Source organism: Strix aluco, chromosome 12 (assembly GCF_031877795.1).
Source record: "Strix aluco isolate bStrAlu1 chromosome 12, bStrAlu1.hap1, whole genome shotgun sequence".
Taxonomy (NCBI): domain Eukaryota; kingdom Metazoa; phylum Chordata; class Aves; order Strigiformes; family Strigidae; genus Strix; species Strix aluco.
This window is the reverse complement of record NC_133942.1, coordinates 21,745,140-21,889,318: the sequence shown is the minus strand read 5'-3', so window position 1 is coordinate 21,889,318 and position 144,179 is coordinate 21,745,140. Positions and strand designations below refer to the sequence as shown.

Below are 144,179 nucleotides of genomic sequence, written 5' to 3'. Positions count from 1 at the left end.
TAGACTGATGCCAGAACACACGCATGTTCCAACAGTGAAGGCTGTGAAACATCAGGTTGTGACAGCTGGCTTTAAAATAAAAACTGTCCAATGAAATATATGAAAACATAAACAAGAGGACTCTTGTTAGCCCAAGGGATTCAGTCATTTTCTCAGTACTAGTTTAACTTTGCTATGTTTATCAAATTTATACCTTCAATGCATACATAGTTCCACCTACTCATAAAGTGAACAACTGAGTACAAATTGAAGAATACCTTCTGTGCAGAGAAGCACAGCTTCCTCATTACTTTAATCACTATAACTTGCACAAAAGCAAGTAAAGAGGTCATCAAAAGGCTGTGGCAGTGCTCCACATTCATGTCGTAAATCCAGAATCTTCAAGGTCACAATGTCTGCTGTATTTCTGCTTTTCTCACAGATATCCCCTTGCAGAAACCACAGAGTACAAGACATACAGTCACCTACAGTTTTAGAGCTATGGGACAGTAAGGAATTTCATGAAGAGCTGCAATTTCTAGAAACAGTTCACCTGCAGACAACCTACAGTGCAACTGTTCATCTGATGCAGAAGGATCCACAAGTCCAGTTGCTTTCACTCTAGAAATAGCTTCTATTGACTAATCAGAAACAGGCAGGTAGTTGAAAGCTCCTGGGAGCAAGCAGATCATGACTGCAGTTAGGAAGCCCATGACACTCCTACAGGTCTCTTCAGGGAAAAGAGCTCAGAGTCAGGTCTCTAGTTTTCCAAAGATCTCTCGTTTCAGTCTGTGACATGGATCAGGTCTTTCCAGGGAATACCTACACACAGTTTCTTCATTTTGCAGTACATTCCTTGCCATTAAATAATTCAGTATCACTTTGAAAGTAAGGCTCTATTTTCTATTAGATGCCAAAATTACCTTTACATTTTCCTCTTTATCTTTCCAGTGCACCTTGTATACCATCTAGTGCTACAAAAATCCCCAAACAAGCTCTTCCCTCAGGCTGTAAGAGACCAAAGGAAAAAAACCACCATATATCCTTACCTCTTAGAATGAATAATTATTGCAAAAGGACACTCTTAGGCTTATGAAGAACAGTAGTTTCAAAGGATAAAAATTATATAAATTACAGTCTTTTCATGATTATTTTTGTCTAAAGGTGGAGCTCCTCCAGAAAGGAGGGTGATCATTAAAGGTAGAATTGAGAGACAAGTCTGCATAATTATTTTTTCTGTCTTATAAGCCTTATAAGACTTATAAGTCTTTAGTACTCATTTTCGCAGTCATGAAACATCTATTTGATCATTTTTTCATGTGACATATGAGAGTGTTTTTTCTTGCCTTACAGCATCATCGTAAATGTACCACCCAGCACTATCTGATTCTTCACCTTAAACAAGAAACATATGCATCTCAGACTTCTTCTACCCACAGAAAAACTCATTACACAGCACCCTGCTAAACATGATACAGAGAAATAGATAAAAGTCATTACTTCTCATCTGTCCCCTTCCAGTTAACCCTATTTCCCTGCTGTCATCTCTTCCACTTACATTCTGAAGACAAAAATATTTATTTTTGAGGGTTATTATATAATTTGGGGGTAAATAAAAGGGAAACTTGAGAGACAACTTCAGCAGGAATCTAAAAGGAAAACCTATAGCTTATGAGTTTTAATAAGGGTAAGTCACATGAACTGTCAGTTTGAAGTATATAAATGGTTTATACTTTTGCAAGGAAACAAAACCACTGTGTCCTAGCTAACGATTTATTGAATGAGTTGATCCGAAATGATGATCTTTCTATTAAATGTTAAAATTTCTTCTGATAAATATTTTATTACCTTGCAAGCTCTGCTCTGTATACACAATCAGCCAAGTATTATACCTGTGTCCTGTACATATGATGACACTCTACTGGAAAAGTTATAGGCTATGGGTAGAAAAGAATGCCTCCCCAGAGAAAAATGCAGTTGCAACTGTGAATGTATTAAGGGTATGAATAGGGCAAATGGTCAGGTTTTGCTTATCCGCTTAATAGGCTTGGGGGCAAATGCTGTCTCTTTGGCCTAAGACTACAACTGCCGCTATTTTCACTGTCAAAGTGAACTCCTCTGGAGCTGTTCTACCAGGGACTCAGGCAGGCTGGGGCTAAGCTGCTGTTCCCTTCTGGGTCCTAAAGACACAAGGAAAGGCAGACAGCAGGGGATGGATAAGTATTCCCCCCACTGAGTCACCCAGGGCCACAGAAAGCCCTGTGTGAGGCTCCCAGGTGGTGAGAGCTGTCTACAGAGTTCCCCTTTACATCTGCAAAAGATATAGTCCATGTCCAAAAAGCCTTCTCTGCAATAAAGTGTGGGACACAGCAACTCCCACTTCTTGACTTACACAAATATACAACTTCGATGACAATAGCAATACCTTGGCTTCAAAAACTGAGTGGTTTGACCTTTACTAGAAGTAGTAAGATAGACTTCATATATGTTTTATGCTGTTACTGTTCAGTGTGTTCAGTAAACAGTACACTTATAAAACCTAGTTCGAGAATGATTTTTCTAACTGTGAAGTAGTACCAATTACAGTGAAAAGGTGCACACTGAAGTAAATATTAGACGTCTGTTGCTACAGATTGTATTCTTACTTTTATACAATATTTGTTAATGTATATTTTATAATAACCAATAGAATTCTATTTATATAAATATTTTAAATGAAATCAGACATCAATACAGTCCTTAACATTTTATGCTTTGAACTGCACAACCATGGCATGGTTTTGTCATTGTTACAGTAGAGAGAGTCTGGTATTTCAGATCAAACACAGTATGTAGTCCAGATGTGTTATCTGTCACTCTGTGAGTAAACATTTCTGATGGACAGTGTGTTAACAACAGATTATTACTCATGATGTTGTGTGATGGTTACAAAAAGTTAGCCTGAGTGTCAGAGATAACACCAGTGAGAACTGCTGGTGGAAGTGATGCAGACTGGTATGTTTACAGTGATTTCTGTCATGTGCCTCCCCCATTTACTCTTCAAGGGAGAATCAAATATGATTTGAACAACTCCCCATAGGGACTATGGTAGAAGCACGGAGCTATTTGATCTGAAGGGCAGGACTCACACTGAAGCAACAGCTACCAAGGATGTTAAGCAATGCAATAATAAATTCATAACTGTGCAGTTAAACTATTAAATACATGCAGACTTGCCTCAAGTCCTAAGCACATTAATTTATACTGTCATTTATGTGCCCTTTTAAGGGGATACTTGTGAGGTGTGTTAGATTAACAGTCGTTAAATGACAAAATGTTTATCAGTCCATACAACAAAGGCAGCACAAGCAATGGTACCTGCAGCTTAAGTTGCTCTCTGCACAGGCTGGCCTCAGCCTGGGCCTGAAGAGACCCTTCCAAGACAGGGCCACCATTTATCTTCTATGAACACTCACCCTTCAGTCTCCCTTCTGTCATAGGGAGATGGGGTATCCAACTGCTAACAAGGTATTGTGCCTCTGTATCCTTAGCACTTCTCTGGAAAAGAGGATGGAGGGACAAGGCATGGCATGCAGATCAGCAAATTCCAGTAACTGTGCAGTGGGCACCTTCCATTGCGCAGGTACAGGCCAAACAAAAAAACTCTGCTAGACCTGTGCTGGCTCCACGCAGGGGCAAGCCTGCGTGTGTCTGCACCTTGCTCCTCGAACTGGAAGCAGTGGCAGCAGAAGCTTTGTTGGCAGTGGTAAAGAAGGCATATAGCAAGTGACAGAAGTCCCGAGGCAAACATCAGTAGTCCTGGCAAGGTTTCTTCTAGCCTGGTTAGACTATCAGCTAATTGAGAACTGCTAGTGTAGATCCCTAAACTGCTCTCATGGCCATGACTTCTGGATGTTGTGCAGAATGCAAGCCATTTCAAAGCACTTTTTTTTTTTCTTCCCCCACTTGTTAGAATATGACTGTTGTGATACACTGCTCCACTTGTCACTCCTGACAACTAACAAGGACCATCTAATATGTTCCTACCAAAGGCCTGGAGTCCCAAGGCTAGATGTGTTACACCATAGAGAACTACAGGTGATTATATAAAGCCTTACATATTCATATGCTAACAAGTATCACAAGACATTCATGAAAGAGGTCACTGGTCTATATTTTTTCCCTATATCTGTCACTATACAACATGAATTCTGACCAGCAGGTTACAGTGTCCTCAGGACCACCCAGCAGCTCAGGCCACTTAGATCTGATGCAAGATCATGATCCCAATTCTTAAAGAGTAGTTTTATTTTTCTTGAATTCAACAACTCACAGAAAAGATAAGGTTTTGCATAAAGTGTGGTTAAGGATGCTGCCCTGTTTTCTTTACTAAAGAGATGTTTCCTAGTATAAAAATGGGACTTGGAAATTTCAGCTGCTTTCAGTATTATCGTACAGAAAAAACCTCTAATCAAACATACCCAGCTATTCCACCTGAGAAAACACAAACCCCTTACATGTTATGAACTCACTTTTAAAATTTATTATGCCACTCTATCACCTCAGGCTATTCTGCACAAGATCACTGCCTCCAGCTGAATCACACTGATTTATGCCAACTGGAGAGGACGGCTAGTCCATCCTCAATGCCACAAATTATAATTTTCAGTTTTTTATGAAAATATAACAAATTCAGAAATTTGTGCAGGAAGCACAAAGTCCACTGTCTAGCATACTTAGGATTAATTTTATTCTTAAAAATTGCAGCAATGTATGCTTCTGGTTATGGAGGTGTGCCAGTAGTGCTACAATTAAGGTTGTGCTGTCACTTCAATTATAAGCCCAATTTTTTGAGGGTTTACTAAAACTCCAGATTAAAAAGAAAAGCTTGCTGCAGGCTGAAATGTTTTGTACAAGATCTCAGCCAGGGGATAACTTGTTTCCAACATTCTGAAAAAAATGAATCAGGTGCTTCAAGTGTTAGAATTTAAATGTGCTTGAAAAGACAAAACATCAAAAAAAAGAACATTTAGTTACGAATTCTCAGCACAAAGCAAGTTGCTTTCTGGTACCTATCAGAAATAGTATGCAGAAGCATGACTACAGATTATGCAAGCAGAGAGGAGCAATAAGGAAAACAAAATCCCAAATGTTTGGGTTTTTTGTTGGTTTTGGGTTTTTTTTGAACAAGCACCAAGCAATTTTGTAACTGGGATTGGCTAGATCAAAAAGAGACAGTGACCTATGCAATTTTAAGGAGGGAGGAACAAACCACCTTTTTTACAAGTGAAAAGTAGGGCAAAGACCACACAGACAATGTAGGCTTCCCTCAGTTGAGTGAGGGATGAGCCAGAGGTGTGACAGTTTTTACACGTGAATACTGTAGTCCATGATATTGGCAGCTAGTGTCGACATGCCTCAGACTAAGTTTAAACCAAAAATAATGTAATGGAAGATGCACGAAGCTGAGTGTGGGCTGCAAAATTCAAGTGAGCAGGCAGTTTTATACTGAGATGATTATCTTGTCCTGAGCTCCTTGCTGCAAATACTGTATCTGAATAAGGCAGTTCTTTAAAACTATCGCAGTTAAATTTGCATTCACACTCCTGACTGCAGTGTGGGCATACTGACCAAGACTGAAGACCATTAGTTAAACAGAGAAATGGTACCACACATTGCATAGTAGTGGTTTCTTCACACTGTCTTTGCTCTCTTCTACAAACATGTCTTACAGAGGAGGGATATCTTTTGCCCTGAAAATTTATTCCTTCATCTCTCATGCTGGCAGGCTGGTGACACTGACACCTCTTTGCTATTGAAACAACTATAAAACATATCCATGCAATACAAACAGACCCTTGTTTCTGCATCTTTTGCAGCTTAGAAAGTTCCAGGTCCCACACATTAGTTTTTGCCAAATTGGCAGTTGCTAGGAAGCAAAAGAAAAATGCTGGCAATGGTTCTGTGGGACTGGGGAACATGTAGACAGTTTTCCTGCAGCACAGGAAACAGGAATTTTCAAATGACTTTCCAGGCCAGAGACATCCAGGGATGTCTACTAATAAGGAAACCAAAGTAACTGCAACGGTATTATGAGAATGGGCTAAACAATAATGATGCAGCTTTTGTAATGGATTTAAATTGGACACCTTTATTTACTTACCTACCCTAGTTGCAGTTTCTATAAGAGGCAGAGAAGTTAGTTAAACAGTGATAGCCTGCACAGTCTAACACTGCACAGAAGAAGCAAGTTTTTAAATGGGAAGTAGTCAGTCTGAGCTGAAATACGAGATAAATTGCAACTGATAATTTCAATTAAAGACTCCCTTAATACAGGAGAAAAAGTTCAAGAACTGTTCTGAAAATAACCCAGTACTGCATTGCTGCCACACTTTAGCAGCAGTTTATCTTCTTACACAGAGGAAAATGGCACCAACAAGAAAGACTGTCAGAAACCTGCAAGGTTAAAGGTATACCAATAAATGGAAAGGTCACAAGCCTATTTTTACAGAGCACTGAGCCTAGCTATTTATTGCTTTGCACTTTTGGGAGAGGGGGGTTGTAAAAAAAAAAAAAAAAAAAAAAAAGAGTCTGATACCAAGACACAAGATCAAGCAACTGTATCTAGACTGCTGTTTTCTGAAATATTCTTCTCATACAATAATGAAAAATCACACAGGCAACTGCACTTGGTAGCAAATTAAGTGTAACTGGATTCTGCCCATTGAAGCTAATAGCAACATATCACAGTGGTGAATTCTTGCCATTTAAAATATATGATTTAAGCATGTAAAAATGATCCTAAGTTCCCATTATACATGCTGTACATAATGTACTTTGTATCTTTGATCACACAATACAGCAATTGATTATACCCGGCCTTCTACCAGCAGGAGCCTTCTTCATTCCAGCTGCCCGATTGTTGCAAGAAGGTCCATCAGGGCTTCACACTCTGAAACAGCAGAGATTTTGCTCAGAGTGTTTAAGGATCTGCAGGATTCTTCCCCCTCTCCACTTCCTCCATGGTGCTCATTTATAGTAAAATAGGGAAAATGCTGTTGGCAAGAAGATATAGGAATGATTTCCTTCTCTTGCTACTTTGATGATTCCCCTTAGGGGACACAGAACAAAGAAAATCAACACTGGCGGTAGCAGGGAAGATCCAAAAGTCTCTTCTAGGGCAAAGGACACAGCTTGTGAAACAGCTCTCCTCTTCTGGATCTATTCAGTACAATTCAATTGTAAACTCCATGTACCTGACTACACCTTCTTTTATGTTGCTACAGTGCCTGACACCTCATACGACAGGGCACCGTACAACCTCTGTTTCTGACAGACACAACAGAAGAAAATCAAAAGTAATTCCCACCCCCAATAAATGGAGAGTTACTACAAAAGGCAATTAGGGGAATTTCCTTCCTTCAAGAAATACCAATATTGTCTCAAATTCAGGGATGTTTGTAGAAATTCACCAAGAATTGCTGTCTCTAGTAAAACTTAACCATTTTAACACTACAAATACTGATTGAATATCTTCCTTAAACCAGGCTTAAGCTGACAAAATACAGACAAGTAATACAGGTAATTTTGCAAAAAGCAGCAAATATCTGAAGTACACATGGTTTTCTTGTTAGTTCATGACCAGAAGACAATCACTAACACATAACACACAGCAAGCTAATTGGGGAAGCAGAGTGATTCATGGGACCTCTGATCTCACCGAGTTCTCTATTTGCAACACTTCAGGAAAACTAAAGCCTGGAAGTTCAGGAAGATTGCTTGCTGGACTTCCAGCTCTGTGACCTGTATGCATAAATACTGTATCACATCTGACTTCCAAAACCCATGATTATTTATTAGATACACTGTACAGCAACAAGTCCCTTCCAAAAATATAAGAAAAAATTGGTTTGGGAAATCTGTCAGCTTTTTAACTTAGAGCACCAACATCACCAGCATATACTTCTCAGCCAACTAGCTGCACCAGGAAAGGCCAGGCTGGGGTGGAATATGGTGCACAGTTCCCAATTCCTTTTGGTCCTCAGTGAGGCCCACCGGCATAATTTAAAGTAGGTCTCCATAAGGTCGTAAATGGATTAAATATTTCTTACCAATTTTCAAAAGCAAAGATACCTGATCCAAGTCTATTCACAAGTTTTGAGAAGAACCAAAGCTAACTAAAAGGTTGATTGACACAACTGTGTTGAGTCAGAAACCCCACTTAATTTACAGTGGTATAAACGCAGAACGAATAATTCAACTTGTAAACTCATCATCCCTCATGTCCGTTTGTATGTGTGCACATATACACAAGCATGCTTACACACATGAAAAATGAGTCCAAGACACAGGGCTACTTGAAAAACAAAAGAATATTCATGTTTTGGCAAAATACTATTTTGCTTTTACTGGCATGTAAGACCAGGCGGCACTAGGCATATTTTAGCAATAATGATCAAAGCACAGGCTTTCCCTGAAGATTAATGACTGGCTAAGAGGATAGTTTGAGGTCTGTTTACCCCAGCTGGTCCTTAATTCCCAGGAAAAGCATCTGCAAAGCTTATTATTGCTATAAACTTAAAATGGAGGGAGGGGTTATGCTGTTTCAGATGATATGTACGATGACTTTTTAGAGACTTAAAGTCTTGTATATTAGCCAGACTGTTTAAACCATCTCTTAAAGACCTATTCATCTTGAAAGTAAATAACTTCATACTTCCGTAGCAGCACACTTCATGTAAGCTCTGCAAACTCCTTTACAACCAATTCATTAACCCCCCCCGCCTGCCTCTATGGCAAGTGAGGAAGGAGATATACAAGGATCATTTCGCTCTTCATTGAAATACAGCTACATCTGGGTGGAGAATGAAAGCTATTTAACAGCAGACAGAACTCCTACGTAATATTTAGGACAGAAAGCAAAGAATATCATATTTACTTTAAACTGAAGAGGATTTAGCTACATAGAAAGCGACTGCTTGACCTAACAGAAGCTAATGTGTAACACTCTTGGAAAATATGCATGTGGTTTTTCAGACAGATTGTGAATCTCTTATCCACACTGCTGAACAGCTACTCAAAGGAATAATTTCACTGATTTAATGGAGAAACAGTTCCAGGTTGAGTAAGTGGTTTCCAACCTGAATCTTATTTATCACAGCGGTCAAGAATGTCATGGCTCACCAGAAGTTCCCAAAAGCCAGCACTTAAGATATAAATGTTATTCCTTAAAATATATGGAATTCTCAGTTATGATGAACTTGCATCTTAAAATTAAAAAAACAAAGATAATATGCTAAGTTTAAATTCACATCAAGTTTTGGGTTATTAATAGTAACTGGCCCAAGGAAGGGCTATGGATTTTAAGTTATTGTAATGTGGCAAGCAACTGACAGGTTAGATTCAAATCTTGAAGGTGTTTCATTTAATTGTATATACGTTAGCAATCATGTTTAGACTTGAAGTAGGCTATATACTATACTTTTCTGTATATTTTCCCACAGACGTAATCTAAACAACAACAAAACAAGTTGTTTTTAGCATCATTATGAAAAAAATAATAACTGGATGTTCCAAATTAAGCATGTGATTCAGTCTCTTTATAAAGGATGAATAAACCAAAGAGGATTAATTTATTAAGACTCCAACGATCGAAAGCCTATTCAGGACTAGCAAAGATACTCATGGCCTTGAATGGGATTTGCATAAGACAAACTCATGCTCTTAAAAACCTTTCCCTTTTCTTGAACAAATGGAAGCTGCTTTGCTATGTAGAGCAAGATTCAGATAAGCGTGCAAGAGTTTTTCCACCGAAAACCTCTCTTCTGCTTGCATCCTACTGAATTTTCCATATTTGTCACTCTATTTTAAAAAGACAGGTAGTATAACTAATACACCCCCAATTTAGGTCTCTAGATTCTTCATTATCAGTTCGTAAGGTAGAGTAGACTACTTGAACAAAAACAACCCAGTAGAAGATGGTGTAAAAGTGTATTTCTAATTATTTATTCTCATTATCTGAAACAGTTCTTAAAAAATGCATTAAACTTCCTCCAGTGCTGCACTCACTTTGGAAAGATGTGATTTTGGAAACATCCAAAGATTTCTGGAAAACCAGCTTTCAACATGATGAATTTACGTGTGTGCCTAGATCCTTTCCTATAATTAAAAAGGCCTTTCAAACCACGAGCCCATGGGCTTTCTGTAGCTAGTAGAATGATCCTTCTCTCTATGACAACTTTTAGCTTGTTCCAACATATCTCCTAAATGAAGGCATCCATAAATGGAAAAGAAGCTGATCTCATTTTTGCAGGTAGGTATGATGCAAAACAGCAGCGTAGCCTGGTTGTTAGACACCCATACCTATACTTACTGGGAAAACACTCTTTGGACATTAAAAGGGCCACTGCCTGATCATGACAAGACATGAGTAATATAATTTGTAAGCATAGTAACGCATGGCATTTCTAGTCACTCACGCAACTGTGAAGACACCAAAGGAAGCAGAAGAACTCTGCTGGTAAATGTTTTCTCAGACCTTTTACTTTCACGCATACAGCAGGGTGGCAGGATAACAAAAGTAAAGCTTTTCTTTATGAAAAATGCTGATTTTTATGTTTTTAGAAACATACCATGTTTATGAAAGATGCTGGGTAGGCTGCCATTATTTATTAGCACATCATTGTGTGATCTTACACTTCATCACTTTGTTCATTTCCTGTTTTATGCATACATAATGAATCCATGAAGCTGCTTTTTTTTTTTTTTTTTTTTTTTTTTTAAATTTGGCCTGGTATAGCTGAGCCATTTTCTCTGGCTTCAGGCTCCCTCCAGATGTCCTGACTAGTCCAAACCTACATAATTTTGAGAGAATACCTATGATATTGTGATACTCTTTTTTTTTTTGGTTTTGGGGTTTGGTGTCCCCCCCTCTTTTTTTACTACTGGTATGTTGTTTTAATAAAGTCTTATTGTCTCCATATTCCACTATTCCAGACTACTTCAGACAGTTACAGCGTATGAGTTCAGATGGTACTATATGAGAATACAAGACGACAAAGATAAGGTACAGAGATCCCAACAAATATAACTGAAATCAAATGCCCTGGTAATCCAAACAAGATTCAGACGGCAAAGATAATCAGAAAGATAATCCACTGAGTAATACATATTAGCTACCTAAATCTTCACTGCTCTTCAGCTTCTATTGCATCAGGTATATTACCTAGACCTGTATAAAGTTAATATAAAGCGGTGCCAAGACAGCCTTCAGTATACAAAGAAAGGTACCAGAAAAGCAGCTACTTCACAGCTTTGAAGCAGGTTAATGTGGAATCCCAATACAACTGGAGATGCAGAACATCTTAGGGAACCTGATAAGGTCAGCAATGTTTTAAAACACAAATCTACCTTAAATCTCAGAAAGGACTGCAGATTTCTAAACAGATTTGACAAAGCATCTCTGAAAACTGTAGTTTCACAGATGTTCCTGAGTGCATAAACTGATTTGTAGCATTTTTATCATACATCCGGGTGAGTTAAGATGAAAAGAACTACCCAGCTGTCAGTGTGCGTAACTGTGTCTGGCCAAAAAACTGCAACTTAAAATACCTCAATAACAGCACAAGACTACTTTTTTCCTTTAAAATAATTGCAAACTCAGCAAATCAGATCACAAAAAAAAACAGGAAAAAAATAACTTAAATATGGGTTTAAATATATTATTTTATATATTAAACATATTTTAAAAACCTAATTGTGTTTTTTCCTCAATAAGGATTTAGCACTGCTTTTGCTCCACAGTCAATATGAGTTTTAATATAATGATATTAAGGCAGCAAGGCAGGGAATAGTCCTTCAAGTCCTGTTACAGGATTTATCCTAATACAAATGAAAAAAATAGCATCCCTGTCTTCAGTGCAAATACCCCTTATTCCTAGGAATGTCATTCATACCTGAATCCACCAAAATGTGTTTCCCAATTTGGAACTTATTTATTATGAATCAGGCTCCAATTTCAGCATCAAGTGGGTAAGTTAGAACTTATTCAGGCATAGGTATCACACTGAGCTCTGAGATCTTAGGATATTTTTAAAGCAAGCAGTATTGTAGAAAACTACATTGCAGAGAGCAGTTTAATTCACTTTGAAAATACATGACTTTTATTGAAAATAATGGAATTCTCATCCAAATAATATACGTATGTCCAAAAGAATAGAACTTTACCCATAAGACTTTATATACATCATGCTATATCAGAAAATTTTTTAGATACTAGCTATGATGTTTTTACTTAAGTGCTCACAGCTTCTATGACTACACATGTACCCTACCATCATGAAAGCACAATCACATTTATCATTATGTTTTAATAAAGTGAAGCAGGAAAAACAATTTTATGCTATAAACAGGACCACTGCTTTTGTATTCTGAGGTTGGGGTTATGTCTTCACTTATTTCCTGAGAGAAAATTAAGAATACGGGGAAAACCAACAATGTTCAGTGAGTTGCTTCCAATAAGAATAATAAATATTGCTTCAAGAGACAAAAATAACTTAATCCATCCTGTCAAAGAAATAACCAACTTGTTCCATTTAGTTAATATTTATTATATGGGAATGTTTTGACAAAAATCCATGCTACTAATTTTGTTCCAACTGCTGTAATTATTGAATATTTAACTGTGTCAGGATAGAAGAAAGTCAAGAATAAAGTCAATTTTATTAGGAAAAAAATGTTTGTAAACCTATACTAAAACTTAACTTCCTATAAATGTCAGATTCCAAAAGATGCCAGACCATGAACATAATATGCTTACATTTGAGCTCTGTTAACATATCAGTTAATTATCCAAACTGTCTTTAGTAAAGACAGTTAATTCCTTACTTTCTTCATCTACTGTACCCGTTATGTATTTGCAAATGAAGGACTGGAAAGTACATTTATTTAAATGTTATTTACAAGCACCTTCGATGTGCCTCCGACGTAATATATCACCAGCGCAGTCTTTGATTTAATTGTTGCCGTTATTCATTTTTGTGCACTAACACATGTAGGAGTTCCAAATGCCAAAATACTCTTGCCTTTTTTTTTTTTTTTTGTGTGTGCTACATACCAGATTTTGTAACCTGTGTCAAGCTACCTCCAATGCTTACAACTTGTGAACAGAGGCCAACAATGAGCCTCCCCAGACACTAAATCATAATCTTCATGTTTTTCGTATTTCACATTCTAGCCACAGTTTCAACATCCATACCCCGTGACATTAGGGAAGGATAAATCAAGGAGGATGACAGCTCCCTTGTAGAGACTGGTACGGCCCTGGGATCTGCCACACCCAACACCCACAGCTTCTGCCAGATGTCTTGGAGAGTCTTGCAGTATTAACCCCTTCAGGAGTAACTAAGGGGTTTGTGCTGAACCTGTATTAATTGCTTTTGCTTTTTTTTTTGTAGAAGGAGGAAAAAAACCCAACACCCTTAATCCAGCTTAATAAAACTTTGATTAACTAAAAGACAGATAGTGGGCTATCAGTGATAATTAGCAAATCAGTCCTTGTATTTCCTTAAAGACAGGAATTAGAACAGTTTGCATTACACAACATTCCTTCTTTCATACCATGCTGTGGTCCCACATGTTTATCTAAAATGACACAGTAAAAATTTCAAAACATTTTAATGTTTACTTTTTCAGACCTAGGACACTGCTTTACCTTCTTGGAATCAGAATGCCACTTAACTGCCCTTCAGCCAAACACACTATTCAGGCCTTAAATCAACAGGATTTCTAATCCAAAATCAGTACGGTAAACTCTACAACTGTTTCACTGGGTCTGATCTGGCCCCAGGGACATAAATTTGCATGCAAGTTTGTGAACAGTCACCAGGCTTAAAGTTGCACATGTGCTGAAGTACTTTGTTCAGTCTGGATCTAAGACAGCTACTTTAAAATGAAAACAGAAGCTATGTAAAGAATAACATCGTTGAAAACAATTTTCCTCTGTAAATATTGTATCAAAGGAAAAAATGTAACTAAATAAACATACTGATTCCTAAAAGCACATACTGACCCAACAGTAGGTAAACAGCAGCTAAAAAGCCATCAGTCAATATTAATGCCTGCCACTTCACATAAAAGGACAGAATCAATTTTAGTTTAAAATAATAATAATAAATTTGAACTGTATCAAAGCTTCTTTGTACACTACTGCAGGTAAAAGGATCTGTGGATATAAACAGCAAGAAAGCAAGAGTAGGACTGGTCCCTATTCTTCACTTAGTTTATTTTGTGGATTTGAAAGTAGTTATCTAGGCAACTTCATTTGTCTCTCCTGTACAAAATGTGTTCACTTCTCCAGTTTGTGTGTGGCTTTTAATTAAAAAAAACCTCAGAATATACTGCAAGGCTAGCACTATTGACAAATGTATTTATGAATATTGTACTTCCTAAAACTACTTCTGATTTTCCTTCTAATGGGCTAGGATTCAAGCTGAACATTAGTATTTCTTTAAACAGTTATAAAGAATATATTTCAGGTTTCCATCATTTGTGGAAGAATTTACACTGAAAGTAATAGTTTTATTTTAGCTCTTGTTGAAAACAAACATACAATAATCAGTGCTGAACTTGGTCAGAAAAAAATAACATGCCTGCAACTATTTTTTATTTGGGGAACAAGCCACTAATAATGTTAAAAACACTTAAAGTAACCATCCACAGTTCACAAGAAACAGACTCAGATGAAGTTTTTATAATTTAAATTAGTCACTCATAAATGGCAACACTGATGGGCTAAGGGCTAACACTTCAAGACAGAGAATTAATATTTCATTGTATGGTTCACACCAATATCTTGGCAAGAATTTTTTTTCCCAAGTTTGTTCTTTATACATGTGCTATATGAGCTAAAGGGTTAAGTAACCATTGTATTATAAAGAGCAAACTGTTTGCCTTAGGGCCATCTCCTCCTTACTCCTGATGAATTGCCTGACACTTCATGTATCATACATTACTTTTCACTAGGAAGTAACATTTGGTTCCAGTCATGGTGTAAGACCTGACTTTGGAAGTATTAAGCAATACGGGATAGACCAAAAAAGTTAAAGTACATCATCATCTGCTAAATACTCTATACCTAAATAGTGATATACTAATTTATAAATATCTATGTTTGTACGTAAAAAATGGGCATAAAAGTATATAAAGAGAAATTCTATGCATACTAAAATGAATAAAAGACCAACTGTGAGAATCAATATTCTGAGTGACAAGACACTTTTCTGAACTAGAATGAAAGAAATACTAATGCTATTGAGGGCTTTGCACTAAAAATGTTTTCTAGATGTAAGTTAAACACAAGCATTACACTTAAAGTTATTTTTAAAAAGAATTATTACAAACGAGATTTAAGTAGGAACAGCCCAACAAATAGCTGGCAGAAACCGACCTAGGTTTCAGCACAAAGGCACAATATTGATTCTTTTCAGTGTATGCTGCAGAGAAGAGGAGGTAAAACTCCTGCTTGGAACAACAGCAGGAAAGCAAAAGCAAAAACAGTGGCATCGACTTTTGGCTTTTTTTTTTTGTCACAAAACATTTAGATACTTATTTCAAACACAACCCTAGATGTGTTGTCACCTGTGTGTGTCAGAACTTGCTCAGGAAGCACAATGGAAAAAAAAAAAAAAAAAAAAAAAGTACTTGCCAGTGCTCAACTTTTCCAGGCTATCCAAAAGCCAAATTAATGACTTCTGCAAAAATCTCTATAAAACTGTATTATCCAAAGATATTATATTAACTTTGTGAACTAAAATACTTCAGTAAGTACTTCAGAGTCATGTACAAAGCTTTGCAAATATTACATGAGACAGCAAACCAATCTTTTATAATTAAAAACGGTTTGAAGTTTTTGTTAGGCAAAGATTGAACTTGAAGAGTTAGACTTACAGTTTTCTCTTAATTTTAAATATATTTTCTCTTGCTGTTTTGCTTCCTAGAAAAACCTATGCTTGACGGATAAGATTTATATAATCCTGCATCACATTACTTGCTTATCAAGCCGTGTGTTTCAGAATATAAACGTCCCCCTGTAAAATGATTCAAGCTACAGAGACTAAATTCAGGTGAACAGGCCTGGAACTGTGTGCTGCTCCTTTGTGGAGGGCAGCTCCTTCCATTAACTATATATCTGATGCTTCTGTGATGGAGTACTAAAGAAGGAATGTGATTTAAAATAAAAAAAATCAGAAGACAAGTCTGGCCACTGAGGAAGGAGGACCAGGTGGTGAAAGCACAGCTCTTGGGTGGAGGTTCTGCTCCTGGGCTTGGCCCAACCCCCTCTGTGACCTTAGGCAAACTTATCCTAAAGCACTAAGGGTTTCATGTGCAGCTCCCACTACCAGTGCTTCACACCTCTGAATCATTAGCACCTTCCTTCAGCTCTTCTATGAATGGGAAAATGAATGCTTCCTTACCACAGAGGTACAGCAAGGGTTAATTCAGAAACATTTATAAAGCGCTTGAGACTGCAGAAGCTCTGGACTGCAGGGTATGCAACAACTGAACATGAATTTTAATCAAATACTCCTATTAGATGAAGGAAGTGACCAGTGTAACAACAGGTACCAGAACAGAGGACAAAGGATGTCTTTTTTGAACACACTGTGTTCAAAACATTCAGACAGTGTAGAAGAAAGAAGAAAAAAAATTGCTCCTGCTGTGGGGAACAGAGGACAAGAAACACACTTAGGTGACAGACTTAGGGGAGATGGGGGCGGGGGGGGGGGGGGGGGGGGGGGGGATAGGAATAGATGGGCCAAAGCAGAAGGGTACAGAACTCAGGAAGGAATGTAGATTTCTCAAACAACAGCTGTCAGCAAACAGCTACAAAATACATTTACAAAACAGAAGTCTGATCTCTCCCCAGTTAGCTTATTTAACAGCCTGTTTATTGTTACCAAGAAGCCCAGTGAGCTGAAGATCCGATGTGTGAAGCTCCTTCTATAGGCTCTGCCCCTTAAATCCTATCGTATAGCCAGTGAACACGGTTCTATAGGTTTTACTTCAGTTTTTTGCTTAAGTGAAAAATGACATTAAAATACATGTTGAAGAACAAAAAATAATACAGATTGCAAAGCTGAAATTTCCTGTTATGAAATGCCAAAGGGCTTGCATGTATGTGTGCACAATTCAGTTTTATGCCTTAAAAGTATGATTATCCAATTATTCCATTAAAAAGGACAAAAGACATATCAAAGATCCCTAATAAGTGAGCTTTATCCTCTATGTGTGCTGAGTGATCCACGTCCCCTTGAAGGCACATAATGATAAATTAAATGAGTACCATAATGCAGAAGACAGCCAGGTTAAGATTGTCCAGGCAAACACCATTCCTAATTTGAGAACCTGGTTTTGCAGCTTTTTTCTTTTCCCTTCTCTCAAACATACAGCTTTCTGCATTAGCAAGACAGTCACGTATTTGGGATAGTCAGTGGCATTCATAAAATGCTCAAAATTTACAACCAGCCTTCTTTCCCACCTAAGAATTCACTTCATTGAGGACTTCCAAAGCTATCTTTGGCATCTGACTTTGAACAATGGTGGTTTGTGATTTATCTGTCATAGGTTCTTGTCCAGCTGTATGTTTGCACATATCGCTGACAGACTGCTATGTTAGCTCAAAATCATTAAATACTGCACGTTTGTATTTTTGGTTTGCTATCCCCAACCAGAATTAATACCAGCACTCTTTTTCTAATTACAGTGGTTTAAAAATAAAGGAGAGGATGGAAAAGCTAGAATGGGGACAGCCAGGAAAAACGCCAATAGCTGAGAAAATATCTTTTATTTACTCCTTTATTCACATGAGACCATAAAAAAGTCAGAGGACTGATGCAGGTTTTTTGGTTGCCTTTTTTTTTTTTTTTTAATAGAAGCATCCCTGAAAGATTAAAAAACCCCTCACTAATTCAAAACTGCCCTTCAAAGCAGTCGCACAGCAACTGAAGAAGTGACCAACTGAAGCACACATCAAATGAAATGGTGTAATTAAGACAATCTATTTCACAGATAAGCAGCTCAATCTTTTGAAGGTAACACATGTGCTGATTTGGCTACAAGAGGAATTGAGAAAAGGGTTCCAGGAGAAAATGTGTTAGGATGTAAAGGAAAAAAAAGGATAAAAGCATTTTTGCACTTCCCTTAGAGTTGCCTTTTTGGTTTGTAGAGACCTTTGTACATGAAAAGGTCATATTCACCTATGAGTAATAAACATAATCAGAAAGTTTGCTCACAAGAGAGCTCAACTGGGTTCCAGCCTCTCAGTAGTTGAGAAAGAAAAGGCACTCCCAAAACACAAGATGGGATGTTTGAATGCAGGAGGAAAGAAACCTTAAACATTAACTCATAACACAAAAACATACTGTTTGTGTAACTCATTAAAACTTGAGTGTGAAAGCTAAAGCTGAGAGTTGACCTTAAATAGCAGAACAAGCAAAATGAAACCAGAATCTTCTGGAAGGTGCCCTATGGTAAAGCCTATGATACTGCAGTCAATTTTTCAGCGATTTCACATACATACATGTATATTTCAATAGTTTCCTATGACCACAGAACCATTTCCCTTACTGCTATCGAAGTCTTTAAAAGCTAGCAATTAACCATTATCTAAGTGCATCAAGCCTAAGTGTCCTAATAGAAAGGGCAAAAAATCATGTCCTTTGGCAGGTTAAAAAAAAAAAAGAAAGTCAAAAAACTGAGGCCAAAAGCAACCTCGTACTTTTCCGGAGCACGGGTAAGGGGAAATAACCGTGCAGGCGCCCGTGAGGCGCCTCTCTCCGCGCCCTCGGGGATGCGGCGACAGAGCGCCTGCTTTCCCGCCGCCGCGCTCACGGGGCCGCCGCCGCCCCGGCCCGGCCCGGCCCGGCCCCGCGAAGCCACCGCGGCGTCGCGGGCGCTGCCACGTGCGGCCTTGCGGGGAGCAGGAAAGCGGCGGCGGGGCCCGGCCTGCCCGGCTCTGCGCGCCCTCCCGCCGGAGTCGGCCCTGACCCAGCCGGCGGCACGTCCCGGTCAGGGCCCAGGGTCCGTCCGCAGGGCGCCATATCAGCCGCCGGCCCTCCCCAGAGGCTCCGGCGGAGTTTCCACCGGCCCCGACGCCGCGCCACGGAACCCCGAGGTCCCCTCAGGCCGCCGCTGCAGGAGCGGCCGCCCGCCCGCCCCCGTGAACCCACCGGGAAGGCACTCACGGGCTCCATGTCCGACGGGGTCACGAAGCACCCGGCTCAGGGGCTGGTCCTGAGGCGACCCGAGCCAGGCGGCAGCGGTCTCTCCTCACGCAGCGGGGGCGGTTCTGTCCCCCTCAGATTTAACGCCCGCTCCCCCTGGCCGGGGGAGGGTGACAGGCTGACTGACGGTCACCTGCGCGGCTGTCACCCCCCGCTGCGCGGCCCCGCTCCGCCCCGCCACACCTGGCAGCGCTTGGCAGCCCCGCCAGCCCCCCGCCGCCGCGGCTCCCTCGCCACGAGCCGGCTCGCTGGGCTGCGGGCCGCTCCGCCGGGAGCGCGGGTTTGGCGGCTCCCTCGGCCCTCCGCGCCCCGCGGCCAGTTTCCTCACAGCGAGGCTGAGCGTCGCCAGGCTGAGGGCGGTGCGGGAGGGCGCCCAGGCCGGACCGGGAGGTTCCCCCGCCAGGCTGTGGGAGCCACGTTGGACATGGAGGCAGAGCTTCTGGCTTGGAGAAGGCCACAGCTGAGGTAGGGTGAGGACCATGGCCCTTGGCTCCTCCGAGAAGCCTCTGGTGGGGACCTGCCGCCGGCGGGGCAGGCTCCTGTCCAGACCCCTGCAGCCGCTGAGGGAAGGTACTCAGGCCCTTTTGACAAGAGGTGGCCTTGCCTGTCATCAGTGCATCCGCACAGAAAGACTTTCATGAAAAGTCTGAATCTGACTTCTAAAACGCTGTAAAGTTGGAGCGATCCACGTCAGCATGTGAAGTTGCGTCAGTGTAAAACTTGGGCAAGTGGCAAGACAATTAACGTTTTCCTCCTCTTCTTCTAGAGGCTTCCACAGCTAAGAGGGGCCACCAGTGTGGTCAGGAACGGAAAAGTGAATAGTCGTCTGAATTCCATTTATCTTCCCAAGAAGATACACTCATTTAGAAATACTGACTCCAAGGTATGGATCCTATGGATCACTATATGTATAAAAAAGAGACTATTGCATACTCGTTGTGTACCATATACAAATTATATGCATGCATGCCGTATGCACAGAACATAGGGGACAAATATCTCTAGCATCTTCTTGCCGAAACAACTAATATCTTTTTAGCTATGCTAAAAGGTTGTTATACAGTTCTGGAAGATAAACTTGCATGGATGTAGTTACACCTTTACTGTTTTATTACTTGTCAAATAATATGTATTTAACAAGGACCACTGTACATCATTTCATATAGCAACAGGCAGATATAGTTAGGTGCTCATAAGATGTACAGAATTTGAACCCTTTAATCCTTTATGCCCTCTGCAATCTTAGCCTTAGTGAAAACAGTAAAGTCAGCCAACTATTCACAGTTAATCACATGAGAAAGTGTTTACAGAATCAACTTACTAATCAGACAAAAATGTTATGTTCAAATAAATAAATTAAGCATATTACAGCAGGCAAACAGGATGTAATATGAGGTTTTTGATACGTATAATATCTGCACTGAAATTCTTTAATGCCACGTGTTACAACTATTCGGAAAGCAAGCAGCTTTGGGGGAAAGTCGGATTGATTTAATGCTACAAGTGAAGTTACTACTACTCTTTTATTTAGTCTTTCAATAAAAATGTGGGAAATACACAACAGAAAAAAGTGTCTTAAATGAATCTTTTGTGAATATTTAACATACAGTCATCAAAATAGTGAAGTTCACTAAGCCATAATGTTTAATCTTCAAGTAAATGGGTCTTTTCAAATTCAGAAGGTTTAAAATGCAGGTGAATAATAGAGATCTTATAGACAACTCACTCTACACACAACTCTTCTGTTTTATGTCATGATCATCATGATTCTGAAACAGAATCAAAGAATCTTCAATTCTATAAACAGGAGTTTAAAGACTCATTATTTTCTTCGAAATGAGTCAATGCTCTAAAAGGATAGTGCTGAAAGGCTGCCAAGCTAATAGTCCAGTGAGCACTAGGAAGAGATTAATTTTATACCTGGAATGAGTGTATACAGTTTCCATTCCATTTACTGAAAGGGCTGGAATGTGAACTAGTGTTTCCTTCATGGTGCAGTGTTGTGTTAAACCCTGGCGTAAAAAGTCAGCCTGCACAACAGAGAGTCAGAATTCAGAACTGTGACCAGCTACGGATGCTAGTCCACAAAAAGTAAACAAAAATGGGATGTTTGAGGTGCTTAATTGCATTTTTTTTCCCAGTATTTTGTTGAATACTGGTACTGGTACTCTGAAATCAATGCAAGTATTTGGGAATGCAAATATGTTACGAGAACTTCTGTTTACTTTGAAACATGCGTATATTAAAATAGAGAGGTGTGTGCTAGCAAGCACGGTCTCTTCACTAGAGAGCTCTGCCTGAGGTGTAGCCAGAGCTGTAATCTCCAGCTGTGTTCTTTCTACTTGTCAAAGGATGCCTGATCAATAAAAAGAGGCAGAGTGAAGGCGAGGCAATGGATCTACTTTCACATACTGGGTTAGCAAGCAGTAATTAGCGGATTTGGAGTTCCAGACCAGTTTTGGAAACTGTGCCTTTAAAGGTTTTCAGAAAAGTTGTATTAAATTGTCTTTTGTTTCCCGTTGCTTACTGTTGACTGTTCAGAACCCCAGGAATGGATTTCTGAAAAAAGGCCTTTCTGATTATTAATCATGTTAATGTATTTGGTGCAATATATTGGGTCATACTACCAGGACCCATAGTTTGGATCATCCTACTGCAATTATTCAAATTTTGTCATTCAGTGTGAAGAAATGTACAAGGAATGGGAGATGATATCTCCTCCGTACCTTTTCTAGGGCAGCTGGAAAAGAAGGCAAGTGTTTCTTGCTTGGAGGAGTTCAATCTGGGTTACTGAGCAGGAAGAACAATGCTGAAGGAGGGATTTTTTTCCTAAGCATAACTGTGAGTAAATTGTATTCCTGAAAAATTACTAGTTCCTAACTGATGCTCTTGGTCAGAACTAAATGGCATAGGACATCATGAGTATTTGGAATGTTAAAGAATGATCAGAAGGAGCAAAAGCATTACAAGAGTTGTTCCTTTATGCGGCATGTCACGCGAGGTTGCTATGCCAGACGGAAACATACTGAGGTAGGTGACCACACCTCATATTTTTGTGAGAAGAAGAGGCACTGAGTCATCAGTTTTGTCCAAGAAAATCTCCACAGGCAGCAGTTGCAGCTGGTTGATATAACAGGGTCCTAACCTAGAGACTTGCACAAGTAAATGAATTGGCTGCTAAATCAGGAAATTAATAAGCCAGGGAAAGCCCATTTAAAAGTATTTGGGGGAACGGCTGGGCCTAGTGGAGTGCTTACTATAACACTAAATTTCAAATAAATACCCAAACTTCATGGTTAATTTTTATATTTGGCTGAGGACGAAATGTGAGGAACTGTACCTGTAGAAGGTTTTGTCAAGAATCACTTGGAACTTTTTTCAGTTGTGTGGAGATTCATATTACACAATACTAAATACAAATCCAGATAAAGTGGGGTTTTTTTCAGGCTCTTTGAACCTGAAGTATGACTAAATACAACTTTGAAGTAAAGACACATAGATGTATACAACTTAAGGCCAGAGGTTTCATTAGCCTATATTGTCCAACTTCTCAAATACCAGAGAACATTACCTTTTATTCTCACTCTTGTCCTTAATTCATTAATACACTGCCATTGCAGACCCCAGTAGCCAAAGAGACATTCTGGACCCCAGATCAGATTATTTTCTGACCCCCTTCACCCTCTGGTTATTTTCTGTTCTCCAGCTGTGATGACTTCACTCCTTCATAGTCACTCAGATGCTGTTACATACTACATATGAGAGAAGCAACATTTGCCCTTAATTTGTTTAGAACTGCATTAGAGAAAAAGGTTGTACTTACCAGAAGAATAAAGGGTGCAGGGGTAGTTCTGTTGTGAATCAGGTAGCCTTGTCATATAATAATTATTGTATTGTAACTTCATAGTAAACATTAGCTATAGCATTTGATAAACAAAGCTTGTAAATTATTTGCATTCTAAAATCTTTGGAAAATGCATCTAAGAATAATCATGGTTCTAACCACTGGGAGAAAAATATCAAGCAATCCATGCCAGCTACACATTTTTGTTGAGCCACTGAAGAGTGTCCCTGCATGAATCTTTGGTAGAGGTAGGATTTTTATCATGTATCAGTATATAAATTCAATAGAATGAATAGCATCTCAGTTGTTAGGGTTTTTTGAGTAAAATAATTTGACTAATGCCACGGTGACCTCATACAGCTATGTTTTGTGCTTTTGGCATTTTGGCTCACCGCAGCTAGTAGATAAGGAGGATACACGTCCAGCTGTAAAGAAATAAACAGTTTAATCATACTGCTGAAAATGATATGGTGCTGTTTCTCTTCTGGTTCATCTCGTTTCCTCTTGTACCTTTATTGCGGGGTGAATGTGCAAGGTTATGCTATCATTCAGCTAAACAGCTGCTTAGTAATGCCATGCCAGCTACAGAGTCTCTTGTTGTAAGCCAGCTGAGAAATTCTTCTCTCTGTGGGGCCATAAATGTAAAATGGTGAAATCGGGAATTGCATGAAAAAACAAATTCTTTGTTTGTCATTCTGTGTTTGACAGTTGGATTGCTGCATCATACAATGGACCATATAAAATGCAGAAAAAAAGTGCATAACAATGTATTAATGAATGCTGCTTTTCATTAAGATGCATGAATATATGTTTTTCGAGGATATTAATTTGTTTTGGGTAATCTCAAGGTGTATTAATCCAGAGGAAGTAGCAGGAGGCATTTTGCATGTCTGCTGCTGTGTACACATGACTATACTGATCCGTTTTGTGGGACCAGGTCCATGCCTCTTTTCCTTTCTACTGGCTGTCTCTGTAACAAACATAGCAAGAAAAGAGTACTCTGGAATTTTGCTTTCTTCAGGTTATACAAAACAACTGAGACTCCTTGTGGGCTCCTCTCTGCCCAGGCAGTGAGATGGCTCTTTCAGAGCTGGCCAGTGGTCAGTGTTTAAAAAGAAGAAAGCAAGTTTGAGTCATAGTGACATAATAAGTCATGTTACACTTTCTGAGGCAAATGACGACTTTTGTGACTCTATTACAGCTGCACGAGCAGCATATGTCAAGCCCTCACAAATCACATGCTCTTCTGTTTCATTATTTCTTTCACTTTGAGCTTTCTTTAATAAAGATTTTACCATGTGGAATTACAGACTGGTTCGGCTAATTTCATCTGCAGGAAGGATATTTGAAAGAATGTTAACAGATTAGGAGAAGGAGTATCTAGTAAAAGCATCCTTCAGCGTGATTAGTTGTATACACATGGTTTAGGAAAAAAGAAGTCATGCTTCACTAGCCTTCTGGAACTCTTTGAAGATAACGCTGCCAAGATAGGGTATACCATGGACATTATATTTTTAGATTTTCAGGAGTCATTTGACAATGTTTTACCCAAGAGATTAATGCTTAAAGAGAGGGGAGTGAAGGGGCAGGAGAAAAGTTTGCTCATTAAATTGAAAAGTAGGTCTAAGCAAGAACAATGAGGAGCTAAAAATGTAATTTTTACAGACTAGGGGAAACAGAATTTGTAAGGCTGCAGCACTTCTGTGTATCAAGTTAATTTGTTTACATAAATGGCTTGAATGGATGTACTCTTTTGAAACTAAAATAAGCTCATTATCATTCATTTGTAGTGCTAAAAAGCTCTAACAGGATTTGTAATCCCAGTGTGCTGAGCACTGTGTATGTTGAGACTGTCCCTGCAGCCAAGTAGACACTGTAGAATAAAAGTAGAAGAAGGGAAGTGTTATTTTCCTGATTACGTAGAGGAGGTGCTGAGGCCTGGGCAGACTTGATCCCAGCCACAGAGTAAAATCAGTAGATCCGATGAGTGAACACATTTTCTTAGTCATGAGACCAGATTTCTGATCCGGACATGATACTTCACAGGAAACAACAGTGAATTTCAAAGAACAGTGAAGTACTGAAAAACAAATATTTCCAGCCCAACAAATGTGAAATGCATTTCCAAATAAATATACATTCTAACCAGAAAAGAGATTTAAACTTTATTGTAAAAGTATATCTTTCCGTGTAATTTGTGCATCTCTAAGAAATGTAATTTTTATATATATATGACTTAGAAGAACACATTTAGGAGAGTTATCTCTCCATGATGTAAAAAATCTTGCAAAAAATGGTGCAACATTCCTATTTAAAACTTTCTTCGTTCAAATATGACTTTCTAAGTTAAAGCCATATCTTAATTATTTCTGTATGTATCAATAAAAGAACTAAACTGCAAAGAGCACTTATTTTGGCCCACAGCATATAGATAATGGTATAGCAGTGACAAATTGGGTGAGTGTGAGAACCACTATGTCTACAAGTGGGGTTTGAAATATTAAACTTTGCAAGATGTGAACATGACCACACACATCAAAAGGATGTTCCACGATGCTGGCCGTCTCTTTCTGTGCATCCACTTCCCAGCATACTAAGCTTAAAATTGTAAGTGGTAGATGAAATTTTCAAGGGAATTGCCTATACTGTAAAAAACCCCCCCAAAATTAAAAAATATCTCTTTTTAGACTAGAAATCCATCTTGCATCACTACATGCCTTTTAGCCAGTTTAAATACCCTCTTTTAAAAAATGAGTCCTACCCTTCTGCTATGTTTTTGAGTGCCTAAGAATCCTGCCTGACTACACATCTGATACAGGATCCAAATTACTCTTGCAAAGGAGACTTCGTAAGACTTCAGCATAGATAATCCTGATTTACCATGCTATGAAATGGATCAGATTCAGATCTGTCATCTTAAAAAATACTGCTCCTCTCTTCCCATGCTGCCTGCCTTCCTCACATTTTACTGGGAGTTCTTGGAACTACTCAATACTCCTCTCAGCCTGTTTGTAGTCCCCTTGCTTTGTGCATATAGACACATAACCGGCACCTAACTATGGGAATAAATTTCTGTGAGGCAAGTTAGGGTGATAGTTTGTAGTATTCGGTACTGCAGGGTTAATGGTTAGGCTATATGCTCGTACGTCTTGGTAAACATAAGGTAATTTTAGGTAGTTTGCTGCTCAATGAAAGTGGACTAAGCAACCTTGTGTCCACCACAGGAAAACAGTGAATGCATGAATAGCTACCATGGATTAGGTAACACACTGTAAATTCTCACCTTTTCTTACTTCACAGTTAATGCCTGGAAATAACTTGTTCTGGTTGCTATGCCTAACTTGTTGAATGACTGAGTGATTGTAGGTACTAATCTATTCATTACCTAAAAGAGTTCTTTAGCTGGAGTTGTTCAGGGTAAGGATTTTGATCTTAAAGACAAAGGCTCTAATCCTAGTTCTTTATCAATGTGATTAATATAATTATGTATGTTTGAGACCATCAGATTCTTTATGGAAGATGACTGCAGTAGGGTCTTTTACTCCGATATACACCTTAGCCATGCTTAGGTTGGAAGTGCCACACCTCTTATATGGCATAAATAGGTATCTAAGTTAGAAAAGCTGCTCAGTGTGCTGTTATTGCTTGTGTTATGTCCTAAAGGAACATGACTCAATCAATAATTAAGCCACAAAGTACTGCCTGTTGACATGGCAACATGCTCACAGATGTGACGTGAACTTAATGTCCTTCTTTCATGTCTCCTATGAAAGTAAAAGTCTCCTAAGCTCAGTAACAAAGAATTGGAGGAGGCTTTGCCAGGGGAAAAGGAGAAAATGCAAAAAATAGATGATTTCTTTTATAAAAATGGATGCCTTTGAACCCCTTCTCTCTCAAATCTACTGTGTAAACGGTCTCTCATTTTTTTAAGTACAAGGACCTTTCTCTAATCAAAAAATCCCCAATTGCTGATTGCCAAATCCTTTTAGAAGCATGAAATGAACTTCCTTATGGATCGTTTTCATGATTGCTTCTTTCCCATGTATTTCACCCCACCCACATTTTTTAATGGAGCTGAAGTGAACACAACACTTTTAGGTTACTTCTGTTTAGGCAAGACTCTGTCTGGCTCCAAGAATAACATTAGCTGCTGCACCACAGATTAAGGGTTGGCATGAAGGTCCAAATGTGAAGTTGTCATCGTTGGTCGATGCCTGTTGTTCTGAAGACGAAAGAAGAAGCACGAGTTTGTGTGACATCAACTTCCGTACGTTGGAATAATTTTTGCTGGCTGTTTCTGCAGCTTCTCTGCACGTGCTCCCACTCTCACATTCTCTCTGCTTGCCAGTTACCCTATTCTCCTCTTGGCTTGCATGTCTTTCTTCCAAGCTTTCTGCAGCAGATGTTAATGGGCCTCGCCAACATGTTTTGTTTGCCACATGTGTTGCTACCTGTGTCACAATGGGTGAGGTTCTTTTTTCTTTTTTTCCAGGGCATCTTTTTACTTCTGCCTCAGTCGGTCTCTTGATCTTTCACACATTAAAAGTTTACTACACGTTTTTTCCTTTGGGAGCTTGGTGTCCTCCATGCAGAGGACATGTCCAGTCCAGCAAAACTACGCTTTTATAAGATTGCTTCAACACTGTTTGTGCAACCACTTTGCAGAACTTTGTTATTCATGATTTTATCTTGCCACTTGATATGCATAATAGCTTGAAGGTGCCGTTGATTAAATTTTTCCAGTGCTTTGATGTACCAGTACTAGCATTTCCATGTTTCTCAGCTCTAGAGTGAGGTAAAAATTAGTACACTACAGAAAAGCTAGGGTTTGGTCTCATGTCTAATAGTGTGCTAGTTCCAGATTTATTGGACCTAATTCTCCCTCTCAGTCCATCTGAATATACAAAAACTAACTGATGTGGAAAAGCCAACTGGTTTGAAACTCATGTTAGGGAGAAACATTAGATGCAGGGTTTAAAATTCTCATGTGTAGTCCTTGCCCTTTAAGAAATCAGGTAACAGTTTTGATAGCTTAAATCTTATAAAAGTACAAATCTCAGCTGCAGGCTACTGCACACCTGGGCAGTCTGAGTGTTTGGTGGACCATATACCCTTCAGCACGTATTAATCCTAACCTTCCAGACATAAGATATGTGGAAAACTAATACACAAGTTCAGTGATAAAGAGAGACAGACAAGATTGCTGAGACAGCAGGATGACCTCATACTTCATCAAATATGTCCCTTCTTTTCTCCTTTGCTGTTTTCTTTTTAATGTATTTTCCTCAGTGTCCTATGTGATTTCGGATCTCTGAGCAGATGAACTTTTATTTTTAAACAAGAAACTTCTTTCTGCTTGTATTTTCAGATCAACTTTGATAACAAAACTGTACTCCATTTGAGTAGGCTCAGGAGCAACTCAAGAAGTTAAGGTCCTTAACAGCATTTTTGGGTTTAGGTCTGGGCAAAATGTGCAGCTGAATGACATGTCTGCTGTGCCCTTAATAAAGAAATTGCTCACTGGCTCTGTTGCTTGCAAACTGACAGCCTTTAGGCAATGCCCAGTTGTCCTTTGTAATATTTGAAAGGCAGGTTCAGTTGAGCTGGATCAAAGGGCCCAATTCTCCATTTTAAAATACTGACATGGCTTCTAATTTTGCTATTTTTATTTACTGAAAAATAGTATTCTAAGGCCCTTTACTTGGAATTCTTCTGTGAATTTTTAACACACAAATCAGTTCATAAACCTTACGATACATATAATTTACAAACAAAAGCTAGACATTTAATGGGGTTTCTGCAGGCACATTATAATTATACCTGAACAGTAGTCAACAGGGAAGGGAGTGATGGTAGCACCATTAGGGAAAGAGAAGCATGACTGCTACCTATGCAAGACTTAACTTGATGGGAACTCAGCTATTCCCATGGCAATTCAAAACACTGAAATTATACTGATTTAGTACTTAGTATGCAATCAGACACCTTTACTTTTGTTTTCTGTTTTTGGTCGTGTTTTTGTAGATCTTACTTGAAAAGTGTCACATTGACATAAGGGGGTCTCGTTTATGGAAGAGTTTTATCCCAGGCAATGGAATTGGAAAGATCAGCCCCTCACAAAAGAAATCAGTACGTGCAATACCTTTAGTTCACTCTCCAGCACATGCACATTGTTTTAAAAAAATACAGTAAATTATTGTATTATTGAATAATCCAAATCTCTTCTAAGCTGTAAAGTATACTTTATTCTGTCCTTTATTACTTGGAGAGTTTCATTAGTTTTGCAAATTACACCGTTTCTCTGTTTCATTCATGTGACTTTAATAGCCCCATCTGCTGGCTGAGCACCAGGTAAGAGAATTAGCACATACCTTTGAAGGTCTCTTGTTCTAACAGGGCTTCCGTGAACTTGATACTGAAATGTTCTCGTTTTTTTCTAAGTGAGAGAAAAACCAGAAAATTGGAAAACTGCATTTTATAGATGCATATTATCTCACAGTGTTGTGGAGTTTATTTTGTATTTACAAAGTTCTTGGTTTCTGCCAGTGTCAGTCTGCTTTGTTAATGATAAATATGCACTTTTGTTGTTGTAGGATCTTAATTTCCTAAAACACTACAGTTTGCCAAAATGAAAAGGCATGAAACTGTAAAAATGGGAAGAAAACATCAGATTAAATGTAAATGGCAACACTCACTGAAAAAGGAACTAAGCAGAGATTTGCTTTCAGATGCAGTGCATCAGTAGTAGCACTGACTGTGTTGTGTTCTGCAGAATTTGTCTTATTGCTGCTCTTCCCTAGGCATCCATTTGCGTTGAAGATAGGATACAGGAGAGGAGAGACCCTTGCCATGGCTCAGTAGGCTCTTTTCATGTTCTGATGTCCTTTTAATGGAAACAGATGTCACAAATCTCCCTGAAATAATGAGGGGAGTTTGATTCATCCCCTCATTCTTTAAATGGAGCTTCTGATGTGACGTGTACAGCCATGGTACCACTTGTTCTACATGGATGTAAAGGAGTAGCTTACAGGATAGCAAATGAGTATGAGTACGTGTTTCTTCTGCATCATTGAAACTGAACATAAATTTGGTATTGCATCTGCAGATTGTCCTGAATAAGTATTCTTTCTATAAACCTGTGATTTAGCTATGTATTAAAGCAAAAGAACATGCGCAGACTTTAATGTGTTAAAGAATTGAAAAATAACTTACATATAAAAATATATTTTCTACAAAAACTGTCAAATGGCCTAGGAAAGGAAAAGGAAAATCCTGAAAAAACAATGTTGGAAGAGGTTTTTATTGGAGGGGTGTCCCAGGATGCAGACATTTGGTTGTGGTTACTGTGAAGAAACAAAAACTTGAGGGGGAAGCGAAAAGGATTAATGAATGTACCTTTGCTACATTCAATAAGAGCGCCTAAACTGCATTATAATTTCTGATGCTGTCCATTGCAATAAAGATCACCTTAATTCTTTTGCAATGTGCAGCAAAGAGAACTTTGCTGAATAAGAGCAATCTACCTTTTTCCAAAGTTTATTCCAGTGACTTAAGACAGAGAGAATGATTTAACAGAGCTTAAACAAGCACTAACAGAAAAATAAGTTACTACAGCCATCCTATTAATCTGTGGATTCTGGTCTGATAAGATACTTGCATGTTTTTTAGGGCAGTGAAGTCTACAAAAGCAGGACAAGTCAAAATCACTTATGATATGATGGGCTCACCAATATAGCAATCCACATTTTCTTATGACTGTTGAGTCAATCTTTGCAAGGAAATCCCAGTGAAACTGTTACTCTATTAGTAAATTAATGTTTACAAAGCCTTGTGAACTCAAATTGGTAAGTAAATGTTTTCTTTGCTTGTAGCCTCATCTAAAGATACAGAGGGAATGAGTATCAAAAAGAAAGAAAACAATTCTCTCACAAAGATGAAGCACAGGATTGTGTTCATGCTCTTTCAAAAGCTCTTTCAAAACTTGGTCACTGAAATTTTCAAAATACCTAAATGTTTCAGGTGAGTTTTGCTGAAAGTGAAAAAGGCTTGTGGTCCCCGTTCACATAATTCCTTGTGAAAATATCAGCTCTTATCCTACTTCTATAATAAATAGCACATGACTTAGAGGACCAAAGGATAGCTTCCTGCTGAAGATCATGCACAAATACTAGCATACTGTGGAAAATTTTCTGCTGATGTCAGTGCAGAAGATACAACACAGGATGCCCTTAGCTGCATTAAAACAACACAGGTTATTTTAAAAGGAAACCTGGGAAATACATCAATCGTATGTTCAAGATCAGCATTTTCCAGTTAGTAGGACTGTTCATGTAATATCTTTCTTCTTGTGCAAGAAGATGCTCTTCTTCCTTCCAAATGCATTTAACATAGTGACCCAAGTAAATCCACCCTGATGCAGCTTTACCAGCTGCTGTACTGTTTCCCTCCTGCAGAGGTGTTCTTTAAGGAACACATGTTTTGTGGTCACAGGTAGTCCGCTTTATGCCTGACTGCATTTCTTTACATGCTTTAAAACCCAAGGCCTTAAGGCACAAGTGCCATATGTGTACTGGATGAAAGCCTGATCCTTCAGTGGACAGCTCGGGTGATTAAGCATTACTCACTTGTGAAATCCTGAAGTGATAGAACCAAAAGGACTGGTGATAATAAAAACACTAATCTCTTTTAAAACCAATTTAGTCAATTTAAAATTGTAGAATCGTTAAGGTTGGAAAAGACTTTTAAGATCTCGAGGTCGCTTGTTAACCTAGCACTGCCAAGTTCACCACTAAACCATGTCCCTAAGCACCACGTCTTTTAAATACCTCCGGGGATGGTGGCTCAACCACTTCCCTGGGCAGCCTGTTCCAATGCTTGACAACCCTTTCAGTGAAGACATTTTTTCTGATATCCAAACCAGCCCTCGCACAACTTGAGGCTGTTTCCTCTCTCATATCACTTGTTACTTGGGGGAAGAGACTGACACCCACCTTGCTACAGTCTCCTTTCAGGTAGTTGTAGAGAGTGATAAGGTGTCTCCCCTGAGTCTCCTTCTCGTCAGGCTAAACAACCCCAATTCCTCAGCTGTTCCTCATAAGACTTGTGCTCTAGACCCTTCACCAGCTTCATTGCTCTTCTTTGGACATGCTCCAGCACCTCAATGTTTTTCTTGTAGCAGGGGGCCCAAAATGGAACACAGTATACATGGTACGGCCTCACCAGTGCCAAGTACTGGGATATGATCACTGCCCTAGTCCTGCTGGCCACACTATTTTTGATAAAAGCCAGGATGCTATTGGCCTTCTCGGCCACCTGGGCACACTGCTGGCTCATGTTCAGCCAGCCGTTGACCAATACCCCCAGGTCCTTTTCCACTGGGCAGCTTTCCATCCACTCTTCTCCAAGCCTATAGCATTGCAGGGGGTGGTGACCCAAGTGCAGGGTCCATCACTGAGCCTTGTTAAACCTCATACAGTTGGCCTCGGCCCATCAATCCAGCCTGTCCAGATCCCTCTGTAGAGCCTTCCTACCCTCAAGCAGATCAACACTCCCACCCAACTTGATGTCAACTGCAAATTTACTGAGGATGCACTTGATCCCCTCATCCGGATCATTGATAAAGATGTTAAACAGAACTGGCCCCAATGCTGAGCCCTGGGGAACACCACTTGTGACCAGCCACCAACTGGATTTAACTCCATTCACCACAACTCTTTGGACCCGGCCATCCAGCCAGTTTTTTACTTAGCGAGGAGTACACCTATCCAAACCATAGTCACACAATTTTGAAGTTAACTGAAAGATTTGTAATAGATTTTCCTGTATACTTTGAGAAATAGATAAATATATAAAGCTCTTACATAATTGTTACTTTTTAAATATCACATAAAGATACATAGAGTGGTAACCATCAAAGAAACTGTTACAAACAGCAGGCCTTAAACTTTGTTTTGGTAGGATTGGCAGCTAACACTGACCATTTCTTCTCAGCAAAGATCTGGATTTGTCTTTTCCTAAGACTAGCTAATCCTTGCTCTCTTCTTCAGGAACTGTATTCACATCTTTTTGCATTCACTTGAAGAACAGGTGGCTCAGATCAGCCAACCCTTAATCCTAGCAGACCCTGAATTTACTGGAACACTATTGCTCTTCCAGTTGGCTTAGAAGTTTTCTTTCTTTTTCCTGCCATTACTATGATTAATAATGATCTTGACACACAGACACAGATGCTTTCATATACACACTAATAAACACAAATAGAAAACATAATACGTTAAGATGTTAAAACCAGAAATCAATCAGGAAGGCAGAAACCAGCAGGATTTTTAATGTGGTAAGGCAAAATATCATATTTTTACTAAGCAAAGGCAGAGTTAGTATTTTGGATAGTCTTACAAGTCAGAAACAAATGCTCTTCATTATCCATTGATTAAAGGCAAGATAATTTCCTAATCTACATTAATTTACTGAACAGCTGGACAAATCTCCAAAACTTTAAAAAAATTATTGCCAAATGTTTTGATATATACAGTGCTTTGCCTGCCCTAAGTCTGAATGCTGTACAATTTGATTATCTGAGATAACCAATTTGTACTCTGAGTAGCACAGAGCCTATGACAACACATCTCTTGTGACTATCCATACTTAGTAACCGTTTCTAAAATCCTAAACTGCCCGCTATGAGTTTTGAGTACTGAGACCACTTACAGACACTTTTCCAAAATATGACTCATTACATTAAGCCTTCTTTTCATGAAGCTCTGCTTAACTGTGCATGTGCTGATTGTTTTCTTTGTCATCTGACTTTCAGACTGGTTACTGATCTCCTTTGATATACTGTACATGACATCCTAACAAAACCAAGTCTTTAATCAAAATGATGAGGATTCAAATGTGTGCCACTGTCAGACAGCAGGGTAAGGCTAACATGCAGCAGATGTGTGCTTGCAGGTCAGATGGAATGAATGGATTTAAGACATACAGTTGGTACAATCTTTAGTTTAACCCTAGATCTGATTTTAAAACCCAGGCAGAACATTTTCACAATGAGCTGTGTTGGTTTGAACTGTCAGCTGGCAAAAGACCAGCACAAATATTTTATACATGGGATAGACCTGACAAGCCTTGAAAGTCACAATCTAGAAAGCAACAGGAATTCATTGCAGAGAAAGAGACAAATGGCTCTGTGACTGTTTTTTGCTTTGTGACAAGAATAACCTGCATTAGTAGTTCTGTGTAAATATTTTCTCTTTCATGCTGCTAATCTAAAAGATGTGGAAAAGCAAAAGACAGCCACAGGTGATTGCTTCTAACAGATTTCATTAATGCAAGCACAAAACACTGAGATTGCATAAATGAAATCTGCAGCTGCGAATCAAAAATAACACTCCCTGGTTAGTCAATTAAGGATCAGGAAGCACCAAGAGCAAATATGTCAGAATATGATCTGCTTTAATACAGTTTAGAAAAGGGGTTGCGAATTCAAACATTTAATTTTGTAAACCGAACTTTTCTCAAGAAAACAATTTATAAACTGTGGGATAGACTGGCATATTTTCCTCCTACACATATGCAGAAGTTTTCCTCTTAAAACATAGTGTCAGTCTCACTGAGCTCAATGGGAGTTGTGGTGCTCCATACTCTCTAAGAGATGCTTTGTTGAAAGCCAGTCTGAAGTGACTGATGGCATTGTTGTGTAAGCTACAGCATGATTAATTTTCTCAAATTTCTTACAGACATTGAAGCTTTAGTAGTAAAGACTGTTGAGGGCACTGCTATTTGTTAGGGAAAGTGTTACCAGATAGTATTTTTACTTAATTATAGGGAAGTACGGTAGATATAATTTAATGGACTAATAAAAAGAAAGAGGCAGGTTATGCTTTTGGTTCTGCTCTGGGGAAATAGAGATGTTTTTGCACTGTAGTGATATTTATTTAATGCTGTTGATTATGAACTGAAGAGTCCTATCCCCTCATTGCTGTTGGCAGATGCCAAGAATTTGTGGATTCAAGCTGTGCACTGGTTAATTGTAAATTCACTGAATGATCCACAAGAAATGCTGATGGCAACAATAATGCTCAACTGAATAAGCAGTTAAGCACATCTTAACAAGTTATCATGTTGATAAGCCTAGTAGAAATACTGAGATGGATAAATTAATCAGGGGCTAATTCCTGAGTCCTGCTCTAGAGCTCTGAGCAGAATGTATCATTCCAGGGATACAAAGAAACTAGAAAGCTAGTACGTATCTCTAGATGTCCATTCCTCTTGAATAAGAACTTTTCATATACAGCATTTCCAACAGTGTCACTAGTGTGTGTGTCTGTTGATCCCCAGCTGATGCATCAGTCCTTTGATGATTATAGGTAGAGGGATTTACTTCACAGCAACTCCCAACAGCACTCTAACATATACCAGACAATGAAATGGCTTTTGTCAGCCACAAGTTTGGGGAAATGTTACCATTTGCAGCTTAATCCTTCACTGAGAATAGTTTTTTACTCTTGGACAGAGGTGAATGAGTCCACTGACATTAATGGATTCATGAATGTGAGTCAGAGATGCAGATCAAAACTCTTGCCTTTATTCTCTTCCTGTATACTGAAGTATTTTATGCAATCATTGCTTTCCTTTTACTTGGAGAGAATAGCATAATGATAGCTTTTTTTTAAGGCATCATAAGAAAAGTATCCCTATTGTTTAGTAATATAACATAATGGGTCTACCAAAGCATGAACTTTGTATCAAAAATGTCTTTCAAGAGCACTCAGAGACTACAGGGCCCAGTTTTGTACTTGTGTTCCCCACTCAAACTCAGTAGAACTATTTTCAGAAGAAACCCCATGCATGATCAGCACAATTTCCTTTGTGATGGTGATGCTCCATATATTGCAGTTCATCTGCACCCTGGGATCTTTGGGCAAATAAAAGAATCCAGTTCTACATTTTTCCTTATTCTATTGGGAAGAATTTTATTGAAGTTTTGTATGAGAAAGAGTAACAACTGAAAATGGAACTTGACCTCTGTGATCTTAGCACATTTTCTCCAGCTTTGTTCAGCACACCGAAAGCTAACAACTGGAGGTCATGATAAGAATATGCACTGTTATCAGAGAGTAAAGCATAATATGCAAATTCACGGTGCTGCAGTAGCTGAGGATGGGAAATTTATTTCTGTCTTTGTGACCACTGTAGTTAGGCTATACAACGTATACCTTAATAAGTCAATATAGTCACATATTGCTGAAGAGGTATTATGTTCCATAGTATTTATATGTATTACCATGGAGTATTATGGCATGTCACTAGGTAGTCCCTATTTTATTCTATTAATATACTCCGATATGTGATACACTGTAACTTCAGGCATCCAAAAACCCCGCTACCAAAAATCCCGCTGCCAAAAACCCCCGCCCCTCACACAAACTGAGGACAAGCTAGAAGGTAACTTACGCCACCTGTGTATATGATGTCCAACAGCAGTGAATGCCAGTGGAAACTCCCTATTTACTATTGAAAAATATTCTAAATCCAAATCCTGTTCTTGGTGACAGCTATGCAATGGTACAGGTTGCAGCAGGGTTGACATAGCTTGGTCAGTGCAGGATTGGCCTTTAAATTGCACTGTGGAAAATTTCTGGTTTAGGCTATAAATGTTCTGCAGAGAATATTGTCTTAGTTCTCACTCTTGCCATCTTTGGTTTCTATAATAGAGTATATACCCACTGACTTCTGACTGAGCATCTAACCTAGATATCTGATTTTCAGATATACATTCTTCTCTTAAAAATCAAAAAGGAAGAGTTGCACATTATTGATAACCACCAGCTACACACCTTCCCTGTGATGAAGAATGTTGTCATAAGTCAACACCTACACTTCTGCCTTTTATGTCTCTGTACAGCTCCACGATAGTAATATCGTCTACCTCCTCTCACGTACCTTATGATTCTTCCATCCAGGACCTCAAATCTTCCATCTGTGCTTTCTTGTCCTCTCTCGCTGTCCATATCCTCAGGTCTCATTGCTATACCTAATTACTAGCTGGGCAAGAGGCAGCATGTCCTGTGGCTGGTTATGAGCTGTATGTGTGTTGACTGTCCAGCTGGTAAGCCAGACAAAACAGAACTTTTGAGTTCACGTTGCAGTTTTTCCCTTAATGAGGCCAGTCATCTATCTAGTCATCAGTTTTCATGTAGCTGGGTAGAACTTAATATCTTTGAGATCGCTGCTCTTCTATCAAATTTCTTTGAGATTGGCCAATAGATTCAAAAGTTAGTGGGAAAGACAGAAAACACAGTTGCATAACCTTGGGATGATCAGGTTAGGAACACAGTAATGCCCTCTGAATACTAGACTAGGCTAGTGTGCTACTTAGGTGTGTACTCACTGGACTAAACTAGACAAACAGATTTAGAGATCAGATAGTTTCCTAAACACTGTAAATAACACTATCCCAGGAATGGGTCCAAGGAGACCTGCTTATGTCAGCATACTCACATTGCTTCTCCTTCCACATTTTGTATCATGGAAATAACGTTGAAACTAGGACAGTCTCTAAGGCTAATTATCTAGAGGAAAGTTTTGGCATTGTGGAAATATGCAGTGGAATACCCATATGCTGCGTTTGGGAAAGGATTTTTGAAGAAGCTGTAATAAATTCAATTGTTTCATTAAGTTCTTTGTTGAATGAGAGCTATCTATGGAGTGCTGGTTGTTCGACTGGTACATATTTATCCTTGAAGTAGGCAGAATATATAACTGAATTTTATTTGAGGTTTGAATGCTCCTACCTCCTTGCTCTGTAAAAGATCATCATCTTGGAATGACCTCTGTTATGCCAAAGGGAACAGGCCAATCCATTTGAACAAAGTGCGTCATATGAATTCTTGCTATAAATCCACTGCAACCAGTGAAGTTAACAGTGATTACAAATCTGACCCACAAAATTTTTTTTTTTTGCTCCATGTGTTCTGTAAACAATATTTTGAAAATACTCATTAAACTTATTAATATCAATACAGTAACGTAACATCCCGTGCTTTACTCTATGTAAATTGATTCATATAAAGATTCCGTCTGTGAATTTTTTTATGTAACAAGTATTTGATGTCTTGATGCACCAATATAGGGGTCATCAGTTGATGCCTCAGTGCTGTTCAGAGCTTTTTTTTTTTCCATTTCTGATTGTCAGGCTTAAAAATAATATGGCTTCTCACTAAATTCTGGTGTGTACATACATATGTACGTATAAATTTGTATGTATGTTTTGACTGGCATATAAGTATACATCAGTTAACAGTAGGATCAAATCTTTATTTAATTTTGAAGATAGCATATCATATGTCCTGGCTGCGAAGAGGCCATAATCCAAAGTTCTTTGATATAATATTTCTAATGTCTTTGTAATGGCTGTATATATACAGCTTTTCATTAAAAAATCATAATCTTTACTTCAAAAGAAGAGCTCTTACCAAAGAGCTTCTTATGCTGAAAAATTTGTGAAGATGCAAATTAGTCAAAGCAAAATGAATGCCTGCTTGCCTTAATGAAGAGCTAATTCAATTCCTTTGAATTCAGTGTTATTGAGCTGCTTCTCTCCAGTCTTATATGATTTGTATTATGTGATCTGAAACAGCATGAATATACAGACACGTTTACAGAACTGTTCCTGTAGCATCAGGTTGGTTAGTTTAGTTGGAACCAGTGTCTTTAATGCACTGTTTTAACTCAATTAATTTATTATACTCTTACCTAAAAACTCAGGTAGGACTTGCTGCTAAATTCAGTTAACTATTTTAAAATTTAGGATTTATAAGGGGGTAATTTATTTATAGAAGTGGTAGACTTCTGTTTACTTTACATAGTAATTAATTAACCTGATTATAAATAGGAAACATTTTTTAAGTCTTCTGCTATCGTAAAGCAGTTTTCAAAGTCAGCATTACATAGTATAAAAATGTCAAACAGAAGTCTGTCTGTCTGTTATAGTTCCCTGATCACCAGATGTGACTGTTTCCCTGTTTTTCTTCTTCTAAAAAAAAAAAAAGAAAAGAATTTGTGTCCTTTTGTGCTAAAATATTTCATTGTTCAAGTCCCATTTTTTCTTTTTTAAGAGATAATCATAGGCAGATCACAAACTTGAAGGTGCATATATTGGATTCACATAAAGTCCTTGAGGCAAAATGCATCTATTTCTTCAGCTTAGTTTATGTAGAGGCAAAATAAGTTAAATGTGTGAAATTTCGATTCAGAGTTCACAGATTGTCCTTCACAGAAGAAATCAAATGAAAGCTCTCTGAATAATCCAAATAATCAAACTTATTTGGTGATGGATGTCCTGAATTTAGCTGAAAAAGTTAGCAGTTTGTGTTGGGATCTGGTTTATATTAATGCAGATAGAAGGCCACCATCCTAGAAATGTCTTCCTGTATCAACAGCAGGATTTATTTGGGTAACCTGTGTTATGCTGTGGGCCTTGATAGTAATTGATTTCTGAGATCAACTCCACCAATATATATACTGCAATTCTGTGTTACAGAACTAGACCTTTAGTGTACCAGTCCTCTTGAACAACTAAGAAAAAAACCTTCACTGAAATTGAAAAACATTTTACAAACACCCATGACAGTTCTTTTGCAGCAGTTTCCAGGGGGGGTGTTAAGCAATGCTTGTGTATCACCACTGTATTTTTAAGATGCAGGAAGATGTGCCTCTGTGTAGTGCAACTGAGAAGTGGAGCTGATACTGCTACTGGATTCCAGTGCAAGACCAAATTCACTGGACCATTAATTTTGCTTTGCATCACCTCCTCAACACAAAGCAGACTTAATGCTATGTTAACTGGCAGCCCAGTGGTTCACAGTGTGTTGGAGAATCCAGGTGGTGCAGCTCTGGTGAAATGGCCTGTATAGTCCCTTCCTCACAATTTCAGTGCAGATGCTGAGCTATAGAGGGTGAGCAAAAGCAGGGGCAGATGAAGTTTTGGGTATAATGTTTTTCTTAAACTCAAAGCTTCCAAAATTCTGTGGTTAGGTAAGAATCTCAGCTTTCATTTAAAAATTATGTCTCAGAAGCCATAAAGTAAATCAAAAGAAAAACAGATATTAGTCTTGTGATGTTTGATCCAATTTTGTGTTTTGGGGAACTGTCTTCTGGTTTTTGAACACCTGGATTTGGCAAGGCTGCTATCATGCCTGGAACAGCATACCCAAGGTGTTTTCTTCCTATCATTATTCCCCTCCCACTCCCTTTCAGGCAAATGAACTAATTTGGACTCAATATTTGAACACATTTTTCGCATTGAAGGTGACTAATACCTTACTATAAGCAGAAAGAATACCTCTAAAAGCCCAAATAAATAGCTGAGCAATGTGCTCTTCACAAACTAAATGATCCAAATCTATAGTAAAAGAAAATATTAAAAATTAATTCCTCTTCTTACCTGCCTGAGCCCAAGTTTAGGATTCAGTGATTTCTGAGATCAACTCCACCAATATATATACTGCAATTCTGTGTTACAGAACTAGACCTTTAGTCTCAAAAAGAGATACAAGGATGGCATAACGGCTATTCTAGGGACTATCAGTTCTCATACTTTAATGAGTGCCTTGACAACATTAGGATGTTTACATTAGAAATGTTTTATATGGTAGTACAGACAATGTGGGAAAGAATTTACAGTTCATGATTTTGTACTGTTTATCAGCTTAAGGAGAGTAAAAAGCCAAGTGTATACATTTCTTTAAATTAGTTAGGCTTTAAAGACCCTGAATTTCCAGATTCATTGGAACTAAATCCTAAAATGTGTTCCAGCAATCAGCAGTTTTACTGAAGTAAAGCATGCATTTGCAGTTTTTTGCTGCATCAGTATCACATTAGAGGTATCCTGCAGATAGATCCTTTATGTCTAAATATCCTGAAACTTCACAACAATTACTTCTTTGAATCTTATTATTTACTGAACATACCAGAGTGACTCTCTCCGAAAAGTTAAAAGCTACGAAGTAAAAAAGTATTTAGGGATTTCTTTAAATGTCTGTTGTTCACTCAACAGGCTGGAACTGTTTCTCTATCATACTAATACCTATGGACCTCTGCCGATAGTTATCCAGCTGTTTGTATAAGAAGATATCTGTATGCTAAGAATGTACTATCAGATTATGAGTGGAAGAATTTCATGCACTCTGAATGGCTTTTAATGTGGTAATATACCATGCATGTCTTTTACTGAAATACCTGGTTTAGTTTTCTGAATTATTTTTTTGTGTGGCTTGTTCTTTTACTTAAAGACCCGAATGCAATGGTTGGTAGGACTAGAGAGCTCAGAATGTTGGTAATGAGATACTGAGCCCTTTTATTCTAGGTCACTGGCATGAATTTGACCCTAGTTACTAATAATGGAGAGTCATTATCAGCTGGTGACTGTTTGGTGGCCTACGACATGCAAGCTGGTGGTTTCACTTTGTGTAGTGACCCATGGCTGTGTACACATACACACAGTCTTCAGTTAAAACATGTGCAAATAGCTTGGAAAATACCATATATCTCATGGTTGAACTTCAAAACTCAGGCTGAAAGGTCATCTGTGGTGGCAATTAAGAGTGGCAGGCTTTCTACCCTGTTAGCCACAGAGAACAAGGTACTCACCAGCATTCACACAGGTCATTTGCTTCTGCTTGGACAGTGGTACGTACACATTTAAGGCAGAATAGCACAAAATAATGGATAAGTACTAAATAGTTCTATATACAAGAAAAAGTTACGAAGCAAAGTCCTTGCAGGTATGGAGTCTGTGAACAAAAAGGAGGGAAGCAGAAAATAAAGAGGAAGAAAACCTGAGAAAAAAAGGAATGGCAAAGGGAAGATACGAGATGGTAAAATAAAGAATATAGAGAAATGTAAACCAGCAAATACACTGCTGGCCCATGCTTCCCAAAACACATGACCTCTCCTCCCTCCTCCTTTCCAGAATTAATCACTTCTGGTGAAAAAATGACTTGTTATATAAGAAGAAAACTTCAGCAATGTATTTAAGCACATTTTTCACTTTCAGCATGTGAAACATCCTGCTTGTTTCAGCAGAGTGACTGCCATCCCTTACATTAGGTATTTGCTTATCTACCTTACCAAAGTGAAGTTGCATAATTATGCTGTGTAGACTAAGCTAAAGGGCTCAGTTATGATGATGGATGGTGGCTTTGCTACAGTATCAGCAAGCAGCATGATGACCCGGAAATCAGCAAGGAGTAACAAAGAAATAAGAAGATCCCGGCGGATGTGATATGAACCTTAGAGAGGGTTGGGAGGGCTTGTGGAGCAAACACATGCAGGGCCAGGATTTTCTACAAACTGGTTCACCCATCTCTACAGTTACTGTTAAATATCTGTGACATACGTGAGTTGATTCAATGGTGAAAGGCTTAAAGATCAGGTTGGGTTGACATTTTTCTTGTAAGGCTCAATATCATGAAAACATTCGAAGTGTAAAGAGCTGTAGAACTGGCTAGTTTCACATGTCATACTGATGCTGTGTGGCTTTGTAAAAGGACTGATACACTTTGACGCTCTAGGCCTGAAGCAAATACAAAGCATAGGACTTCTGAGCATGGTAAGAGACCGTGAAGCAGCAGCATAGAGCACCAGGTAAGATCAAATTCCTGGCTGTCTTCCATTTCCCTGTCACACTGCGTATGCTTAATAAACTGTTTTTGTAATAGTGATAGGATATGACTGCCACCTGCATGCTATGTAATATCTATACTCTACAGTAAGAACATTTAGCAGCTACAAGATATAACTAGTTTAAGCCTAGAATGCCTGGATGTTCTTAGGTGAGCTCACTACTTTCTAAGCTGTAAAAATGCTTAATCCCTATGTCACTTTATATTATTTTATAGTTAATATTGTCAGTGGGTTGACAAAGGCACATAACCAGGGGCAGAATCTGGCCTATCATATTTAGTAGGATATGATTTTTCAACTAGAGACACTACAACCTCATAAGGGCACATATCATGCTTTGTTTTCACATCTGAAATGTGAGAGAGTAGCTCTTGATTGCAGAGCTGTATTTGCCAACTCTGTGACAAACATATATGAGCTCAGTGCTGATACATGATAACCCACAGATGCTAAGACCATATTTTGGTTTAAGAACTTTAAAATAATAACTGACTGACAGCTTAGCAGTATATTCTTGTCTGATGCTTTGGACTGGCACTTGGAAAACTCTTTGAAGCAGGAAATCATCTTTTATTTGATAATTGTATGAGGCCCTGTTCCTGACTAAAGTTCTACTGAAAAATTATTATTATGTTGTTTAATGATTTTTTAAACTTAGAATAGCGCAAACACTGTAAGTAGCTTATATCAAGTTCTGAGACTTATTAATACTTCTTGTATAAAAGTACCTTTCTCCTCTTTAATTCTCTTCTGCTTTGCCATTATGGGTGCAGTCACTTTTCTTTAAGCTCCAGTTATATTACCTCATTAACTTTGTCTTGTTCTGCAGAAGCAGTAGATTCTGCTCTGCTCAAAGGCAAATCTTTATGCTGTAGCTGGCAGGGGACTGTTTGTACACAGGTCTTCACTTCCTGCTCATTGTGTCTTCTGGTACTTCTCACAATAAACTTGGCAAAGCTAAGGCTTATTCTATATGAGCTATATTTTTGTCTGTTACAGTCCTCCATTGCTAAATAAGAAAGCCAAGCTTCTTTCACAAATAGAGGAAGCATCTTGCTGCTTTCCAATAGGTAACCACAGATACTTCATACGTAACCATTGATTTTCTATCCAGGGATATGTAGGAAATCTTACAAAGAGCATGAGTAAGGATGCATCTAATAACATGTCAGACTTTTCCTGTTTCCACACTTGAATGCTCAGTCCAGAATACTGATCCCCGCACCAGAGAACAACCACAGTTTACAAAGTCAATATATACTGTATGAAGTAGCTGTGTAGTTATGATAGTTACCACAGGGAATGAAACCTAAAATTTTTAGATGCAAGCAGAGGGCATAGGCAGGATCTGACTTTTCTCTGAAGTAGGCTCAGCTAGAGGAAAAATATTGATTTTCACCACAGCCATCCTTCCTTCAAAAGTTATTTCATGTTTGAAAGGAATGCATGAGGCTATAGAGGAAAAGAAAAAGGGTTATATTTTACCTTAATTTATAATTTTATTTTATTTACAGGATTCAGTTGTTATATATTTGTTCTTCCTTAAACAAAAGCAAATAAACCAGAATTTCTTTAACTGCAGTGTTTGATGCATACTGCATTGGAAGTAATTAATTAGTATCAGTGGTCAGTTGTGGCAGTCATGCTTCCTTCCAAATATGTGTTGCAGACATCAAACAAAAGAACTAAAAGTAAATTAAACTTGAAAGGTTTAGTTTGTTTGTGTAAAGCACCCAAATGTTAATAAATTTCTCTGAACCAACTGCTAAGTCTTAAGTCTACAAAGCCTGAAACCGACTTTTCTAAGACGACGTGCAAGCTGCCAGCTTCAGTTCATGAGGTCTTCGCAGACTGAAATCAATTGCTTGGTTTCAAAACTCTTTAGTCAATACTGGTAACTAGGAGAAAGGCTGCTGGGCTTGGTGGAGCACTGGTCAGACGCAGAATGAGGTTGGTATTGGGGTTGGGTGGGTTTTGATAGAACACATTTATGCAGAAATGGAGGTGCTCACCTTCAGATGGGGCAAATGAAAAGTGGAGGAGGACACTGGGGAAGTAGATATGCAAATTACATTCTCTAAGCCCCCTGGAAAATCTAGTTTTGCCTGTGTTCCTACACTCATTTTTTCAATGTGAGTGATTGACATCTTGGTATTCATGACTGTTATGAAAAAATGAAATAAAATCAGTTCAAAAAGAGTATGCTATATATTTCTCATGTTATGGCATTTACTTAAGTACCTGTTTTAGAAATATACTAGAGTCATTTTGTAATAAAAGCATAATCAGACACTGTACCCAAATTAAAATATACCTGAATTTTAGTATATTTTATCCATATGAATTCTAGTATTAATCCTGTCCCTTCTGAAAAAAAAAAGTAACCTTTTTGTTTTTAATTTAAACAGTTCCGCTTGATGTTCTTTTTGCTCATTCTTCTGAAGAATTTCTGCCTGAAGCACAGCTACAGTACACTCATAAAACATATCAAGGTATCAGCATTCTCCAGTACTCCAACCACTCCAGTCACTGCTGTGTGAACAGCTGAGAGTGCATTTTTTTAATATTCGCAACTAAAAATACTTCAGCATTTAAAAGTGCCCAGTTCTGCAAGCCTTCCTTGGCCAGGGCACTTCTCTAAAGTTCAGTGAAATTCTAAACCTAGTACAATTGCAGATTCAAAATCAAAATCTTGGGGATGTACTTCGGGGGGTAAAAAACCAAAGCAATAAATGAATTGTGAGAAAAAAATCCTTTTTGAGATAGAAAGCAAAAAAACATGGTAACAAAAAAAATGTCTTAAAAATACTGACTATCAAAACATAGCTTTGTATTTCTAAGAGAGTAATTCCTTATGTAGGAAATACCTGTGTAATTAACGTTTACTAAAGCAAAAGCCCAAACCTGCATTCTTTGCCCATTCCAAACTTCTGCTGCCTTCATGCAAACATAAGTACTCTAAAAATGCCTTAATTATAATAAATAAATAATATAATTATAAAAAATAAAGTTTATAATAACGTAAGGAAGCATGAACCTTACTAATACAGCACCTATATAAAATTACTAACAATCGTGTAAGCATGGATAGTATAAAATATGCAACAAAAGGCCATGGATGTTAACAGAAATTAAAATGTGATTTCAGTGATGGGCTTTGGCAGATTCTGCTAAGGAAGGTGGACTGCAAACCCAGTGAGTCCAGCAGAGGGTATAAGATAAACTAAATGCAAGGTTATTCACTCCTCAGTTGACTCTGAAGTAAAACAATTCTGCAGGAGCTGAATATACCACTGTTTTCAGCCACTGATATTTAGAACACTTAATTATTTATATTTAGAATATGAAATATTTGTATATTATTAAGTGGGTGAATAGTTTTCTGCTTGTTCAGTTGTTATTAGGATTCACTGATCCTTAGAAACAAACATGCCAAACCTAAGAGTACAGGAATATATATGCTGAGGTTGCCTCACAGAGCACTGTCACAGTAGGAGGTACACGAATACTGCTTCAGTACTTCAAGAGCAATTTTAGGCATGCCATTTTGTTAATCCTAAAATAAAATAAAACTGAATGAACAGTAAGGAGAAAATCCAAACACTTAATTATCTCATAATTTGAAATGCTTTTTGTTATTATTTTTCAATTTATAAAATCACCACGTTTAAATTAGGTGTGTTTATATGTATTTGATCTGTACTTACTATATCTACTTACCAACACAAGATATTTTTAAAAGATGAGAAAAGAGTCTTCCTCCTTGTTCTCAGCTAATTTTGTTTTGTGCTTACTACTGCAGTCTTGTTTGAACTGAAAGATGCATAGGTTGTAAGGTATGAGATACAGAATGAAATTTTATATTTTCTACATCACCCAACAGCCAATTAAAGTACTAAATGATGAAAAAATGACAGGGGAACAAGCCTTCAAATTGAACTCTTAATTTTTCAGAGAAGTTCATCACTGGAACAATGCTGCTACATACAGTGATAGAGCCTGAGCCTATATTAGTTCTTGTCTAGTCAGTTGTTCATTCCTCCAACAAATCCACCTCATGTCTCTTGCTTCCGTAGCTCCTGTATTTAAGACAAATCAAAACATGTAGATGGTCAGGGCTTTACATTTCCTTCTTAAAACTGACTCAGAAAACGCCTATGACTGTGTCTCATCCATCAAATAATGAACAATGAAAATCCATGGCATGAAATTGGACTTTGTGGAGCTTCTTAGCGGAGGCAAAGAACTGAAATAGGAGCAAAAACCAGCAGTTTCATTATTAAAACAATTGGATGAACTAATCTAGTCTTAAAATACTTAATCTAGGCTTAAGATACTGTTTCTATTCCAACATAAAATGTAAAAACCCCACCGTTCTAGGAGCAAATCTGTTCCAGATTCACATGGCAAGCAACACCGTGTTCAGTTGTAGGGTAATTTCAATGCCACAAGGAACACAGACTATTAAGTAAGTAGTAGAACCTGGATAATTCACATCAGTGGTTCAAAGCACCAATGTCTATTACTAAAATTTGTAAATTAGTAAGTTATCAAGCAGCATGGCCCAATTTTACAATTTTCCCATGAGCGTTAATGATATTTCATGTTTTCTTAAAGTCTGCTCCTGCAGGCTAGTGAGTAGATGCAAACTTCAGCTTCCATCAAAAAAGAGTTCTAGCCTTTATGGTTAGAGATAAAACATGAAAACATGAGCCAACTGAACCCTAGAGTATCAAAAAACAGAAGGCAAATAAGCAGAGCCCCAAATTTATTTATTTATTTTTTAGAGATCTGGCAAGCATCAAGCTAATCTTTTGATATTTGATGGACCACTTTATGCTTTTTAAACACCTGTAGTTAGCAATATTGAACTGGCACAGTATGAAACAGAAGAACACTCCAAATATCATTGTACCAGATCCTGATTTTGCAAGTCGATAAACACCATCCAGTGGGAGCTTACGGCACTGTGCAAGTTTGAACCTTTATTTAATAGATGCAGTTTAATATTAATTATTTATTAAAATATGGTGTAAAATATTCCTTTTTTCCTGTATAAAATTAAAGTAGTCCTTGTAATATGAAACCTGAGCACAGCTCTCTAATTTAACACAGCACACAATTATAGAGTTAAGCACGTGTGAAAATGCTGATTCAGCTTTTTCCTTCTGTGTGTGCTGAGAAATAGGGAGGAATCTCCAGATTACTTAAAGTTTCATTTTATTATTAAAGAACAAAACATGACAAAAATGCAAAGGACAGCGAGGTCCAAAAGTGTTGGAGGCACAAATACTCAAAGCCTGTGACTCATTTCTTGCATGTGAGAGATTGTTAAGCTCAGAATACATCCATGAACAAATTTATGAAATGAGTTTCTGCATGTAGATTCCAATTTGTGCAAATAATGAAGTAAAATTTGTAACAGATTTGGCTTTCCGAGTCTTGTTGACCTAGTAGAATATGGCTCATTTTTCTTCAGGATCATTGCAGGAATCTCAGCTAAAACCTTACATCTGCCAGAATACAGGATTAGACAAATTGGCAGGTGGTAATAGATTCAGAAGTTAAAAGGAAACAAACTGAGCAGCAGGATAAAATCAGGGCAAGGTAATTAACATTCTGTTTATATTTTCAAAGAAGAAACAACAGGAAAAGAACAGATGCCGGTTCAGATTTGTGGACACTCCCAGGAATTTTTTGCTTTAGGTAAAACAGTAAGAACTGCCCAGAAGCTGTGAGACTCAACTGGCCGCTCTGGTGAAAGAGGTCAGATTGCACCGAGAAGCAAGAGGCATAGAAGGGTGTCATTTAATACACATGGTTGCTTCCTGCACAAAACTGTTCTCAGCTCCAGATGCACTTGTGGAAAAAAAAATCACCAGGGAGCAACTAGAATTTAGAAATTATAATATAAATTAAAAGTGATATCAGAGCTATTGGGAGTTTGTTTAAGGCAGATTTTAGTCTGGCATCATACCTTAACACACCCGAAGATATATAGTCAGCCCAAGAGCTACAGGGAAAAGCAGAACAATCATGCAGCAATCAGTCATTTTTTAAAATACCACATGGGGCATATGGCAGAGAACTGAGATTATTCTGCTTACAGTACATACTGCCAATATGGTGTTCTTTTAGGGGCCGATTCAGAAGTCAGTTTGATGGAGAGGGGATTGGGTTGATATCAAAATATGTAAGGTTTTGGGAACCTTACCAAAGGAAAGAGAAACCAGATATAAAATACTGGCCCCAGTGAGGGCTATTGCAAAATTCCCAACTGTCCAGAAGTCAAATAAGCTTCAGTTTCACCCTGTTGGCCACAGGCTTGATCTAGTGACTGCTGAAATCCTTGTAAGATTTTTTCAATAATTTCAGTGAGCTTTAAAACATACCCCAATTTGGGATCTGTAGCCTTTCACCTGCAGTGAGCACAAGAACTACCTGTGCATCTGATTTTCACTTCTACACAATTAATATTAACATAATTTTACCATTTTATTTGAATTGTATCAATAGTTTTATTTAGGCCTCTAAATATATAGCAATTGTAGCTGAGTAACCATGTAGAGCTGACTTCATGCAGAGAGAAAGAGACATTCTCATTGCTTTTCTCCTGTGTAGCGATTTATATTAAAGTAGGATTGTCTTTCATTCTAGGGAAAAAAAAAGTTTAGTTGTCAGTGAAAGGAAATGTTGAGGCAAAATGCCTTCCAAAATTGTCCCTGCAGATTCAAAAGGTGAGAATTTAACCTCTAATTTCACCTATATTTAGAGTGAAGTTCTGGACAAAAGAGTACTGTGACACAGACTTTCCGTGAGGTGTGGTGTGAGCAGCTGGCAAGGGGTAAGGCATTTGTCTGGCTGAGGCATACCTGTGGAACCTGAGAGAGATGTTCAGTATCCGTTTTGGATATCACTGTCTAGGTCAAACCCCTTAACCAGTCTGTTTCTCAATCTTTTCGCTGGTAAAATATGGATCATATTCACCAATTGCATGATGAGTTAAATATCACGTCATCCTCAACATTTATAAAAGCTTTGTAATCATTCACTGTGAGATCATGTAGAATTGCAAGGTAAAGCATAATCCAAATACAAGGTAATAAAAGTCAAAGCCTTTCATGTAGTGCTAGGAATACCCAATATGACTCATTTGGAATAAAATTTTCATTCCAGCCTATTTCAAACATACATGCAATGCTACTGTTATGCCATCTCAAGTTTCTTATGACAGTATTAATCTACTTGCAATGGATTGTAACATGGTGCTACAAGATCTTCTTGTCTGAAGAGGGAACCTGTTGATTTTCATGTATATTAATCTGGTGTAGCATTCATGGCAAGGGTTTATTTTACATGAACAGATTTGGTTATTAAGGCAGCAGTGTTTGTTTGCTGTTGTCTTTCTATGTTGTTGTCTTAGGTGGTAAAATACGTAAAATATTTCAGGACTTTGAGCTATATATTTTAAAGTTTTACTGAGAATCTTTTATAGTAAGCTGGTTTTTCTCTGAGAAGTGGTGGTTACACTATTTTCTAAAAGTCTTCAACTTTTCCTTTTATTTTTTTTTTAAATAAGGACATAAAGGGAGATTAAAAGCAAATTTAATTTGTAGAATTGATTTTTAATTTATTGTTTCTGTATGGTGTTCTTGCAGAGAGCCTATATATATATATATATATTTTGCGTATTATGTCCTTCCAGAATTACTGGAAGAAGTGGGACATAGAGGGTGGATTTACATTCCCCCCCTTTATTTTGTTAAGAATTTTATCAACTTGTCTTTACCTGCAGTGTGCATAACTCTATGTTATATAATGTCAGAAACAGTTTGTTGAAATCAAGTTTCGCTATTTGTCTTGTATACTAAATTAGAAAGACAGTAATCTTTCTTTCACTAACTCGGTTCTTTCTAACCCAGTGACCCAGATCCCAGTGAGTTTCCTTAAGCTCACAAATACTATTTCACAGAACAGTCTGTACATTTGTGATAGTTCTACCTTTTATTTTTGTTTTCTTTATGGAAGGTATTTTGATCTGGGTGGTTGTATATTACTTCTGTTTGTTTGCTGCTGTTTTAAAGCAAAGCTAAGATAATAATTCCTGGTTTATCAACATGACTTAGTTGGCTTGTCATCTTTCTTTTACTAAACTTTTCAAAGGAATTCTAAAATAAAAATCTTATTGAAAAATGAAATTTCACTGCATCATCCTATAGCAGAAGAAATAGATCTAAAGACCATTTACCCAACTTAAATAAGCAGCATAACAACAGGCAGAAGATATTTCACTCTGTAAATTGGAAGGAAATCAGTGGAAGCTAATTGATTTATAAAATAAATTATTATAATTATTGTAAATAAATTATGAACAGGTAGACTGGAGCTTATAATAAACCCCATATCCCTCTAGATAGTTCCAACAGGCTAATTTTAGGAAACTGTGTATCAGTCAACAAGAGCAAGGCTGCTGTAACACCACATAGATAGAGATCATCTGATATTCTTAGCACTTATCAAATGTTATTTTACTCATGGAAACTAAACTTCGTCACAGGCAGGACTGCACTTCATGTAGTGACAAAATGCCCAGTGTGCCATTCCAAAAAAGATGCATTTTTAGACATCCGGGGGAAACTGCAATTAACCTCCATCTCGCTGGAGGTCAGGAAATCTAAAGCTCATGGAAGTACTAGAAAGCAGTTTTGTATTGAATCAACTTTTCAAGGAAAGTTGAAAGAGTAGGTGGTATCAGGGAGATTTGAATAGCCCCCTTTAAATCAGATTCTGCAGTATTCGTTTGCTAAACAAATTTTCACCAGTTTATCTGGAATTCTATGTATTGATTTAAGTCATGCTTCAGTAAATGTTCAACATTACTTCAATGGTTGAGTGAGTTAACATTTATGGTTGCTCAGTTTAGTAGCAGGCAGTGCCTTCTAATCCCTGTGGAGCTGCTATTAGCCATTGGTTGACCTGAAATTCACATGAATTGGCTTTAATTCAGAGCTTGGTCTGCTCTGCATGGTTTGCTGCTTTGGGGTGGTTTTTGTTTAAATTTTGACCAGTGGCTTAAACCAGTTTTTCTTGAGTTTTTCTTCTTATTCTTGAGAAAATATTTTTTAAAAAGGAGAACAGATTTCTTTATAAGGACTGAGAGCTTGTAGAAATAGTATTAAAAGAAGCTCTTCTGAAGTAAATAGGATGGACATTTTGCCTTCAGATTTACATGCTCTTAGTGGAACTAACCTTCCTTCTTTTTGTAGGATTTCTGTTTTGAAAATACTAACAATTGTCAAGATAAGGAACTGAGAAAAAAGCAATGGGCAAACAAGAATTTTCATATATTTGAATAAAAATAACAGGAGCTATGCATATATCACATGGATGGAGACCATGATATCCAACACCAGTGCTGGCTTTCTTGTTTATGTTCTTTTGTCATTGGACTCTAGGAGAAACAGCCAACACAACCCTTTAGAAAAACACCTTTCTACATCCCTGAGGTATATTGACTGTATCTCACCTTTGAGTTTTCTCCTCTGTGAGGACATTCATCATTTCTCCTTAAGTGGTCATCCTAGCAAAAAGTTTGCTAAACAGGAATCTGATGTAATCCAAAAGTAATAATGATTCTGAAATAAAAATGAGATTAAAATGAAGGAATTATTTTCTTAACATATACCGCATTCACTTCTTGTGAGGCCTTCTTAGCTTAATTACAGGAGTATCTTACATCTTTTGAAATCCCTATCTCTTGCAGGGATATCTGGATAACAATCCTTTTTCTGGCCTGCAGGTGTCTTATTATGCCTTGTGGCCTGGTGGGGCCACATGTACAGGTTCATCTCCTCCAGTGGTTTTCAGTAGCTATACCCAAATTTTCAAACACTTTGTAATAAGGGAATGTTATGATTTGCTATTCTGTCTGCAGGGTTGATCACCAGTGATCTACAAACCCTTTAATCATGATTAATAAGTGTTTTTAAAAAATTTAACTATCGAGCTGAGACATAGCTTGTTGCAGACCATGACTTGTCATCTTTGTCTCAGGCCTCTCTAAGTCATGTTTACTTACTAAACCATTTTTCCATCTCAAAAGAAATTTGATTTATGCACCAGCTCTAGAGCCTGTGTTTACAATCAAATAACTAACAGGTAGTGACTGACAAATACGCTGCTGCGCTGTTAACCTTACACAAAGCCCTCTCCAGCCAAATGAGAACAACAGCAGAGATGGGAGCTCGCTGCAGTGGGATGATCTTTGAAATTGAGTTGAGACCATCTGAATGAATGATGTGGAACCTGTAGCCTTGCTCATGGAGTGTCTCAGTTCCTGCATACACCAGGGTGGTGTATGCAGGAGCTAAGGCAGTGCATTCTTTGATATTCCCTGCCTCCCACCTGCAGACTTCCCTCCCAATCTTTACTAGATGTCCATATCCCCAGGGCCCAGCCTGCAGTGCTCTTTTCTGCTTGTTGCTAGCTATGACATGTTTTGATATTGCTTGCCCATTTATAACAGTACTTTCCAGCACTCCTTGGATGATCATGTTATTTCTTGTGCTTATTGTCTTTACAGTTTGGCCAGAGTGGTAGGGAGGGTCAGGGACAAGAGGATGGGCAGACAGGGAAGCAGGAGAGTGCTTTCTGTATGGCCTCTAACATCAACATGTTTTGTTCCTTGCCTGTGAGGAATCTCTGAGTATCCAGACAGTGTAATTAACTCCAAAGTTACTGGAGGGAACATTCCACATGTTTTTAATAATGACCCTTAGAAACTTAATGTGACCTTTGTTTTAGTATCATTCGGGGCCTGGCAGTCTAACTTTTGATTAGACTGCAGAAGGGTTGCGTTTTATATTAGAAAAAATTATGTCTGCATGTGGCTTGCAGAGAAGTACCTGAAAGCTGTGTGCAATCATCAGTAAAGAAAAGGTTTCCTTTTTGAATGCTGTGTTTAACAAGCAAATACATTTCCTCTGCTTTTCTAACAAGGGGAATATTGCTGTTGAGTTAAAAGTCTGAGGTATTTTCTGGAATACGGAGTATTTCTCTATGCTTTTATGGCAGATTTCTTTGTATTTATCTTATTAGAAACTACTAGGTGATGAGACAAACTGTAATTTGCAAGATCTTTTAGCTTTAGAAGATCCTAGTCTGTATTCCTCATGTGTGAAAATCTCACTAGCTGGCACTACAAGGGCAGAATCTTAATGCACTTCTTCAGGTTTCTTCTGTAGGGCATTGGTTTGATGTGGCCCCTGCCTTTTTACTAGCTAATCATGGTCCACAGGGACTGAAGATGGGTAAGTAGCTATTCCACTTATCTTGTACATGTCCATATACAAAGATACATGGTTACTTACCACGGAGATGGACAGGAAATAACAGTGAGGGGGAAGATCTTTACCTCATTAGTAACATTACATTTCCTATAGTGCATATTTTTCATATATTAAAAGTTAATAAGGCGGTGTTAGCTTACAAGACTTAAAAAGAGATGTGATCATAGTAAATGCGTCTAGGGGTTCAGAAAATATTACTAAGATATTTTAAAAGCTTATCCAGAACTCTTTCCTTCATATCCTTTATATGTCAAAAAACAGTATATTTTTGTTCCTTGTTTAAAATCTTAAGGGCTGCAGCTACCGTAAGAAAATTAATGTTTCATATTATATTGGTTATTACAGTTGTACTTTGAGGCCCCTTTCTCGACTGGGGCTTTGGGATAGTAGGTGTGGTGCAACACAGCTAGCAGGATAGCTCCTCTCAAAAGCCACTGAAATGTGTCTGGACAAGACTCACAGAAGTCCTGATGCATCCTTTTTATAGATAAGGAATTGATAGATGAAATTATGCACTAAGTTAGTAACTAAGATACAACAGAAGTGAATAAAATCTTCTTTGGGGAAGGCTCTGTTTATCATTCCTATAGATACTGTGTATGTTTTGCAGTGGGCACACTGTCAACCAAAGCTAAGTTTAACATGCACATAAAAGGTACTTGTTGGCATCTTTTCCTTGCCATTATATCAAAATTACGGTAGCTCTGCTGCCATGGCTTCAAATTGCTTCTTCCATATATGAACAAAGTGCTGCTTGTAAGAACAGATAAGAACCAAGAATATATTTGGCGCTATATAAATAATACTTAATATTTTCATCCTTTTATAAATAACTCTTTTGCATTCTTCTCTCAAGTTTATACACATACTGGGATGGGGTTCTGTTTAACATATATATTTTCTCCATTGTTTAGAGAAAATATATAGAGAGGAGAACTTTTCAATTAACTGCACACACTCCAAGAGTTATAAAGGTCAGTCACTTTTCAGGAAGCTTTGGAACTCCTGTAAAATGCTTCCATGTATTTATGCATCTGAAAATATGATGCAAAAAATAGAATAACAATGATGTTGAGAAAGAGGATCCCTCAGAGAGTAAAAATATAAGGAAAAACCCGATAATGAAAGTAACAGTCATTGTCTCAAGTCTAGCCCTATGTGGTAGACTTACAGACTTAAGTAAAACATTGACTGCACTGCAGTCTTCCTCTGTGCCCAAGATAATTTTTTTAAGAAGTTTTTGAGGAAAATCCAACAAGGTGCAGTGGTCTTTGTGTTATATTCAGACTCTGACCAGCTGATGCTGTTTTTGTTAGCTCTTAGCATGAAACACACTTCTTGAAACTAGCTGGACTATGTGCCTTGCACGACATCTAACTGTCCAGTAAGCAGCTGTAATTGCCGTGAGGGTGGAGATGACAATATTCTCCTAACTGTCTCTCTTGTGTAAAACATGGTGTAGAGACTAAGTTATATTTCTAGATATGTGGGTGATTTTAGGTAGTTGGTTATAGAGGCATAAAAGACAATTTATGCAAAGCTTCATCATACAGGTTAAGTCCTCTGATCAGATTTCTGGTGAGATTGAAGGTATTTATTGTAGCCTGTAGAGATGCTACCTTCACTGTTTTGCAATAGATCTAGAAACTTTTGATTATACTGCAATGTTTTTAATACTGAACAGACAATAGCACTAAACTGATTTACTGAAAAAGGCTTTCTTATGCAATACCCACCAAGTATATAAGGACTGTAATTCAACCTTTTCTTCCTAGTGTTGACATTGTATCTTGCCTTATTTTTACACAGTTCAGTGGAAGTTATGCTTGCAGCATAATGCAGACTCTTTCTGTGTGTCAGTTTTGAAACATTTTCACTAGGCTAGCAGTTTGAGTCCTGAGAATAAAAGACACGGGCTCACTACCAGAGTAGTTTTATACAAACACTTCATTAAGTTACTTTCCTTTTTTTTTTTTTTTTTTTTACTTTATTTATGATGACTGTATTTGGTCTGCATAAAAGTGCAGAAGTAGTTGGAATGTTTATTTTATCACCAAGTTTGTATGATAACATTTGCTATAAACCACTTTTTTTTAAGGTTCCAAGAGAGTACAATTGATTAGATGCATATTTTCTGCCTTATACACCCAGCTGCACAGCTTTTCTCAGGTAAGCAAACTATTATATATTCCCCTTTCTCTTCTCTTCCCCACCTCCCTTAATTAATAAGGAAAACCAGACATCCATCTGCATGAGACTTGTTTTAAAGTCAGTGCATAGGTCCATGGAAAATACATATCTAGTTACTAGGATTTATCCACTGGGGCCAGACAGCATAGATAGCTCTAGTAATGAATCTGAAATAGGATTTTCTTACTACACTGAAAAAAAAATTCCTCAGACTCAAAGATAAATCAAAGGAAAGTGGCACCCTGGTGGACCAGACAGCCCATTGGCAGCCCAGTCACATGAGCACCTCAGAGGTCACTACCTCAGTATCAGCAGAACTATTTGTAGAGCTCACTGTGGAGTTTCACATCACAGCTAAATCGGAATACTTAATAATCTGGCACCCAAATTTCACATGTTGCCAGCCTCCATCTTTATGTGAGCCTTCCTTTCACTGCTTTGGAAGCTACCCCTTTGAGTCGTAAAACATGGATACACATTCCTATGTTTTGACAACTCCAAAAAAATTAATTTAGAACCAGCATGAAGAGAGTGTTCTAACTGTGTTGATGTACAGGTAGGTGAATTTTATTGCAAAAAAGAGTATGCTATCCTCACAGCAGATACTCTGAAATGAGAAGGAAAGATTAACTGTAGTGAAATCTTTATTAGTTACGTGCTTTCTTCCAGTCTATGATACAACTAGGGCCATTACAGAATTTTCCTCAGAAGCCAACATTTTTAGATCATTAACTGTTTTTGAGTAAAGTATCTCCTTTGCATGAATTTGATTCTTTTTTTAAGGATACTTTGATTTCTTGTGGGGGAATGGAAATGTAGGTCAGACACTTGAACCGATGCCCACACACATTCCCTTTTCTATCCATCCATAAATTTGGATTTTGAAAAGTCACAATGGGGTTTTCTGAAATTTCTGAATTTCTGTCTCATGTCCTTGTTCTAATGTAAAGAGTCTCCCCAGCCAGTCCATATCTCCCAGAAGTCTCTGAAGCCAAAAAAGCTGGAGTGATGGCCTGTCCTCACTGCTAAAGGAGACTGTGGTGCATTGCAGGAGATGTAGTTCAACAGGAATGTTCAATCTATACAGGAGATCAGGAGCCAAGAAATACTTGAATACAGCTCCCACGGCTAAGCAGGGCTCTGAGCACCTCACTTAATCTACAGTGTGACCACTCCCCATCTGTAAATTGACATATACTTCCTTGTTTCACAAAGGCTTCAAGAGGATAAAAATCTGTGAAAGTTATGAGATTCTCAGATATTGTGATAAGTCCCAGGATAAACAAATGTTGAATGCAAAACAGCAGCTTGCATGGTACATATTCAAGGGCATGTGGAATGAATTAGAAAGATGAAGAGAGGGAGCAGAAGAATGAGAATGGGAAGAAGCAGAAGGGAGGAAGGATAGACAGTAACAGTGCAAGTCAGGCAGCATGACTGGAAGCTATGGGAGAGATATGCAGAGTTCTAGCACACTTTGAGTTCATGTTGCAAACAATCTTTTAAGTGTATCTAAAGCAAACTGAGCCAATGGCCTACCAAACTGAGTTTTTTGCAAAATTCTAATGTTGAGTTTTTCGTGAAGTGGCCGAGAGTAACTCCCAAAGAAGGGATCTTACTGTGTGCATTTAGAGCATGAGTGGATATATTAAACCTAGGTGTTATTTAATATCCCACAGTAGTCTTTTTTTTGGAGGGAGGGCAATATAAGCAGGTTAAAAAACCTATTTTCTGTGCCCTAGTTTCTCTGCCAGTAGTGTGAGGAAAAAGAGCAAGTCTAGATATATAAACATGCACATGGGTAAATAAACAGGGAATAAGGCCATACATCCTTCCTTAGCTGCCCTTTCCCATCCTTTTTTGGGTGAGAGCGCATATTATGAAACTGTGTACTGCACACTGGGAACAAATTAATGGATTATTTTTCTGACAGTGGAATATAAAAGATTAAACATTCTCTCATTAAAAAACAAATCCCTTTTAAGAACTGCAGGTTAAGCAATGTGGATAGATTAGATAGACTGCTGCTGTTTTTCAAAGAACTGAAGAGCGTGGTCAGTAAGGAAAAGCTATTTGGCCTCACAAAAAAGAGGTGACAATTCAGAGGAGAAAATGTAGGATGCATGTATAGAAGGCTCTTAAGACAGTGATGTCAGGTAGATGGTTTTATCTTCCTACTGGAATGGGTGGAAAGCCTGCTGTTGGGATGAAGACTATATGTCCTTGTTGTTCCAGAACATATTGGATGTGATACATTCCTGTGCAAAAGGAGATAACTCCCAGTTAAGCTTTCCAAAAAGGATTTAAGTGATGCACAGTAATTTATACTGGCTTTCTGCACTAGAAGTTGTCAAAACTGCCAGTGGTCATACCAATGACAAGCCTCCGCTCGACTGCAGTGAAACAACAGTGACTGCAAATTAGGTGTACTGATGTTGCAAAACATCTTTTAGCAGCAAGGAACAAAATGGCATAATGTTAAATGGAACAACCTGACACAAATAATTTCTCATGATTTGCTGAGGAATGTCTCAACTTGGAGTCACTCTAAGGTATGTAATGCTCATACCATTTAAAGTGAACTAGGCTGCTTAGAAGTAGATGAATAGTTTTCGTAGTATTTGCTCTTTGCAGTGATATACTTTCTACTGACAACGATAGATATTAAGAAATTAACTGGCTTAGGTACTTCTCTGTGTCCACTTGGTATATATATGCATTGTAGGCATCTTCCTCCCTGAGAACCCAAATTCTCATTGATATTTATTATCTTCAGAAGCAAATTTAAAAATGCTATTTAGATGCTGTTTGAAATCCTATTAGGCACCTCATCTGCATTTGTGTATCTAGATGTCATTTATAATCTGATGCTAGAAGCCTATGTGACACTTAAAATGAACTTTAAAAATGTTGTCATTTTTATAGTCTGATCTTCATGAAAAGTATCATATATTAAAATTCTATAGGCAGAATCCTTAAGAAAAAAACAAACCATAATGGAAAATATGACAAAGGGGAAGGCTAGATTTTGTGTTATACTTTGAAAATTCTCTCTGCCAGTCACTGAACAAGGCAGATTTTGGGAGGCAAGATTCTAAGTCCACTGAAATTAAGAGAAGTACTCTCTTTGATTTCAGTGGGCTTCACATCACACCCTTCACTAAAGTATACTCTGACAGCCTTACACACTCTGCATTTTACTGCATTTTATTTGAAAGAAAGTAAAAACTAATGCACGTGTCAAGAGAAAAACAGCTAAAAATTAAACAGGTGATACATACCTGCTGAAAAACGGATGAAGGAGGTAGCTAAGTACCCAGAGGGGTTTGGGAGGAAAAATGCAGATATTATTTGAATAAACACATTTAAATTAATGAAATGTATCAAATGTACCTACAAGATGTCCAGAATGCCAGTGTAGGGTTTTGATTATAGATAAATTCCAAAACACAGTATTCTGTAATTTGTCATCTGAATACTTCAATACAGAAATTTGAGTTCTTAAACAGCAGGATGAATTTTCTCTTTACATGAAGGAAATACAAAAAGGGGTATACCTTCCTATAGTTTCAAAGTAGGTTTTAGTTTAAAAAGAAGATTGGTATATAGAATTAAGTTAACCTCATGACTTATTTTCCCCACATCTGTTTTGTATAGTGGTTTTAATTTTAGGATTCCCCCCCTTCCCCACCCCCCTTCCTCCTGAAGCAGGCAGTGGAAGATCACTGCCATCTACAGATAGGAGATAGTATCAGTAATACTACAGTAAATTGTTGGAACAGTTTCTCTCATGTTGGAACATTTTTCTCTCTTTGCCTTGAGCACTTGCCTCCTCAAACCCTCCTCCCCCTTTAAAAAAACCACAAAGTCACCCACCCAACACACACTGTTGTCTCTATGGCACACTGATCATGATCACCCTCATTAAAGGAAAAGCATAGTACTTTAAGAATCTTAGAAGCTCTGTAATGTTTTAAGTCAAAGTTGAAGGGGGGGAAGAAAAAAAATCAAGATTCACAAATGTGCTTTCCATTACCTAGTATATATGTCAAAATTTAGTATACATGTCAAAATTATAAATGGCTTCTTAAAGGCTTCTCAGATAGCAGCTGAGAAAAATAACAAACTCAGTGGACATTTGCAGAGATGGATTGGGTAAGTGGGTACCTGCTTTCCATGTATCAGTGCCTGGGTCATATTTGCAAGATGACCTATCAGGAAAAACAAGCAAGTACAGTACTGTAGGAAGAGCAGAGCTATAGCTGAAACTCAATTTAATCCCTGTCTTTTATTTTCTTCCTCCAAAGAAGGGAGTAAAAAAGAAATCTGATAAAGTTCATGCTAATTTTATTTATTGCAGAAGAACAACACATTTGCTGCATATCGAAACCCGTTACATTTAACATAACTTTAAAAGGGAAAAATAATAGAATTCATCATTTCCCTCCTGTATCTTCCATATTCAGATAGAAATTTTTTAATTGTGAGGAAAACTTTTATCAAACAAGTCAGACGTCAGTTATTAATATACAATATCTGTCACTATTGATGTACGCTGTTTCACTGAGTCCTTGAAATTAGTGCATATGTAACAACTTCAAAAAATATTAGAATCACAGATAAGGCAAATTAAAAGCGGTCCAGTGTCTACATTAAGGTTAAGTGATTTTTCAGCTTGCATACAATTTCTACCTTGTTATACCTGACACAGTAAAGGAATTGATAGGCAGAATCAAAAAGGAACTAAGAAAAGATGACTGATTTCCTACTGATATATCTAAGTGTAGGATTGAGCTCACTGAAATTATTTTTAACTATGACTTGAGAATTTAAGTCTGCAAGAGATCATGCAGCTGGAATAGCTGGGTAAAAAAAATAAGGGATAAGTTAAATGCAGTAGAGTTAAAGCAATCTGCAACTGCAGGGGATTTCAACTACTGTCTGCCCAAATATTCTTCTTTATGCACTGGAGAAATGCTTCTTATTTGCTTCCCCAGGTGAGAGAAATTCCCTGGCTTGTTTCCCCTGCTGTCTGTATATCATCCTAGCAGACAGAGTAGAATTTTGCTTTGATTTGGGAGTCCATTACACCATGATAATATGATTGCTTCAAGGAACATGTTCTGGTACGTATGACGTGCTTTTACCTGTACTAGCAACACCAAACAACTGTAAGTGTATTGCAGGAGAAGTTCAAGCAATAAAAGGAACAGCTAATCTGGTCTGATAGGGAAGGAGAGGTCTCTGACTCCCAAAATCTTTACCATCATTGTTTTTCAGGACCAGTTTCTGCTTTAAAAACCTGTGCCCACTGAATTGCAGAAGAATATACACTTGTCTTCCTTAAAAACTTCTGAAAACTCAAACCCCAGTTCACAAGAGCATCTTTCAGAAAATACTGAAAGGCTGAAAGTTTGGGCCCCACTGAAGTCAGTGGCAAAAGTCCTGTCAGCTTCACTAGGGTCAGAATTTCATTTATGATATTGATTCAGCTGCTACCTTTAAATACAACAGCTTTCAGGTTGTTTCTACAGGAAGTCAATGTCAGGTGTGTTTATTATTTTAAGCTACACAATTTCTTTAGAAAAGTAAATATCTGAGTACCTTTACATTTCAACGAGCAAGCTAGGAAGTCTGTCAAGAGACATGTCTGTATTTCACACATTTTTAACACATATTTAATTGAAATGGTTATCTGGCAACTACAGAATGAAATCTGTGCTTTTTTCCCTATCACTCTCAAAGGGCGTTTCTGTACATAGCCAGAAGGTGGCATTCATGGTTAACAGTGAAAGGAATTAATTTATGCTATTTCTTTGCATATGAGAGAGGGGAGAAAAAGGTTTCTTAGTATAGTGGCAGTTACTCAATTAACCATGATGCTTAAACTAATGCAATAAATTTGATTTACGTATTCTTTGTTTTACAAGGAGTGGCAGAGTTATCCAGTAGCAGACATTAATCTTCATGACGAGACAGCAGGGACCTGGCAAGTTCTATTCATCTTCCTGTAAAGTATTTGATAGTAAAAGTCCTTCAGTTACGTCATTTTGTTCTTCAAAATAAGACAGTGTTCAATAATTCTTTGAGTATTATAATACCCACTGTTATCAGAACAGTTATGAAATTCAAGAAAAAAAAAATAAATTTATCCAGTCAATGAATCTTAATCAGATTTTTCAAAGTCTGATCATTCCCATTTGTGATCCAGTCGGTCTATGGAGTATTGCCATATTTAACATCTGTGTCACATCATGCCTTTCCTGTTGCCTCATTGATCAACAGACAACATGTGATGATTCCCAGATGTTCAAACATGGCAGATCCCAAAAGACCTATTAAATTACAATGAAAGCAAAACAACATCCATGCTGTAAAAGTTTTGTTAAAATCAGGTATGTCTGAATATTCACAAACTTGCTACAAGATACTTACTGATATTCAAACTGCTTTTAAACATCAGTCAAATTCTTTGAAATGTCCACATTGTGTATTATATAAGGACACTGTGACATGGAGTTGATATGACTTTCTCTCCTGTAATATGAAGCAAGTTAAAATAGAATTAAGCATATATTTATACATGGAGAAGATAAACCACTAGGATTTTACTTTATTTTTTTACTATTTGTCTGCTTTTATTACATACAGTCTGTGTTCTTTCAGAGTTTTACTCTTAGTTCTTGCTGATTATATGCTTTTTCCCTGATAAAGCTGAATAAATTATTATCAAAGAAGCCTGTGCATTGCGTTCTCTAAGCAAGGCAAGGCAGCACATGCTGTTCTTCAGTGTGTCCTTTTTCCACTGAAAAGGATCATTATAAAGACCAAGACTTATTAAGATGATACTTAAAGCTTTGTTCCATGACTGAGGAGCAGTTACATGAAATTCTAGATTGGATTTCTAACAGTAAATGTGATCCAGTTTATGCCAGAGCACTACAACATTCTGCTTTGAAACAGTCCTTGCCATTTATCATACAGTAGTTTTTACCTGAACATGAATATCCTTTGCACCTTCCTGAAGTTAGTGTTCCTCTTCTAGAGACATTTCAATTTCAAATTTTGTGCTGGCATTGTCAACAATGAGAATGTTGTCATTTTCTGATGAACACAGGCAGCTGTGTGTTAGAAAATCAGTAGCTCTTTTTTGTCACCTGTGAAATAGCAGCACAGAACTCAGGTGCAATTTTTTGAAATCAGAGCAGCATTATTTGCACAATACCACAGACACTCATTTTAAGTTACAGTTTATTTTGCCTTACACTTTAATAAGAAGGAACATAGCTACTTTAGAAAGGCCAGCAAAAAGAGGGATGTTCCTTATGTGGTTATTTCTGATACACCAACATTTGCTTTTCTCTTAAACTAAATAAGTTTTTTAAATAGGTTGATTTTTCTTCCCCAGAAAAGAGGCTAAGAAATGTCAGTTCAGATATGGCTACATTTTTCTTTTTGGTATTTTCCAATAGAAAAGGGTTTTTTTCCTTATCCTTAGTGAAAAAAAATTGTGCGTCCATTTCACAATGCAGCCTTTTCTCATGGATTTGCTACCTTGCTGTACCTCTGTGAAGAAGCTCCACTTGGCAACAACCTGCCCCAGCTGCCCCTCGCTGGCCGGGCTCCTGGTTATACCACATCTCCCACAGAGCAACATGCCACTGCCCTGACTGAACCCACGCTGAGAGCCCCCCCGGGGCCCTCACATGGCCACAGATGCATGAGAGGAGAGGTAGTCATGGGAAAATGGCCCCAAAGGCAGGCTCAGGCAGGCAGACCAGGTGCTTCTGTGAGGTAATGCTGCTGTACTGAAAACAACGAGATTGGAAATGAGTTTTTTTCTGATTTGATCCGAAAAATGAAATATTTCTATTTAGGACAAATAGACCTACCCAAAGGAAAACATCTTACATTTTTTTTCAATGGTTTATCAAGTTAGAAATCTCAAGCATGGAGGAAATAAAAATGCTCTGTGTATCCAGGATTAGCACTAACTAATACTCTATTATTTCCAGATTTGTCTCCACTGTGGAGTAATTTTGGACACTTACATCTTTATTCTAATTTACATGTGTAACTCATTTTTTGTTCAACAGTCTAGAGTTGTCTGTGAGCACTGAGTGCCTAGGTATATGTTAACGGTAAAAACTAAATTTTTTTACTGCTACCAGAAACAACATACACACCTAAAAGTTACAAGATCTCCAAGTAGGAGCTGTTCAGGAGCCCATCCACATAATATAATTTGCAAGATTAGGATTGCAAAATTTTTACAAGCTGCAGTGTGACAGAGCTGCATACACAAAAAAGTAGGTTGTTGAGTTTTCAAAATTAGGGTACCTACTTATAGTATACGTATATGTAACTTTAAAAAATATCTAGATTTTGAGTTCATCTAAAATGTTTGTATGTCTTTTTAAAAGAAACATATAATTAGAACCATATTTATTAATTAATGGCATAAGACCTAACAAGCTTTTGTTTTGTTGTTGACAGTTGCCGAACAACAGCCAGAGATTTAGGAAAGTAAGTGAGGATAGAAGGTATCTGCAGGATCATGGAGGAGCATGTGGAGTACAAACACAGGAAGGAGGCAAGGAGAGAAGCAAAGATCTGGGTAATGGTAAAGCAACACATATGGAAAGTCAGCTTGAGAAGAACAATCACGTATGCCAAAAATAATTCACTAGCTACATTTAGTTGGAAGATCTGGGGAGCAAACATAAACATCCTAAACAAATGAAGTAGGTTAGCCAGAGTGTCTACTGGCCCCAGGGTCACATATTCCTACTCTAACTGCCAGCAGCATCCGTGTGGAACAGGGAGCTTTCCAAGTTCTGGCCAGTGCTGGCTGTGTAGACAAGACTGTCTGTTCTTCTCCCTTTCTCGTGAAATGTATACTGCAATGCAACACCTTGTCAGAAATACCTGAGCTAGTTTATCTGCACAGAAAGTGCTGATATGCAGAATTTGCTCTAGAAGCAAAACCATAGTGTTAGCCTGCCCCTGTACATGAACATATTTTCATATCACCCACTTCTTTTGTTTAATTTTAAATAATTGTTTCATTTAAGTGTATAGAAAGGGTGCTAAAACAGCCTCATGAGATGTCCTTACTGTCTTGGGCACTTTTTTCAGGATTCTCTTCTGAATTTATTGGGGTAGTCTGCTGTTGGCATTGTTTTCCCAGTGTCAGCTCCCAAGTTTGTCCTGCAACATCAAACCTGGGAGATGACACTGAGAAAATAATGAAATGGATGAAATTTGGGACCAATTTCATGCAGCGTTGTAGTCCTTTGGAACACTGTTATACATTACTTCATTTACTTGGGTCAATACTCATGTATCAGCGTCAATTCAATTTAGGATTCCCCTCATTCTTCTAGAATTGTCAGACCAGGTGAACTCCCACCTATCTGGAAAAGCACACAAACTTGTATCTGAGCCTGCTTTATTTTTAAAGCTTTATACAGGTTTGCCCTTGTAGAGCGGGGTATTGGCCAACTGTCCTTTCAAATGGCATAATTTTCCTAGAGGATCAACTTTCCAGAATGCTTATTTTCTAAGCACTAGTTTTCAAATGTATTCTTCTCCTGTGACCAAAAAAGCACAGCCTATGACCATAGTTTTGATAACTAACATGAAAAACTAACCAGATAATCTGCACTGTCATAAATGGTCCTTACGGACCATTAGTGGCTATCACATCTGTGCCTGAAAGTCTTGCTCACTTTTGTTTGTTTAATTCTTCACCCCTTCCCTTCTATTCAACATAGTCCTGTGGATGTACCATTTCTGATGTAACAAATTTTTTTTCCAAGCTGAAAGCCACAAAAGCCTATAGTAATGTAAGGGTTTGGGAGTTTTGTTTGGTTGGTTGGTTTGGTTTGTGGTTCTTTGCTTTTGCTCTCATTCCCCATTGTCTGTATATGAAGTTTGGGAAATCAGACGACTTCAACATGTAGACAATTCATGTGTAGTTTCCATTTATTTTTATATTATGAATCCAGAATTTGGGGTTGCTAATCTCTAATTCAACTACAGATGAAAACCTCCCTTATGGGTCTCTCATAGGTTTCTCTCAATGACCTTGGTCTTGGTAAGCAATAACTTGGTTACTCAATAGGCTGGTTTCCCCTGTAGTTATTCTTGTCCTGGATCAGGTGAGTACATCCAAAGTCTCCTTCTAATGCCATGTGTAGATATTTATTGCAAGGTAAGCTGATGCACAGTAACTTGTTTTGAATATTTAAGCCTTAAGGAATAAATAGGTGCTTTACTTGGGCAGTGACCGTGGCCCAGAATCAAATCCAATAGAATTTAAACACAAACTTATCTTTTCTCCCCTCTTTGATGTTTTCTTTCATGGCAGTAACTACCAAAGACCCAGATCACACTCCACTGACAGATTTCTCATTATTTTTAAGAGACATTCAAGCAAACATGGATGTAGTTGGCTTCCAATTCCAAGTAATTTCAACTGCTAAGATGCCTCTGGATCATTTTTAAAATATTTCTAGTTTTCATTCTGCTGAAAACCTAATACTTCATATGGCTGCTATTGCAATTCCAGGTCTTACAGGTAAGGTCATTTGTTTATTGAAAACCCAATGCCTATAATGTTGTTTGCCACATCTGGAGATTAAGTTTCTGCTGTGTTTTTTACGTAGTATTAGCCACAGTGAAATCCAAGTGAATTATGAATTTATCCATTTATCCAAGTATCTATCTTGTTTGGATTTTGCAGGACCAATTTTCAAGGCCAGTTCTCCCATAGAAGTAGCCAGTGCATATTTTCTAGTTCCTACCTTGATTTGAGCCCAGTTAGGAGTTCTCAGTTTGTACAAATTTCACTGTCCTTTTTGGCACATCTGATTCAGTAACAGTAACATGTTGGAGCCATCATCTGCTTTCTCATGCACTTTGAGATTTCCTGAGTAGTGGGACTGTAATTGTTTAAACATCCAGACATCTAGCACTTTTTGCCCTGAAGGCCCTCTCCTTCCGAGACTCTGTGAAGCATTTTTCACTGTGTCCGTGTAGTACTATGCCCTGACCTGTCTTCTGCATGTAACAGTTCTTTTTAATAGAAGCTTTTTTTCCATCATGTCAGCATTTATCTGAACCACTTCCCATAGTTTTTGTACTATTTCTGATTTCCCTCATTTTACAGACTGAATTAGTAACTCTTCATAAACTTTAAGGAATATCATCTAGCAAATCACAATCCCCTTTTTTTCCCATGAGATATATCTATGTCTGTGATTATAAAGTTCTCAGGTATTGCTTAGCCAGCATATGTTACTGGCTACAAGCTATAACTTTTGCTTATGTCTGAACTGAATACCATCTCTTCTTCAGGGTTTCTCTACCAAATCATTAACACCTGGACCATTCAAGTTGGCTCACTAATTAAGTTTTCACCTTGTCTGTATCATTGAGCAATTAGGCTGTGAAGTTGAGTTTCCACAGGGCATTTCCCACTTGGAAATTCTTGGATCACTTCAGCAGAGACAACATGACTGCTACCCTTGGGTTACAGGCAGGATAAGAAAAAGAAAAAAGGAGGTTGTAGACATAAGGCCTTACTCAAGTTCTTTATCTATTCCAATTTTACAGCTAACAGCTACAGTGACTTCATTGATTCTCCTCCACAGTGACTTATTTCAAACTCCTTCCTTCTCTGCTTCTGGTCCACCTTTTCTTAAAGACAAAGATTAGCCAAATCCACCTTCTCTCCCTAATTCCAAGGTACACTAAGAGGTTGCTTTAATACCTTTTATGGAACTCCAATTTCTTAGTTTAGGCCTTATTTTCTCACTTGAGATCTCTACAAATGCATCACCAATTTAAGCCATACCCACTTTGGCCTGGATAGTTAACATCTTGCTGCCTGTTTCAGTTTGGAGGAGAAATTAGTGCTGAAATCAGGTGCCTGTGGTATAATCATGTTTACTTATAAGGAGGCTGAAATGCTCTTTCCCTGAACACAGGTGGCACCATATAGCGTGGTAATTGCAGACCTCTTTCAAACATTACTCAGGCCAAAAACCTGGAAGGACTTTACCTTACAGTTTGTCTTCCAGAACAAATGTTGACTGCTGCTATCCTCTTTCCTTTCTCTTTTGTCTCTTCTGACTCTCCTGTACAGAGTCCTCTGTCAAATAATAGCCAGTGGGAGTTCCTTAACTCATGGGTATGTCTGTCTTTGCACTTTGTTTCATAGTGGTATATAATTGCTTCTAACAGGTGGGACAGTGATTCCTTTCTCCCAGTTTATAATACGACAATTACTCTGAAAGTTCTTGTACTTTCTGCCATTGTCCTCTTTGCTATTATAAAGAAGTAACTATTAACATACTCTGGAAATGCCTTTAACTCCCAACCCAATAAAAATGCATTAAGCACGACAGTGAGTAACACAGAACCCAGCTGCAGCCAGCAAAGGTTATCTCTACACTGCTTCCCAGGCCTGTGCATAAGTTTCAGCCAAATTATAACTCCCAAGCAATTTTAGAGCCAGGATTGAGCAGCGTATCTCAGAGCATGTCTTCCCCAGAATCTAAGTGTAGTCTGGAAGCGCTTTACCAGTGTAGACATACTCCTATTTATATTTATATCAGCACATTGCTGATATGCAGTCATATTTAAGCATATAATGAATCCATCCTGTAACAACCAAACAACTAAACCGTTCTTTCAGCATATACCAGCCCCTCCAAGAGGGAGGCGGTCGATGGGAGACTGCCTTTCTGAACCTTGGGCAGCTGTGGAGTCAAACTGCCAAGGGGATTTTCTTCTGATGTACAGCACCAACCAGTCACGCTCTGGACCACTGCAAGGGCTTGCATGTGTTAAAAGCCACAATTAAATCACGGTGTGTAATAATAGATGTGAGGTGAATGAGCTCAGCTAGAGATGCTACATGGAAACACAAGAAATGAGACCTATAAAGAGAAAATCGGAGCCTTATTAGAAATAAGGCTAGTTAGATGAAATTGGTGAGCTAACAGGCCTTTTGGTTCTTAAGCAAGAGTCCTGTGAATCGGAAGGATGCCCTGGCTGCAGCGCTGGTGCCACCTGCCCGCAGGGATCCTTTCGGCTTCCCCCGCCGAGCACGGCCCCGCTCCCCGCAGGGGGGGGCACGACACAGCTCCCCTCCCGGCGAGGGGCTGGGTCGGGCTGGGCTGGGCCGGGCTGGGCCGGGCCCGCTCCCCACACGGCGCCCGCCTTCCCCTTCTCCGCTGTCTCCATGCAACATCGCAGCGTGGGCGGCCCCGAGCGCTCTCATTTGCATATCCCCCGCGAGTGGCCAATAGGCAGGCGGTTCTGGCGCTGTCATTTGCATGGGCGCTGGCGGCGGCCAATGGGGTGGCGGCCGCCGGGCGCGCTGGGCAGGCGATGTTCCCCTGCGCGCGGGGCGGCGGGTGACACAGCGAGAGGCCGGGCCGGCCGCTCGGCCTGGGCAGCGCCGCCGCCTCGGGGCGCCGCGGGGGAAGATGTCGGTGGCGGGGCTGAAGAAGCAGTTTCACAAAGCCAGCCAGGTAAGGGAGTCGCTCCCGGGGCCGGAGCGGTGGCGGAGCCCCGGGGGGGGGCTTTGGTGTTGATGGGTGGTTGCGCCCTGCGCCCGCTCCCGCCGCTCGCCGCAGGGCGCAGCGGCTCCCTCGCCCTTCTCTTTGGTGGTGGCGGCATCGCTGCTCTCCGGCACCCGGTTTCCTTCAGCCAAGCCTCTGGGTCCTGCCTTTTATTATTGCCGCTTAGCCTCTTGTGCTGATCCTTACAAGAGAGCGTCGCCCGTTTCCTTGTTTTGCTTGGGGCTTCAGGTCTTTTAGTTATTAGTATTTGTTATTTAATGCTGGGTTTGCACTTGTGCTCTGAGGCCTCAGTTAAAGATGTAGGCTGTAGGGTACTAGCTTTCCCCTAAAGAGTTCATTGTGTTGTTCTGCCACAAAGTACTGGTGTATTATCCTACCTGGCATACCATGCATTTGTCCTATAGAGGGTATCATACGTTTCTAGAGTTTTCCCTCCTTTTCTAGATGCTGTACTGTTTATCTTTTCTTGGGTGAACTTTCATCTTCTCCCGACCCCTTTCTCTCCTGTTCCCTTTTCTCTTTTATAATGTGTTTCTCCTTAACACTTCTGATTTCTCTTAAGAGATAAACCCCTTTCTGTCAAGCAAGTGGACTGGTTGAATTACATAGCACAGTAGTGCCGACCTGAAGCCCCACATTGGTGCAGCAGCAGTGGGATTCTTCTCACGGAAAGTGTTTGGAAGCCTCAGTGGCTTTGCTTGCTTGTTCCAAGCCTGAGAGATCTGTATTTCTGTTGGTTCTCATTAATGATAATGGTAATATTGAAATTAGCATCTGTAGCCTGTTCGGTCAAATTGGACAACTGCTCTTGTCTTGGTGAGAGTGGAAGAAATAAAGGTTTGTTGAGTGCTTAGCTGTCATCTTTCTAGGTCCTCCTTCAGATATGTCACTTGTCAGCAGCCCAAATGCAGAATGTGCACTTTGTTTGGATATAGAGATGCTAAATAATGTTATAAATCTGTATCTTTTAGTTAACTTTCACAGTTTCTTTGAGAAAATGTGGGACTTACAGGGTAAACAAATCCAAGGACAATTTATAAAGGGTTTGGTTTGTTTTGCACCTGATTTATGCTGGTAAGTGATACAGCCTTTGCTATGGTGAGTTGTAACTCAAGAAGCAGAAGGTATTTATCTGAGGAAGTTAGAGAGGTAACCACAACAAGTGCTGTCTCATCTAGCAACTGGTAACAGTGCAAATTGCTTAATCTTGTCCAGATGTCAGGTAAACAAAAAAAAAAAGAGGGAGGGGATCTGATAAAAGTAGTCGTAATGGCAAAAAAGAACAATAGAATATTATTAATTTGACTGTAGAGTCATAGAATCATAGAATGGTTTGGGTTGGAAGGGACCTTAAAGATCATCTAGTTCCAACCCCCCTGCATGGGCAGGGACACCTTCCACTAGACCAGGTTGCTAGTACATTTATTGAAAAGTTGCAGTATGACTTCCAGAATTCATTGCAGTAAGGAACGGTGATGTATAACTCGAATAATATTCTTCTTCTCAGGGTGGGTCAAAGGTACAGTTTCCACTTATTTTTAAATGCAGGACTGAGCGAGGAATTTAAAGTAGTTGATTGAAAAAGTCTCTTTTCAGGGAAAGAAATACTGTTTAGTAGGAAATTAACGTGCAGGAGAAAGATACTAGAATTGAATGTTTTTCAGTGCTTGAGGAAACACAAGACGCCTCTTGAGAGCTCATTCTGGAAGAATTCAGATAAGATGTTTGGCAAAGTAGTAGTGGAAAAAATAATAGAAGAAATAGCATATATATAGTTGACCAAAGCATCCAGGTCTAAATAACTGATATATTTATCTCTGACACATAATCATGCCCGTACGTATAAAGGCACAAACTAAACAGTTGTTGAAATTTAAAAAAAATAAAGTGGAGCATGCGAAATGGAAATATTGACACTCCATCTCTTAGCTAAAATCTTTAGCAAAATGGTAAAACAAGCAAATGCAGAGTATGAAAGATGTATTTCTCAACAGAATATCGCTAAGTACTGTAGGATCACTTAAGGAGACTTACACCTTTGTGTATTGAATGGATGAGAGATGCCAAGGGTAACTTAACAGCAGAGACAGGCATTGCTTGGGGAAAGAATAAAATTAATTCCTTTAGTGTTCCCAAAGGAGAATGGGGGCAGATGACAAAACCTGGCAAATTTCCCAGAGGACATTGAGGAATACTGAAGGGAATGAGACTTGTGCCAGGACATGTGATTAAGGAATAAGAATAATATTTGAAGCCTGACAGAAACTAAAGACAAAAAATTTGAAGGGTGAAGCAAGTGGGTTAAGACAGTCTGTATTTAACAATTCATTCAGAAATGTGAATAAGTATCAGAGAACTGACAAGATCTTTGTATTTTCAAAATATACTATTTCCATGCTAAAATAGACTTCTATTCAACTGAAATAAAGCACAGTTCCAACTGAAATATAGAGTAATATAGATATATAGTTATAGAAAGATTAAGTCAAATAAAATAAATGGAGTTCATCTATAACTGTATACTCTAACTGAAGCACTTAACTGTTGCAGAACTGTTTTTTGCAAAAGCAATGCATTTTGGTTTTGTTTTTGTAAAAAGCCTGCCTCCTCTGTATGTCTTTATGTACAACTTCTGTGTTAACTAGCTGTGATCACCTTTGTGTGTAGTCTTCTATTCTGTTTAGAGGGTCCAGGAAAAAAACAAACAATACTTACAAATTTATACATGCAGTTGAGGTTTCTGGGATGTTTGTCTGGTGCATGTCAGCTTAGTTTATCTGAAGTTGCAGTTAAGTAAACAAGTGTTTGCTTTATAAAAGGTCAGCAGCTAACTTCTTATGGTTACTAAAGCCCTCACCAAAATCAGGCGTGACACGCTATTGCAGACTTGGTTGGTGTTGTAAGAAGTCACCATGTCTCTGTTTGTAATCCAGCAATTCACAATAAGCATTCTTGATGGTTTTCTCCTAGAATTTTTTTACCCAACTGTGGTTTTTTTTCCCACTGAAAATAACATGTGTATATAGGTTTTCACCTAAGTATCTGGTAGTGAGATTCAGAAGACAACTCTTGAGTTATGAGCATCTGTTGGAATTACTGTAGTATAAAGTCTGCACCCCAGAGTGAGTGGCATTTTAAGTGTTTTTCTATATATTCCAAATATAAGCTTGCAATTCTGCTCCATTATCTGTATCCTAATAATTGCTTCCTCTGGTGTCCCAGAACAGATAGACCCAAAGCTTATATATAACCCGAAGGTTATGTATCTGTTATGTAACAGATAATAGCTTTCAGGTACACTAGAATTTTCTTTACTATGCTTCTGATTTAGGTTATAAGTTTAAATTGAAACACTCAAGTGGACTAGAATGAGGATCGCTTCCATTCTGTCCATTTATTATCAGCGATGATCCCTTGAGTATAACTCATTTGACTAATGAAATACCAAGCAGAACCCCTGTAGTGGCTTACCACCTCTCACTGGCTGAAGTGAGGGCAGGCTGTTTCTCAGAGCTGATTAACCTATGTGCAAGTCTCATGGAATTCAGCTTTTTTTCTGTTTTAGAATATATTTTCAAATAGATTTTTCTTCTTTATTAACCTTTGGGGAGTTCTGTTCATGATGAAAATTTGTCTCCTGTCACTTTCAGCCTCTGACATATCTGTTTTCCTGTTTTCAGTTTGAAAGCTTTTGATGTAGGTGGGTGTATCTCTGCCTACCTTTTTTGTAGGCCTTGTTCTCGTGGTGGTTGTGCATGTGGGATAACCCAGGTGGTGGGAGGACTGCATCTTCTGATGCATACTGGGAGTATTTTTAGTGGTGTTTCTGTTTAGAAAAGCAGTGAGCGTAGAGAGTGAATAAGAAAGCCTTAATAGGCAGCAGATGCTATTACAACTTCTGCTGTGCTTTAAAACGGCAGCCAGGCTACTATCTCAGTGTGAAGATGTGTGATTTTTCTAAGTAGTTGGAGACTAGTGAGCTGAGAACCTCCCTCCCTTAGAGTCTTTTGAAAGCTCCATCATGATGCTGGCATAGGAAATCTGCTGTTGACCTTTAATTCATGTTTTGTGTCTTTTTTAATTAATTGTAGCTGAAGTCTGTGTATGTCAGCAGTCTCATCAACAGCTTATTCATAGTGTTTTTCTTAGGCTTAGCTTTTCAGTGATAGTAGAAAGTAATACTTTCGTTGAGAAAACACATGAATGCCAATTATTGTGAATATCTTATTTGTAATATAGGCATCAACAGTTATTGTTAGCCTGTGCACACTGGTTTCTTCAACCTTCTCCTATTGTCAGTCAAGAAAGAGAGGCTGCAAGAGTGTGAATCAGCAGCTGGCTCTATTGTCTATAGAGAGAGCCTAAGGGTGAGCAGACTTTCTAACCAAAACAACCAAAGTCTGTTACAACTTTTTTGCCTCCTGAAAGTGATTTAACCTAGTGTAATAAAGTGCATGCTCTGTGCTTTCATCTCTTACATATCCTGAATGGCATTTGTCTTTTCAAGTACTGCATCCTTTTTTTAGCAATGCTTTTAAAAAGGCATTTTTCTATTTTAAAAAATTTTTTAAAACTTTTGGCTGTCACCGTCAGTTGAAGGGATGCTCCTGCTTCTCTCCCAGATTTCTTCTTTTACTCCATTGATTTATATGGCATTTTGGTCCAGTCTGTTGGAAGGCAGACCAGATCAGAATCAAGACCTTGTTCCCCAGACAGAATAAAGTCTTGTGATTGGGTTTTGTTGTGGTGGGTTTTTTTGTTGTTCTGAGTATTTTTCTTTTCTGTTATGTTAGTGATGAATGATACTAGCCTACTGATAACATTTAAGCCTTTCTTAAAGTCCATGTTGGCACCAAGTTAATGCACAGAAACTTTATTTACACAAGTGCTTTCTAGCAAAGGAAGTACTTTGGTAAACTGAGGAAGAGACAAACTTCAAAAAGAACCCGAACTTGGCAGTGAGACATGAAGAGAAACTATTTATTGACTATGTGCAGATGTATTTCTTTCTTAGGACTATAAGCTGTTATCATATAGTCTGTTAGAGATACTGTCCTGTTCACATGCAACCTGAATTGGGCATGATGAATCCAAGACCTTAGAGAGAGTGCTTCTATCCTGTGCCTAGTCTTTATTAGATAATTGGATGTACTGATTTGCAAATCTTATAGAATTGTGGGGCAGGACAGTGGTGAGAAGGACATTAGAATTTAGTTTGTTGTCTGAGGTGTATTGAAATGGATAATTATACTTCTTGTACATATTTCAGAAAGGAGAGTAAACCCTCAGCCACTCTCAAGGCTAAAAAATAAAATTCCTCTAGCCTCTATGTATATGTAGATATCTAATTAGACAGTATCATTTGTCTTTATTTGTGTCATGGCTGGAGACTGTTGTTATACAATCCAGTAATTACAAAACTATAATGTAGATTATACACTGTTCATCTTAAATTACTAAAATGATGTGAGGAGAGGCTGAGGGTTTGTGTGAATCTTTGAAGACTTGTTAGTTCATGGAGTGTTTGGTTGCGGGGTTTTTTTGTTTGTTTCTTCTTTTTTTGTTGGAAAACAGTGCTTACAAAAGGAGAAGTCCTCATTTCGCACTTTCTTTCAAAGCAATTATTAATAAAAGGGAGGGAAGTATGGTCCTGTGGCCAAGATCAGCATGGATTTGGTGGTGGAAGGGGGTGTGTGCAGTAAGGGATCAGTAATCTGCACTTCACCCCTCTTCCTCTGGCAATAGTAAGGCTAACTCACTTGCTTTTGAGTTACATGGCTGACTTTTGGTTGTGCAGCCCACCCTGCTTATGCTGAAGCTTGCCTCCTGTGACCAAAGTACTAGGCTAATAGGTAGGAAATAGGAAGATATTTCCTTCTGGCATGAAGGTGATTTTCAATCTTAAAAAATGTATCTGATGGAGTTAGGAGGAGGGGGAAACTTGCTCTTAAGATTTATGTTTACAGTTGTATTTACAATTGTATTTATCACCTGCTAAGTAGCCTGCCAGTAAGGCATAACTGTAGGCAAGAGAAACTTTGAGTGCTTCGGTCAGCATACAAATTAGCAGAAGATAGCAATTGTATGCCTCTGCAACCTTTACCAATGCACCTCTGAAAGCTTGCAATAGATGGATCATAGTGCTGTAAATTGTGAATCTAGCAGAGGTGGAGCTATAGTTTGGAAGGAGGTTAATTATATTTTACACATCAAATATTTGTATATATAAAAGTCTGAATGGCATTGCAATAGAAAATAGTATAGCATAATGGAATGGAAGCTGAACTTTCTCCTTGAACGTGTCTCCTTTTATAGATTCTTGGCTTTGCTGAAGAGTTTTGCACAGGCATCCTGAAAGTTCGAGTGAGAGCTGGCACTCCATCCTTAACTCATGCTGTTGTCTGAGTCACTGCGGCACATGCTGGGTAATATATTGCAGTGCAGTCTCTTGAGAATCCTGCAGTGCTGAAAAACAGACAAGTGAAGCACAGCAACAGCATTGCATTAAGATTTTCTTTAGCATCATTTGCTAATTGTTACTTGAAGTTACTTAAATATCTTGAACAGATACATTTCTATCAAGAAGTTGCATTCCTATACAGAATTTGGGACAGACTTTATAATATACATATAGGAAGACAGATTCTGCTTAGTTATACTGATAAAATCTGGGATGACTCAGTGAAGGGTCTCATAGGAATGTGCAGCCTAACTGTGTAACTGGGAGCAGAATCTGGCCTATAAAACCTCTGTCCCAGTGCTTGCTTCCTCTTAAGATAAGAAAGTTGTGTATATTCAGTGGCACAATATACCTGCAGTTCCAGAACAAATTATTGCTGAAGAATAAAAGTGTTTTTAATATAACGTTTTGTCTGTTGTGCCATCCAAATGCCAACACTTTCTTTAAGCACGTATGTAATTCAAGTTACAAAATGCATCCCATTCTTCATACCTTCTGTAAGAATCATATAAACCCCAAACTTTAGCTTATAATGATATTGTTAAGAACAAACTGATTCTATTTATGTTAATGCCACTTTCACCTCAGTATATTGCGATAGTCTAATTCTATACTGTGCTTTGTTCTCATGGTTAGGCTCTTTCCTGTTTGTGAAAGGAAGCCACTGGTGGAGTTCTGTGACTAGTTGAGAGTTGATGAGGCAGGTTTTAACAATGCTTTTAACAAGTCTAGTTAGAAAAGGGCTAATCATAGGTTAGATTACACCTTGAATTCTATTTTCTAGAGCCCTAGTGTCCTATCACTGTGTACGTGTTTCTATTATTAAAGTTATTAAGAGTTACATGCATTGATGGGAGAATATACCAGTTAATTTCCTGCAACATCTCAAATAGCAGCAGCTGTGTATGTGAAACACAAAAATAACTTGGCCTTACATGCTTTCTATTCAAAGGACAATGCCGAGCCTCTGATGAGAATTAATTCTGTTTCTGTACTACCCTAATTAAATTACATTTTTGATACTGTACCTGTGTTTAATGAACTGAAACGACTGCAGTGAAATTAGCCTGGTTAGGAACTGAATATGAGTATAAGAATCCAGGACTCAAAGGAAATCAAGGGGTTCTAAAATTCCCTTTTCTATGATTGGCATTGTTTCGTTCTTGTGCAGTCAGGTTACAGATCTAAGGTGAAAAAAGTGAGGAAAGTATTTTTAAATATTTTTTTTTTACCAAGCAAAAAAAATATTAAAATATTAAAACCAAGTATAAATGGTCCTAGGTAGTAACAGCCCCTTTATTCCCTTGTGAATGCTTTGCAAATACAAATAGGTCTCACTGTTCCCATTCTTTACAGATGCAAATAAATGAGGTACTTGAAGGTGATGTGACTTCAAGGTTAAGGAGCTGGTCAGTGACAGATCTGAAAGTAGATTATGTGTTTCTAGACTATAGAAACAATGTCGAGTCATTAGAAATTCTGCTTTCAAACTCTGGGAGGGTTTGAAAAAGGTGTGTAGAAGAACCATGTCACATTCACTATGGGTGTTTTTTTAATTCTTTTTTATTTTGCATAAGTTGTATAGGTAAATACAAAATGTAGTTATGAGTTTGGATTAAAGCTTCTGTATAAATGTTGTGTAATCCTACTGATTCACATTTTCACTTAATTTTACTGTTTTTAATACCCCTCTGTAACAGGCAAGCAATGTTTTAGAAGCTAGGATTTTCAGGTAATGCTATCTCCCTAGCAGAGAATAAGCGGGGGAAAAAATTTACTTAGTTCCATAAATCAGATATGGGATTGGAGGTCAGAAAGTCATTGTTTTGATTCGAAATTATGAACTTCCCTTTCGCAGTTCTGTTGATAGAGCTAGAAGGTGAAATTTGGTACTTGTGCTGTCTGCTTGGTCAGAGATTGCCACAATCTTGGGAACGCTTTCTCTTTCACGCAGAGAATGTAGCACCTGTCAGCTTGGCATCTGGGTCACAGTAGATGTGTGCATGGTGGCAAGGGAAGAAGCCCAGTTAAAGTAAATTATTTATCAAAGACTATAATTTTTCATCAATTCAGAACAAGTGGTTCCAGTCTTCTGTCTAGAAATTCCTTCCAAAGAAAATAATAAGATTTTTGAAGATGTCAGATTGAGTTCTGCTTTTGGTGTAAGCTCCTTGCACGTCTGCCTGGAGGCACTGGAACATAGCAACTGTTACTTACCCTTAAGATTAACTGTTTATTGTTTTATGGCTTTTGCATCCAAATACTCCCTACCTGTTTTTTTTGTAAGTTGTAGTAACCACCTAAAATGACTTTGTGTTGGAGGTGGGGCTTTTTTGTTTGTTTTTTGTTTGCTTTTACTGAGAGGTGGGGAGAGCAAGCAAAACTTCACTTCCCCGGGCTGTTCTACAGCTCTCCATGTGCTCAAAGACCGTTGACGTTGTTCTTCAGTGGAATTCTCCCTTCCTTGTACTGTTTAACCTAAGTTTGTGCTGTTGTCTCTTACAATATTTTAATTTAATGGGAAGGAAAACTTCTGTGGTGAACAGTAGGAAAGAGGCACACACAAACACAGGTGAATGGTAAGCTTAGGCAGGGAGTTACTTGCAGAAATACCTTCATATTTGAGGAAATATATTGCAGAAGAGACTCCAAGATAAGTATTTCTTCAATGGATACTTTCTCTCATCAGTAGTTATGCTCTGTAGGTTTTCCTCAAACCGTACACTTGGTTACTGCTTTCATGTATTGCGAGAGGGCCAGGTACAGGAGCACTACTTGCAAAGGGGCTGAAGGCACTGGTAAACCCCAAAGTTGCTCAACTGCCGGACTTGTAAATGGTTGATGCTGGAGCATGGTGGATGGTTGCCCCTGTGGGTATATGTAGTACTGACAGATAAGATGAAGGACTCCTTTGTACACCTGTAAGAAGCAAGAGGAAACTCAGTTTGGCTACTAGTGTTTGCGTCAGGAGCTTTTGTGCCTGATTCATCAAGAAATTGGGTGTGCAGTTTGCAAACCTGTTCTGTGACCCAGACTGGGGAGAATGTTTAATTGTGTGGGGAAGACTGATGATAAATGATGATAAATTGACTTTGGCTACCTGTATGAATATACTGCAAAGAAAGTTGACTCTTATTTTCACTGTTTTGTTTTCTTTTGTTCCAGTCTCTGACCGTTTGTTTTCTCTGTTCCATTTGCCGTTACACACATAATTTCTTTTTAGCAATCAGTTATCTCAACTTTATGCTGTCATTTAATACGCTCTCTTGGACACATTTCTTTGTTTCCCTACCATTAGGTAAAACTATTTTAATTACACAGGAACTCAGACTATATTTTCACCTGTATTTTTTTTGTGATTCCTTCATACACTTAGAGGGAGGAGTGTATTTTTTTGTGATTCCCTCATACACTTAGAGGGAGTGTAGCCTTTTATATCAGCAAAATGGATCTTGCATGGTTTCTACAAAGTAATTTCCTTTTTTAACGTATTTTTTAATGTATTTTTTACATTTTTTTACAGTACTTCCATTATTATGTGTAAATATAGTGTGTGTGTACATATATATAAAACTTCTATTTCCTCCCCCACCATCTTTAAGCCTTTAGATAGGAAAAACTCCTCACGGATAGCCTCTGCCCAAAATATATTTGCAAGATGTTCTTAGAAGGCAAGAAATCTGCCCTTCAGTTTTCAGACTTACACGTCTGAGCAAACATTGCTTATAGAAGAACTGAGAATTCAGCTGTGTGCAATGACACTTACTCTGGGCAGTGCTGCCCTGGGTTGCTGGCTCTCTGTCAGAGGTCTAGGCTGAATTACACAGTTTCTTTATCAGATACATTCGTTGCTGCTTATGTTGCTTTTTTGACATTTGTGGAAACAATCTTTAGAGCTTCTTCGTAATTTATTGTCCTACTTCTGAGTTCTAGTCAGATTAAGGAGGGATTGTAGAAATTAAGCCTTTCTGTGTGGGATTGGACCCTGCTGCAAAGAAGAAAGAACAAGTTCAGACCGAGAAGTCTTGTGCTATTGATAGCTTGCATAACAGATTTGTAACATTGCATTTAGCACTTCTTTGTCTATCAGCACATTTGGGAAGCAGCCAGAAGACTAGTACAGCTCACTCTTATCTGATGAACAAACAGTTCGTTTATTCAAAGGGCAAAGATGCACGTAAATATAGCTACTCTTGCACAAAAGTAGTAATGCTTCTGGGAATTGCTTTTTTTGGATTATGTCAAAATTACATCTGTTATGAAAATGAGGAAATTATTTTGTTGTGAAACTTCACAAACTCATCTTGCCAAGTGTTGTTAATTTCTGTGGTATTTTATTCAAAATTATAGAAAATTGGAAAAATGATAGTTTTTGTAAAGCCTAGTTTCAGGTGGAAGAAGCTTATTCATGAAGATTGTATGCATTCTTCTGGAACATTACTCATTTTATGATCCAAAATAGTAATTGCTTGCCTTGTTAATTACTTTTTGTAGTATATCATCTAAGTTATTCCTTCAGCAGATGTTCTGTTGTTGCCAATGTATGTGAGACTGAGTAAATTTCATGTTTTGTTCATCACTTGGAACATGTAAAATACACCAAATGGACTGTCTTTGCATCAGCACTTTGGCATATATGAAGCCTTGACACTCATTCTAGTAATGCATATTATTATTATTCTAGCCAAAGTTGTTGTTCAAGATTGGTGCAAAAGGGAAACCAGTTTTTGTCAACTTGCCAGTTATTTTCTAAATTCAAGTGACTTACATGTACAAAAATTACAAGCGTTGGTATGACAGTTGTAGTTACTACTCAGAAAATACTGCTGTGCAAAATCCTGCCTGTAATTCTTTTCCTCTTCTAATATTCCTGGAAGTTTACATTTTTCTGAGTGTTTAATTTAGTTATGAAGATTGACTCAGTGCATTCACAAGGATTGCTCAAAATAGTGTTCAAATGTCATAAAAAAATATTCAATTCCTTTATTTCCATAATCCAAAAAGTAACTGTAAAATTAATTAGGTACTGCAGGCATTGTTGGAATTCCTGTCAGTTAGGGCTTTAATTTATGCATATCATTCTGCATGGCCCATCTTAAAGGGGTTAAAAAGTAGCCAATCTTGGATTTTTTTTTTGTACATACTTTTTCAAGCAGTGATTTGAAATTTTGGAAACTGTGATTCTGTATAGTATGCAATTTACAGTTGTATTACTAATAATGAAGAACACGTTTCTATATGTATATTATTAATTATCATATAGGTTTGATTAAGATTTAAAGGGCTATGTCTACTGCTTTGTTTGTATCAAGAATGCAAGAATCATGACATATTTTCATTGCAAGTGAGTTTGTTGGTGATTGAGATTTGCCCTTCAATGATCTCATCAGCTGTGGTTCAAGGCTCCCGTTTCATGGGACTTGGCTTGTTTTGCTACTGATGGATGTATGGCCTTTTTTGTAGGAATTTCTTGCTTCAAAGCCATGTGCCAGTACAGAGGAGGGTGGTGCCTTTTGGCCTCATTTGCACTAGTGCTTCAGAGCTCATTGGGTATTTCTGCAGAGGTCTGTGTTCTGTGTGTAAATTATGCTTGGAAAATTTTTCCAGTTTTGAATTTGATAAAGTTTGATAACAATGAAATACAGACAATTCTGTGTGCGTGCTGAGGGAAGTTATTTTCTGTCCCCATGGATGAAGTCAGCGGTGCATTTCTGCAGTGCTGCTGTTACCACTAGAAAGAATTGTGCCTTGTGGAGATTCAGGACAGTCGTGTCTTAGAAGTGCGACTGGGAAGTCCTGTTATCCACAGCTGCATTTTAGTTTGCGGTGTTGTGTGTAACAACATGTTGCTGCCTAAAACCACTAGTATGTTTTGAAATGGAGTTATGAAAATAAGGCAAAAATGTACGGTGACTTCCTCTCCAGACTAGTCACAGTGAATGCAGTGATGAAAATAATTGTTTTTTTTTTTTCACTTTTCACTGTGATATTTGGAGTTCTTCATTTTCTGTTAAGTGAGTGAAAGCAGCATGGATTATTAAAAATTTTCAGATACCCAACAGCGTTTGAGACTTGTTTGTTCCATTTAGGTTTTGCAACTCATGATGAGCACAGGTTGCATTAGCAAAGAGAGTAAGGTATCTTAAGTCCTTTTGTTTTTCCAATGGGTATTGTTGCTGAGGGCCTCACAGGAATCCCAGCAAAGTCAGCAGTGCTGCAGAGCTGCTGGGAAGCACATTGTTGGATTTTTCAAAATATTTGAATAATAAGACTGTAACACCATTAAAAATTCATTGCATTTGTAGTGGACCCAGGAACAGGAAGCACATTACTTCACAGGGCTCTAGTGCTGAATGTGAACTTAAAGGCTTGTGAAAACTGTCAACTAAAATAGCTTAAAAAAACAAACAAGAAACCTCTCAGAGGAGACAAAAAGTCTTGCTGATTCAGAGCGAAAGTGCACAATCCATGTACAGCAGGAACAGGTGGATTGCCTTGAGTAGCAAGTAACAGAGACTGACTGTGTAGCGGAAGAATGTGGGTGTTTCACAATGTACTAAAAGCAGTGACAACTGCAGGAGTGACTGCTCAAAAAAGTAGGAATGATGCATCTTGAATCAAAATAATGTGCAGCAAAAAGTAAGGATAAAAGAAGGAGTTGTCAATCCATTTTATAGTGACTTAATAAAATCCACAAGGCTAGTGTAAGTGATAAAAAATGGAAGCAATAATTTAATAACATTGAAGGACAAATCTCTAACTTGATTATGTTGGAATGGAATTCCATAAGAATTACTGCCTGATGGCAAGTAGTTTCTGAAAGAGCAATAAACAGAGATTATTTGTCACTTTCCATGCACGCAAGGTAGACTTGCTGATAAACATTATGCAGACGTGGTGATGAGCGATAGTATGCTAATCTGGGGAGAAGTTATTTCTAAACCAAATCAACTAAAAGTTATGATTTTGACTGTCAGTGTATCTGGCTATATACAGTTTCTCTTGACATTCTTGTTGTTTTGCTTCCTCTGTACAGCTCACTTGGGGCTCTGTAGTAGATGATCTTGACCGCGTTTTTTACTGATGATAGCGGATTTGCTAAAACTGTCACTTTAAACTATGGCTCTGCCAAGGAAATTTTTACTTTACATAAATACATAGCTGTATAGTAACTTTTAAAAACTAAAAATGGTACTCCTAACTATTCACAGCATATCTTTTAGTGTTAGCAGCTCTTGAGTTTAGACAAATTTAAGAGCATTTAACCCAAACACATTAGCTTTGAGCTTAAAGCTGTAAATCACTATTAAAAGTGCCCACGTCTTGTCTATGTTATTTCTCCTGTGGTTGGTCTCTACTGGTGCTCAAAAGTATTTGCAAGGTAATTTCTAAGACTCAAATTTACTGCTTGTGGTGTTGAATGTATAATGAGATATGCCTGACTTCAGTGAAGATTATGTAAGTATATTCTGACTTTATCAAAATCAGAATTACGTTAGCCCAAAAACTGAGTAAAACTCCCTGACTTTTTCCTAGCCCTTACTTTGACAGGGCTTTCTGACATAAGTGATTGTTTCAGTCCTGCATGTGGGCATTGAGGATGTACTTAAGGCATAAAGTCAGGAGGAGGAGCTAGGTGCTTGGTGTCCTGAGAAGGAGGCCCAATATACTCAGCCTGAAAAAAAAAAAATTAAAAAAATTGAACTATAGTTTTAGACCACAGCTGATTTTTATTTAAATGGGTTTTCAATAAAACCATCTAGTAAGCAGAAATCTCTGGTCATGGAAAATGCAGGAGGGCAACTGGGTAGTCATGAATTATGCAGTGCAGTTAAGTGTTTTCAAGAAGAAAAAATTATTTAAATGTTTTAAGGATTTTAATTGCCTATTCTGCACATGCAAGCCATGATTTGTGTTGATTGATCTCTCTTATTTGAAGAACTAGAATTTAATTTTTGTTTCAAATGATGTAAAAAAACCCCCACAACACTAGCATGTGTTACTTTAAAAGAGAAATGTTGTGACTGGCTATTCTGTAACTCTAATCAAGTCAGACTTCACATGGACCCAGCTATAGGGTAATATACTGGGCTGTGATTCCATGAAGCCCTGAGGTATTTGCATGGGTAGCTCTGGGGCTGTTCATGTGTTGAAAGCTGGCTAGACTCTCCTGAGTTCAGGCCTGTGCTATAATCAGTGATGTATTTAATGTTAGCTTTCATGCAAGTCAGTGGGTGCCATCTTTCGTGAATAAGCTAGGGTAGGTTAAGCTGAGAAAAGAGTGAAGGATCCATTTTCTGGGGTTAATTTCAGGGCATTGTGCTAGAACTGGTCAGATAGTGTTCTGGGAATGTGAAGTGCAATAGATTCCTCTTAGAAGCTATGAATCAGAGTAGTGCACTCTTCCAGAACTATGACTGACAATATGCCAACATTTTCTAGAATAAGGCAAAGCATAGATTTTCACTAGACTGAGTGACAATTGCTAGATGTCATGTGAAGAGGATAGAAATGAAGAGGTATTGAATGGACAAGGTAATGTAAAGCTAACTTACTTTAGGACAAAGAGGTTATTAAAGAAGTCAGACTACCTCAGATTGTTTTTTGTACACATACCTTGCCACTGCGTGTGCAAGTGCTATGTTTATGGAATCAGCTTTAACAGCTGGATTCCATCAGACTGAGGATGCAGTTGTATGGCAATTTGTATCACCCTAAATCTAGGCTGTCGTAGCCTTGCTCTGCGCTCAGAGTAAGGTCCTGCCCACTTCCTTGAGTTAGCTCTGAGTGCTTGTGTGATCACATACTAAGCTGATAGAGGCAGCTTATCCATCTGAAAATTAACCTAGCTCAACTGTGTGATTAGCTTTCAGGTGGATTAACTCACTGAAGCAGCCCATGGTGTAGTCACACGAGAGCTAATACCAGTGCAAGGGAAGTGGTGGGAATGTCTCGACAGGGATGAAGAGGATTTAGAGAAGGCTAAGCGGCTGTGGAAAAATACCTTAATGAATAGTAGGATGTTTTGTTCACATTCTGAGTAGAATAACCTATGCTTTGTAAGAGATTTGTATCTCACTGATGTTCTGAATGACTAGTCAACAAGAGATCTCTGCTACCAGTTCCCTGTGGGTTTAGTGGTGACTATCATGATTATGATAATAATCATGTGAGGACAAACAACAGAGACAAAAAAGTCTATCCGTATTCCAGCAAGCTTGTAGTCCAAATGAGTGGGGCAAATGAGTGGTTTAAGTGAAATGATGGTCAACCTGGATGTAGATAAAAGTAACGTTCCTGGTGAAAGCAGCACCTCAGGCCATGTAACCTACAAATCCTTTGAGTGATATGCACAATGAGATCTGAGAGTCTTCAGTCTGACTTCAGTGGAAAACTGAGAAGGCTGTTGAAGGAGCCAGGTGGGGGAAACATATATTTTCTGAGTAGAGGAAAGAATGACTTTATTTCAACTGTGATGAGTATCAGGGGAAGGAAGTTCTGCTCGATTAGAGTAAGGACTAGTGTGACACATGATGTAGAACAGAGATACAAGTTAGGGTAAAGTTGTAAAAGGATGTTAGCGGTAGCAAGAGACAAGCTAACCAGTAAAAAATAGATGTGGTATAACTTCTCATGTTCTTTCAATACTCTTTGGATGCAACAGAATGTTGTAAGGGACCACTTTGACAATTACTTGGTAGCACCTGTAAAAGCAATCTTTAAATTCAGTCATGAGACACATGTAATGTAGAAACATCTTAAATAACATGGCAGCTGGAATAAGAAAGAAGATAATATGAAAGGCCCTCATATTACTTGGAAAGGAAGCGTGTAAAGGGGGTTATTTAAATCTCTAATTTTAAGGGCTGTGTTTACTAGCATAATCACCCTTTCTTACCTTTGCAGTGAGCATATATGAGTATGTCAAAAAGAAACCACACCTTCCTCACAAGCACAGAGAACAACTTTAGAAAGAGGGATTGTTTTAAGGCCAAATTAGGATTGTATTGCTGCCAAGTGAATTTTTGCACCGGGAGCTTGTGGAGGGAGGAAGAAGTGTTAATGTGGTAACAGCCAGTGGAACTCACTCTGCGTGTAACTTGTCATTCACAGCTCTAGCTCCTCCATGCAGAGGAAAGGGGATGAAATATTACCTGGTTGTTATACCTGAAACAGGATGCCTGAACAGAGGCAGGAAAGGGTTCTGGCAGGGTACGTACCCACCACTGAGTCTTGCTGGTCGTCCTTTGTCACCCTGCAGAAGGACTGCCTCTGTGTGATGCAGCCACTACCACCACTCGTTTGCAGTGCTCATGCCCATGCTGGCTCAGTCTATTCTGGCTGGATAAGCAAGTGCCAAACAGATCACAGTTTGGAATAAAAATCCCCAAATTTTACTTTTCAAAGAAATTCAGAATGTTTTCTTTAACAGAAGTTTGGAACTGAGCAATGAGTCAGTGAAACTGGAAAAGTGAGGAAGGATATTAACTAAAGATTTTTTTTTTTTATGGCCCTTCGATGGCTTTACGCTTCTGTTTTTAGGATATGCTCACTTCCACAAACAGCAAGATCTTAAACAGATTAGGAAACAGTATTTTAGATTTGAAAATGAAATACTGAAGTAAAAGAATGATTCTGTCTGTGTGGAGCTTTATGGTTTCAGATATGTCGTTGTTCTTGGCAACATGAAATCTCACATCAATGAATTTGAATTTTTGTCAGAGGCTTCAGTGTAATCGGGTTTCCTCATTAAAAGCACTTGTATCTACTCTTCTGAAAAGTGGACAGTCTTGGGTCTCACACTCTGTTACATAGTCTTTTAAGTAGGCTTGCAGAGCAAATAATGTGTCTGCATCTAAAATTTAGATGGATTAGTTTATTACATTTGAATTCTTAGGAAGATGTTTTCCTTTTGAGACATGTACAATAATGATTACTTTCAATTTACTAATTTATAAATGCATGTGTAGGCACCAGTGTTGAGTTCTTGGGGAAACAGTGGAGGTTTGTCAGGAAAGTGCTCAAGGTTTTGCAATACAAAGTAGTTTTGTTGTACAATGCATGTGCTAAAGAATAGCTTTAGCAGACAAGTTTGACTAAAATGCTTAGTAATACTGTGACATGTCACCGCCTGGTGCGAAATGAGTCACACTCTATAGAAATGCAAAATCACATTATAGAGTCCAGAGTCTTGAACTTTATTCATATATGGACAAGAATGTCCTTTGTCCATGATACTGTTTTTCTTCAATATCTGTATACATTTAATTTAAGCTCATAGACACCATGCTGAGTATTGGTGTATACACCATCTAATACTAGTGATCTGTTTGATTTGTATCATTTGCCTCCATTTTCTATGGGTTCGGTATCTTACTGTTTCACTGCTTTTTTAGATGTGATTGAAGACAAGTATGGTTGTCAACCTGGAATGGCTATTTTGCAATATGTAGAAATACTGCCCTCAGAGCTGTATTTATTTGGGCTTGTCCAGAACGATTGCTTATGTTCTGTTGGAACAGTTGGAATGAGTAGGAAAGGTCATTTAGTGCTACTTGGAAGGACCATAGCTAGAAGTCATCAAAGGGCAGTCTGAAACCAATCTGTGCAGAGATCTGGAACAAGTTTGGAGAAAGTATGAGTGATAGTTACTGGAGCTTTGTGATTTGTACAGTGGCATGGAGATGAAGGCTTTATTTAGGAATAGGATTTTGCTCTCTGAAAGGGGGCTGTGGATTTTGCCACACGTAAGTTGGATTTATTGGTAAGGAGGAGTAGGAGGCACGTAGAAATCTTGAAAAACTATGAGTTTGCAATGGGATGGACTCAGTTTCTGGAATGTACTTCTCAGTGGTTTTGCTGCCTCCAAAGTTCAGTAGCTGCCAAGGGCATTAAGAATTAAAAGCAGTGTGGTTTAGAAATGCCTGTGTGAAGCCTGCGTCTTTTGCGTTTTCATCCCATTGGTGTGGTCAAACGGTTAATGTGAAAACTGCAGTGTTAGTGGGGTGCACTGAGAGAGTCTATCTAGGTACCTGGGAAGGATGTCAAGTCTGATACGCATTTCAGGTTTAATGTGTTTGAGATGGTGGATCACCATGTCCAAAAGAAAGACTTCAGATCACAATGTGTCTCAGAGTTGTAGCACTAGAAACAGTGGCTATGCCCAAGTTCAGCTGGTTTAAGAACCTATAGGACCCAAAGGTCCATCTTCAGGATAGGTCTGTCTTCAAGATAACGGTATTACTACAGCAGATTGTCAGGGTGAGTTAATAACAAGCTCCATTAATCATTGAGTGGTCTCATTTGTGAGAGACTGTGGGGGAGCAGTGGGGAAGAATTGTGTTTGGATTGTTCTTTATTGCAGTTCAACTCCTTTGGCCAGAATGGCTTAGAATAGCAAACACCAGGTTTCTCTGAAGTTGAGATGTTGTGCTAGCTCTCTGTGGCTGGAATCAAGCTTCTGCTTTGTGACAGCTGCTCTTTTTTCCTTTAAATGTACAACACAGATTTCTTTTCATGTTATTCAGTGGCTAGTCTTTAAGCTCTGTGCTAGTGGTTAAAAAGAATAAAGAATGCGTGTAATTAGGAAGCTGAGAAAGCTGCTATTTGTTATAGGAAAGAAATAAAAGATGGCACTTTTACAACTATAGTTGAGGGTCTTGCCAAAATTATCTGCATATGGTTACTGATTGCTTAATTTTTTCTGTCAAAGAAGCTTAGTAAAGAAAATTATCTTAAACAAGTACTGTATGCATTATAAGAGAAAGGACTTAGCCTTTTAGGTTTAGAAATTGTGGAATACATTCCTTTAAACATTTCCTGCTAGAATAACATTAAACGTTCTGTACGCTTCTAGCTCATGTATTTGTCTAGTAATCTTACCTTGTAGAGCTTCAGGGTCTCGCCCAGAGCTTAAACCAAAAAGTGTTTTGCTGCTGACAGATCTGAAGGCAGGAGGAGACTCAAGTCCCTTTTAAAAGTTGAAGGATTTAATACACACTGATGACATTTTGTCTAAGTGAGAGACTTCTAATCAGAGACCTTCACTCTTGCAGATGATTTAGAACACACGGTGTATAGCATTTTCTGAACCTGGCATTGTGGTACTTTATAAGCCATTTGGGAAGTAGCTGTTCACAGTTAATATAACTGGTGACACTTATCTGTTGTGTTCTTAAGTTCAAGTGTCCATGCATCTGTGGGAAAGTGCTTTTACAATTTAAAGGCAGAAGGTCAAATTTAATGAAATGGAGAGTCATATACAGTGCATATCTTTGTGATAGAAAGTAAAGCTGATAGAAAGTAGCTTTTCAAGCAAAGGTTTATTGCAAATCTCCTTGAAAGCAAAGGTATCTCTTTATAGCTGTTTTCCCCCATCTCCTTTCAGTGTTATCTGTTTCTCAAAATAACATCAAGTACATGATCTTCTCTAGCATGTTCGCTACAGTATTTCTGTCCTAGGACTCTTCATTCGTTCAACCTTGAGTTAGAGACTGTATAAATTAACAGGATAAACCAGTCTTGTACTTTGATAAAAGAACGTGAGAGTGTACCAATAAATGATTCCTGAGCAGAGTACTGAAATGAACCAAAGTATATGCAGCTCTTTCTGGGAACAGAAAACAGAGACTAGCGGGGGGGGGGAAAGGAGGGGGGGGAGGGGGCTGGCTTGTGATAGAGAATATTTAGGATGGAAGGCTGGATGAATTATCATCATCTGTAGATGCACAAAGTAACTAGTCATTCTAAAATGTTTCATTTCCTGCCTTAAGTATAAATTCTCTGAACAATTTATCAAGCCACTGCTTGTAGCTGTGGGAGTGTTTTTTTTTTTCTTGACCTTTATGCAGCAAAATGGAATCATAGCTGGACAGTTCTTTGGCCCTCTGAGTTGGGCTTAACATTGAAACAACATCATGATTAGACCTTTTTCTGGTAAATTTGATCTTTAAGTGATTTAATTATGAATTGTTTCATAGGACCAGTATATACTGATGACAAGGCCAGAGGGGGCACAAATGCATCTGGAACAACTCTGTGAGGCACCCATTCATAGAATTATCTGGATGAGAAACGTGGCGATGGTCCTGTCAATAGGCTTTCCTTTCATGAGCAATCAGTTTGTCTTTAAATGGTAAAGAAACTTTATTCCTCAATGCAAAGCATATCTGGCTCTCACTGTGTGACTAAATCTTAAGAAATGAAACTAGTGACTTAAGTAAATACACAATTTGCAAACTGTCAAACAAATGTCTAGAGCTAACCTGTCTAATGGATGTGGCATTATGTCAGTGGGTGCCCTTATTTCAGTTTGACAAGGCTATACCAATCTATATCAATTTCCAAGGTGGGAGAGAGCTTAGAGATAAAAGCAGAGTTACTTTATCTTCTCTGCTGTTTGAACTTCAGTTGACTAACTCAAACAGGGTGAACTCACATTATAAATAGACTTAAATCAATGAAGTATGCAAACTAAATCAGTTTAGTTTGTGTCACTACACATAAATATAAACAAGGTATTACAAAATCTCTGTATTACAGATTCCTCAGGTTCCTTTGATTTATGTACATTCGTTTAATTTAAAAAAGAAAGCAGACCATAAACTCTCTGTTTATATTCGGGTTAGCAATGGAACATTTGCATCATGCTTGTGGGAAAACTGTTGGACTACTTGAAGGTGCTGTCAAATGCAGAAAATAAACACACTTGAAGAAAAGACTTCTTTTCCTGTCTACTCCCTATTGCACTTTTAAATCTCTTCAGGAGATCATTCCCTAATAATAGGAAAAAAACGTATAAAACAATTTAAATAATGACACTTCCTTTAGCTGTTACTTTTCTTTTAAATGGAATCAAGCCCTTCCCTCCAGGCTAGTTGAGATAGTAGTTAAATTACTATTTTCACCACTTAGCAAATGAATAACCTATCCAGGACTTATTTTTCATTCCCATGCATTTGTGTGTGCAGATGTGAACTGATATCCACATGGTCTGTAATAATAGGTTCTGAAGAGTTAGTTCAGTTCATCTCTAGTTACAGTATCTTAGGGAAATTATACTAAGAGCAATATTTTCTATGGCAAAGATGTTGTTGTAGAATGTGCAGAATTTCACAAGTTACAAAGGCATTTGTCTGACTAAACTTGAGCGTATCGCTAAGGAAGAAATGGACAATGGGCAATCTGCTGTCCCAAACAAGATACAATTAAGAAATACTAGAAACCATATAATAGTGATAGCATAACAGCAAGGCACTTCCCTGCCTGCATTTTCTGTATCACCTTCATTAGTGCTACTGACTGTGGCCTGTCTGCAGCCACAGGAATTGGTATTGCTAGATTTGCAGTGGCAATACACTGTGTAGGAAGAAGATCCAGAAAGAGGAAATTTAAAAGAAGTTTAGAAATAGTAATTGACCTGTTTTGCTTATAGACTCCTGTAGCTGAACAATACTTGGTTTGGTTTCAGTTCACAGTGAGTCACTGTGCATCCCAAAACAGAACCAGTTAGAAGTAAAACCATACCTTGCTGCACTTTAACATCTAGTTGTTTTTGGAAGGTTGATGGAAAATATAAACTGTACAAAAACATAGACCCTATGCAGAGGCAGTGAGTAGACTTTCCTCATTTCTCTAGAAGGAGGAAAACCAGCTTTGTTTGTTTAGGCTTGGTTTTGAGTCTTGGTCTGAAGCTGCAATGAAGTACTCTACCTCACATCTAGACTTGCACACTGGAGAACTGCTTTTATCTGACATCTGAAGCCTCAAGTTGTGTAGCAGGGTGTATTTCTTCAGTGCTGTGATCGGTAGTTTGGCCTTAGCTATGCTGATAATTTTATTTTTGCACAATAGAAGATAGAGATGATAAATGTATGGTAATAAGCCCAAATGCCTTGCTGTGATCAGAGCCAGCATTTATATTTCATACCACTGCTTCTTTATTCCATCCCTGTCCCACTGACTTTAGTAGAAAAACCTTTTTTCTTTTGAAATTTCCATGGTTCAGCAGTCTCAATATTTTGTGTGTGAGGGGTGCTTTAGCATCAATGTAATGGACTCTAGATGGATTTAAATCTGAAACCACAATATCCTGGAATCTGTTTCATGAAACCACCTATTTGAAGAGCTATTCATGGAAGAAAATTAAGAGGGAAGTTTGGAAGCAAATGGAAGAAATTGCCCCTCTTTTCTCTCCCTCTGAGGAGCTCAGAGCTATTTGCTGGCAGCTGCTGGAGCCTGCCAGCTCAAATACTGCTGCTCTTTTTTTTTCCTTTCCTTTTTTTTTTTTTTTTTTCTTCTTATATGTGTGTGTGATTTGCTCAGGTTTTGAGCAGCGTCTTACATACAGCATAGATGGAGAGAAGTGTGTGTCAGAAGAAAATAAACCAGAAAGAAACATAAGGCAAAGAGAGATAAATGATCAGGAGGCATGAGGCAACTGAGAGAAAAACAAACTAAATAGAAGCAGTGGTAGTGAAAAGAGACTAAATTGAACCAACTGAATTGAAAAGAAGCTCAGAGGTACCAGTGATTAGTGCATGAGGAGGAAACGTGTTTTGGGATGCATGGCTGGCCTAATGCTTGTGTGAGAGAGAAAAATTTACAAAGCTTAGTAAAATACTCAAGAGATGGGAGAAAGTGACAGCTCTGCACTTCTGTACTGTAATGTGAGGTAAGCAATAGGACTGCCAGGAAGACCTGACGCAGGAGTTTAGTGCCTTAATAGACCTGACTGCCCCTGGCACAGACTGTATGTAATGCATTAGTTGTCCAGTGGTAAAGTGATTTTCTTGCTTTCCCCTTCCCTGATTCTTGTTTCAGTTAGAACACTGAGCCAAACTCCTTTATTTCTCAGTTTCGTGAAGACGATGATACTCTACAAAGACCAGACTTTGTCCCTGGTATTTGAACTTGTGGCATTGATTTAACCTTGATGGTATGGAGAAGCATCAATTTTGCTGTCTCTTTCCTAGGAAGGCAAGCAGTGTTTATACTTCAGCCTTGCACCGAGAACTTCAGCAAGCTTTTAATTGTCACTCTGGCTCTGGGAACCCAGCTGGCAGTGGCTGCAGAGGGAATACACTGAATTGCTGCATCCCTTCTTGCCAGGGACATGTTTCATTCCTGCACCTCTTTTCCAGTATCAGAACTGTGTTTTGCAGCAAACCCCTGCTGAAAGTAGATCTAAATTCCCACAGGTTCACAAATGAAATATGTAAATTTAAACTGCTAATGTTCTAAATATGGTTTCCAATGAAATTATTAATGAAGCATTAAGTGTGCTACCCTTTCAAAAGTAGTAATTTCTGTCATGGTTTCCTTTAAAACTTAATTCTTGCAAACTTTGGCACTAGTGATACAGGTGAGGCAAGTGCCAACTTGAGCTGATTTTACTAGCACAAGGGACTGGGATTTAAGAGGTAAAAAAGGAAGGGGGGGGTAGGGGACTCCTGGGAGAAATTACTAAATCCACTGCAGAAAAAGAATGATGTAGAAAACACGAATTCTGTTTATAATTTCATATTATTACATGTGCTTTTTGGGTAGGTAGGACTGCCATTGCTTTACAAATAATCATGCAGTGCTTCTTTTCAAAAGTGTATCTGTTCGTTTGCACTGTCAGAGTGATTCCAAGCCAGGAGCCATTGATCAGAGTTTTGTTGTGCAAGTCTGCCTTCTTTCTAGAGTATTCAACTTTTTTGTGTAATTTTTAAACACTTAGCTTATTTTTGTGGAAAAGTATTTGCTGATTGTCAGAATTTTTAATGCCATTTGAAATGTATTAGGCCACAGTGCTATGGATCTTTATATGTACATGGTAGTTGGGTCCAGACATGCACAGGTAACTCTGTAGTCAACCAGTAGTTTAAATATTGGTAATTTTTGAAGTGTTTCTTATGTGATAATTGTAGACCATACACAGAAGATGGTCTAAAATGTATGTATGTCCTAAGGTGTACTGATGGTTCTACACTGTGGATGCATAGATTGTTTAAGGAAATACCCACCACCTATCGAGTCATTATTTATGAATGTAAACAAGAGAAGCTTTTGCTGTGCTGTGCTAGAAGAAACACAAGGACAAAATATTGCTTGAAAAGAAGGCATTAAGTAATAATAATGTTGGAGTAGTTAGTTTAGCTGCTGTCAGCTGTTTATGACTAGAATCTGAAATTAAACAGAGCTTGTATTTTGGCAGTGTTGAGTCCTGTGTGCTTCTCTGATGAGTCTCTTGGGCTAGACTCTTAAGAAGTATTTACATGCCTAGAGATTTAGATAAGCACTTGATGGGGTTTTCAAAAGCATCCAGGTCTCTAATACCTCTTGGGGTTCTTGGGGGAATATGGGGAGGTGGGGGATGTGTGTGTGTACGTGCATGTGCATGCATATAAAAGCTGTTGATTGATTAATTCTATTCTTTTGAAGCACAAGCATATTCAATTTAATAGGAATAGCATTCCATCCCAGTTTGCTGAGCCACTGAGTTACTTCGCAAATACTGTTCTGTTTGCATCTTCCTTTCCTGTATTTTTTTGTTTTATTCTTGTTTTCCCTCACTTGCTTGTATTTGTGAGGCAAAGGGGAAACTTGTTATTCCTTGTACCTTCTGACTTGCATGGAAAAGGGTATCCTTTGACATGTATCAGCAGGTTTAATGGTGTGATGATATGTGTCATATTTATTGTTAAGACATCAGTTTTGCTAATTCCAATTTAGCATGGTTTTGTAGCTGAGCTCTGACAGATTTACATTTGAGAAAGAAGAAAAAAAAAAAAAAGCTAGAAGTGACTGGAAAAAAGTGCAAAAGTGGCTGAAGTAGGGAATATTTTGTAAAATATTGCCCTTTTGTTTCTTCTAGTTGTCCGTTAATCTCCCAATCAGCACAAGAGGGCAAGTCTTTTATACTTACTTGCATAATTAGGATTTAACATTTTGGTTACTGGTGTATTTTGAACTGTTGCCTCACTGTAACTGTATGTGATGTGATTTATGATCCTTATGAAAGTTCTCAACTTCGTTAATAATACTCCTGTTGAAAGCTATTTCTGCTGAATCAGGACTGCAACTGGGTATTGTAGTACCCCGTTGTTTTCTTTAATGTTAGTTTTAGCAGAATTTATTCAGTTAGTCCAGGATCTATTTTTTTTTTAAGTGAATCCAGCTAAACTTATGTTAGTGTAAAATGAGCAATCACATGTTCCTTGCTTTGTGTATAATTTCAGATAGCTTTCATAGAACGTTTTCTGAAGCTTGGTTTTGAGACAGAGGTGTTCAGCTGGACAGCACAGCGTTTATTCAATTCCCGATTGGGGTCAAAAGTGTCTCATATAATCTTGAGCAAACTGTTCAACTTTGCTAACCAAATGATTGCATATTTGGACCAAATGCAGATTTTTGTTAGTATTTTCTCTTTTGTAAGGTTGAAGGAACTAGAACAATCCATGACTGTATAGATCAGCAGGAAACCAACATAATTTTGCAGACATTAAAAGAGTTATCACTCAAATTTTGAAAATTTGAAACATTAGTCATATCAGTTCGAACATGGAAAACAGGTATGAACACTTTTCATTTCACTTTTCTAATGGACCATCTACAACAAAAATACCTTTCTTGCACAGATTGTACACTCATTTTTTAATTTTGCTCTCTGACAAAATCTAGAATTGCATTCTTATAATAAAGTTTAATGATTGTGCAGCACTTGACAACTCAATTTGCATTCTGTAAACATAACTTTCTCTTGCCTTCCCTGTTCAGAAATACATATAGAATATTTTACATAAGACAGCATTCTTCAGGGCAAAGAGTGAAGATCTGGGACTCTGGAATTCTACTTTCAGTTACTACTTGTTTACCGTGTGGCCAAGGACAAGTCAGCTTAACCCAAATTCAGTCAAGGATTTAGGCTTTCAGATCCACCCCTCCCAATTAGTGGCATATTAGGATCTTGAATGTGTGGTTCAACCTGTACCAGTTCATTCTCCATTTTTCCTCTAGCATCAAAAGCTATAGCAGTGGCTAAGTAGTAGCTCTTGCTGAGAGCAGAAAGTCTGGAATCCAGACCTGTGAACAAGCAATATCATCAGCACAAGTAGCACGGGCTTTCTTTTAATGAGAGACTTGAGACCTTTGCAGTGTTACAGAAAGTGTCAAACTGTCCATTGCATAGTGAAGATAAAATGTTCTGTGATAAGAACTGTAAAAGAGCATGCTTTCTTAGAGGAACAGAGAGCACCCTTCTCAATGTGCAGACTTCTTTATAAGCCTAGATTACACAGTCTATATTTACACATACTTTGGCTGGATTTTTTTCGTAAGGTTAATTTAAAAGGCTGTCCAATTGTGTACTGACTGGATCAGCTGGGTACAGGATTTTGAGTGTTGACCGAGTAACAGCAAGTGCCCAACATTCCTAACACTACTTAGAATTCACTTTATGGCCCAGACTTCTTGCAGCACAACTTTAAGGAGTATCAGAGCTATAATGTAATGTCTGATGTTTTAGTTACTAAATTAATAAAAAAACATAACCAAACCCTAAGTTCTGGCAAAATATTACATGTGAGAAATACATTAGAAGAGCATAGGAATCAAACGGTGTAAGTTCTGAGTATTGCTGTCAAAGAAAGGAGATTGATTCCCGTCGTCCCCCCCGCCCCCCGATACAGCAAATAACAAATTGAGTCATAAATAATGTTTCACTGGATGTTATTGTTGACTCATGAACTGCAGGACCGTGACTGGCACATTGTCCTGTTTTTACAAATGACTTAATTGTTTAATATCAGACACTTCATTTTACCTTATCAGTTGTAGATCTTTTCTTAGAGCACGAGGCATTACTACATCATTTGCTACTTACTTTAGAGATGATGAGTTTCTAAAGCACACACACAGAATCTTACAGGTCTGTCAAGACTGTGGATATACTTGTGTCTGTTTCCTTTTTTTTTTTTTTTCCTTTCTTGAAAGAACAGGAATCAAAAAATATTTCATGCATCCCAGAGTTATGTCATCAGAAAGAATTGCAAGGATTCTAGGAACTTACAGAAATGGTCAAACACCCACATCATATACATTGTATGGCAGATCTTTATGTAAAGCACTCTTTAGCTTTGTCAAAGTGGCATGCCCTTCTTTTTTGAAAAATTTTTGCTGTGATAATACTCCCAAGTGGCAGAATCTTTTGTTTAGACTATGCACAATTATATAGGTTGTTCAAGTAATCGCACTCTTAATATGTTTTTTCCTTCCATATTTTTTTGATTACATAAGTCCTTCCTGAAGAAAAGGCAGCACTTGTCATCCAGTAACCTCGTTTATGTCATGTCCTTGGGTTTTGTGCCTTTTCCCCTTTCTTCAATGTGGTTTCCCAAGCAAAGGCTGTTAGACTGATTGAATACATTTTGACATGTACCTAGGTGACTTCAGCAGTCCTTATTCATACAAATTGGTTGAAGTTAGGAGAGACTACACTAAGTGGTACAGAAGAACTGTACATAAAAGAATTGAAATCAGTGGAAATTCTTGTCTTCATAGTTATGAGTCTCTAACACCATTAGTTTGAAAGCAGATCCTCCAGTTGATCAGTTGGTGAGATCTTTTGCTGAAAGACAGGCATCTTGGATTTTCTCTGTGAGGTGTGTCTAGATTGCGTGCTGAAACTCCTACATCGCCAGGGAGTTCTGGCATTCCTCAAATGTTCCTCTATGTACCAGTGCTTGTAAGGGCTTTCTTGATCCCAGAATACATGGCTTGCACTATTTGAGCTTCCTTTCTAAATAAAACTAAGCTGCCACTTCTGAATCTTTGCCAGAATTGTGCTGTTGCAGCTCAACAGCTGTGGCTGTTCATTGATTCAGCATGGTAGTTGCAGACCTTACGTTCCATGATGTGAATGGGTATTTTTTTTCTTTATGAGCATATGGGGAATTTTGATGGACTGGGTCCATTCTTGTTGAAACTGGCAGCTGTAGAGTTGACTGTAGTGGTATCAGCTGATTGCCTGGCTAGACTTCTCTACACTTTGGGTCACGCTCGGCTGTGAAATATCTGCTCCATGTTAGAAGATAGGCTTAATAATAATGCTTTATGTAGATCTGCATGCGACCCATTAACAGTGACATGCTTGAAGGTGAGTTAATGTTACACCAGCAGCTCGCAGAACATCCCTGTGTGAGAAGTATGCATATGGGGACACTCTCAGATCCCAACTTCCCAAGGCAAGTCACATTGCAAACATATTCCTCTTCTATTCCTTTTTATCTGGCGTAGCCTTTTATATCTCAGTTCATGTCTTCCTAAAAAAAAAAAATCTACTGTGTTTTGTTGCTCCTGTTTATCTGAGAAGTTACAAGTAATGAAATAAAGGATTCATAAATATTAGTGAGATAGGAATGTTCATCATGAATATAAACACTCTGGCAGTACTTTCATGTGTTTAACTTTGCATGATTCAGAGATCTCTTGGTAGAAAAAGTATGTTTTGCTTCTTGAGAAACAGGCCCTTGAGTTTCATGGTGTCCTTTAGATGGCCTGAGGATTTTTTTTGTTATGCAAATGGAATTTCCTACCTAAATCTGTACTCTAAAAATGAAATGGGGCTCAGTTTTTATTTTTCATGTTTGTGAGTTGTATGAATTTTTGAAAATTAGAAAATATTTAAGAAAGATTTTAATGATATTTATCTTAATGTGTCCTTAAATGTAACACATTTCTACATATTTTTAAAATCCTTCATATTTTTAAAAAATACCCCTCTTTTTGGTTTTTTTTTTTTTTTTTTTTGGCTGCAGGGACAAGATTTGCTATTGGGTCTATCAGAAATCCCTAAAGGAAGTGTAGATGTAGGGCATGCCCTTTCTTTACTCAAGAAAGTGTGAGCATAGTCATGAGCTGCCTTTGAGGTACAGGCACATCCTACAGTTCATACTTGATATTTCTACTTTAAATATCTGGGAATAGAGATCTGCGGTGAAACACTAGGATGTGAATTCCTATGGCCATGGATGTGGTGCTCTGGAGTTCTGGTTCAGCTGTTTGTGATGGAATAATCACCCAATTGTATGCAACACTTCTTTGTCTCCCTACCTTTATATAAAAATGTACTCTGCCATAGGCACTGCCAGAATGCTGTTTTAATTTTTCTATCTGTAATATAATTTTTAATCGGTGTTAATGTCTCCCATAAATTCCAAAGTATTATATTACATTTTATAATTATGCATAAACTGTTAGCAAAAGAGAAACCTTCACTTTCTTAAATACCTATGTACAAGTGTTGAATTCAGAGATGTTTTGTACCACTCATGTAGCCGTGAGAGCAATGAGTATCTGATGTTTAGGGCGCAGCTTTTTGCACTCCTTAATTTTGATTAAATAGCAGTAGGACCCAATTCAGCTGCTTGATTAATTTTTTCAAAAACCCCCAGTTCTCTCTGTTGCTGTCAGAAATATTTTTTGCTGTTTCCCCAAGTGCTTTGGAGAAATCCGTGCTACTATTAGCTGACAGTTTAATAGAAGAAAAAGTTGTAAAATACTCCATGTAAAGGTGATGACCCTTTGAGCTTGATACTGCGAGGTGCTGAGCATTCCGGTCTTGATCCAACAAAACACTTAAGCACCTATTGAAGTATGAACTTAAATGATTTGCTGGAGGTAAGCCAGAGTATTTGCAAGACTGAAATATGCACTTTGTAGTAGACCCCTTATTTATTGGGGGGGGGCAGAATAGATCTTTTTTCTTTCAAGTATATCAGAGCAAGAATATTTTTGTTTTCTTTGAAAATACAACGTACTGAGTCAACCAAAGAGTTCTTGCCATTGTTTAGTGCTTAACCTCTAAAATAAGAGGTTTGGATTTTCTCCAAAGCGTTAGGATAGTATGAGCTGTGTCAATATAATTAAAAGAACAACTTCGAGTACTGGTACACTTTTATAATTTGACTCTTTCCCTCATGGTTGTATTTTTTTTAAGGAGCCTGAGAAAAGTCTCTTTTTAGGTATGTATTACCCATTTTCATTTGCAGATGATTTTTGACTTTTAGTGGCTCTGACAACTTTGTCTCTGCATGGCTCTGGGCCTTGTCTTGGGACATTGTTGACGTGAGAGGAGAGACCTGAAGAGACTGCCATTCTCATACCTGGTTGGTTTCAGTATTCTCTGCAGCTGTTCTAGGGGCCAAGTGCTGTGTTTCTTCAGCCTTTTGTTTAGAGCTGTGTTTGAAAAGGTGCATCTTAGTTCTCAGGGTGGGGCACATCTTTCTTCTGAGCATTCAGACCTTCAGCAGATCACTAGAGGTCAGTCACAGGGGTGTCTATAAGCTGCCCATTCATTTTGCATGCTCACCTAGTCAATAAAGCAGAATATTTAATTCTTTTTTTTTTTTAAGAATATTTTTCTGTCACAGTGGCAAACTGTGCAGATGGCGCTGCCACTGTGTACTCCTTTATGTTATTAAAGATGTGCTAAGATGCCAGACATTAAGTAAGCTGCCTTGTAGGTTCAAGTTCTTGGTAGTCTGCGCTACACGAACTAGTAGTAACCTTTTTGAGTGTGGGAATTGGCAATCTAGATGAAAAACAGCAATTGGAAAAGAGGAAAAACAGGTAATATACATAGCATTGTAGTTAAAACTTTGAAGCACGCAACAGGGAACTACAGGTATTTGAAGTTAAACTACTTTTGATCTGAAAGACAGGCTGGCATCTTGGTTCTCTAATCTGATGGAGCGTTCTGGAAAAGGACAAAAAAGAAAATCTCTCTCTGCCCTCAGGAGGTTGAACACTGCAAGGAAATTCTACTTTAGCCAGAAGATATCTTTCTAGCCATCTTATTCTTCCCATTGTTTATGATAGGCTTTAATAAGATTCTTCAGGAAGCTATTAGTATTGTCACATTGCATTAAATCCTCAATGCATAAAATTTAATGCCAAATGAAACAATTATGTGGCTGCAGGGCAATAACTGGAAGTTTTAAAGATTTATTAAGAGAAGCATAACTATTATGCATTACTGTACTGGAATGTAGTGTTTGGTACTAAGTACTATATTTAAAGACATATCTTAACGTATTTGTGCAGTTTGGCCCAGTTATATGTTTCTGTGGGAAATGTAGCCATATAGTTAGATTATTTCCTGGCTTTCTGTGTGTTAACTTTGGGATGAATCTGCTAGTTTTCCCAGTTGATTGCTTACTTCCTTTTTAGAGAGAGGGAAATAAATTTAAAGTATTTTCATAGCTTTGGCTTTTTTGTTAAAAGATTTTTCCTAAAATCTAGGTTTTGCCTCATGGGTTTGACAGTGTGCATATTTATGACAAATGTGAAAATTTTCCATCCCATTAAAGTTTCAACAGATAATTTCAGCAGATACTCCTTCAGAACAAAATAAATGCTGTTACTTGGTGAAGAGTCATTAAAAGCTCTTAAGTCTTTAATAGAATGCTTTTCATTTATTCATTAAATAGTATTTGATGATTTCTTGGCCGGTTATGTACAGGGGAGTTTTTCTGGTCAGTTAAGGACTTCTGCAGCTCCACGTTTTTTCAACAGTAGCCAAATAACAACAAAAAAACTCTGTGATGGTTCAATCCCAGTTAATGACTGCTGCAAAAGAAAGGCAAAACAAGTGAAACAGAAGGTCAGAGCATGTGTGCAAGTATTGGCTGGCCAGAATCCTATTGACATGTATTATAAAATACCCAGTGGATATATAAAAAATAGGGTAATTGTTTTGAGACTTGTATCAGCTCTCTGTTGATATGGGATATTTTTGGCAGTTTCTCATGTTCAGTAACCTTTAGTGAAATCTGAAAGAGTACTTTAATCTGGTGGGTATGATGTAGAAAACATTAGTAAAAGACAGCGTTTTTCTGAAGCTTGTTTTTATAATCCATATGAGAATGGAGAAATGTACTATTCCTGTGCAATAAGAAGGGTAAATCTTAACATACTTAAAAGTACTGAATAATTACATGAAAGCTTGAGGCTTTTGTAGTTTAGAGTTTTGGGGAGCCATAGATTTTAGTTTAAACTGTAGGCAGTTCGTGTGCTGTGTTCATGCTCCATTACAACAGAACAAATCAAAAGAAAATGATATCTCAAAGAAATTAGAGTAACAAAGAACTAGCATGAGAACAAAATCTCAATATTAGGCTTATAGAAAAATTGTTTTCTCAGAGAATTTCTTGGAATATAAATTCCTTATCAGATAAATACTCAATCTTTTAAGACTGTATAACAAAATAGGAATTTGCATTTTGAACAGTAGCTGGATATACAGAACTTACATAGAAATCACAATATCTGGAGGGGTTTCTTTCAAAACCTATAGTTTTTTTTCCAGATTTGTCTTCCTAGAAGATTCCACATAAACCCACCAGAGACTTTTAGATTGTCTGTAATACAACATATTTAATTTTTCAATATTAAAAAGAACAGTAGGATCTAGGAAGAAGTTACAAGCAATGAACATTTGTGTACAAACTGCAGTATTTATTCAGGCAAGAAGGTCTTCTGTTATATAAAGCATGCAAGTTTTACAATAAAAGGTAGTTTGCTACTGTATATAACTAGAGAGGTGATAATGCAATGGCTGACTGGAAAATGTTTTCATGTTTTTATTTAGGTTTTTTTTTTTCTCCCCGCTAACTCTAATATGTCAAGTGTAATGGAGGGAGTTGCACAGACACCTGAGAGGAAGAAATCTTTCTCATTTCACAGCTATTCTCTGGGCGTAAATTTTGATCCAGAGGAAACCTAATTAGCTCCACCAGAAATCTGACTAATGAATGGCTTTACCTTCTGACCTGACAGTGGAATAGTAAGGTAGTGGTGGTCCCCATGGCAGGAACTGGGTTTTTTCAGAGCCCCAAATTCTAGCTCTGGCCCTGTCTAGTGAAAAGGTGCTGAATCCGTTGCTCCCAGCTTCCGAATTTGGAGATGAAAGGTTCTTCCTGTACAAGCAATTCCAGGCTCCCACAGAGTACATGCCTTGTGTGATGGTAGCAGTTTTGCCTTTGATTAGCTGACTTGTAAAAACTGATAGATATTGCCACATAATTACACAGCCCCACAGTTGGGCATGCTTCTATTTAAGTTCAAAGCATATTACAGCTTGATATAATGCATGTAAATGATACTCAGCAAATAGTTGGAGAACTAAAACTCAGCAGCTGTCCCCTTTGTGCATCCATTTTCAATAATTAATTGGGTATCCTGTGACTTTTAATTGGGAGAGTGGTGATGCTAGTTTTACAACTCCTAAATTCAGTATGATCAGAACAAAAGATTTGGTGTTCCTAAATATGAGAATAGTAAAGCTGATCCCAGTTATACCAGTATGAAATAAGCTGTAGTGGTGTAAAAGGTAATGATAACCATTAGAACTTTATACCAATTTTTACTGTCAAGAGCACAGACAGTACAGCTTATAGACTTTAAGGAATCATTCTTTACAGTATCTCTCTGAACACCAAGGTAGTTTCCTTTTTCAAAGGAAATTAGAGCTCAGAGTAAATATCATAGAGGAAGTGTCCCCTTGAGCTAGAAATTGCAGTATTATTAATGTTTGCATATAACTGGGAAAGCGTGTGAACAACCTTTTTCTTATGGTCAGTGCTTTTGTTCCTAGATGTAGGTGTGTGTTAGGTTGTTTTCAGTGTCTGTATGAAACGGTGTCTGCAGATCCTGTGGCTGGCTCTGTGGAGTTGCATTCACATGTTACTGTAGACATGGAATTAGAATTGGAGTCAGGTAGGTTAGAAGGGCCCTTCAGACAGCATCTGCTGTAGCTTCCCACTTGAAGCAGGTCCTGTTAGAGCAGGTTGAACTTATGTTCAACTTGCTTTCCACCAGTACCACAGGTGTTACTCTGCAGAGCTGTTTCGTAGCCAGTTGGCCTCCAGCCTGTACTGTTGCATGGGGATATTCCATTGCAGGTGCAGGACTTTGCATTTGTATTTGAGCTTCGTGAAGTTTCTGTCAGCCCATTTTTTCCAGCCTGTCAAGGCCCTTATGAGGAGCAGCCCCACCATCTGGTGTATCAACTGCTCCCCAAGCTGATGTCTTCCAGACTCTCAGGGAGTGTACTCTATCCAATCATTCAAGTTGTTAATTAAACTACTCCGTTATTCTCTGCAAATTGCAGATGTAGAATGTCTCTCTGAAAGCTGGTGCAGGGAAGTCTCAGTTGTTCTGTGACCTTCTGGATTTAACTTAGATGCTTTCCTTACTCCCTGCTGCTTCAGCAACTCCAGTGATCCCCTTGAAAGGAATGAATCAGTGCTGCTGAAAATAGTTTCTCCCTCTGTGAGTAGCATCAAATTTTATCCATTCAAAACACAGTGAAGAGTTTTGCAACATTTCAGAAGGGAAACCAAAACTAAACATGGGTGGCAGCATGTGAGCAGATGTGCAAAGAGGGCGAGCAGGCTGCAGCCTGGTGCTGAGGCACGTGTCAGTCGGCACTGGGAGTGCAGCCTCACCAGCCAAGTGCAAACGCCTGGATCAGCAGCTGCAATCCTGGCAAAACCAGCAACAGCACAGTAAACTTAAGTTTCAGACTATTATTCAAGGGAGGTGTATGTGGCCATGTATGGCCATCAGTAAGCCAGGGAGAACTAAGGGATGCCAATGGATAAATAGAGTATGCCCTAAGACATCTACTGAAAACATATCAACTTCTAGTGTATCTGATGAGAAATTGCATTTTTTCAGACTATCTTTGTTAGCCTTCTAATGAGCCAGTGGAGTTGGTTTTTTCTCTCTGGCATTACTGTTAGCATATGAACTTTATACGCATCTACTTGTGCTTCTTGTTATAACTTTCAGATCTATTCTCTCTTAAGTGTGGGATATTTCATTATTTTAGCCATTTGGGGCAGTGATTTATTACTAATTATGCTTTCACAGTTGAGCAATCGTGTTACTTCATTGCATTTATTCTTTGCCAACATATAAATGGATTATTTGTAATGAGACAGCTATGGGTTGCTACTGAATGTGGATTTTGCAACTTCAGCCTGAGAAGGATAATTTCCCCCACTGCACTCAGCCTTTGAAAAGGGATCACCATGAGAGGTTTCCGGAAACCACAGATCTGTTCATTGCCTGCTGGAAAACATGTGTGAGACTGTGGAAAATGGCATTGATTATTCTAGGAATTAACATTGCACAGAAAGGAGACAAAAACTGCCAGTGTAAAGAAGCTGCACAGTTTCTGATAAGCTGCTTTTCCTGCAGCCTTTTCAGGCATCTTTCTCCATCAGTGCTGAAGGACTCCTCAGATGTACCTGCAGAGACCTGGGCGGTGTCCCCCTCCATGCGTGGCCTCAGGTTGCTTCTCAGCTGTGATGTCTTACAGCAGCAAGTTGATGACCCACAGGAACTCACTGGTTCTTGGGCTTCACCATCTGTTTTATCTGCTTTTGTGCTTGTTCTGTCAGTGCTCTGGAAGAGAAATAACCTTGACATGGGCTGCTTGGCATATTAAACATAAAGACTGCGAGTCCTACTGTAAAGCCAATAGAGATAATTAGCAGTATGGCTCTCTTTGAACTCACATTTTCCCCTCAAGCAGGTCTGTGCTTTTGGCTTGGTGGTAGCTGTGATGTTGATGCAAGGTCAGCCACTACTGAGCTCCCAGCTCTGCTTTGTCAGCTCGTCGCTGCTTTTTGGCAAGGCAGCGTGCTCCCTCCACACCTGTGCAGTGCAGGCTGTGACCGAGAAGAGGGAACCATTGCACTACAAAGAGCCGTGACCCATTTTCTGATTATGCAAGTCTCCAAGGCCCTTTTGATTCAGTGAGATGAATTCCCTTTTAGAATGTGCTGAGGATGAACAAAATGCTTTACTGGGGGCAGGTTTGGGGAACGTCAGTGAGCTAGGCTTGGATTTTGCATTACGCTGTTACAAATTCAGTGGTACAAGTCAATTAAAACAGAGAAATGTGTAGTATTTCTGCAGGAATTTATATTTAAAATTTGTTGAATATATGTTAAAACACTTCTGTCATAGTGGAGTGATGCTTTCAAAGGCTGTTTCACACTGGGTGAGGATCTGGCTTTCTTTTCGTGATGCAGGTACCATGCACTGCAAGAAGCAGATAGCTGAATTCTGCTTGAGTGCTTATTCCTAGCCATGGTTTACCCAGTGAGGACCAAACTCAGGTCTAACAGCCTGGAATTTTTACACAGAAGTTGGATAACATTTCAGCCGTCTTAAGAACATATACTGAAATCTTCTATTTAAAACTGGTGCTTTGAGTTTTTGAAGGATGCATGGCATTTTTGTTTTCAGCATCATAAAGATGCTCAGTCACACGGGTGGGTCACAGCGCAGCATTTTTCACAAGTCTGTTCCTTCCACAGAACTGCACATAACTCCCAGCAGCAGGAATGGGAGTTGTATTCCTGAACCTAATGGCATACAAGGCCAGAGGCACTTAGAAGTACAGGGATGGAGAGATGTGCTTGAGAGGGTTACTCTGGATTTACGTGCAGTCATATTCTGGTCCCTGTGCTTGAAGTCTGCAGTGTAGGTCGTGCCTTTAGGGTACAAACTGTTTAAGCATGAGAAAGCATTTTTTGTTTGCCTGTTGTGAATTTGTATCAGGTATCTTTGTCTCTCTTGAAAAGAGTGCTTCACTTCCAAGAATAAGGTTACTCTTCTCTTGCACAGTTGCATCAAATGCTTGCTGCGTATTTTCTAATCTGGAGTGAATTCCTGTGACTCTCAGAGATATTTATTCTGTAATTAAATAATCATGCAGTTTTTTTTGTTAAATTGATCTTTTTACAGTTGTTCAGTGAAAAAATAAGTGGCGCAGAAGGAACAAAGTTAGATGAAGAATTTCAAGAGATGGAAAGGGTAAGGAAACTAACGTTGTATTTTTCAATATTAAGATGTTGCAGAATCAAAAATATTTCATGTTTCAAGTATTAGAATGGTATTGTAGATTTACCTGGAGGGGAAACTCCACCTGTGCTTCCAAACAGAAACATGTAAGTGCAGATTTATCCTCGAGCCTTGTCAGCTCAGCCAAGGAAGAAGAGACCTCTACAAAGACTGTCTGAGAAGAGGAGGCAGATTCCACTGACACCTCTCGACACTGAAGAGAAACTCCTCCAAAAATGGTGCAGAGCATCAGGAGGGGCCTTTCTCCTCTGTCTGTGTGAGAGAGAAGTCTTCAGTGTTTAGTGAGTCTTTGTAAATATCACGAAACCTTCCCATCTGATATTATTCACGATAAAAATCTAACTACTAGGGTCGAATTTTGATACAGAATTATATTTCTTAGTTTAAATCCACGTTCGGAAATTTACATGAATTGTTGTGGAAATGGAGATGTTTGCTATCCACTTATTGGTTTTGTTGCAAATTAAACAATGTTACTGCCAATTTCTGCTTTTTCAGCTTTTGTGTGCTTTTGTTATTGCCTTGTCTTTCTGTGTATTTTTAAATGTTCATAGTAGACCTAGGTCACAGCTTTTATTGTTGGCAGATTGAGGAAAAAAGTCTTGCATGAGTTGTTCTCTTTCCAGCATGCATGTTTGAATTTATGATCTAAACAGGTTTCTAGGTTTCAGTTTCTTTGGCTACAGAATAATTATTTCCTTTCTCTGCATTATAAGGAGAAAAATAATGTGCAGGCCCTAAGGGAGGGAAGGGGAAACAAACCAGAAATGTGATTTTTATAGCATTTTAGAAACTATTAAATGGGAAGACAGTACAAACTACTGTTTTAAATGGCTCTGACCCCAAGATGTGTTCAGTCTTTTTCACCTGTGGAGAAAAGCAGTCTTAGTAACAACTGTTGGGCTGGCAGGAAAGTTGTAGTCTAGAATGTCTAAGCAATAGTCAAGACTGATGGGCTGGAAAGGCAAGCCCACATTTTTATATAAACCTTCTCTCCTTTGCAGTACTACCTGCCAATTAATATGTTTTTGGTAAAATCCTGTCATAACTATGTCATGGCTATTTATTTTAAGCTACAATATTTGCTTTAAATAAAATTTCATAATCAGCTAGAATAGTATATTATGTGTAATAAAATTCTAAACTTTCTAGTTTATCTAAGTAATCTACTTAATGTAGTAATCGATTTGCTTTTTGCTGTGTTACTTTTCTTTTGCAGAAAATTGATGTTACTAATAAAGCTGTAACGGAACTTCTCTCCAAATCCACAGAGTATCTTCAGCCAAATCCAGGTAGGGTAGGAACAGTAGGTGTTGAGTTTTGCTGAATGTTGTCTTCTTACTTGGAAATTCATCCTCAGTAAATAAAAGCTAATTAGGTCATCATTGTGAGGATTCTGGGCATCCTAGAGAACTTTACCTGTGTGTGCAATGAACAACTGTAAAGTTTCTATGTGGTATGATCTGGGATGCATTCAGCTTGCAGCGTACAGTGCATCTGGTTTACTGGGCATGCGTAGGTTGTGCATGCGTGAAGTGTCTTGGACAGCTTGGGCCTGTGGTACAACACATGTATTCATATTTTTGCTGGTTTTCCTGGAGTGGGGTATGGATCCCTAAAGTGAAGAGAACACCAAATTTTTTTAGCAGAGATATAAAAGCCATTGAATTTAACTCATAAGCTGTTGTCATCAGAGGTACTGATGGTTATGTAACCATGGGGAAGAGTGCTGTTACATGCTTACGTGGTATTTGAATGAGGTTTTGCATTTTCTGGACACTGCTAGGTCTCAGTGGATTTTGGATCATCAGTTGACAGAGGTTTTTCAAATGGTGTTCTAAGAAACAAGATTCATATTTGCAGTCAGTCACAAAGTTTATCTGTTACGACCTTGATTCATTATCATGATACATGTAAGATAACAATAAATTAATTTATATGTACCAGGCCATCCTGCAGAATAAATTTCTACTGTCATGATTATGGAAAAAAAAAAAGGGGGTGGGGCGAAGTTCTGTAAAGTTCTCACAAGCAAGAGAGGGAGAGAGAGAGTGCATGAAATTGGGTTTGGCTGTGCTTGTATCTATTCTGCGTTTGCTTTCTGCAATATTTCTAATCAAGGAGTTCACAAACAGGAATATTTGAAGGAATGTGAGTATCGGTGAATATCCACAGAAGATGACAAGCATTCCCACTATATATCTGCCTGGAGAAATGATGCTCATTCAGTTGGCAATAAAAACCAGTTTCATGTACCCATATTGTTGAATGAAATCTTATTTTAACTTCTGACTGTGAAGTACTGACAAAAAAAAATTTATGGATCTATAGATGAGCTTAGTGACTTGCTTCATTATGTTGCTTATTAAATAATTTATTGCTTTAAATATATTAGTTTAAAAAGTGTTTTTATGACTTTTTTTTTATGTCCTTCTTAGCATACAGAGCCAAGCTGGGAATGCTGAACACTATGTCAAAGATCAGAGGACAAGTTAAAACCACAGGCTATCCCCAGACAGAGGGACTCCTAGGAGACTGCATGATACGGTATGGCAGAGAGCTTGGCGATGATTCTATGTTTGGTGAGTTTGTGTATCTCCTCTGTGAATATTTCAGCATTAAGTTCTTTGCAGAATATTACTCAGTGACATAACCTATGTAAATAGCTACTGCAGGTAAGAGGGAAAGTTAAGTACAGTGGTCAGGGGATGATTGATAAAATTAACAAAACACGAGGCCTCTGCATATTTGTCCATCTCTGTTGCAGGGGGATTTGATAACACTATTACTGATGCTGCCTGATGATTCATGTTACCATAACCATTTTAGTTTCTAAGTTGCCAAACCTAAATAATTTAGGGTGATTCTTAGATGCACTGTATTTTTTTTAACCTTTAAATAAAAATGGTTACCCTATATTTGAGAAGTAAACTAAGGGAAAAATTTCTCATAGAAAAAAAAGAACAGTAGCTTTGGGTGAATTTTTTTTTTTTTTTTTTTCTCTTTTCTCTTTTTATAATGATCTGGTATTTCTGTGCTTTGGCGCAGTGCATCTTAAATACGCATTTTCTCATTTTCCTGAAAATGAACTCTGGCTTGGCCATGCTAATTCTTTGGTAAATAAAATCTGGCCTATTTCCTCTCAAGATATGCTGGTACTTCACAGCCATAAACTTGCTGAGCATGCATAGTGTGTGGGCTTGACTGGAATGAATTTGAAGCATTGTCACAGGGCTACTCAGTGGGTACTTTTTGATATGGCTGGGATTGAGAGAATGAGGGAGAAGTACGTGAGAAAAGGAGAATCCTGGTTTGGGGAAAGAGAGGGGAATAGGGCTAGGAGAGAGTGGTATGAGCTAGGACTGTGTGCAGAAGCCAGTACAGAACTGGCTGGCTTTGTTATGTACTGTTGGTAATATCTGCAGTTTTACACACAGTGGTTGTCTTGAAATAGTAACAGCTGTGTAGACCTAGGGACCTGGAGTCCAAGTAGGTGCTGCATAGGGAAAGGTCCTGCCGATAGCCAAAGGCTCACTTATTCTCCTCGTGAAGAGTGAAGTGGCACAGCTCATCTGTGAGTTGGATGTATTTGTTTTTTTGCAAAAGCAACGGGGATACTAAATAAAACTAGGAAAGGGGAAAGAGCATTTCAAACACTATTCTGCCTGCTGATACTTACATGCTTAATAAAGTATACAGCTATATTAAATAGGTGGTTCTGAAAGAATCAGCAACAATTTTGACCAAAAGAAGGTTTGGAAAGAAAGCATGCTGTATGTGAGGAAGTTACTTGCCTTTTGTGTATTTAATAATACCACTGAAGTTGTACAAATTAATCAGCTTCATTTGCAGTTCTCTAAGTGGAGGAGGTTTGTAACCTATGCAAATACAGTAGGGAAAACAGTATTATTTTTTCCCTGATGCCCTTCAGAAAAAAAAAAAAGCATCCTTTGGAGCAAAAATTTACAAGTTCTAGTTTTCTGTAGGGGACAAACAATTGCACAGTTTGCATTATTTTTTTTACTCTTCCGAGGCCTGCAGCAGATATAAAGATACCTATTTGAAATAGTTGTTTTGTGAGACAAATCTTCTGGTTTTGCATATATTGAGATATAAGTAGCCTATTCTTTACCATAGGCCTTGCACTACTGGATGCTGGTGAGAGCATGAAGCAAATGGCAGAGGTGAAGGACTCGCTTGATATTAATGTCAAACAAAATTTTATTGATCCTCTACAGTTATTGCAGGACAAAGATTTAAAAGAGATTGGGGTAAGTTTTCCAGGGTAAAGCTTCACTTATCAATAATCAGAGTCAATCAGACTCTAGTTCCCTGAGATATTTTTTCTTGAAAGCAATACAGTAAATAAATAAATTTCACTGCATTTGTGTCTCTAGCAAAACGGTGATGAAATCTGCTTAAAATCAATGCCTGGCTATTTCTAACTTACTCAATTTTATATTGCTTGTACATATAGTACAAGAAGGATAGTGAAGAAAATTATTTTCTTTAGTTTTCTGCTATTTTATTTTAACTGACATTTTTATTAATTCTTATGAACATGTGAGTGGGCTGTGATTTACCGTGACTGATTATCCTATCTTGCCGTCTCTGTTAGCTTAAAGCTGTTTATAATGGAGGATGAATATAACTGTTGAAAAAGGCTATTCAGGGCAATCACAGAGTGATCTGAAAAGTGCCATGAAATGTTGAAGTGCCATATGCCACTATATGAAAAATAAAGGAAGCTGAGGAACACATTTTTAACCTTTAGAGTTAAGTTTTTCAGTGCTTTTGCTTACACTGTGCAATTCAAAGAAAGCCAGGCAGTCTCTGTCTGAGTCTGTTGATTCCAATAGACTTGGGTAATAAGCAAGTTAAAACCCTGATGAAATGCAGAAATGAAAGTTATTTGTTTACACATAAATGGATGTGGAATGCATAGCAAGAAGATACTAATAATGTCTTGATGTCTGTAGCTGTCTCCTGTGACACATAACTGTTTTCAGTTGTAGTTCTTCTGAACTGATGAAAATAAATTGTTTAACGTTGGTTTTAATGAGCATTTTGTACTGTCACTGTGAGTCCATTCTGTAAGTCTGTCAGTCCCATGATTTTTGGCGACAGAAAAGCTTGTGTAGTTATATCAGATAGAAGTCTCAAGTTGACACCTAACAAAGCAAGCAAGAATACAAGATTTGTTGGAGCACTGCTTATGGAATGAGGCGAAAATAACCCTTTAACTTCTAGCTGTTGTATTGCAAATAATTCAAGAGGTAAAATTGAATTGAATGTAGAATATGGGGACACACATATATTTAGATTGGATCCTGCTTCTCATTTAGACAATCGGAGGTGTTGCACATCTAGTGAAGTCCATGAGTTGGATGCCTAAGTTAGCAAATCAAGACAGCCAATTCCCCAAATGTTAATAAATGGCTGTTTATTTAAAATTTCATTAATGTATGTAGTCCTAGACTTACCTAATGCTGCCTTAGATCAAAGGGATGGACTGGATAATCTCTGAGCCTTGTATTTCTTCAATTCTGAATATATTTGCATCCATAACTGAAATTTCCTTAAATCACAATGTGTTTGTTTAGGCATGTCCTGTTTGGACCTTCTCATACATGTTCTGTCTTATTTAGCATCATCTGAAGAAATTAGAAGGACGCCGTTTGGATTATGATTATAAAAAGAAGCGTTTTGGAAAGATACCAGATGAAGAAGTTAAACAAGCAGTAGAAAAATTTGAAGAGTCAAAGGAACTGGCTGAAAGAAGCATGTTCAATTTCTTAGAAAATGATGTAAGTCTGTCCTGCATTTTTGTTTGCTGCAGTACATCTAGGAGGGCAATATGTGTGGGATTGGATAAAGCCTGTCCCATCCTTCCTGGGAGGTAAGGTCTGAAAGCAGAAAGTGTGCCTCTTTCCTCTTTTAATCTCTCGGTAGAGAGGAACGTAATGCACAGTGGTAAATAGGAGAACTCAAGAATTCAGGAATTTCTTCTGGAGATACAGTGGCTCAGACAAGATTGTCACAGAGGTCTTAAGTAGTTTTATAATCTATGAGCAATGAACTATCTAAGGGTACAATGCAGATTCATTGGTGGGAGAGTAACAGTCCTAGACCTGCTGCTGAAACTATGAGCGAGGGTATATACCATGTGCTTTCTCAATTGTAGCTCACTTATAGTCAAAACTTTGCTGCTGATTTGAAGTCTCTGAATGATTTTATCTCTGAAAATCATTATTACTACTATTTGGCTCGGAAAATTACTCCATGGAGTTTGTTTGTGGCTTGGGCTCAGATACCTGGACTTTGGTTCAGAGTCCAAGTCCATCATGAAATTATGTCTAAATAAGGAGCAGCTGTGGTCATTCAAGATAATCCTCTCTTCTGTTCACACACAGAGGAATAGCAGGATGTGCTTTCTCCTTTGTAATCATGGAATTGTAGGAAAAGAGAACTGGACTTATTTGGGCCTATTCCGAAGCTTGCTTTTCTTTTGTAAGATGCAACATCCCAGAAAACACACTTAGAAAGTAGGAAGTATGCTGTCTTCTGTGAGCAAACTGCAACAAGGAGGAGCTGTAAAGTGGGAATATTTAACTGCAAGCAACTTCTCCCTCTATGCACACCCATTATATAATGGCCAGTTATAAACCAGCCTGTAGCTCCTAAACTGGTTGTGACTGGGACACATGTGTTACAGCTGTGTATAAGTCAGTAAGCCTCTTGCTGTTTTACCAGTGCAAGTTATACGAGGGCAACAAAAATTGTAACATCCTCTGTAAACAATTTCAGCACACTGTTCCGCTGTAGGCTCTACCAGTTGCCTGGTTGCAGTGTATGTGTTTTATAATTCTGCCTTGCATAAGCAGCTGGGAAATGTTTCAGATAGTGTTTATCATTAGTCAAAGCACCAAACTGAAGATAAAACAGTGCGTGGATTAAAATGGTTTAGCTGAGCCACTGGACAACTGATGAGTTATACTTTCTAGTATAACTAATTCTGCCTTTGAGAGGGAGTGAACTGAATGTCCCTTTTGAGGTTTATTCCATACCCACTTTCTGTTGTTTCTGTTTAAAGGAAACTGTGCTCCTTCCCTTCAGTTTTCCATGCTGACCCAGTCTGTCTGTCCTTCTCAGACTTCTCATTACAGCCTTGTTGTCTAACCCCAGACTGTCTTTGAGTTTGCAGAGATCTTAACTGCAATCGCTTCCTTCCCATCCTTTCCCATTCCCCAAATGTCTCCCTTTCTTGGTCTCCTTGCCCTACAATCTGGTCTCTGAGCTCTGGTTCCCAGCCATTTTGCCAGGTGCCTTTCCCAGACTCTGTCCTGATCCACATCTCTTTCTCAGGTTTTTGCAACCCTAGTTCCAGACCTCCCACACAGACACCATTGCATGCATTTCTTATCAGATCCATTTTTCTGCCTTTCCCACTTAGCCAGTCCCAGGCTCCTCTTGCTAAGTGGCTTTTAGTCCCTCAAGTTTCTTTGGCTCTTTGTCAGTCTCTCTGTCTCTTCTCGTAATCCACAATTCCATATCCCTCCTGGCTCTTAGTCATCTTGTTTGGACAGTCCTTGTCTATCCATTTTCTCTGGCCGCCCCATTCAAACCCCAGGCACTTTGTGCGTTGTCCTCAGCTGGTTTACATTACTGTCTTTGACTGTGATGGAATTGTATCAGCTGTTGATTTGGTTCTATGCATTTAATTTCTGTTATGCTGTGTGACAATATTTGGCTCTCTTGGACTCCCAGCAGAATTTCTAATAATCTTTTTAACCATGTAGAAGCATACAAAGTATAGCACAAAATTGCCATGGGTCCATAAAACATTGCAGAAAGTTTACTCAGATATCTTGTTGTGATCCAATGTCCGAAGACATCATGATGAAGTGGAAACATGTCACACTTCTTGGGGTCTGTCTTAATGTCATCTTAAAGGAAGAGGACAAATAAATGTTAGTGCTCCATCCCCAGTACAGCTTGATCTTCAGTTTGTGTTAGGGGAATGAGATTATTTGTACCTCTTGAACAAAATATATTTTGATTTTTCTTTCTCCTTCACATTCTCCCTTTCCTCAGCAATCATATTTTTGAATGATTGGCTGATACTTTTTAAATCCAAGTAGATAAATCATGTTTCATTTTATTGGTTTATAAATGCTGCCATCTAGTGAGGTAAGTCCAGATCATTCCAGAACTGTAGTTTGTAAACATTTCTAATAAACACTAACGGGTCTGAGTCATAAGAGCTGTCACAGTGTAATTTCTTCCAACATTACTGATCAGAAAAGCCCCACTTTCACCTGCTAGAGGGTCATGTCCTTTTAAATGTTTTGGGCTTGGGTGTTGACAGACAGCTGGCTTGGAAGTTGAAAGCAGAAGGGATTTGCACACTGTGAAAGGAAATGACTCAAGGACCCAGCCTTGAGTTAGTGAACTAGAAGTTACACCTCAGTTTTGTGCAGTTTCCAACTGGCAATTTCTTTGATAGAATCACATATGCTCTTTTTCAATAACCTCCACAAAGTATCGTGGTCTTTTGAGATACCAGGTCTGCTTTGAATGCTCTGTTTGTCCTTCAGCTGAATGTACTGCAGGCTCCTTACAACTATTTTCCTTCTCTATATTTCAGGTAGAACAAGTTAGCCAGTTGGCTGTATTTGTAGAAGCAGCACTAGATTACCATAAACAATCCACAGAAATTTTGGAGGATCTGCAGAGCAAGCTGCAAAACCGGTAAGACTGAACCTATCAGTAAACTTTGAACCTCTTTTGCAGCTGAGGTTCATGAATGTGAAAAGTCACTGGAGCAACAGATCTTGTAGCACCATCTCACAGATGCACATTTGCTGTGCTCTGTGCTTTACTGGACTTCATTGCTTTAAACCTTTGCCACCTGGCAACTTCTTGCTGCACTGTGAGCCTTTAATGTAATGCAGGATCTGCCCAGAAAGCTTTGAGTGTGTGCAGAAACTCTCACTCACATCTGTGGAGGTTAATCAGGACAGCCTCCATTTGTTTGTAGGTTTATTTAAACTTGCATGCTTTGAGTTGTGTTTTGGAGGCTTTGCTGAGAAGTTGGCCTATTTTCATTGAGATTAAGGGGTATAACAAAATTGTGCAGCAGAGTAAGAGAATAGCCAGCTGGCTAAGAACACAACTGTGGTGTAATGCACTTATGAAAGACCCAGACACTTTGTGTCATCCTAATACAAGAAAATAATGCTGCTGTCATTAATTTTTTATATGTCACTCAGATGAAAACAGACAACAGGAGACCTAAATGACTTGAGTGTCACCTGTAATGCTAGCATTACAGTCGCAGAGTCGAGATAAGTGTTTGGGGCTTTCCTGAGATCAGGGTGGATGTGGTGGCTGTGAGCACTGGCACAGGGGTAGCTGTGTCTGTAGACACCCTGCACTGTCCCAGCTGGAGGGGACAGTGAGACAAGGAGGCCTCAGCTGGGCCACATGCACATACAGGAAGAGGTATTGAGACAGTTGAGCTGACCAAATGGTGGTTTCCCCTTTTCTGTAATAAAAAGGCAGTGTGTGAGATGCAGTCCCTGGGCCTCTGTCCTGGCTGTGTTTCTGCATGTGTCATTTGCAGTTGAACTTTCCAGAGAGCTCCTTCCTGAAACTTCTGCTGAACTCAGTAGCAGCTGTGGATGCTCAGCACTTCTCAAACTCGGGCTGTTAAGCTTTGTGCCTCTGTCAGTGGGACCAAAGCATTAAATAAAATAGGGACTTGCTGAAATTCAACTATTGCATGAGAATTGAGCAGCTTTTAGTGAATAAACCTGTGTGCCCCCCACCCCAAGCATAAAAACAAAACCAGCAGAAGAGGTTTTTTTTTCCCTCCATCTTTCAAACACTAAAGCACTGAACCTGACTGTAAGCTCTGTAAGCATTTCTTCCTTCAAGGTAAATCTCTTGCCACTCTTCTCTGTGTTCCAGAATAAATGTAGCATCTAGTAGGCCTAAACGTGAATTTAAGCCAAAGCCTGTAGTAACTACAACTCTGGAAATCGGTGATAATCAGCAGCACAATGGGATTGCCTATAGTTCTTCCATAAAATCATCAGGTAAGTCTATGGCCACAGGATTAACATGTCTGTAGATGTTTTGCCAGATTGTTGCTTGAGGTATTCCTTGTACCCTGAGAACAGTGAATCCATGAGGCATCAGTATCCATGCATCTGACTTCAGTTTGTTTCCCAGATTTGGAAGGGGAATTGTGAAACACAGTTTCTCTCAATGATCTCTCACCCATCTGAAATTCAGGTGTGGCATTCTGCTTGGTCTTCTAGGTTCTCTGTATTGCCACTGAGGGTGGGAGGAGAGAGAGGGAGAGGTACTTGCAGAAAACAGTTAATTTCTTGCAAAGATGGATGCCTAAGGTGGGTGTGTTTGATCACTGTCTGGAATATCTCCAGATGCTAATTTCTCTCCAGTCAGAGACCATAAATGATCAGTACAGGATCTTAACTATTAGCCCTGTAAAATTCAGAGAGATGACTTCCACCCTTACTGATTTTATTAACATATTTTACTTCACTGTCCCCTAAAGTATGCACCAAAGTGTGTGCATTTATGAACTGAAGTACTTAGGTACCTACTTTTGTAGGAGTAGGATCCCTTCCTGTAATTAGGCCCTGATTCCACAAAAAAAAAAATCAACTGTTGAAAGCCATTGAAAGTTGTGTGAATGGTAATAATTAGTGAGGCTACACTACTCATTGAAATAGCTTTTCATCATCTCATAAATAAAATTATTTTGCCCTATCTCCTTAATGGCTACAGTGCATGATGAGAGAAGATCAATTAAACAAAACAAAACACAAAAGACAACAATATGCAAAGAAGAGAGAATGAGAAAACCAAATTTTTCCATAAACATTATTTGTAAGGAAAATAGAGGGGAAGCAGTGAGCCAAAGGTTCCCTTCTCTACTTGGCATGGTATCTGGGATCTTTTCCTGGAGCTCTTTTATTTTCATTTTTTTTTCCTCACTTTCCAATTTCTTCTTCCCTCCAGTCTTGTTCCTTTTTAAAGGTTGTTGGGAGAGAAATGAGAGAACTAAAGGTGAAAGAATAAAGCTTGGAGCTGTAACTTCATGCTCCTTCTAATGTCTTTAATTTTCTTGCACTCTGCTACAAGATGAAGCTGTTATACAATCCATACTGAAGGGGATTTGCAGTAGTTTGGCGGCATAAATCCACCCCGCAAGATCTTATTCTTCAATTTGTTTCTTTTGTGCTTCAAGCTACTCGGGGGTGTGTTAGTGAAGCTCCCCATGCTGCCCAAATGCTAAGAGCAGTTTTTGTGTTGCTGTCAAATGTAGGACTGAGGGAGACAACCCCCTCTTCACACACTCCTCTCGATTCAGACCACTGGTTCCTAAGACTATGTGATACAAGCACACATTTATTTGAAAGCACTGGGGATGTTTACAACAGTCAGTAACTTCCTAGGTATTTTCACAGCACATCTGGATGAAAGTAGCAAAACCGTAATAACCTTTATTAAAAATTCTAGGCCCCTGTTAATTACTTGTCAAGTTACATAGGCTTTCTTTTTTCTGCTTTGCGTGTGCAGTGGGGAAAGGAGGTTCAGATTCAGCATTTGTATATAAACTAGTGTGTCCGACCAGAGTTTCAAATCATATTACAGTGGTTTATCACTGCCATGATCCAACTTGATCCAACACATCCTTTAAGGGTAATCAATCCTGCCTTTGGGAGAAAGACAGACTAGATGACTTCTCAAGGTTGCTTCTGGTTAAAGTGAATGAACTGGAAAAATAAATGACCACTGATCACTAAGATAAGGAAGGAGTGAGCCACTTCCATTCACTGATTCCATTCATGGACTATTGCATCAGCTGCTTGCGTATCACTAAGTGATGGGTTTTTACTTACTGTTTCACTCAGTGCTGTCAGAATGGAAAACAAATAAAACCACCATGAAAGAGATGAAAAGGAGAAATGTATGTAATAATTGTTGCTATGCTTAGTGTTGCTAATAATATCAGAAAGGGCATATATCATGTTTTTCTCCTCCCGAAGAAGCTGTGGATGCTGTGCTTATCTCCCCAGCAGGTACACTCATTGGTGAAATCGTTGTTCATTCTCTTATCTCTTCCTGTTTGTACTCAAAAGTTATCCATATGGATTTCTGTGGAGCTGCAGTGGGGTCAATATGCCCTGCTTGTAAATGGAGAAACCTTTCTGTTCCTGTTTAAAATCAGAATCATGAAACATTAGATTTATGGTCTGTGATTTAGAAATGTGAACCAGGCAGCTCTAAGCAAAACAGCTAGATGTTTTAAGGTCTCCATGTGATAGGGGGAACAGCATCATGATCAGCCTCTTTTTTTGTTTAGAAAACTGACCTCTTCATCCTACACAAACAAGCACTTTTCATGCTTAATTGCCCCTGTTTACACATTGACCCTGTCAAAATATAGACCTTTAATTTCTCTGATACTGTCACTCAAGGTAAGTAGTATCTTAGCATTCGGCAAACCCATGGAAATCAACAGGACGGTTCAAAGCAAGCTGCGATGCGTTCAGCACAATCCAGTTCTGAGTGTTGAAATGGCTTTTCCTGTGTTTCACCATAGCTTTTCAAGTTAAGTATCAGCCTCTTGGAACAGAAATAGTATTTCCCTTTGTACAGTCCCTAACACGTGGGGATTATTTACTACTAATGACTTGCACACATTTGCAGGGCTCGATTCACAGAAAGCTCATTTTAATGTTGTGAATTATTTAGCTGCTTTGATTAAGCACAGATAACAAATCTGTATTTTTGTTCTAATTCACTGTTTTCCTCAATGAGCTGCAGCTATGAGCATCATCTGGCTCACTTTAAAAACTCTCTTTAAATATCATGCCTTTCATTCTTTTTGTTTGTCAGGTTTGACTATGCTATGAATTAAATGGATCTGGCTGCCATGTGCTGGAATTTAGCATAAGCATCTGAGTGTTTACTCACTTCAGCTATGAGGGAGACTTGGATTAATTAGCTTAGCAAACTTCCAGTTTGTAATTATTAAAGTGTAATTTTGCTACCATATGTCTACAGCGGGATATGGAAGATGGAGTAGATGCAGGTACAAGCAGTAACTCCCCTTGGGGAAAACAAACAAAAAACCAAACCAACGTAGAATGGCATTCTGGTTTCATCCTGTAACACTCCAGAAATCAAAGACAGCTTCTTGCTTAACCTGTTTTTGTGCTGTCCAGGTTTGAGTGGTCTGGAGACTAATAACAAGTCATCTTTGAATGTGACAGTGAAGTGTGACAGTTTAACTCCACAACTGGAGAAATTAAGGAGGTGTGCATGGTGTTGCAAATTAACATAAACCCTGTTTGCAGAAAAGAAGAGTGCAATTTCTTTAGCTTAAATCTCTGCAACAGGAAAGGATGCGCAAGTATTTAATAGACAGGAAAAGGCTGGGATCCTGTCACCAATTCTGCAATGTTAAACAATGCGTGTTGCAGACTGTCAGGCAGTGCTGCCCCCATTACCTTTGTCAGGGAAACTTCGTCTCATTAGATTCTACAGTAGCAGCAGCCGCCTGACTCTAATGAAGACTTTGACTGATCCTACAGCCTGGAGTGAAACTGGTTGTACTGGCTGTGACCATTATTTAAAAATCTTTCCAGGCTGCCAGATGTTTCTTTTCAGTTCTTTGGAGCTTAAAATGAACCAAATGTGATCCATCTCATATCAGGTACCTTGCTGTCAGAAATTAACTGGCTTGCAGTAATAAAGTAGCCCCATCAGAGCAGCTGGTGAAAGCAAGGAACTTTGTCAATTATTCAGAGCATGGCCTTCTGCTGTTGACAGTTCTAGTGAGCCTGGTACCAGTTCTACTTTGGCAAAGACTGAAAATAGCTCAGCTATTTTTGAACACAATCAGTTCATTTTAGCTGGGAAACTCTGGGTCGTCTTTTTTTCTGCTTGGACTGTTTCAGCAAAAATATGTCCAGAATGAAGCTTTCACCTGTATCATTGTATTAGACCAGCTGTAATTTAGTTTGTTCTTGTAAAACTTTGTCACTAGCCCATGCCTTCCGCGGCAGAGGGCTAGTCTGGCATTGTTACAGCAATGTTCTGGGGAGGTTTGCTGAGGGGCATCTCTGTGTTGACAGCTCTCTTCCATTGTTATAAATAAAAGCTTGCTTCTGCTGTTATAAAGGATAAAACATAGCCACAAAATAGTAAAGAAATTTCTACTTCCTGATTTTAACATTGTCAATTTAAAAGATGCTTTCACCTGTTCTTGTATACTGATCACCTGGGTAGTTGTCAACTGCTTTCCATAAGAGACAGCTCCTAATTTCCTTTTACTAGAAAATGCCTGAACAGTTACTTTTCAATAGTTTTCTACACATTACCATGATTAGCAGATTAACAGGCATTTCTGCATGCATTTTTAACATCTTCGCTATTTTATCTGTATTCATTACCAACTGTGTGCAGATTTACCCAGACAAAAATTATTCCTCAAGGTGCATAATTAGCATGTGTGCTAGTTCAGAGAGAGTCAAGACTAGAATATTTGAGAATTGATGCAAAGTTCCAAATAAGACAACCTGAATAACTTAATATGTAAGGGGCTTAACTGCTTTAATGTAAGTACTAGAGTGTTCTAGACTTGTCATGCTATAGTGTGCTTTTATTGCTGTTTACATGGCAGCAGCATGAAATCTTTTCTCCTATTCTTCATTTGAAATATATTTCAAATTACTAGACTTTTACTTGGATGGGCTGTATATGTTTTTAAAAATCCGTTATGGCTGAACTTCAACTGAACGTCTGGCTAGTCCTTGGCCACAGAGCTAAGCTTTACAATTTGAACATTAGATTACATTTTATTAGAATAAGTTATTATTCATAAATATGAATAAAAGGTGACTTATGTACAAGGTTAACTTCTTTTGCTAATGCTGATTCTGTTTTATACTTTGATTTTTATATTTGTTTTCCTGTAAATATATGTACTTATGATTATGTTACCATTAATATTTTAAAAGAGTAATTTGGAATGAAGATCTTTACAGCCAGGCAAATAGCTAAGTCACAAGAACAAACAGATACTGTATTGGAAAACTGTTTTCATCTGTAAAATAGTTTGACAGGCACTGTTGTTCCTAGCATAACCTTTGCTTTAGTTCAGGTGAAGGATGTGCACAACAAAGGATTTGAACACACAGACTTGGGGAGCAGTAACCCAGAAATGACTGTCACTGCTCAAGTGAGGTGAAGGTAGAAGCCTTCATGCAGGAGCAGCTGGAGCCTTGCTCCTGCAAACGCACAAGTAGTGTGAAAATCCAGGTGGTGCCTCCAGGCTGTAAGTGTGTGTTTGTAGGACTGGCTCCGAGCCCCTGCCCTCTGGTAGGTGTTCACAATTTGTTTAAATGATTACTTGTCACTTCTCCTGTTGACTATTCTGCTTCCTCAACTCCTACCTCTCCAGTTCCCCCAGCCACCACTGCAAAGAGACCACACTTAGTTTGACAGCTGTGATTACTTAAACTATCAGTTTGGGATAAATGTCCTTTTGAAAGGGAAGTCAACTCAGAATGAAAATAGAGTAGCATCTGAATTTATGGGAGAAACAGAATTATGCTTTAAACTAATTATCACTGGTATTCATTTTTACATATACTAGGTATTGATGGGTGAAAGCAATGGAAAAACTGTTCGGGGGGAATTCATGACAGTTGGGCTACATTTTTTGACCCATTGTTTTCTGTTTAGTGGCTGGTGGTATGCTGTGAAGCTCTATTAATATGGGTTTTCTTTCCTTCTGTCACTGGGGGCAGGTTCTTCAATGCACATGGATCAGCCTTGCTGCCAAGCTCTCTATGACTTTGAGCCAGAAAATGAAGGCGAGCTTGGGTTTAAGGAAGGGGACGTCATAACTTTGACCAATCAGATTGATGAGAATTGGTATGAGGGGATGTTAAATGGAGAGTCTGGCTTCTTCCCCATTAATTATGTTGAAGTGATGGTTCCCTTGCCTCAGTGATCATGTCATTCAAGCTGTGAATGTGATTTCATGACTGAAATGGATTCACAAATGTTCTGTCAGTGTGGCATTCTGTGAAAGCCTTGCTATTTGACTGACTTACTGACTTTTGTATGCGTCTTTTTAAAATGTATTTATTTTATATTCAAAAAAATTTCACCTTCCCTGACTCATCAACCTGCAAAAAAACCCATACCCAGTTTTTTTGCTTTGTGCCTTGAAGATCACTGTATGAAGTGTTTACTGGTAGCTCACTGTTGCTCCAAAAATGCATTTCCTTGCTATTATGGTATGTAGATTTTTTTTTATCTTTGGCTGCAATGATTTTACTATTGAAAACCATTTTTAAAAATAGTGTAAGTGAAGCTAACTGTAACCAGTTCCTAAGTTACTGATGTCATTGAGCTCTTTTCATTGATCACACTGTAATTTATTGTGAGTTAATCCACATTTCACACTGTATGTTGACAAAAGGCAAAGTGGTTGTTGTCAATATTATGATGTTGTTGTACTAAGTACAAGCTCTCAGCATTGAGAATTCCTATAATTTACTGACCAAACCAAATAAATATTTCTGTGGGATAAGACCAATGGTTGCTGCTTCTAATCCTACAGTTCTGGCATTTTTTTTTGAGCTGGAGGTCACCTTTGCTTAAAGCTGATGTGTTTAAGTGAAGAAAACAATGCTACATTAAAAATGCACCAATAAAGCCAAACTATTAGTTTTATGACACTTCTTAATAATCTTGCTCTCTTCCTACTCCTTGTGTGACATTTTATAATGTCTGTTAAAGTTTCCTTCTAGCAGGAAGAGAAAAATTCCTTTGAACTAAGTGGTCCTCGCTCCATGGGGTTTGTATAGAAGTCCATTGAGATAAATAGGTGAGTATCACTAGTGACTACTGCCAAGAAATGAAAAGTCAGTACACCCCTACTTCTTATATTTATTTGAAAGGGATAGACAAGGAGAAAGAGAAGACTAGGTGGGGAGGGAAAGATGTGCTGTAACTCCCAGTATGAAAAAAATCCTCAAAATGAAGGACAGACTCAGGCATCTTAAATACTATCAAAATGAAGACAACTTGGTTTTGTTAGCCTTCTGCTTTGCTTAGTAAATGCAGATGTAGTAATGACCAAAAAATTCACCAGCCCCTGTGGTACATGTAATCTTTTCACAACTGCTATCTGTACAAGACAAAGTGATGAAAAGGGAGCTGAACTCTTTATGGGCAAATGGGCTTGAATCTTCCTTCAGAGTTTCAAGGTCTACTTGGTTCTGTAGTCCAGTTGAAACAGCATTCTCTAGAGAAGAAAGAATTTCTGTGTATTACAGGTACAGTACCTTCTCCCTCTAAAAAATCATACTACCTTTATAAACAGGGCAGCACAGTACAATTTCTGAAGGTTTCTTCAGTCTGCAGGGAATCTTCCCTAAAGGCACCAGTTTTATTGTTTCAGAATCTTTTGAGCCACTCAAGATCAATGAACAGAGAACTTCTATTTAAGTTAAATAATGAAGTCCAAGACTGCTTTTATATGCATGAAAAATATCTTTATTAGTTAAAAAAGTTTTAGAAATCAAGATAAATAGAGCAGGGTTATAGCAGCAACTATTTCTATGTGAGCCATAAGGTACAACAAGAATTCAGATCTGCTGAAACACAAGTATTAAACCAGCATCTACTGCTGATGTCTCAAAACCAGACTTTTTAAATAATTTGAGAGTTCAAGCTAGTATAAGGAAAGCCTCACCTTAAACACTGCATCCTAACACAGAACAGGTCTTAAATTTAGAACTGAATACTTTGGCAAGGTAAGAGGCAGTCAAAAAAACTATTCCAGCAATGTCAGCTGCTCCCCTCCCCTCATGCTCTTAAAAAGAAGTGTACTTCATGTGGCTCATCAAGGCCCTTTCTTTGCCCTAGAGCCAGCAGGTAAGCATTTCAGTAAAAAGAAATTAAGAATAATTGAATGTAGTGTCCCCAGAGGCTGACTGCCTGGTTTGAAGAGTATAGGTCAGGCTTTACATGGACTACAGAGCTATTAAAGTTACAGTAAATTACATACTGGCCAATAGGCAGTATTCCCCCTGGCTGCCCAACAGACATACACAAGCAGTACTGCAGACTGCACAGATTTAGTACATAAGGACTTGAAGAGCAGATATTTTTGATGCCCCTTTTTACTACAGAGTTGGTGTTTTTTGTTTCAGCATTTTTTTCTAGCCCCTTAGAAAGCTGGCTTGTTGGGACCAGAGTGCTAATATTGCTAGTTACAGTACCTTCTCTGTTGGAATGAGATGCTTTTTCACATTTACAGGATACATCTGTCCAAGTTAAGGTTGATACACTGTGTCTAAGAATATACAATATTGAAACTGGTTGATTTCCAGGTGCTAGAAAACAGAAACAAGTACATTTAAATAACAGACAAGAATATTTTTACAACTTGCTTTTCATTTTAAAGTGTTTTACTCTAGGAAGTTCTCTAGCAAGTGATCTAGACCAGTTTCATATATTTCAGCATGAGGATCTGAGCAGGAAACATTTCAGATACTCAGCACTCTTCAGGATAGTGTTTTACCTCAGCCAAGCTCAGACTTGCTCAAGGTGCAAGCTGGGGTGTGATATGGCCCACACAGTTTCCCACTCAGGCTTAAAACAGATTATCTTTGGAGAAACACCATATCCAAACATTGAGAAAGCTGAGGCAGCCTCACACTCATTGTCAAGTACTTCACATCGTTTAGAAGCTTTGTAAACTGTTGTACCCTCCTCTGTTTCAGCAGGTCATGGAAATCAGATCCTTGTATTAAAGTAAAAATAACTTCACATGGAGCTTGTTCTACTGCTCTTTGTACCAGTGAATCCACAGACAGGGTCCAGTATCAGAAGGTAGGAAATTTCATCATGTTATAGCCAGTGTTGGGTTTTTTTTTTACAAAGAGGTCAGATAGGAGATGCAAATTCCAAGTTTCAGATATTGCAGAAGATACCAAAACACATAGTCTCTTCAGAAGTGTTTTCACATGACCATCATCTTGTCCACATTACATCACAGAACAGCTAGGATCCTCACTTCGCTGCAGAAATAAAATGTGAAGACATTAGGCTAATTAGTATGTGTACAAACTTAGTATTTATTGCTGGTTTCCTAACTGATCCTCATATAGGTGTGTGATGGTTTTAGTGGTTTGTGAATTTAGTCACTTATTAATAAAGCAAAGCAGGTTTTCAAGAGAGGCAGTACCTTAACTGTACTAGATGGTTTGGGGGTGGGGAAAAGAATACAAGCTCTTCAGAATTTGAGCCCATGCAATACATGAGGAGCCTACACCCTAACGAAAGCCTATCAAACTATATCAGTACCCCGATTCCAAAACATCAAAACTTAACTGGCATGCAGATTCATGCTACCCTAGTTAGGATGGTAAAAGCAAAAACCATGGAAACCCTGCCTTCCTTTAAAGCACAGCATGCTTTCTTTGCATCACTTTACCACATGCAAGAAGTCAACTGTTTTTTTTACTAAGTTGCCATTATTTCAGAACTACCAGTGCAGCAGAAGCATATAGGTACTAATGACAAAAGTTTGATAGGAATTCAGACAGGGATGACATTAACATTTGAGTGATAGTATTAGAATTGATTCTTACCATAAGTGTCACACAACTATTATAAAATTGCTGGTAAAACAGATCAGAGGTGTAAGGAAGAAAGTTACTTTTGCTTTTCATCATTGATTGCCAAACAAGCCATATTATTAGTCAAGTCAAATAAAGAGCCTTTAAAAGAAACCAATAAAACTTTGAGGAGAGGCCCTACCCTGAACACATAAAGCTTGTATCAGTAAGTATCTTCATAAGCCTAAAGCTTCAATGATTTTGGTGTATGTTGTGCATTAAGAGCCCAAAGGCTAGAATAGCATTACAGAACCTTTCACAATAGCCTATTTAACAGGGTCTCACCCTCCTTCAGCAAGAGACTGAGAAGCATCCTTTAAGCCAGGCAGCACTGTAGTAATAGATATCAACCCAGATTTTCTGTCTGAAAGCAGGACAAGGAACAGAACCAGGCAGCAGGCAGTAACTGCTTGTTCTTAGGTACATTTTTTCAGAAAGACCATACTAAGGTACTTAAGTTTCCAGACAGGTATATTATGAAAATATCTAGGAAATGGTGGTGACTTTAATACCTGGTGCAGTAAGATGCAAATCATTGTAACTGTGTAGGATCAGTTTTAGGAAGAGCTGTGGTAGCTCAACATGCTGTGTCAGCAGGAGGGAGAGAATGACTTTTTAGCTAGGCATCCCCTTGCACTTAGGGCCTTGGAGTTTGTACTAGCAAAAGGGACTCAGTGCTATTTCAAGTCAAGAAACAAACCAACTCAACAGTCAAGTACAGTCTATAATTGTTCAGTTATAACCAGTTTAAAGCCCTTGTATTAGTTCTGTTGAAGATACCTGACTACTAATATAGTGAAGTACACTAGGAACAGCCTATATGCAGAAGTTCAGACTTGTAATATGGTCAGTCAAAAGCCATTTGGAGGGGCTAGAGTGTCTTTCACAGGGCATTACAACATGCCAGTTGTGACCAAAGGGTCATAAGTATATTGGGCACAAAACATGCTTATTCCATTTAACTACATCAATTCCATTAGCATGACCTGCATCTCTGCTGAAGTTCCACTTGGAAAGTATTGAAGAAAGTATTTACAACTGAAGCAAGGCTGAGATATTTATCTCGCACAGCAAAGTAAGAAAAAGTAGTTCCTTGAAATGAGCTGTAACAGAAGTGCCTCAAATTTGTGCTTGAATTTAAGAGGGACTTAGGCAATCAATACACTAAGAACTTTGATTTCAGCCTTTTAATACTTTTGAATGGAAATACTAGGTTTCTTCACTGTGAATTTAAGTTATCTTAAGAGCAAGTCACAGACACTAGTGTGTCAGGTAAGTCAGGTAAATAAAGATATTTCTGGTTAGTGTTTGCATTCTGATCTTGGGGTCACAGCTTTTAAGTTTATTCATACTCAGATGTTCAGATGGAACAGACATTAAAGCTAGTATTTTTTAGTGTGTCAGTAATAAGAGACCAAACAGTTAATGCTACTATTTGATCATACTCAACCAGAGAATAAGCAAAACATCAATTCCACTTCTGATGCAAAGCCATGCAAGCTACATCCTACATGGGACAAGAGACTGCAGCACTATTAATGAAGCAAGTTTTCTATGAGATGACAAGCATGATTCTCACCATCTCACCTGCTTAAGGATGCTCACAGGAACCACTATCATGAAACCAAACAACATTTCTTTTTTCTTCTTCTTTTGGTCTGACATCAAGAAAAATGTTAAGAGTTGTAGAAGATGGAAGGTACTTGGGGAAGTATTTTCATACAGTTTTGAAAAATAGCCATTGAATAGCATGTATTTAAACTTCAAGCAGCTTACCTGGGATGAAAGCTCCATTTCACTTCCAGTTATTTCCTCATCTTGCTCACTGCTTTCTTCTCCTCTGGGTACATGCATTATCTTCCTCTCTGCGAGCTCCTAGAATACAATTGAATTGCCATCAAGAACCCTCAAGAATTAAGCACATCAAACAAGTTTAGTATTAGGACAGTAGAATTTATTTACTATCTCGCTTACCTCACCGTCATCTGTGATGAGTGTAACACCAATACTATCCCCAGCTCCCCAAGACTTCTGAGACTTCCAGACCAGATCAGTAGGACCTGGGCTTACACCAGCAGCTGCACCCCAGATCTGCAACAGATTCACAGTGAGCTTCTGAATAATCTTATTTGTAGCTATGTATGTTAGACTGAATCCTAATCTAACTATTAAGTACTTCAATACCAAAGATGTCTAGTAACAGAAACAGAACTGTGATCCCTGGCACGTCAGTTCTCTTCAGGACTACCAATAATGGTGGGGTTTGTGTTGGTTTTTTTTTGTTTTTAACTGAATACTGTAAAACAGTAAGTGCAGAAAAGTCTGTTAACAGCTTCTACCTGATGTAGAGGTAGCCTTGCTTGGACACACATACCACTTGAGTCAGAGCCAAGCCATAGTTACAGACATACTCATGGCAGCCATTTGTAGATACCTATTGAAGATAGCCTCTAGCCTGGGGTCACTCACAGATCTCTTGAGCAAGCTTGTACAGAGTTTGGAATACAGAGTGTAGAGTTAGGCTCTTTGATCACTATCTAAACATACTTCAGAGTGTGATTTTAGAGATACTGTTTAGTTTAGTACCATAAATCATGAGCTCAGCATTGCTGAACTGTAGTGGACTAAAACTTTTAGCAACAGTGTAACTCTTTACACAACTTATCACTAGAGTATGGGGAACCCTAAGAATAAACTAGAATATATTGAGTCTGTTCACAATAACAGCACATCCCAGTCTGGGATGATCCAAGTTCAATCCAAGATCTAGCTCTAAGGAAAAGTTCATTGGCGTTTCAGATCAAGTTGCTGCAAGGATTTTTCCCATCTCCCTCCCCACAAAAAATTTAAGGATTTTATTTCCTTAGGCACTTGCAGTATCAATTTGGTTTTCCTTATTACATGAATCTTTATTGTTATCTAACATAACAAGAACAGAGCTCCAGGTTTTACAAAACCACTACCTACTGTAACTACTTGGCCTGCCTGAAGAGTGAACTGTGACGGGAATTTGTATGTTACATCTGACACATTTCCAAGATGTCGTCTTAATGCCCATCCATGTAGTGGTTGATCCTGTGAGACAAGAAATTTCTCTCAGTATTACAGACCAACACCATACCATACAAGTGCAAGGTTCTTTCCAGATTCAAGGGTCAGTTTTAGTCCCACTCCTGCAGCACACAAGAAGCTGATCAATTCTGAGGAAGCCTTCAAGTTTCCATTAAAGCCTCCCTATGATTTCTCCCTGTACTTCCTTCGGACTACTGTCCCACAAGTTTAGGCACACCTATTCTTGCCTTCTGTTGAAGGGGGATCATGATGCTCTTCAGCAGGGAGATTCTGATAAATGAAGTCTGTCATGCCCACCTCTCAGCTTGGGCCATATATAACACATACATAGCAGCATGTGAAGATTTAAGGCATTTCAGGCTGAAGTGGCTAAACTACCAGTCACAAGTTTTGACGCTCTGAGGATTAGTTCTAATAATTCTGGATTTGCAGACTAGAATAGGCAAAGAATTATCATCTAATGGGTCAGATAAATCCTCTGCATGGATTAGACAGTCGGGTCTATTCAACCTTTTAGCTGTTTTAAGCATTTTTAAGTAATAAGAAGCTCTCATTATCCAATTTACCAAGCACCTTATTTAGTTCACTGAGGATAAGTAGTACTTCTTGATGGCACTAGCCTGAATCTGATGAGTAACGGCAGAAGGTGTTAGATTTCTGCATCACAGAACCCCAGTGCACCTCCCAGATAGCCCTGTGAACAAAACACCTTGCAGTACCAAGAAAAAAAGAATCAGTCTCTAGTCTTCTCTTGACAGCAGCCAGGTTAGCTGAGAAGTCCCCACTTTGAGGTTTTTTTGGCAGTACTCTTCCCTCATGTCTTCATCCTTCCCCATTGCCATCTCTCACTAAGCTACAAGTTGCTTTACAAGCAGTCATACTTTGCAATGAAGGTCATGCAGACTTGAATGAACAGAAGTACCTCATCAGAGGTGTTTTTAAGCCTCACAAATTTCCCATCTGCATCGATTTCTTCAATAGATACATTTCCAGAAGATGAAGCATGCTGAACGATCTTAAATCCAGCACTATGCCTTCTCTTTTTAGCTTCTTTCATTTTCCTTTTCTTCCCGTGCAGGAACCATCGCCCTTGACTTGTTGCTTGAGTTGCAATGCTGTGTGAAGATGGACTGGATGACAGGTTTAGCCTAGAAGGGAGTTGGATAACATTCACTTGAGTATCCAGCATGCTTAGTTCTTCTCAGTCCTATCCTCCCACTATAGCCAAGCCTAAGAGCTTATATCCAAGCTTTCCCTAAAGTCTTCAATATAAGATTTTTAATGGCAAGAGTAGTTAAGTAGCTTGTTAAGTTCAGAATACAGCTCCAGCCCTAGAGTTCAGAGCAAGCTTATGTTGATAAGGAAAGATTCTTAATTGCAGTAAGCATTCCTTTAAATTCTCTACAAACACAATCTTTAGTGGAAGTAGTTTAAGTTTGACCCTTCCTAGCATGTAGTGAGAGCTCATGTTGTTCTCACCAGACAGTGTCTGGATAGTTGGGAGTTGATACATTTTCCCAGTTTCATGCATGAAACTTGAGCACTGTCTTTGGTATCTCCCTTGGATGTAGCACAAAGCTTTAAGAGAAAGTTGAGGGATGTCTAATGGACATTTGAACTTTATCAGCTGGGTTTATCAAGTTACTTCATCTTACTACACCATATGGTAGATGTAGGACGTAAATACAATCTACAGAAGATTATGCTTCAAGAACTAAATTATGGCACTAATGACATACTAGGTATTTATTTCTTGCCTCCTCCACATCCTGAAGAATATACTGTTAGTAAGCATAGAGATCTTGGATGAAGCAAGTTTTCATATGAAGATATTATCATAGCCTACCTCTGTTCCTCTCCTTCCAGCATCTTTCTGTAGGCATTTATTTCCAGATCTAGAGCCAGTTTCACATCCAAGAGATGTTCATATTCTTCCAACTGTGCTTGTGCCTGCTGCTGGGCTTCCACCATTTCTTTCTCTTTTTCAGCGATACGCCTTTGATGGAGATCACGATCATAATCCAGCATCTCCTGTAGCTCCCTTGCTCTGTTCTCCAAAGCAGCATTCTAAAATTCAGGGGATAGAAAAACCACTTAAACCATAACTGAAAATTAGAGAGGAGGGGCCAATATTTTGAATTGGGTATCTACATTAAAATAATTCTAAGGTTACACAAATAAAGATAGTACCTGGCTGTGATAATGATTAACTTGAGATGACAGAGCATCAATTCTCAGCTTTGTTTCCATCAGCTGCTCCCGAGCAGCATTAGCAAAGTCACTACTTCTTGCTGCAGATAGCTGGGCATTCTCCACCTATGGATAAGTCACTCATTACTGAGTTGCTTATGAACATGTACTTTAAATAAGGAAAACTGTTAAATAAGGAAAGCTGTTACATCTGGAAGTAGTTCTATTTTACTTAAGTGTGCAGATACCAATAAAGTCCACATCAAAGTTTTTCACTGCTTTTCAGGGAGGTTTACAGAAGTTTGACATGCATGTCAGAAAAAGTCAGCAATAATCCAGTAGTGAAAATGGCTGGATTAGGATATTTCAGTTACAGATGCATGAAGACTTTGTATAGATATTAAATAAATTGATTCTCCAGAAGAACAATGGAGAATACATTTAGAAGCTGCTTGTCAAAGCATGGCACTACAGGACATTAGGTGTGCATATCAAACTATTGCTCCTCCCCAAAAGTTCTATTACTAAACAGTTCCTGCATCCCTATAAGAAGCACTGAGCTATTTCTAGAGCAATTCAATCCTGAGATGTTTCAAGGAAGGATAAGGTAAAGCCATGCTCCTAACAAGAGGCACTCACAGAACTTCCAGTGGAAAAACCTGGACAGAAGCATCCACAGGAACTCACTGAGTTGGCATGTAAGTTGGAGTATAGAGCAAGCCAGAAGAACCAGGAAGAAATGAACACATGTACTTCTTTAGAGAAGTAGCAGATCATGTCATTCTGCACCAAGTATTAAAGAAGGCTTAAGATACCAATGCTGTACACTGCAACCAACCCAGAAACCCCAGGGATCTTGCCTATCAAGAGTATAATCCTAAAGTACTACTTTTTCCTGTGTATGTGGCCAGTGCTGGGAAAGAGGTGACCAGACCAGTTCTGGAAGACAAACTGTGAAGCTACTTCCAGTAGCCACCCTCTCCCCCTTACCCACTACTAGCAACTGGGAAGGGACATTTGCACTCATACATCTAAAAGTGCTCTTGTAGAACTAATACCTTATTTCATGCATTTTAGTAAAACTATAATCAGTAGATTGAGTTTTATTCAAGAATACTGAAATTACTTAATACAAACATAGCACACCTTGGTCCTGAATTTGTCAGAAGTCTGAATTATGATCTACTTCGTTAAATTAGCCATTCCAAATCACTTCTCAAAGTGACAGTATTTATGCTTGAACCAGTTTTGTTTGGGACCAAGCATTCATAGAAGTTGTCAAATTTGACACTGCTTTGAAATTCCATAACAACTTTTGCCATGAAGCTCTGCACTGAATGGGGGGGGCAGTCAGCTATTTATGCTAGTGTGACTTTAATCACATCAAGGTGCAGAGAACTTAAGCTTTGTTTTATTGGTATCTTTTACAGACTCACTTTTGCACTGAATGTTCGCTCCAGCTCCTCTTTGTATCCTTGAATTTGTTCTTCCTGTTGTTTTCTGAGCCCCTGAAGAACATTCAAGAGCTTACTCTCAAGTTCCCTCTGACAGTCTGATTCCATTTCTGCTATCCTGCTCTCGTGGACTCTTTTTGTCTCCTTGAGCTCCTAGGAGAAAAAAATTCTGAGAATAAGCAAGCTAATACAGTTTGATTTGAGACTGGACTTACTGTATCAGCTTAACAAGTCATTCAATATTGGAGTGGATTTATCACTGAGTGCACAGTAATTCATCTTTGTTCAGATCTTAGATATTCATCCTTTAGGTTGGATACTTCTACCTTGCTAGCTGTGCTGGGTTGTTTTGCTACCTCACTGCTAACATTGCTTGAACTAATAAATGCAGCAGTTTGTAGTCAATTAAGACTAAATTCTTTGAACTAGATTGATTTCTCTGCTTCTCTTTAGTTAGAACACATGCATATACACTTCAGTCTCTTTAAGCACTGTTACTTCACCTATTGTTTTATTCGAAGTAATAGCAGTTGGTTAAAGAAACTGGAATTCTCTATCACTTAAACCACAGACTTGGAGATTCCTTCCAGTCCGAAGGAAGTTAGTTTACATTCACATGGTTTTTAGTGCTATGTACTGACTTCTCACACAAAGGTTACCAGACACCTTTGATAAGTGTTAAGGAAGTAGGGAACATAAGTTGCTTATTAAAGAAGATTTAACTTCTTCAATTTTAGGCTTCTAGCAAACATCTGGAATCATTTAACGTCAATATATGCACTTTCAGTTACACAAAGTAGTATATTGGGATTGTAGTTACCTTCAGAAGTGCAGTGTGAGAAAATTATCTCATATTCCAGATACCTATTCGTACTATGCCAGTTAACATGAGGTTGTGTACTTTCTTGAAGTCTTCCTAGTTAGGTGGATTTTATTGACTGGTGGAGTCATAGGTTGACTCAGCTAGTTACCTTTTTAAGGATAAAGCACATCTTAACATTGCTTTTAAGTGCATCCAGGGATCATGGACACCTAAAAAAATCCTTGTTAATAAGCTAAAACATACATCTTCGTGAAGGCGCTTCTGGAATGTCATTTGTTCCTGCAAAGTTTTCATATGATTTTCCAGGTCCACCCTCTTCAATGTTTCACTGTGGAGATGCTTTTTGGCATCCTCCAGTGACAGCTTCAGCTAGAAAAAGACATCAGGATAATCAAAATTGAGAGGTCATTTATCCAAACAAAGACAGTCAACTTATTACAGGTCATTCAGCTTCATTCCACAGCAATCAAAACACGCTACTTAAGTTGGTTACTCTAAATTCTTACTTCAGTGGAATCCAGCATATTAGCAACAGAAAGAATCCTATTTGCTACATAGGCCAGAGTTCCCACAAAGCAAACAGAGCAGCCCTTAATCCCACCAGCTAAACTTGACTCCTCAAAGTAGACTTCTGATGAATCGATTGCACCATCCATATACATTCCTCCCCTTCACAACACTAGGTAGGGCAAACTTCTCCCTAACTTCTGATATCATTTGTTTGATGCTTAACAAATTAAATCCTCCAAATATAGCCTATGTTGACAAACTGTTATACACTTCCACTGTTGGAGTCTGCTGCTTTAATGATAAACAAACCAACGAAAAACCTTGTAAGTTTTCATCCTAAAGATTTGAAATTAGCTTGTTCAATGATCACACTAAAGCATGAAGATACAAAAGCTATGCTCTTAGAAATGCATTGATAAAGTAGTAACTCCAGCAGAGTTATCTTTAGTAGCACAAGAGACTACAAAAAAGTAGTCAGAACTTCTTATTTATACTACCTAGATTTAGGCATAGCGAAGCAGGCTCCATCAAATGCTTCCTTTGCTGACATGTTAGAGAATGCTACAGGGGCTACAGCAGTACACATTTCCACTTGCTTTGCCCTTAGAACAAGAAACATGACATACTGTGGTCATAAAATAGAATTAAAGGTACCCACAACAGGTGGAAGTTTTAACAGACCAACTATCAGTAGCATTTGCTTTCAGCAAGATTGTAGAAATCTTTTTGTCCACCTGCCATTGCCATAGATAACAGTCTTTCTCTGCTTTTAGATCTTAGTAACTAGTTGGGGAAAAGCAAGCAAAAGCTTCAGGAACAAAAGCAAAGTTGAAATTCCAGAACAAGCCTTACAGTGACTATTCGATCCTTTAATTCACGAACATCATTCTCCAAGGTTCGGTTCTCATTCAAAGCTGTTGCCAAGTCAGCTTCCTTCGCATTCAGCTGAGCATCAAGGTCTCTCATTCGAGCCTGTGCCAGGTTTAAATCAGCTTCTTTTTTTGAATTCCTACAAGTGAAAGTTTTACACTCGTAAGTTGCAGTCGGCAAGGGAGAAAGTTTGTTTTTAATGTGTTTACCTTCACAGGGGTCTGTGGCAGAACTGAAACAGAAAAGAGGTTAACACTTGCAGTGAGAGCACAGGGTAGGCTGTAAAACAAACCAGACAGGCCCTTCAGACAAGCATCATTTGTTTAACCAGAAAGATTTCTGACCCAGTTTCCAGCTCATTTTGTGTGAATCCTATGTGGAAGCCAGCTATTTTCCACAGCATTACCAGAGAGGGAAGGGATGGCACAGACCACTGTCTCTACAGGGAGGGACTAGTCACACTCAAAGCCAAAGTTCACCAGACCACAGTGACCTGCCACCACTGAACAAGCTGCTCACACAGACATCTCCTTTCAGCAGAGGCTGCCACCAGCTTCCTGGCAAACTGCCTGTTGGCCATGAAAAGGCACCACTGCTGTGGCCCCCAGGGCTCTGAGCCCAGCACACTCCTCACCAGGAGGGAACAGCCATGGAAGCCACCTCCACCGCAGGGGAGGCCCAGCAGCGCCTCAGGGCAGCCAGGCAGGGTGCCAGCAGCTGAGGCCTGCCTTCCTGAGGCAGGGTGGCGGGCGATGCTGGTCACACACGGGGGCAAAGCACGCTCTCCTCTTCAGGCAGAGGCAGATCCCAGCTCTGGGTGCCAGGCAGTATCATTCCTCATCCCCCACAGCCCCCAGGACATTCCTGCCCACAGCACAGGAGGAGTTTTGTCCCCAGGAGGGGGCCTCCAGCCGGGCCCTGGTGAGCAGGCTTGTCAGCCCCACATCCCCAGCTGGGGCCTCACCTCCTACAGCCCCTCAGCTCCTGCCACAGGGCAACAAACCCCCACAGCAACCACCCTTCCCTCACAGCAGCCCTGCAAGGGACTCTTCTCCCTCAGGAAGGGTCACACACTCTTCCCTCCTTCACACCATGGCAGTTACAGGGTGCAAGAAGCTTTGCCTTCAGAAGAGAGCCATTTCCTTGCACAAATACCCAGGTACAAAGCCCTCAGGTACCACCTGGATGGCCAGCACAGTTTAAGTTGCCAGTTTTACTGGACATCACAGTAGGTAAGTGCTGGGCCCACAGTGAGTTCTTGTCAGAGAAAGGGGCAATAATTTCCTAGACCGCTCTAACTTCTAAAATCCTTGCAGTTGCTTGACCACTATCCAGAGCCTGACTTCCTGCTCAAAACTCAAATTTGAGATTGCAAAGGGTGAAGTGTTCAGTTTATTTTAGCAAAATCTGTTTTGCCAAGTGGCTAAGTTGTGATAATTCATACAATGAGTTTTCCAGTTGATAACTGAGCAGACCAGTTGGATAGACTCCAAAGTCAGTCTGCAGGAGTGATCAGCTCTAGAAAGCTTGGACTGCAAGGAAAGATTGGAAAAAACAAGGGCTGTTTAGTCTAGAGAAGAGAAAAGTGACAGGAGACATAACAGTCTTTACATACATGAAAGACTGCTGCATAGAGGAAGAGAATCTGTTTTCCATGTCTGTTGTGGAAAAGACAGGAAGTTGCAGGGTTAAACTGCAGGGAGGAATATTTGGGTTAGATGTTAGGGAGAGGAAACTAACAGTAGTTCAACACTGAAGCACACAGCCTGGGGGGATATTCTGGAATCTTCATCATCTGGAATTTAAAGAAAGGGTTACGAAAATATCTGCTGGAAGGGATGCAGATATGGTTGGTTCCAACACAGGCCTGAGGCAGGTGGATACATCAGGTTCTTGCTCAAGGCCATCTCTAGCCCTGCTATGCAGAGACATTTGTTGATTGTGTCCTTGTACTTCATGACCATGACACAAAACCAAATGTTTTGCTAGCAGAGTTATTTATTTTTTTCCTAGAGTCTGAGGAGAGAATAACTCTACTGGGGTAACAATGAAAAACAAGATAACATGTTGTAGTTTTTTTTAGTATTTGCAGGTTTCTTTCTTTTTTAGGTATTAATTAGTCACCTTCCTTTTGGGATCTGTTATCACTACCTCTCATTGCAAGTATTAGTTATGATATTAACAAGCATATCAATAACACAATGATAATATTGACTGTTTCATTCTACAATAATATCAATTTCATTCTGCAGTCAAAGTGTGTGCCAGACTGAAATTCCATTAGTATCTGTGTTTTAACTCTGTGGTTTGATGGTCCAGTTTCCTGATGCAGGCCTCTGACAAGCCAGGTTCAGGTTTCCTATATTCCTTCCTGACAAATATTATTTTCAGAGAACCCTGAAGCGAGTCATTTAATCTTTAAGAACAGCAATTTAACAAGTCTGGCTTTGACAAGAGCATTTACTACCCTTTTAAACCAAGTTTGGGGTTCTGAATGCCATTTCACATTATTATACAGCAAGCAGTGACAATTACAGTAGTCTACAACATTCCATATAGCAACCATTCCAGAGCTAGGCATGCCTTATTGACTATCAATTGCAAGCAATAACTTTGAGGCACTGCCAATCACATTCCTTGTAAATCAGGGTGTCACACATGCTTGACCTGGAACATTTAAATAATTTTACCAAAAGAGTTCAGGTATATTTGAAACAGACTCCAGTTTGACAAGACTAGAGGACACAAACAGCACTTGGAGAATTCATTCTTACAGCTTCAGCTTGCTACACTGCATATGTCAGGTTCAGTAGCAAAATGCACATGGGCTCAAGAAACTGGTCTTGTCTTTCTCTGCTGTGCTACTGTGGCTGCTTTGACCTTCCTCAGGGTCCAAATTCATGCTTATCCACAACTCCTCCTCCCCAAACATCTTTGGCCTACTTCCAGTTACTACTGTTTAAGTCATAAGAAAAAAGCTGAAGTGCAAGCACACTTCATAGTTGCTGAAGTTTTAAGTCTCTTTACCAGTGATTAATAAGAACCAATGGTTAATGCTGTAGGGAAATTATCTGGTGACATTCCATCCTATAAGAGTTCCAGGTTATTTAAAGGGTGTATATATAAAGGGCACGATACCCTCAAAGTAGTTTGTTCCAAGTCATCCGAGACATCTGCAGTTAGGCAGCCCAGATGCAAAACACCCAGCTACAAAACACACAATATTAGGACTTCAGTCTAGTCCTTTCAGAAAGCAGCATGCACACTATGTATCATTTCCCATGGGCTGTAAAGTTAACCACTTCTAAGACCTAGTTACTTTAAAGTAAAAAAAAAACCCCAACAGTCCAGAGGATTGCATACTTGCCAAGCCTAAAGCTTTATAAACAAAGCCACAGTTATACAAACACAGAGAGCAGCAGAAAAGTTTTAGAACTGGCATTACCCCTCTCTTCACTGTCCACTCCAGTGGCTGGTTAGATTTATGAAGTAGATCTATGAGCCAAAACCCAGCATGAATGAGACAAGCCCAAGAACTTCTAAGCAGCTGAAGACAGAAGCTTTTTAGAGTAAAAACATGTTTTATTCCCAAGTAGAACAGCTACTTAAATCCTACTGAGCCTATGAGGGGGCAATATTTGCTCCACACAAGTGTTAAAAGTGGTGCCTGAAGTTGCTATGATACAAGTTTATAACAGGATTTAGGGGGCCTGTGGACACCCAAATTATTTCAAGTCTGTAATTGATTTAGCAGTACAATGGGGCATTAAAGTAACTAGTAGTGCTAGCACTCTGTGTATATCCATAGAGGAAACTTGAAGAGAAGGGAACAAGTGTCCAATCCCAACAATACCCACCTTCTTCCCCCCTTCAAGAGGATTTGACTGCACTTACACTGGGCCACTCCTTTGTTTCAGGCTTGGCAAGACTAGACAACAAGGTGATTCCAGGCTCAGGATAGAAAGAAGCTTGCAAGAAAATCAAGCCTGGAACAGCAGCAGTTCATCCCATTAGCATGTAAATCAAGACCTAAAAGCCACTAGAACAATTTCTGTGTAGTACCAGCTTGACCCAGGTAAACTATACTGCTTACAGGACTGCCTCCTCTATGTACTCCCCTCTAGGCAGTCTCTGAGCTAATAAGCCCCCCTAAAGATTCGAGCTGACTCCATACAGAGACTCCTTCCCCCATACCCATAACCTAGATGCTTTGCAGCACAGCAGCTCCTTAAGTGCTTATAAACACAGGTGTGGTGCCAACCCCTGTCAGCTATGCATTCGTGCAACACTATCCCCATCAGGCCCCCCACCACCCAAAGCCTGGGGGAGCCCCATGCCCACCCCCGGGAGGTGCTGGAGTGGCCCAGCAGTCGCACAGCGGGAGGCACTCACCCTGCGGCACCTCTTCAGCTCGCCCCTGACCCCAGACGCTCCAGCCTCGCAGGAGCGCCTTTGGGGGGCCACCCCCGCCGCGACCCAGGCACCCTACAGCACCGAGGGCTCCCTCCCCAACACACAGCCGCTGCCAAGCGCCTCGCCCTCCCCTCGCCCCGCCAGAGCCCCGGGAGGCGGCGGCGCGGGGAGGCCTGCTCGGGGCCGCAGGTGCGGCGGGAGGGCCCCCGGGCACCCACCGACCTGCTGAGCAGCTGCCGGTGCTCCTCGCCGATCTTGCCCAGCTCCACCTGCAGCGTGGCCCGCTCGAGGGAGATGTCGTCCAGCGCCCGGCGAGCGTCGGCCAGCTCCGCCTCGTAGCAGAGCCGCAGGCCGCTCAGCTCCCGGTCGCTCTCCGCGCCCAGCTCGGCCAGGCGCTGCTGCAGCACCGCCTTGTCGGCCTCCAGCGCCCGCACCCGCTCGATGTAGGCGGCCAGGCGGTCGTTGAGCTGCTGCAGCGCCTCCTTCTCCTGCAGCCGGCTCAGCCGCGCCGGGGTCAGCGGCGAGGCGCCGGGGTCGGCGCGGCTCGGGGAGCGGCTCCCGCTCACCGGGGTGGAGGAGAAGCCCGTGTCCATGGCAGCCTGCGGCCCGGGCCCCGCTCCCCGGGACCGCCCCGCGCAAGACGCCCAGCGCCCGCTGCCGCCGCCCGCGTATAAATAGCCGCCAGCTGCCGCCGCGGCCTGCCGGGGAGGGTGGGCAGCTTAAAGGGCTAGGGCCGCTCCCCGCCGCGGGCAAGATAGACGGGCTGCTTTTTTATTTACTTATTTATTTTGTGTCTTACATATGCTTTGCTGCATCTCAGCAGCCCGATGGTGCTGCCTGGCGGGGGCGGGGAAGGAGCTGTCAGGAGAAGCCTACGGCAGCCCGGCGTTTTTACAAACCGGTGCAAGGGGTCGGGGTGGGAAAAAAATAATCCCGGATTTAGGAGGATGCGTGACAGCTGCAGTGATGCTCACACTCCAGCATGCTGTCGTGTCAGTGCTCTTCCTGTTCTGTCTGGTTTTCTGCAATTTGTTCAGCTGATGAAAATAAGCTAGGCCGTGCTCTTTTTTGTTTTGTTGCTTGTTTGCGTTTGGAGCTTTTAGGTTAGGCTGTGGGGGCTGTCAGCCACCGCAGTGCTACAGGGCTTCGGTTAAAAGATGATGTGTGAGCAGAAGCAAGAACGAAAAAGGAAAGGGAACCTACATCAAGACAAACGTGAAGCAGTCCGCAAAGCCTTACACTAATTACATTTTATAAAAATCGTTCAATAAGAAAGTTGCTTCAGCACTTCTTTAGTAGTGACGTGTACTGTGATAGTTGTCAGTTTTCTCCAGCAGCTCATTAATTTACCCTTTTCCACTTACATTTTGGAGAGCAGATGCTGTACAGATCCCATTCAGTATAAGCATAAAAATCTCTGAACGTTACTATAACTGTTAATTGCGCTGTTTGTTGCAACAGTTACAAGAAACTTGACTTACTACCTTAGCTTAGGTCAGTGTTATTGCCCTCACAGAAATAGAGCCTTCACATCCTCTTAGAGTTCTTTAAATGTAAAGATAGATTTTGTGAAGGTTGTGGGTGTAAATTTAAGCTTCACTTTATAGGTCAGCAGGCAGATAAGAGAACAACATAGTTGGCCCCAAGATTGTAGCTGGGCATATTAGAATTAGGTTATATATACCCTTGGATACCAAGTTACAAAGTAGACGAAGACATAGAAGGAGATATGGATGCTCCTCAAGGGTTTTTGCAGAACTTCTTTACACATTTGTGTAAAAAATACAAGTTCAAAACTCTAAAACTACATGCAGCGTGGTAATGACGTATGGCCAGACTGAGCTCCTCTGGTTCTAGTCCTAGCAACAGCACCAGGAAATTCTTTTCTGCAGAGCAGTTCCAGTTTTTTATTTTGATATAATGAGTACTTGTTTGTTCTTCATTGCCAATAGAAAGCTCAATTCAAGAAAAATTATGATTTCGGTCTGAATATGTACCTCTAAGACCAAGATGTCTACATCTGAGGGTTTACCTCAACTTTGAAACCTCAGTCCTCTACAAAGAACACTGTGACAGTATGTCATTGTCATGTTTGATAGTTGCATGTTACTGGCCAGCTGTTCAAATACAATTGTATGGTTTTGGAACAGATGCAGAACAAAGCAAGAAATCTGCTATTCTAAGAATATTTTCCTTGCCTGCCAAGGCTTTGTAATATGCAAACAAAAACAGCTGAAAGAAATAGTTCAAAAATAGCCTGAGCTAGTTTTATCTTTTGTATTCTTCACCTACTCTCCCTATGCAAGAACAGAAGGTGGCAAATTAAGAAGAGTGTAATGGAAGTCTGTTACTGATTCTTTTATTTCTGACTTTTCTTGGCCTAAGACAGTAGTCTGTACTGCTTAGACCACAAGTGTAGCTGAGGAATTCCTGCAGAGATAAGCCTGTACCATCTTTTCCTACTGTTTCAAGTATAAAGATATCAGGAATGTTTCAGGATTAAGAGATATGGAGGAATACATCCCAGACTAAAGCACAGTAAAAGCTTTCCTCCAAATAGCCCTTTTGCAGGAAAATATAGATATGGGAGATTTAAACAGTATTAGCAGATTCTACAAAGTTAGAATTAAAAAATTAAAGAAAAATTTAAAATATTTGTGGACTTTTTTCAAGTGTCTTAATCAGGCCTTGATCTTGAGCTGGTGAAATTAAGTGAAAAAAATACAGCAGTGCAAAGGCACAATGACAACCAGGAAGAAGTCAACTGAACTTTTTGCTTTCCTTTTCCTAGAATCTGCTAACTGATTCTAACCACCTGTGAGCAATCTGCTAGTACTGGTTCCAAAATGTTGTCAGGGCTCTGAGTGCACCAGTATGCCTTAATGTCCTTGACCAGCCTCAGCTGGGGCTTCTGCCCACGCCTCTGCCCACAGGTGCAGAAACTCCCTTTAAGCTCTGGCCTGGCCCTCAACCCCTCTTTCAACTTTGTTATTGTTGTACCTAGCTAGAAGCTTTGTTGGCCCATGGACTGATTTTTCTGGCTTGACTTTGTACCTGTTTAGCTGCTGTAACTTTGCCTGGGCTTTCTGTACACCCTGGCTGCCATCTCTAGCCCCCTGTGGATCTTGCCCAGGAGCAGTGGGACAGGGCTCCTGCCCTGCCAGCCTGGCTACCTGACTTGGCTCTCCATCCATCAGGAAGCAACTGGACCTTGCCACTCCTTAGATGACAGGTTGTTAAGAGTAACAACTGCTAAATACTTAGATAAGACCAAGTTTGGTGATAGTAGTATTTATTTTTAGGCTTTTTTTGTGACCTAATCCTAAATGTTTGATTTTATATCTACGTTTCAAGTGTTAAATATATTTGAGGCTATGTACAGTAAATGGACAGGCTTGAGTAGCGTGAAAATACTGTGCTGGCAAGTGTAGGCATCGATGCAGAGTCAGAATAGACAACGGAAACTGTTACAGCATTTTAGTGCTTTTCTCCTATAGTCGTTCTGCTCTGTAATTTGTGAGGGTCTTTTCCTAAATATCCACTGGAAACAAAATAAGGTATCACTGGACAGCTTTTGTGATAGGTCAAGAAATCTGTACATGTAGTAGTAATGTTGTTTCAAATGGCATTATTCTGATGCATTAGAATATATCAATAAACACTTTGCTAAGCAGTCTGTTTACAGACAGATGGTAGTTGCTCACACATGTCCAGAGCTAATGAAGACTCATTGAGTTCTACTAGCCTGATAATGGTTGCCACAGTACTAGAGTAGATATGGAGGCTCTCTGAGAAAATTAGAGATTACCCACCAGCAAGGTTAAAG

General features: G+C 38.9%; 2 protein-coding genes across 3 annotated transcripts; one reads left to right on the top strand and one right to left on the bottom strand.

Moving 5' to 3' along the window:
* The first annotated feature begins 69,706 nt into the window (after positions 1 to 69,706).
* On the top strand, positions 69,707 to 124,067 carry SH3GL3 (SH3 domain containing GRB2 like 3, endophilin A3). Its single transcript, XM_074837446.1, has 9 exons — positions 69,707 to 69,847; positions 107,163 to 107,231; positions 108,499 to 108,571; positions 109,718 to 109,861; positions 111,417 to 111,550; positions 112,928 to 113,086; positions 115,927 to 116,030; positions 117,252 to 117,379; positions 123,134 to 124,067. The coding sequence occupies exons 1-9, from the start codon at positions 69,803 to 69,805 to the stop codon at positions 123,337 to 123,339; spliced, it is 1,062 nt and encodes a 353-aa protein (XP_074693547.1). The 5' UTR covers positions 69,707 to 69,802; the 3' UTR covers positions 123,340 to 124,067.
* Positions 124,068 to 124,869: 802 nt separating this feature from the next.
* LOC141928851 (lamin-B3-like) lies at positions 124,870 to 140,980 on the bottom strand. 2 transcript variants are annotated; one of them, XM_074837612.1, is made up of 12 exons: positions 140,576 to 140,980; positions 135,923 to 136,079; positions 134,804 to 134,929; positions 133,720 to 133,890; positions 132,284 to 132,409; positions 131,940 to 132,160; positions 131,016 to 131,241; positions 129,989 to 130,096; positions 128,996 to 129,112; positions 128,798 to 128,896; positions 128,609 to 128,679; positions 124,870 to 126,421 (listed from the first exon to the last, which is right to left on the bottom strand). In XM_074837612.1, the coding sequence occupies exons 1-11, from the start codon at positions 140,944 to 140,946 to the stop codon at positions 128,638 to 128,640; spliced, it is 1,764 nt and encodes a 587-aa protein (XP_074693713.1). In that variant the 5' UTR covers positions 140,947 to 140,980; the 3' UTR covers positions 124,870 to 126,421; positions 128,609 to 128,637. The 2 variants fall into 2 exon arrangements, with proteins under 2 accessions (XP_074693713.1, XP_074693714.1); XM_074837613.1 differs by lacking the exon at positions 128,609 to 128,679.
* Between the last annotated feature and the right edge of the window lie 3,199 nt (positions 140,981 to 144,179).

Bases quoted from the DNA above. Each gene is read 5' to 3' on its own strand.
- SH3GL3 (XM_074837446.1), top strand. From the start codon at position 69,803: ATGTCGGTGGCGGGGCTGAAGAAGCAGTTTCACAAAGCCAGCCAG. The intron at 69,848-107,162 runs GTAAGGGAGTCG...ATCTTTTTACAG, and splicing joins AGTTTCACAAAGCCAGCCAG to TTGTTCAGTGAAAAAATAAG. The intron at 109,862-111,416 runs GTGAGTTTGTGT...TCTTTACCATAG, and splicing joins TGGCGATGATTCTATGTTTG to GCCTTGCACTACTGGATGCT.
- LOC141928851 (XM_074837612.1), bottom strand. From the start codon at position 140,946: ATGGACACGGGCTTCTCCTCCACCCCGGTGAGCGGGAGCCGCTCCCCG. The intron at 131,242-131,939 runs GTAGGCTATGAT...ACTCCCTTCTAG, and splicing joins CTGGAAGGAGAGGAACAGAG to GCTAAACCTGTCATCCAGTC. The intron at 128,897-128,995 runs GTAAGCGAGATA...ATTGTATTCTAG, and splicing joins TCATCACAGATGACGGTGAG to GAGCTCGCAGAGAGGAAGAT.